This window comes from Platalea leucorodia (assembly GCF_965183815.1).
Source record: "Platalea leucorodia genome assembly, chromosome: 6".
NCBI lineage: Eukaryota > Metazoa > Chordata > Aves > Pelecaniformes > Threskiornithidae > Platalea > Platalea leucorodia.
The window spans coordinates 50,299,361-50,443,539 of record NC_138828.1 but is presented as its reverse complement, the minus strand read 5'-3'; the positions used below and the strand labels follow the sequence as shown (position 1 = coordinate 50,443,539).

Genomic DNA, 144,179 nt, shown 5'->3' with positions numbered 1-144,179 from the left:
GAATAACAGTAAAATCCTTCACCACAGTCCCCCACCATACAGGGAAACGACCAGACAGCAGAGATGAAGCAGAAAACGCAGTATCCAGTTACTTAGGGCTATCTGGTTTTGCCATCTAGCAAACTTGACTAGGTGATTTCGACAGAGAAATGCATTGCGTAAGGTTTCCTCAATGAGGTAAAAACTCCTGCATTACAGGACACCAGCGTCCAGGCAAGCACAGTCTTGGGCTAATTAAGCAATAACATTGTAGGGACATGAGTTAGAAACGATGGGTTGATGTCCAAGGAAAACTCAAATCTTTTGGAAGCAGTGAAGTCTGGTTTCAGCCTAAGACAACGATACCCTCTCCCTGAGCCAGACGGTCCTATGCTCAGGCCAACACACCACCGGGTGAGGGAGGAGGTGGCCTGCCGCATGCAGTCATGAGATGCCATCACCTGGTGCAGGGGCCCACTGCGTAGTGAGTTTAAGCTCGCTGGTGATCAGCTTGTTTTTCTTAATTGCCTCCATGACCACTCGGAAGTAATTCATAAACCTCCATGGCTCTGCGGTGTTCAGGTTAAAATTGTTATTGCGACCCACGCTAGCTATATGAAACATGCTTTTCCTTAGGGGCATCTTTTGGGGGTTTATTCCACATGATATTTGCAGCCTCCTTCCCACTTCAGCCCTGCAGATGTGCAGCCTCTCCTGCTAGGCAGCAGCAGCTGGTGGATTTAGGGCATCGCTGACCGTGTTCAGTCCCATTGGAGACATGTCACTCCCTGCTGCCGTCCCCCCGACCCTTTACTTCTCTCCTTCACTATGAATGTCTGCTGCAGCAGTTCAGACAATTTGTGTGTTTTTGAAGCAGGGAGAATGAGCTGCAATTACTGCCCAAGAAAAACCATTAAGAGAAGATGTTCTTGGAGGCTTGGGTGCTGGTCATGTAACAGCTGGGTTAAGAGAGGTACTAAGCAAAACACTTTAAAGGTTCTCCGGCTGAATAAATACTCCTGTTCTTCACCCTCTGTAAGGACATAAAGTGCTGGGATGGCTGGAGCCAGCGCTCTTTGAGTTTCCCAGCCCCAGGTGCACTTTTTTGCTGTGAATTTGTCCCGCATATGCTTTTAACAGTCATGGGTTTCAGAGACAAGGTGTTGCACATCTGAATGGTGCTTTGGTGTGAAGAGCCACCTCCTTTGTTCGTTCTGAACCTGATTTAGTTTCGTTTAATGGAAGCACAGCCTGCTCTCCAAGGGGAACATTGTCGGGGAGCATTCACAGGGAAGGGCAGTGCTGGCGATGATGCACCAAGCCCATGTGGCTCCTTGCAAGCAAACTGGGAGCCACTGAGGGGACTCCACTGGTTCATTAAGTTTCTTCATCTCCACTAGATTTTTCTCAAATAGAAAAGTTATTAATACGACTCATGACTATTGCAGTGAAGGATAGAGTAAGAGATCTGGAGAGCTGCTCTCCAAACATCACAATTGCCTGGACTGAGACACTTCAAAGAACATTTAACCAGCCCCTGGCTGTCCATCAGGGCCACCACTGTCCCACTTTGATGTACTCATTATCCAGCACGTGGATGCTTCCAGTAAGGCAAGTCTCATACCAGCCAGGTAGGTTGGAGGAAAGCTGTGCCTCAAGAAGCTGTGCCTCAAGACCACTGCTTTTCTCCAGGAAAGCTAGAGTTTCTAGCTTTGAAATGCTCTGTAGCTAACAAGTGTGTGACTTCAGCAAGAGCAGCCCGTTTCCTATGTCTTGAATTCCTCATGACTGAACTGTTGCACAATAAAAGATCGCAGAAATAACTGACTTTACATTAAATATCATCTAGGAAGATCTGATGGAGCAGCAGATGCCTTGCCTAATGCACGCCTCCATGCAGAAACATTGGTGGGAATGCACAGTGCAGGACCAAAGAAGCCAATATTAAACTTCTGCAGCCAATGACGTCTACCAAGGTAAGACCTTCTGTCAGCTCAGAAGGCAGATACATGCATTGCCAGAGGTTTTCTGTGGAAGTCAGCAGAGGGGCTGGTACCACCTGTGTCGTTTTCAGCTTGGGTTTGGTGGGGAGAAGAGGAAGAAGGACCTTAGTCCAGCAGAGTTCTGACCTTAAAACTTCAGACTGGCACAAATTCTTTTCCTCTTCTTCAAAGAAATGCAACTTATCATTCCCCTCAAGGCTTTTATGTCTGGAGGTGGCCATGCCTTCTTCTCTAATGAGAGAAAAGAAACAACCAAACAAGTAAGTCAGGTTGTGTTGGCCAGTGTTCAACTACTATTGTGTGTGAAGAAGAACAGGAACTAGAGAGGAATTACAAGTCGACAATGAGTCACGTTATTCCTTCTTGTTTTTCTTCCAGAAGAGAAAGAAGGACAAGTTTTCCTTTTACATTCTCTAATTCACTGGGGAAAATGGAAACCATGTTTTATTTTTAGCAGCTTTTGTTCTTGCGTGTGCTCCTGGACCTAAGGACGCAAGTAGATCTGCACTGCTGGGGAGGCTGGTACAGCTGACAACTGACTGAACCGTCGGTGTGAGCCTGGAGAATTTTCTTTCACGTCTATCATTGTGCTTGTGATTTCTGCAGGACCAAAAAAAAAAAATAAAAAAGAGATCCAAGGACACTGGAGGCCGTTTTCGGAAAATGGAAGCCTGCTTTTTACCAAGAGGATTTCCTGAGCAATCTAAGTGGCTGAGGATCTTGTCTCAAACAAAGTTTGGATCAGTGGGGTATCTCCCTGTGCACAAATTGGGCTGAGGGATTTTCTTTCCTTTATGCGTGCTTCCTCCTAAACCTGGTCTTACAGCTAACTAGTGAGGACTGTTGTCCCTGGACACCAGCTCAGGCTCTGATAGCTTTTGTAAGAGCATTTGTATCAAAATATTGTTGTGCTGGAGTCTCAAGGCCATCTGGGGCTTTGTGCAGACAGGGTGCTTACAAATGAATGTGAACCAAAGCAAATCAACATTGCTTGGCAGGGATGAAATGTATTGCTAGGGTCTGTCTCTGCCAAGCTAGACTGTTTGGCTCAAGTCCCACTCTTCGGGGTGATTGTCTGTCAAAACACAATTTGGTATTGTACGGCATCATGGTTAGATGGCTGACTACTCCTTTAACCCCTCTCAGGCCTTACGCTCTTGTTATTTGTTGAGTGGAAACGTGTGAATCTGCAACTCTTAAAGCATACCTCGGGCCCTGGTACCTTGCACCAATCGTTCTTCATGCCGCTGTGTTGGTTCAGGTAGAGCTTTCCCTTAGGAGCTGTCAACCAGTAGGTTGCAACCCTCTTGAAAGGAAGGCATTATTTCTTAATGCCATGAAATTACAAGAAAACATCTTTGTACTATCTCATGATGGAAGCCTGGCTTCTTGGACTAACCACCTCAAAAACCTGGTCATCCTTTCAAGGTGGGAGTCCAGCTTGGACACTTGATTAACGCTCCTTGATTATCCCATCACTTCATGAGCGGTAGCTGCTCCTTCTGCTGAGCCCTGCTGGAAAGCCCAGAGGCCACCCATTAGAGGACAAGCCAAGACATCACCGTGAATGCCCTCACAGCTTTGCCAAGAGGTGTGCAATCATATCACCTTCACCACTTCTGGACGTGTTTCTGAGTTCATTCAACCTAAATATGGACATAGTAAATTACCACAGGGGCTTGGCCAAGACACGACACTACAGGTGGCTCCAAGCCCATTACATACAGTTTCTGCTATGGTGAAAATCCTCAGTAAGCACTGGCAGAAGTGCTCTCTCTGAGCACAGGTTCTGCTGGGCCATCTCCCATCCTGGAGGCCTGGCGAGGTGCAGCAGCAGGAGGACGTGCATATTCCCTTTGGGAGGTGGCTGAAGAGGCAGATCCTCAGCTGAGACCCTGCTGAGCCTGGAGATGGCCGAGAAGAGCGGTGGCTCTCCATAGGTATGACACGCGGCACGTGCCGTCCTGCAGGCAGGCAGCTGCCTGCGCTGCTGCCTGGGCCATCACGTCGCCCGCCAGCCCGGCACGCAGCTGCAGCCTCGTCCCCGACGGGCAGGGCAGCAGCAGCCTTGCACAGGCTGGGACGCCAGCAAAATGCAGCCCGGCTGCCCAGGTCACGCAGCCTTGCAGCTCTCCTCTCATGCTGTGGGATTTGAGTGTTTTCCTTCCAAGTTCAGGCTAGAGCATGCTGGTACTGCCCAGCTCTCCCGGGCAATGTCTGCTCCAGGGGCTTGGCCTGGGGTCTGGGACCTGTCATCGTCCCAGCAGACTGGGGACAGCTGACTGCTTGCTACAAGTCCATCTGTCCTTCTCCTGGGCACGGGGCTGTATGGATGGCCCCAGGGCTCAGCTGTCTCTGACCCGAGGCACAGCACAGCTGTGTGACCCTGGGTTGGTTTTGCTGAGAAAACTGCTGCTGCACTGTGAGAAAATACATGAACTAAAGCCAGGCAAGATAAGAAAAGTCAAAACACAGACAGAATTGAAGTCGTCAAGATGATAATAGCTAGGAATCCAAGGCTCCAAAAGTAAATGCTATGTGAAAAGGGATAAAACCCTGAAGGGACTAGTTCAGTCACTGTCTTGCTGTAAAGATCCCGAGGCTGGAGGTTAGAAATGCCCTGAGTCCTTGGCTCAGGTGTAACTCTGATGTGAGGGTATGTCCCAAGTGCGGGGCTCCGAGATGGGGAATGGAGAAAGGGGCACAAGAGAAGAAAAGGAAGAAAATGAGTGGCTGGGCAAGTTGTACAGAGGAAGATGTCCACGAGGAGTGCATTTAGTCCACTGGCAGGCAGAAAGCATGAGGAATTTGACTGGGAAGGGGAACACGAGCGTTGCCAGCTGATGAGCTTGAGCAGCCCTGCTCGACCGCAGGCTCCCCCTCCGTCCTCTTCCACCTGCCTTGAACGACTCCCTCCCACAGAAAACCTCAGCCCCCCTTCCCCTGGCAGGGCATCTTCTTAAGCTGGAAGCCCCATGGGAGAAGGGCAGGGACAGCACCTCTCCATCCATGTCCTGGGAGCAGTGACCTGCAGACAGCTGCTCTGGCTCGCGGGTGCTGGCAGCCAGCACAAAGCCGTGCAAAAGACAGGCCAGGACATGAGGGGGTTTTACACAGGTGTAAATAAGTGTTTGGGGCAAGGGAGGCTGAAGGCCATCTTGCTGAGCTTGCATCAGCCCAGTGTTTGGTAAGAGGCGACTAGACACATTGGATGTGCAATTGGGAGCTTTGTAAGGACCAAACAGAGGTTCAGACGCCCACATTGGGGTGGCGGCCAGCTATTGCAATCTTCCCCAGGTGTAAACATCTTTGAGGGGCCATTCCCACGATGAGTGAGACACAGGGCTGGAAACACCCCTCCCTGGGGCTGCATTTTCCTCCTTGCACTGAGACATTCAAAAGTTACCCTTTCCCCATCCCAGCTCTGTCCAGTAGGTAGCTCCTCCTCACCTGCAGCGTTTCAGAGTGTATGCAGCACTATGAATTTCTTTTAGTTGGGAAAAACAAACACAATTCAGGTAAAAAGTGAGTTAATTGTAATTATAGTGTACAACAGGTGCTGTCACTGCATTAGAGATATAGCTAGGCTCCTGTGTCTGGCAGAAGGACCTGGTGGTGACTCATGACTAAAATGGGAACAATTTTTCATTTTTAATATGAACTTTGGCACCACCCAGCTCTTAACCTCTTAATATCTTAATAATATCAACAGCCAGAAAATAAATGTATAATTTGTTCTGCTTAATGCTGAAAACCAGATTTTTCTACTAGTGCGTCAGGAGCTGGATTAGCCCCATGGCAGCACAGAGTGAGTGGAGAGGACAGGGTCCCTCGTGGGGACCTGGGTCCAGGCGGAGGCGAGCTCGCTCAGCCGGAGCTCTTAGGTACAGCTGCGCCATCGGAGCACTCGCGTACCCCACCTCCCAAACTGTGGAGATGCCTTGGCTTAATCTTAGCCTGAGTTTCTATCACAAGCCACTGCCAGAAAGATAAGAAGAAAGCGCATGTTCGCGTGGCTGGAGACATAACGCTCTCTTTTAAAGAAAGCAGCCCCCTCTCCGTGAGACCCCTGCGAGCCTCAGCCCTGACACGGAGCTGGGCGGGCTGGTGAGACCCCGCTGCGAGCAGCGGTGGGAGCGTGGCTGGGCGCTGCGCCCCCTCCTCGCCCGGGGCCATCAGGCAGCGTCCCCTGGCTCACCCTCCCTCGAGTGGGTCCGCGGAGCCTCCTGACAGGCTCCAGTTACTTTTGCGCCGTGTTTTCCCCACCGCTGCAAAGCATTTTTTCTGTAGCTGGGAAGTACTGAGCCCTCCCCTCCGCTCGCTGGCTGGATGGAAGTTAATCATCTGCTTGCAATTAACCTGTGACCTCCCACACCCGCGGCGTGCATGGGGCAGTGCTGTAGCTTTAACGCGGGCAGTGGCAGCGGGCGGTAGGAGAGCAGTGCCAGGACAGCAGTGCCAGGACAGCAGTGCCAGGGCCAGCCCCGACGCTGCTGCAGATCCCTCGCTCCGGCCCGGCCCTGGCAGCGTTGCCCGCCATGGCCAGGGGCAGCCGCAGCCTCCTCGCCACCCTCCTCGCCGCCGCTCTCGTCTCCCTCCTGCCGCTCCCTGCCACCCCCTCGACCCACCGCAAGCTCCTGGTGTTCCTGCTCGATGGCTTTCGCTTCGACTACATCGATGACAGTGAGCTGGAGGGTCTGCCGGGCTTTCGGGACATTGTGAACATGGGGGTGAAGGTGGATTACATGACCCCAGACTTCCCCAGTCTCTCCTACCCAAATTACTACACGCTGATGACAGGTGAGTACTTGCGTTTCTGTGATGTGATGCTTCTCGGAGCTGCCAGCTCCCCGTGCCGAAGTGGAGGGCAGCTCCCCATGACTTTTTCCTTCAAAGATGATGTAAAAATAACACAAGCGGTGCTTTTAGCTGCGAGTTTAAAAGGACCGAGGCATTACAGCTCAGTATTGCTTGTCTGAAACCTGCTCTGAACTTGGAAACGCCACTTGGAGCTGAGTTTTGAAGCTCCCCTTTGCTCTCCCGCGGTGCTGCTGGGTCCCTACCTGCTGCCACCGCTGCAGCACGGCTGCCCGGGGATCCCCGGTGGGAGCACTGGTGGGGGCTGCTGTATATAGAACATAAAAATGAGTGAGAAATGCATGGAAAATGAATACACAGCCTGCTCACAGACTTTGCAGTTAATAAAAAGATGTGTAAACTGGGGGTGGCTAAGAGAAGAACTTATTTTCCACCCGCAGGTCTGTTTTGGTAAGTTCAGCATTAAATTTCTTTTTAAACTTAACAGACTTTCTGCTTTCACAGGTCCCTGTCTTAACATTGCCCTAAGTCCTTATATCTGTAAGATAACCTGAATTAGACAAATAGAAAGACATTAAGGATTTTTGCTTTTGCTCCCCTATGCTTTCCCTTTTTCTGACTGCCCAGGAGAGGCTTTCAGAAAATTGGGAGGATAGTCATAATTTTCATGATGCTGATTTCCTTTTAATCTAAACGGAGCAACACATGATTACAGTGTCACTAGGAAGGTGCACAGAGTACAGCTGAGCCCTTCGCATCAGAGAAAGACACCCTGGAAACAACATTTAAGTAAAAAAAAAAAAAAACAAAAAAAACCAAACCAAAGAAACAGAAAAGTTTTTCTGGAGTTTCTGATTGGATTTTTCTCCAGAGTTATTTAACAAACAAGACCTTCCAGCTAATGGGGAGTGAGAAAATCCGTCCATTCTGAAGATACATGGTATCTTCTGCTGTCCTCGGAAAAATACAATGCCCAGCAGTCCATATACTGCTTGCTGGGAAAGCGAATAGATGCCATTGTAAGACAAAAATCTGACATCAGTTGTGCCCAGCTTGTTTTGAAACAGCTTAACCCCTTCCTCCCTCTCTTGGGAGAGAAACGCCTTTCTCCTGCTCGTCTCTGAACAGAAAAGAGTACAAACTGTCACAGGTTTTTTTCATGAGTTGGTGCAAATGCATGGATGCGGAGCAAATGTCACGACTGAAAATAGAGGTGTCACTCCACTGTGGACCTTGCACTTTAGGTGTACGTAGGCAAACCGGCTTAGCACTTCACGTGTAAAAAGCCTTCAGATTAAGTTGTTAAAGAAAACAGGAAAGCGAGTGCTTTCTCTCCTTACCGCATTAATCATCACTCCTATTAAGTGCGTATGCGTAGAGTGAAGTCTATAAGCAGCATTTCAAGGAGTTTTGAAAACATCCTATTTTGTACTCACAAAGAAGGAGTTTTGTTTTAGATGATGAAATGCCACTGCTAGACTTTTCACATTTTTAGGGCACCAGAGTTTCTACACCACAGCTTGAAGCAATGAGACAATCTATGAGACCAAACTCAACTCTTCTTGCAAGTCTCCTGGCCTTCATGATGAGGATCTCAATGCAAATACAACTTATTGGCAAATAACAATTCACCTTCATAACACATGAGTCACAGCAGTGTTAAATAGGTCAGGAGACAACCAGGGATCAAGTTCAGGTGATGAACATGCCCAAAGGAAGATCCAAGACTGCACTTTAACCCTTGGGGTGTTAGTGGACGCCGTGGCTGTGTCCTGGCATGACAGCAGGATAAATCCCATGGCTGCACTCTTCTTACCCCCAATGCCACGGTGCAGTCTCCACAGAAAGGAGATGTCACATTTTAGGTGATGGTGGGGTTAGGAGCGTGGGGCACGCAGCAAACATAGCGTTAGCTGTGCTCAGTCTGTGCATGTTTGATTCGCAAAGCTGGGACAGCTTTTGCAAAAAATGCAGCATGGCAAGGTGACAGCATCGTGCTGTAGCGACCTGCTTAGGGACTGGCAAGTTACCGTCTCCCCATCGTTGCTGTACGGGCGTGGGAAAGCTTACATCGCATCTCACCAGTCATGAATCTCCTCTGCGGGGTGGGGGGGGAGGGATATGACTGTAACTGGTTTTGCTTCCGTTTGCAACTGGAATGTGTGGGACTTAAAGGTTGACACAGTTTCTTCTGGGAAATCAGGGACCACAAGGACAAGGTATTCTTCATGTCTTACCCTACACTGCTGCTTCATGAGCTGTTAAGAAACTCACGTTTTAACTTCCAAATTGCCATATTTTAGCATTTATGAATGAGGTTTCATAGTATATTGTCTTTTTTCAGCTCAATCAGCTTAAGAAATTTCTGCCCCCACCTGCACATTCCCACCCCTGGCTTGTTCATTATATCCCACCACTTTTTTGGATAAACACTCCCATCCCTGCTTTCTCTACTCATTCACAAGGCCTTGTGGCCCCACATCCATTCAGGAGTGTACATGGCTGCCAGGTCTAGGACAGCGTGTGCATGAAAACGCTGCTGTTGGGATGTATTTCTCTCTTGTCTCTATCCATTAATGTCAGCAAGGCCCCTCCTTTCTGCTTACTGCCCTTCACTCCACATCCATGCAACCTTCATGACTCCAGAGAGGTTCAGTTGTTACAGAGGGAAGTTCTCCCTCATTTTGGTGGCCTTGGAGGAGGACAGTGGACTCTGCTCCTCAGACACTATCACTATTGGGACAGGTCAGTCCCCTCAAACGTGAACTCACCTCCTCCTCCTGCCCAGACCTGCAGGTGGAGGTTATGGAGGTCAGCAGCATCTGCCCCACCGTATCCTGGTGCAGATGCCAAACTGCACCCGTCAGCCCTGCCAGAAGGTTGCCCCCTTCCCTCTGCAATGGGCAACTAGCAAGCAATAGCATGCAGTGCAGCTGCCTGATTACCTGCAGGATCTTCTAGTGATTATATGTTACTTTACTGATGATTTCAAGAGGACAGCCTAACTGAATTTAATATTCATGAGAAATAGCAAGTTTACTGAGATTTTGAAAGCTGTAACCAAACAGATGCAACCATAACTGATGACCAAGAGCCATGTATCTAAAAACAGCTAACTAATATATGCTAATGTGAGGCATACCCCATTTTGCTGAGACTAGGTGCTAGGTGAAGCACAGACACAGTGGGAGGAATAGGGCCCAACCTAAGTAAACAAAATGGATAAATTTTGGAAGGGAAGTGGGGGGAGGGAGGTGACTTGCCTGTGGTCATGCAGTGCTGCAGGGCGATGGCAGAGCTCTCCATGCGTCCCCCTCCTACTTAAATCCGCTGCTGCTGTTAACCTATGAGAAGATATTTGCTGGAGCTTCCCCGAATGACACAGAAAGCCTCAGCCCAAAGCCTGGGGCCTGCCTAGAGGTCTTTTCCCTTCCTCCATATCTACATCAATTATGAGAAAGAAAACCAGAGCATAGCAACAAGATGAATGCTAATGGTTTGGCTTCCTCATGTAAAGTCACCCAGTGATTCAGAGCTCGGGGAGAAGCTCCAGTCTCCCTGCAAGCCAGGGCATGGCGTCATGACCTGCTGTTTGCTTGAAGAACGACCAAACAACAGCCAAGTCAGTACTGGAGCAAAGGGATCTTGCTCATGTGCAACTGGAGAAGTTGTTACAAAAATCTGGTGGTGTGCAAGGTAGCCCAAGAACATACACTGGCTTAAAATCCAACTCTCTGAAAAGCAATATTCTCTAACAACTTCATTCATGCCATGTTTCTCAGTTTTGGCTTCCACAGTGGTGTAAAGACTGGTTCTTGGGTGGCTGGGTTGTTTTCTGAGCTGCTAGACTGAATCCTACCTGGTGTCCTAGCTCTCCATGCTCCAGTTATGATATTGCAGTTGTTGACCTGAAAGGCGTAGCATAAAACAGTGAATTAGGTAAAAAGAGCTGTTGCTGCTGACACGTGTTTGAGAGAGCTTTGCGGGGCTTGGCAAGGGAGGGAAGGAGTCCAAATACACATAACCCAAAAGACTCACTTAATCACACCATGTGCTGTTTGTTTTGCAAAGACCACAAGCCACCTCAGGTTTTCATCCTGTGGGGAGCTTCTAATATTTCCCTTTCCCTGTCTCAGCCTGGCTCTGCAGGGAGCTCTCACGCCAAGCTAAATGGAAAGTCTGAGGTCTCCCCATAACTGCTGCAAGCACGAGTTACTGCTTTGGAGCCCTTCGTGCCATATCTCTCGAGAAAAGCTGCTCATGCTGAGGAGTTTGGGTCTCCTTCACCTGCCAGTCTGCAGGCGTTGGGGGGCTGCCGGGGCACCCCCTGCACCCCAGATCCCCTGGAGCCACCCCAGCTCAGGGCATGTGGGGGCCCCTCTTTTTCCAGCCCCAGCCAGCATAAACACAGGTAGACAGTATCACATCTGAGCTGGAAACTCGGAGAGGATTTATTTTCCAAGATCCTAACAGCAAATGAGGTCTTTTCTGGCAGGTCCCCCGTGAGGACGCGCCAGCCGCCCGGTCAGCTGTGCGGCCTCACGTCCAAGAGCCGTATTTCTCTTGGCCTCCACGGGAAGCGGAGGTGGGTGGGTGGGGAGCTGCTTGGAGAGGAGGCGGTGAGGGGCCTCCATGTCGCTCTTTGGATAGGACCTGATCTTAAATACTTGGCAGAGGCGCTGTGAGGTCCCATGAAGCTTGCGGGATGGAGGAGGAGGTTGAACAGAGGATGTTTCAGGTCTCCTGAACCCCAAGGTGAGGCCTGTGGTCTTTGCAGGGCTGTCCCACACTTGCCGTAACACAGCGACAGCATGTTTGGGGCTTCTCTAATAAACAGGGGTGGTGTGTGGTGTTTTCCCAGCCACTGCGGCTCAGCCCTGCGTGTGCCATTGCCTTGTCCTCTGCATGGCAGGAGGGAGAGGGGCAGCACGGCAGAGGTCCCAGTCGGTCAAGGTCTGCTCTGCCAGACTGAAGGTTTCACCCACGTCCTCTGCTTCTGCCATCCTTCCTCCACCCCTCATCCTCAGTGTTGGCATACTTCACTGCTGAGGGGCTTTGGTGGGTGATGTTATGGTCTGATAAATAGCCAGTCTGCTTCTGTTTTCCCCTGAGCACAGCAAATCTCGATGCACGCCACGCCCCATTTATTCCACACTTTCTGGGAGCAAATGTCCTTTGGGCTCCCACCCCTGGAGTCCTCTGGGGTCTGGCTGAGGTGCACACATACTAGTACATTTATCGTTTGCTGCGAGAGGTCTCCTGGTTTACAGCATAGCATCTCCACTCTTTGTCCACTCGGTACCGGGAGGAAGCCCCATCGGTGATGGCTCTAGCGGATGCCTCTTTTCTGCTGCCCGGTTAACGGCATCCAGACTGCAGTATGGTCCAGGAAGGGATGCTGACAATTTCTGTTTAGCAGTGAAGCAAGTTTTTAACTACATAAACAATACCTGCATATTGTCTGAGGCATAAAAAATGGAGGGATAGGAGTACAACAGAGAAGTTTATCATCAGTACACATGAACTGGAACTATCTGAACTTCACTGTCCAAGCTGAAAATAAAGCCAGAAGGACACAAAGAGCATGATGAGTGACAAGGGAATAGGTTTTTTTCTTTTTGCTCCTCTTTTAACCACCACAGATGCCAGCAGCAGCAAAGATTTAAAAGATTCTGTTCGTGACATACAATTTTTAAATCAATAGCTTCTTCTTTTTCTTGGATTCAGTAGCCTTCTATTTCTGAAATTGTGGGTTGGGAAGCAAAAGAGCACGAAGAAGTCTGTGGTAATACTATTACCTGGCAGGGAAGAGGTACTATCCTAGCAAGGACAGGCTGGAGAAGAGAGTGGGAACCGGGAGGGCTTTTCATTTTCACATTCTTCATCTTGCTTTGTTTACTCACCGCCTACAGGAAGGCTGCAATGCCAAGTGCCAAGATTTTTCTCTTTCACACATACACAAAATGTTGTAAAAATCTGTGTTTGCTTTCTACCAGTTAAAAAATGGAAACACTTTCAAAGTGGAGATCCGAAAGTTTTCTCTAACACAAGTTCATATGCTAGAAATCGAAGCACAGAGTTTTTTCCTTCTTACTAGCTACAACCTCACAGCTCACAACTGGTATACCTGCTACCATCTATTAGCAGCAGTAAGTGAACATTCACGTATCAAGGTATTTCTTTGCCTAGAGCTGAAGTCACAGCTGATGAACAGAAAACTGCCGGAGGCTCGTACTCTCTCTAACGGTGCAGGCAGCAGCTTTGCCCATCGTTTTGTTCAGGCCCTCTGTAGTGCTTGGAGCTGCGGTGCCCTCGAGCCGTACCCAGCTGCGGGTGGTCAGGGGTCCCAGCGTGGTCCCTCAGCCCACCGCTGCAACTCAGTTCAGAAGACCAACCAACAGCTCGGAGCACCTGCACTCCAGGGCCACAAGACCTGCCTTCCCGCACAGCCAAGCATCCAAAGCCTAAGCTGGGTGCTTTGGAAGCAATTTTTGTGCACCCCAGCCCTGGGCCTATTATGAAAGCATTGAATTAAGAGTTTCACGCTCTTATTAGATGAATCACCTTCAGGTAAAAAAGATAATGCTGTGTGTAGCAGGGATTTTTCTGTGCCTTTTGATGGGATCCTACTTGGATTGCGAAGTCTCGCCTGACGTAGGCTAAGGTGTTTCTGCTTTGGATCTGTCTGTTTCTGATCAGTCCTTGGGGACAGCAACACCACAATATCTGCTCTGGAGTGGGAATATGGTGCTTGCGACTTTAAAGTCCTGCTCTCTTCCTCCTCACGGCAGGCAGCATGAGCAGAGCATTTCCCAGGGCAAGTCATCCAGCAGGTCTCCAGGGGGGCTGGAAGTGGGGTGAGGAGCTGATAAAGGAGCAGGTCTGGGTCAGCATTTAGGTGACTCTTCAAGCAAGGGAATAAGGGATGAAAGACATTGTGGGGAGGGAAGGAAGGGGAGAAAGGGAACTGCATGTCTCACTTTGGCTGTTAAAACCTACTTACCTTATGCACGCACAGCTGTTTGCCTGGAGAAACTTAACCCTTCCCCAGCCTATATAGCCCCATGGCAGCCGGTGCTTGCATCTGCCCTCCTGGCTCTTGTCACTTCCCGAGGAGTGGGGACATCATGGTGGGACATGGGAGGAAAGGTCTCACTGTAGCAGCAAAGCATGCATATAATACTACATAGTACAGTACATTAGCTAAATGCAGGTACTTATGTTTGTCATCAGGCGGATATCACATGGGTACAGATTATGGTACCTTTGCTGCCTTGGCTAATATACACACCATAGGTTCTCTGATAAATCTTATTTGCTCAGTGCAGAGATGGTTTACCTCTGTTTTGTTGCCCGATGCACCAGGTATAGCATTGTGCATCTGCCACATGCTGCCTCTCTTATAAAAAAAAGATCATTGAGTGTTTCAGGAGAGCATTTTCTCTTGCAGATTTAGACACGGGTGGTCCCCGCATGATATATCGTGCCTACTGGTGATCCTACGCATTGTCCCTGCAGTCAGTGAAAGACCACCAAAGAAAGAAGAGGTCATTCCTGTAACAAATGCTACAGCAGCACTCGGTCTGGTTTCCAGATCTCACATACGGTCAATGTAGGGGGCACAGTGCTCGGTGTTACTGTGCTGTTGTTGTGGGTGGCCAAGTGGATGCGTGTTTTGTTGGATTTTTTTGATTTCATCTTTGTTTTGCATAGATTCATTTGAATGCTGACAAAAGTGCCTGGAGACATGGGAATGTGCTTTAGACAAAGCCAATGCTGTAAGAATTGTAGTGTCCAAGTAAGCTGTAGCACACAGACTTGCAAATGCTTTTGCTGGCTCTCTTCCAGAAGGATACAGCAGTTACCATATTCCTGGGAACTATACCCTCTTTGTTTTCCTCTGTTGCTTGAGGAAGGGGTGCTCTCTACTACAATTGCAGTGAGTTTAACTAATGGCATCTGTGTGCTGAAATTGCTTTTTGCCCCATTTCTACTTTTGTAACTCTTAAGATAATGTTTGATTACAGAGGAAAGCTGCAGTAATGGAAGCAATAATAAATTCAGCATGTTATGGTGACTGTCTAACACCATGTTGCTATTTTGATAACATCGTTGAAAAGGAGATCATCAAAGGTCATTTTCTCAGGATGGAGAAAATAACTTACAACAGGGGATGTAAGGAACTAGGGTTGTATAGGTGACTCGAAAGACATTTGAGAGGTGACCTTAATTCTGTGTATAAGTGTTTCTGAGGAGGAGAAATGCCAGCTATCACAGGGCTTTTTAATCTAGTGAGCTACGCACAGAATAGCCATGGTTGAAGATTAACAAAGGTCAAAAATAAAATTAGAGACCAGGCATACTTTTTGAACAGTGTTTAGTGATGATAAATATTGGGATGAGCAACCCAAGAAAGAGATTGATTAGTTGGGTATTGATGTTTTCCAAGGAGGTCAGGAGTCTTTCTGGGACACAGGCTTCAGGCAAGCAGATGTGAGTGGCTCCAGGCAGCATTAAATGGTCATGTCTTTTGGTCTGTCTGCTCATCTGATGTTCCCTTCTGGCCCTGTGAACCAGGGATGTCTGCAATGAAAATTGATGCCTTATAGTCTTCTAGGCCTCTTTTTCAATATAAAAAAAGAGAGCTGGAGTCCGTGGAAGAATGAACTTGGTCTGATGTGGTGATCAGAAGAATACTGTCCTCTGTGTTAGTGCACACAGTTAATTAAACTTCCCAACAACACTACAAAGAACAGTCTCTGTTCTGTTCCTTAAAGAGGTGGGCAAACTGACAGCAGACCTTAACTCCTGTAGGGAGCTCGCATCATCAGCAGCTGGAGCTCATTGTTGCTATATGAAGACTACACTATAAATCACACAAATATGTGACCTAACAGCTTCAGGACCAACCTGCAGGTTTCCCAGGCTGGCACCAGCTGCTTGCCTGAAGTTTAGCAGGTTGATACATGCTCAGGAGTACATGGACTTCAAGAAGCTGAAGAGATGGGATTGTCCTCTAAGTAGGAAGGCTGCGTTTTTGATGCACTATGGAGGCTTCCTTCTAGCTCTTTTTAGACTTACAGAGAAGAACAAACTTGGAAGCCTAAGGAGGACAGATTACTGCTCATCCAATCCACCAGTTTTCCTATAGTAAACCTGTTTGGTTTAATATGGTGAATAGTGACTGCCACAAATTGGGACTTCTCTGTGCTGGGAAGGAGGAAATGTTTTGCATAATTGAAATACTTTGTAGTAGGGAAGGAGAGTTCAAAATCCTTTTCAAGGTCACATGTACCCAAAGTGTACAGAGTCCTCTGCTCAAAATGGTGCCTTTTCAAAACAAGCATACTGAGGTTATTTCAGTTCTGATCACCACGCTCAGTCTCACAATAATCAAAGCCTGTTTTCTGGATCCTTGCAATATCATGACTCACCAGCTAATGATGACAGTGTCTCACACATGCATCAGTTGTTGCTTTTTAAGATATGGAAATCGTGAACTCCCAGTACAACTTAATCTTCAACATTTCTTTTCCCATTTTGTTAATTCACCTACAGATTAACTCTTAAAATACAGTATCTTCTCTTCTGACAATGACAAGAAGTGGAAGACATCTCTCAGCTATTATATACTAGTTTCTTCTGATATAAAGTTGCCCAAGGGCCCCCAAGATGCAGTAAGAGGGCTGAAAATGTCAGATGAAATGATTGCTGTCCCCACAACCAAGAACAAAGCATGTTCATTAAAAAAAAAAAAAGCACTAATAATAACAGAAAATAAAAGTAATATATAAAGGTTTTAGCCTGGTTTTTGCTTGTTTGCGGAAAAACCATGTGCACTACGGATAAAGGAGAGGGGAAATGTGAGTCTCCCAAATTTTATTCTATGTTTCCAGATTGTGTTCTTACCCCTTCCCATTCACAGACTGCTTCCCGCAGCCTTCTGGGTCTGTGCGCTGGCAGGTACCTTAAAATGGCTTCAGACTTAGCAGATGTTTCGTGTGTAGAAGAAACCAGGCGTCAGCCAAACACGTGGCACCCGCACGGGCTGCCGCTGCCATGGTTTGTGTGTGTGGATTGGGTACGGCATGTTGAGCAGGCCACAGGGTGTGGGATTTGTTTCTTCTGGCCTCAGCTGTCTAAAAGTTGGCTGTCTGAAGCTAAGCGAATGTTGTGATCTTTCTCTACAATTAATAGAGAGCAATATGCACCTCCAGAAGATAACTCCACCCAGATACCTTAGATGCCTATCTTAGGATGGCATGAATTGCTTTCCAGAGGTGCCTTTTCTTCTCCATTGAGTGTGAAGGGAACACAGGAGGCTGACAAGCTTCAGCAACTAACTTTTGGATGGCTGAACTGGGGGATATAGAAAGCTACCTGGAGGACCTCAATAAAAGGTGACAGAGTCAAGAAGATCGTATGAGCGGTTGCAAGGTAAGAGGTCCCTGAGTTCAAATCAGGGCTTTTCAGCTGATTTGCTGGATGATCCAGTGGTAGCAGTGGTGGTGCTGGTGGCATCCTTCTGCTGGAGAACACCAATCTGATTGTGCTGTTTTTTTTCTCCACCCTGAAGGTCGCCACTGTGAGGTCCATCAGATGATTGGAAACTACATGTGGGACCAAAAGACAAACGTATCTTTTGATATTGGAGTGAATAAAGAAAGCCTGCTGCCTCTCTGGTGGAACGGATCGGAGCCTTTGTGGGTCACAATGATGAAAGAGAAAAAGAACGTTTTCATGTACTACTGGCCAGGTTAGTATGTCAAAAATTGCTACCATCTTGATGGTGCATCTTTACATCTAAGCACTCCATACGCTGCAGGATGGCTTTTTAATACAGTTCTGAAATATAGACGAGAATTATGAGTGCTTTACTAACCACGGATAGAAATTAATTACCTTTTCGTAGGCCATGACAACTTGCATATGCTTAGAAAGGAAAAGACTGAAGTGTCACTGGAGGTAGCTTTCCACCAAACGTTACCTTCATGGGGGAGCTGGCTTGCAGAGCGTCCCCTCCTTCACCAACTGCTCATTCCTCTTCCCCACCTGTAGCTTCTGCTGTGCTGCATGGTTGCTCAATGAGTGGTTCATGGAGCAACACTGTAGACCATGTCACTGATCAAAGTTAAACAGTAACCATCCTGCCCCAGTGCTTGTTTGGTTTTAACCTGGAAATTAGGAGCTGAGAGCTGAAGATGATCTACTCTGTGGGGACAGCAAAACACAGCTGAAAGCAAAGCATCCTTTGGTGAGCTGGAGTGAGCACTCTTGTCCTCCTCCTTCATCATTAACTCAGTTGAGGTCCCAGTTGGTCTGAGTCTGAGCCATTCATTTGGAGGGACCTGGCCTTTCCATTCCTCATTTGTTGGATATTGGACCACTGAAATCACTAGGGGTGTGTAATATAACAAGTCTTTTTTAACAAATAGGAGCATACACTTAGGCTGTCCATTTAGGGACCCACATGGAAATAAATGTTCCAGCTGTGCAGCCAGACCAAATCCTTTGCAAGGCACCCAGCTTCTCAACTTTTTGACCTTTTAACTCTGCTACCTAAGCAGTATGCAAATATCCTCCTATGTGTAACTGCAGGCTAGCGGACCACATGTTAGAAGAGCTGTACTGAATGCAGCCAGTGCCAATGGGTAGGGCAGTGGCAGCTGACTCACGCTGTGGGCTCCCGGCCAGCTCGTCTTCTGCATCCCAAAGCACGTGTGCCTGGTCACGGCCTTTCCATGCAATGTGGCTAATAGCATCCCAGAAAAAAGGCCACAGTTCTCAGGAAAGGGAAGAAAGAGCGAACCAAGATGATAAACATTGAAAAGCCATCCAGAGTATTTCTACAGGACTGAAGAATGAAGAGATTGGAGGGTGACACTATTGCCTTATGGACTCAAAGGCAGTCCAAGGGACTGGAATTGCAGACTAGATATAATGGTTTGGATCAGCCCTGATAAAAAAGCTTCTTCTTATTGGAGATCACCCAAGTGACCTAACAGTAGGATATAGAAACTATACAAGAATGTAGAAATAATTCTAAAGATTTATGAAAAGACTCTATAGACTATCCATTTTTAACTACTAATGTAACTGCACTGAATAGGTATAATTATGTCTGAATAGATGTAACAGTCTACAGAGAGCTACTGAAATCCAAAAGAACAGTATCACTTTCCATTAAATGCCTTTGGACTTTACCTAGCTCCTTCATGTTGCCCTTTGAGCAGCATCTCCCAGGGAGAAGACACATGGGGTGTGTACCTATGTATCCCTGTATACATATGTATACCCCCACACTTATCTGTCTACTATTTCCAGCGGAAAATCGCAAGGAACAATAGAGCCTCCCTTTTCCCCGTGCTTATGCTGCCAAGTGTATGCATTGACTTTCTTAGGACACAGAGGGGAAATTTTTTGCGTGGGTCTGGTATTTTAGCTGTGGACTGTGACGTGCACACCTGCCTGTCATTAATTATTTGTCTGTGACAGATGACCTTTGGCAAAGGCATCAGTGCCTCAGGTCAGCAAACGCTTAAGCACATGCTTATTTTAAGGGTGTTCATGGTCTCAAGGGACACATTGGCCGTATGGGGTCAGGCACAGGGCGGGAAGCGGGGTGAAACGCGGAATTATTGAACTAAAATGCAGGGCAGCTGGGCTGCAGTAGGACTCCAGGTGTAACTGGAGTAAACAGAAATCACCCCAAACACAACAGTATTTATTACATTTTCCCTATATGATTTTTTGGAACTGTTTTCTAGTTCCATAGTAAGGATGTAATCCTTACTTCTAGATTTATTATTTTAAAGTTTTAATTCTTTAACAGGCATTTGACTGGGGAGCAATGCCAAACAAAATGAAAGAAAAAATAAGTGTTTAATAACCAAGGTGGGTGAAGGTCCCACAGATGTTTGCACTGAGTACGATCTGCTATTAGCGATTAACTTTACAGCCTGAGGATATACCGCTGCTTGCAAATCTGATAAAGATCGGAACAGGAAAAGTTTGGGAAACTGTTAATGGAAACAGCAATGTTCAGCCAAATTCATCACGCTTTGTTCTGGAAGATGCTATTTTCTCTCTAGCCAGCAGCGAAGACAAACGAGACTGATCAAACGTAGCAGAAACATGTTGCGAATGTCAGTGAGCTAATTCCCAGGGTTAACTTACACCACTGCCATTGCCTCCTCAGGGCCAGTTCCAAGCTTTGCAAATTCTGAACCCAAAATCTGCTGCTTCGTATTCTTCCCTATGTTCCTCTCTCACGCGTAGCCAATGCTTAAAGGAAGAAAATCCAGACCCCAGCAAACAGGGACACAGAGCAGGAGGGCTGTCAGATGCGAACACCCATCCATCACAGCTTTATCTGTGAGCCCAACATACATACAGCAAAGACAACTCATGGGCAGAATTCATCTGGGCTCTCCTGTCTCTAGAAGCAGAGGAGCCAAAATACCACCATGCTGGGGGTCTCAGCTGCTGCTTCTGCCAAAATACAAGCACTTGGCTTGCAGGGACATTTTTCTCCTTTCTTCAGGGTGTTTATTAGGCAGTTTCTGCTCTTCAAGGCATTCCTGGGGAAAAAGTCATGTATCTGACTGATTGCTAAGTAAAACACAACAGCTAACACCACAGAGGGGGTGAAACGTACAGCCTCACGCCCAGGTTGCCTGTCTGAAGCGCTGCTGCTCCAGCGGATGGAGAAGCCCCAGAGGAGTGTGAGAGCATCCCGGTGGTACCACCAAAGTCAAAGTTTTATAGTGCTCCTCACACTCAGCCCGGTGGGTGATCTCACCCCAGACCCTCAAACTCCTTCATTTTCCGGCAGCCTATGTAACTGCTTCCGCTGAAGTGCAGTGACATCCTTTCTAAACACTGAAATGAAAGAAAAGGGAAAAAAAAGACTCTAAACCCAACTTTTTGCCATTTAAACACAACATTTACCAGACCGTGGAGCTAGTCTGGAAAGTTTTCAAACCCTTCTGTTATGACATGAAGTGTCCAACTGTTAAATCAATGTTTAGAAATGCAATTTAAAGCTGGCAGAGGTTCAGGTCTCCATGTCAGATAGATAAAGAGGAGCCGATATATCACTGTGAAGGAAGTCCTTATTCCTGCTCCACTAGTTCAGGTTTTTAAATAAAGGTTTAGCATCATACAAAATTGTGCAGAAAGGTATCTAACATTACATCTTAGTAAATACAGCTCATCTATTTGTAGTTTAACCAAGAAAAACTTAACATTCCCTCTGTCTGGCTCCAAATCTTTTAAAATTTCCTTTCCTATAATATTTAAATGAGAAAATTTACCATCTGTCCTGGCCTCTACCAAGATGAAATTTAAATATTAAAGGGTCTTCATGGCCAGTATTTTGGAATTGTAACAAGCCTTAACATCAAAAATCCAATTTTAAGTTCTGTTCATCACAGAGGCTAAAAAAAAAAAAAAAATAAAAAGGAAGCTCTTGGTATCTAAGCAGCCTGAATTTTCAGTGTTACTGCCAATGAACCGCACACTTGAAGACCAATATTTAGTGGCTGAAATGATTTCTAATTGTTGCTGCCTCTGCGGTCTTGTATGTCATGCTCATCACTTGACAGTCTAGAAATAGCAAAGATAGATAGCTGAGCAACTAAAATATCCCAGATCCCCAAGAGGTTAATGCTTCCAGATAAAATTATCTCATGAGTAATTCTGAGGAACGTTAGCTGAGAAAATTATAATCTGATGTCAGTCTCTGAAGAGGAAAAAAGAGGCAAAATCGTCATATTAGTCATTGGCTATGAGCAATCATCCACCCGAACTAAAATACTAGGTGCTTCCAACACGGTTCTAAATGTGTCCTTAACTTCTTGCCTGGCTTTGGAGCCAATCTTTTCCCAGACTCAAACATCAGAGGAGAAATTGGCTCCAAAGTTCCAGTTCAGTCCTGAAATACTAGCAAAGCTCACAGAGTACTACTGCATCACCTCTAGCATCTGAGGTAGCTGAAAGCCCATGTTTTGCTGCTGGTAGCACCCAGGACCTCATGCAAAAAACTGAAGCTGCACACCCTCAGGGCAAGGGGCGAGGGCTCCTGCTTCCTGGAGATGACTTCAGGTCATTCAAGGAATATGTTTTTTTTGATTATTTGGTTAGGTAGCATCTGGGACCTGTCTCTGTTGCACAACGTAATTTCTTGAAGGTGCTATGTACAGATGTATAGAAGTTTTACTGCGGGATGGTATGGAGAGTCAGTTCTTGTCAAGTAATCTGCAGGCTGTTCATCCAGGTTGGAGATTACTTTCATGGTGGAGAGATAAACACTAAAGTATCTCCATGTAGAAAGGGGAGGATTAAGTCATATAAGTTTGGGGCAACAGGGGAAGAATGAAAATTGAGCACCATCACACACTCCCACAATTTTTATGAAAACAAATATTAGATCGAGGTTCAAAATGATGTAAATATGTTTTTTACAGAAAAGTAAATTAGTTGACTACATTTTCTGTTTATTACTGTAAATAATTAATTCTTAGAAACAATTAATCATAATAGATGGGGTCCCTTGAAACACACACAGAACGTGGAGACCTGGGAGCTGCTACCATGGACCACTGGGTGAAGACACTGAATCTATCGTGTGTGCTAGGGCTCTTTCACTTTTGGAAAGGGTAACCTCCATCTGACTGGCTTTCTGCAAATCAGTGAAGATTTTTTAAAATTTCCTAAACTTAAATATTTAAGTTTTTCTAACCTTTCATGGTACTCCTGAGAAGTCACAATCAGAAGTCTCTTAGCCAGCTTAGCCTGCAAGCGGTGTGCTTTTCCTTGTGTCCCAGTACTGCACCTCAGCGATGCGGGCTGAGGTGCAAGACACCAACAAATTCTCTTTACTGAGTGTCCCAGTAAGCAAACCACTGTAAATCATCTCTGAAAGTGGCTCTGCTTGCTCTAGTGCCCTCTCTGTACTTACACCTCCTGTGCAACCTTCTTCTCCTCCAAAGCAACAAGTCAACATATGACAGTCCTTAATGCCTATTCCTTTCATCCGGAAGGAGAAGCAAAGAGACCCAAATGTAGGCAGATTCAGGCTATGGCTTAGAGTTGCATTTTTGACCTGACTGTATTGCTGTATACAGAGGCCATTTTGCAAAAGATCTCTCTTTTTTTTTTTTTTTCCTCGTGCCCCAGAAACACACCAGAAAATGCCTAACTAACTGTGATGGGAGGACTCTGGGGCTCTCGAAAGATAATTTGCATGAATCCAGTGTTTCTGAAAGCACACTTCTTTTAAATATTAATGTTATTCAGCAGCATAGCAACCAGAGAGCAAAAGGGCAGAAAAACCCACAAAAACATGTTTTTGTGTGTTCAGGGCCATGTTCTCCTGTAGGATTTGTTGCCATAAATTTCTGGGCCACAAAACAGACTGTATTTTGCAAGGAAGGCTGCAAGTTACCAAGAGAGTTAATTGGTTTACACTGTTTTAATAAGACCTCCTGGGAAACAGATTTAATAGTGGAGTGCCAGTATCACATAATAAAATACGGTTTATAGAGGATATTACGACGTAAGATACAGGGTGTCTAACTGGAAAGTATTTGCTGAACTTTCAGGGAACAATATCTAAATCTATTATGTTGGAAGCCTGGAAATGAGGCTATGTGGCCGCAGTAGTTAAAATGAAAACAAGCTAGAGATTTAGGTGGAAACTGTCTGCCACGAGAGAATCAAGAGTTTTATTGCGGGAAGGTCACACAGAGACCTTCCTTTTAGACAGGGAATAAAAGGATCCAATGTATGGTTTGCTACAAGCACTCATCAAACCAGCCTCTCTCCCCTTTTCCCTTCCTAACCACAAGGTTTCCTGCAGGGAAGGTGTAAGGTAAGTAATGTCACAGGGAATTTACAAACCTGAACTTGGACCCCACGGTGTGGGGTCTGTGATCAAGGTGAAGCAGAGCTTACCACGTTTTTCACTTGTAGGTTGTGAGGTCGAAATCCTTGGAGTCAGACCAACTTATTGCCGTGAGTACTTCAGCGTCCCAACAGACAAAAACTTTGCAGATGCCATCAGCGACGCTCTCGAGTCTTTGCGGTACGTCACTAGACTTCTGTGGTCTGGGGTTTCCTCTCTCAAGGATCAGTATTTGGGTTTACTATCAGCCTTGCTCTAGGGAGATTTTCAGGATTGGCTCCCAGGTAGGAAGATGGGGGCCGAGACTGCTTTATAGTACTGTCATAGAAACATGACCGTAACAGAAAGAGGCCCTTACATTAAGATCGGAGGGAAAGATGTGCTCCTGTTTTCATGTGCAGGTTACAACACAGAGCAGAAATCCTGACTTACTATTTTTAATTTGCTGTTTCCAACAACTTCAAGATCAGTCTGTGAGTATCTGTTCACTGATCTGCAAGAGCAGATCATTTGAAATGCTTGGATTTAGAGAGAGCTCCTGGGAATTTGGAAATGCTGAAATTCAGCTCCAGTCACTTTTTTACCAGACCAATGCTTTGGCTCCTTCTGCATTTTAGAACATCTCAGGCACAATGATTTTGGAGCGGGCATTCATTTTGTGCAAATATGAGAACAGACCAGACCAGACCAGAATAGTTCAGTTGGAAGGCACTTACAATGATCATCTAGCCCAACTGATGGGAATGATGGGAATGTATCTCAGACAGCTCCTAGGAAAAACGCATACTCCACACCCAGCTTTCCAATTTCACTATCTCTCATCCAAACTTTAACAAGGGACAATTCCACATAGGTTGTAAAGTCGGGGAAGATTGCACCGCCACGTGCGGAGCCAATGCCTTACCTTAGCTATAACTAAGCTTCCTCTTTAAAAACCTTGTTGGTTCCATAATTTATCCAATCCTAGGATACACTTCTACTTTACTACTTGCAAACTGCCATAGCGATTTGAATCTGAGAAGTTTTGTATTCAGATGCTGAGTGTTGATTGTCCTTGAAATAAAGGCTCCAAAATGATGAGAGCGCTGCTGGAGACGTTGCTCCCAGTTGCACACTGGGTCCTGCTGCACAGATGCTCACAAATCACAGTGTCCTTTACAGGATGGGGCTTAGAGAGAAGCTGTCTCAGAACATGTGAGACATTTGATCCTGAAATGATTTAGCTTAGATTGTAAGAAAGTTATCTGCATGTGACATGAGGAGGTCATATGTGCCATAGGAAGCTTTCTGGAGCTCCTGCGATACTTTTAATTCAGTGAATAAAAAAGGGAATGGAAAACTGAATACAGACACCAGCTCTGACTTCTGGTGGAAACCCAGAATTACCATAGAAAGCTTTTTGGTCAGGTATCATTTGGGGATGGGTCAAGACATGCTTGAAGCTTCCTGCCTGGTTTCTATGAAGCAAGGTGCATAAGGCTGCTCAGGACGGTTTGCAGCTTTGTAATTGTGAACATGATTAAAAGCGAGGCACAAACTGTTAACAGCTCCAGCCCTTCAAGCTGCTCTTTTGGGTGGCTGGAGCCCATTGAAAACATTTCAATATCTAATTCACCCACAGTCGCAAGGCTGCTTGCTGCTGCCTTCGGTGGAAAAGAAGAAAAGGGCAGAGACATAACACTATCAGTGGGGCAGCTCGCAAGAGGTAAAAGCTGATGATTTCAAGGAAAGAGCAAATCCTTACCACCGTGATGTCTGCTGTAAACACCAGCTCCAGCCTGCTGAAGAGCTCAAATCCTACAGATAGTCCTGGAGCTGCGGGAGGCCCGGTCTCTGGTGTCCATTTACACACCATCCCTCTTGAATTTCTGCCTGGGTTCCTTTTCTTTAAACTAAGTGCCCTGTCTGCACCAAGGCAGGAAAGAGGAAAAAGGAACACTCGCCAATAAAATTAATAATCAGTTGTGGGTGTAAATACTGCAGGGACTTACAGTAAAAAAGGAAGGTAGAGAATGAACAGATTAAAAATCAGGTAGGTTTTCCTTATCCTTTTCCTCATTCATCCTCTTTGTTTAGTCCTTTAAAATTTAGCAAACAATTTTCAGTGCTGCTGGGCCAGCCCATAAGAAGTAAAGCCTCTGAAATACCTTTATTGTAGGCATATTCATTTAGCAGGAGTTAGTGTCTTTGGGTAGAAGAGTCTTGAGCTGCATCTTTTCATCATCTACAACTTTTGCAAGAGCTTCTGACTCTTGAAGCTGTTCAAAGGCTGGCAAATCCAGCGTGTTTTCTTTCCACACCCCAACTAATTGAAAAAGCCCGTCAGGCTGAAGCTGGCGCTAGCTATATGTGGGAAAACAGCCCGTGGCAAGGGCAGTCTGTTGCCTGGAGCAGTGCCTTGCTCAGTTGCCCTAATGGCAGGTATTAATGGTTAATGAACTGCACTTACGCTCCTGCTGTTAGCAAACCTTACAGGGACTTCAGGATAGAGAGAGTAAGCCCTTTATTGTGGCATGGTGGCCTAGGGGTTAACTTGAGTTTGGGCATGGGGAACGTCCTGACCCATCTTAACTTTACCAGGGTCAAAGGGAGTTTTATCAATGCTCTCTGCAAGGGCAGGAGTACCTAACTCAGCAGGGAGCCACTGAGCTCCTCTTGCACCCAAAGGAAACCATCCTTCAGGAACATTCTCCAGTCTCTTCAAGCAGGTGCTTTGAGACCATTATTTAGACCAAAAATATTCAAAACTAAGTCAAGCACCCATTTTTGGCAAGTAAAACTAAAACCTCCCTTATGTCTTTTCCACAGCTATAATTTAAGGGCTGTTGTAATCTACCTACCTTCCTGGACAGGCATCATGAAGTTTGCGTGGTACTTGCAAAGTGTGTTGATATATAACCCTTTTTGGTATTGCCATTGATGCCATCCAGCTTTCTTCAGCAAGTTTCCTTAGCCATTTCTTTTGAAAGTTACTTTTGAAAGTTTGAAAGACAGATTACTTCTCCCATGCAAGTCATGATCAGAGATGCCTAGTTTTCTTAGGAAAACAGACAAAAAATGGAAACAAAGTCAAACTCAATCTTACAAGCTCTGGATGTGCTGTAAGCACAACTCCTAAGCGTGCTGCATAACTGGAGCTTGTCCCACTGAAGTCACGTGCAAAGTTCAACATTCATCCTTACAGCACTGAGCCCTCACTGAGAAATCTCACCACAGCCTAAATAAGACCGCTTGTTTTATGCAGTAAAACTCTTTCTGAGCTTCTATCTTGATAAAAATGATCATTTAGTTACAGGTGAGAAGACACAAAGCCGTCTTAGTAGCTAATTAATACTGGCATTGCAGCAGAAGAAAACTGTTTCAATAGGTTCAATGAGTGTGTATGCAATATATAGAAATTAGAGGGTTAAATTTTAGGAATTAATTTATGCTTAATACAGATGGCAAGTAATGCTTAAAATGAAATTGGAGGGAGGGAAGGGCTGCTTCATTTGAATGATTTTAAAATCACGAAGAGTGAGAAAGAACACTGTTCTGCAGGACCAGCGGTGGAGAAATTCCCACCACAGCAGAGACCTTCAGCTTCCTACAGGACTGCTCCTCTGAGGCCTTCAGCAAACTTACAAATGCAAATGACAGACCCTAATTCATTCATCCAGTCCCTCACCTCTGATTTTTTCTCTTCTGTCTCACTCATCACACCAGACTACTCAGGTGTCTTTAATCAGAGAAGCTGGACCTGTCAGGACATCACACAAAGTCTTTCTGTAGGGATCTTGATGTGGATGAGGGCATGTATTATGGATGGCACACCCCGTCATATATTAAGTACAGTACAAAAAGACCGGTTTTGAACTTCATGAGCATAGATTTGCAATTTTATCCACACGACTGCTCTCAGGGAGCTTTACAGTGAACTGTAAAGTGGTCATGAAAATGTAATTAAGCACTGATGTGTGTGCAATCCTCACTAATTAGGCTGAAGGCATTCAGTGCAGAAACCTGTGATCAGCTAAACTTGTGCAACTCTGAGATTACCTTAGTTCCCCTTTGGTCGTATTCCTGAATAAAAACCCCATCTAAAATATCACCCCAATTTATACCACTCGGGATTTTGTAAGGTCATGGAAGAGCCTGTCCTGAGTTGACCTCGGTGGTTTGGAAGACCTCACACAGGAGAAAGCCAGAAGTGCCAAACTTTAATTAAAGCACATTTGACTGGCAATACTCACAATCCTTTTAATAAGGGCACAGAAATTAGTATTTCTTCTGGGTCTTTCTTTGTCATTAAAGGAAAAGCCACCTTCCTAATTTGAAGAGGCAGTAGAGGGCTGCCAGGCCAGCCTGAGCTTGCACATGGCAGTCTCTACCTGGCAGCTCTGATGGGAGTCTCAAGCAAACTCAGGAGATTCTGGGTGTGAATAACGAGCCCAGCTGTGCGACAGCAGATAGGAAAGCACAGGCTGGAAGCAGAAAATGGGGGTTTGTGACTTTACGTGCTGGTGAGGACAGTAATGCCAGCAGCCAGCAGGTCTCCATGTGCGTCAGCCCCTCACTCCTTCCCCTCCCTCCCACCTCCAGCAACGGCAGTGCCGAGATGGCTGCGGTGTACTACGAGCGCATCGACGTGGAAGGCCACCACTATGGCCCTTCGTCCCAGCAGCGGAAGAACGCTTTGAAGGAGGTGGACAAAGCCTTGAGCAACATGATCACGCTCATCAAGGTGAGTGGTGTCCGAAAACCCAGCTCCTGGGTGCATTTGGAAAAGGCTTTTAAAACTGCTCTTTGTGGCACTGCTGAGAGCCAATTTAATGCCTGTTAATTGGATGTGTTGGCTGTAAGCTTTATTTCCTGAGAAACAGAGGCTACCGAGATCATGTGGAAGTCAAGGCACCAGTGCCCTGATTTTTATTTTCGTCAATGGCGTTATAATCCTCCTAGTGGATTATTATATCAATAGCCCCAGGAAGCCATAAACCAATACACACGTTGCTCTGTTTATAACTTGTGTTGCTGGCTGGGCTTTATAGTAGGCAAACGAATCAAAACCACTTGCTTCCTAAGGTTTCTGGAATCAGACAATTAACTTTTACAGCGTTTTTTATGGCACCATTCAGAACTCTGTACTTTAAACTTTGTTTTAAAAAACATTATCTAAATGATTTTGCAGTGAGAAAAGGAGGATACCAAGCTTTTGAGTAAATGTCAATTCTATGAATATTTCTGACAATAATAAATGCACATTGGAGTTTTGTATGTGTTTCAGTGAGGAGAGGACTATGTATTTCCAATTTCACTACATTATAAAAGTTCTAATGCTAAGTGCTTGTGTTTGGGAGGGGAAGAGAGAAACACCCCTGCCACAGGTGGTACCATGACAAAGTTTCTCTTCTCCAGCTGTTTTGGCCTACAGATGAAGAACAGTTGGATAAAATCCTGTCTAAGACCAACTGGGACAACTGGTTTGTGGGACTGGGATGTAGCATCTGGTTATTCAGAAGAGGGGTGGATTTATTTTGGAAAATCTCCTTGGCACTAACCTCTCAGACTCTTCCAGGGCAGCAAATGAGAGTGGATGTCCACCATTACGAGTGGTGGCAAAGCACATTGCAGGGCATTTGCAGCCGTGGTCCTTCTGGCCAACTTCCACTAAATCAGCGGAGGTCAAATGGGGATTAAAATTTTCCAGTGGGCGCAGACAGTGCAAAGCTCTTGCCTGGCCATAACGGCTGTCGTGCACTTGCTTCACAGAGCAAGGGTCTTCAGCATGATGTCAACGTCCTCCTCTTCTCCGATCATGGGATGACAGACATCTCTTGGACGGACAAAGTGATTGAGCTGAAAAACTATATCAATATGAGTGATACCATACAAATGAAGGACCGAGGTCCTGTTGTGAGCCTCTGGCCAGCGCCAGAGAAGCATGCTCAGGTAAGTACAGCTTATTTGTATTTATTTAGTTTTGTGTTTCCTTGGTTTTTATCACAATTGTGTCTTTTGTTTGCTCATAACATCCAAATCCCACTCTCAGAGATGTGTGTAAAAATCAGCCTGAGGCTCTTATTGGGAGTCAGACTTGGATCCTGTGACACTCTTGTGACGCTCATTTCTGAAGGAAAGTCACACCAGGCAAATTAAAAACCATGACCTTTCACCATTATTTGGCACAGATACATGCTTTCAAATCCCACCACTGTGTGCTTCTGAAAAACAGCTAAAAGATTTTAGCTCAAAATAAATTTTTAGGGTTTTATATATATATTAGTCAATTTATTGACACTCTAGCTGGGATTCTCAAATGATCTGGAGTAGGTCAGGCATTCATATTCCAGTAAACTCCCATAGAGTTTCAGGAATTATCTCCAATAGACCAGAATTACAAAAAAATAATTTTTTTTACAATATTCTCCTTTGAAGAATTTTGATGAATAAGCATGTTGGATTGAATCAACCATAAAAGCCCAAGGCTAGAACTGCAGGATTTTGAGGGACAAATTAAAACAATACAGAAAAAAAAAATTGGAAACCACTTGAAAAGAATGAAAATGCAGCATCTGTAACTAATAGACTAGTACATTATAGTTTAACCAGAAACCAATGCTTGAGAAGTCATTATTTCTATCCTCAGAATATAGATGAACGGATGTACAAAATGTGCAGTCCATGCTCCAGGCAAATAATTTTGTTTTCTATATTATATTTTAGCCAGTTCCAGTATATTGTAGCTTGTGCAATTTTTTTGAAGAGGATATTTGCTAATCTTTGCACCCAAACAGGCTCTCCAGGAATTGTATAGCTGTGATATTGTGAACATTTCAAATTAGTGCCAGAATTTAAAGTCATCTTAGAGGCATGCGTAAGCAATTCACTCAAAGCTCCTGCAGGGGATCACAGTGTTTATATATTCTCTCCTCTGCCTTAACTCAGCGATCCCTATTTTTGTAGGCCAGACCTTCAAACAAGGGCAAGTATAAGTTGTGACTTCACTCAGACGTGGGGTTTCATCCGACAAAGCTCTTAAGCACATGCTTCTTTCTCATTAAACAGCCTGATATCCCTAAGGAGAATAAAGTACAATGCCTTGCACCATGGTTTTGTTTTCTCCCTTAACTTCTTCTTAGGACTTCTTACTGGAGTGCTGCTTTTTTAAGTGAAACAAAGTTGACTTTCTGTTTCCCAATAGCCAAATTCCTCTATTCTTAATTCACTTTAAAGAGCCATGTTTAGGAATTAGATCATATCATAACATAGCGGTTATTACCTTTAAGAGTTACGCCCTTCTGAAGCACCAGAAGTACTGGGGAAACACCAGGACCACTCTCTAGTCCAGGTGATGGTGGGAGGGTCTGGCTGAGTTGCACCATCACACCCTGGTGCCGTCCTTATGGCAACTGCGTATCAATGCAAATCTCTTGCACGCATATGCACACAAGGGGGCTTAGCTAAAAGGCTAGTGAAGGACCTTTCATTCTTTGCAGAATCAAGCTATTTATTCCTGAAGGTTATTTATATTTAAGCAAAAGAGTGACATACATCCTGGGAACTCCAGTAACTGCCTTCTTTATGGCATATGAACACCTTCTTTAGGCATTTAAAATATTTTTCTGAATAATTCGGGGTTTAACCGCATCCATGTGATTATATTCCAGACAGTATGATTAATATTAATAAACCACTTGTATGGCATTGTGCCATTGGCATTGGCTGATTAATCTCACGGCATCCTTATGAAGCAGATAACTAAGCACTATCAGTCCCTTTGATAGGGATTGACTGGTTACATGTAAGAAACAGAGGTGAGGTGATATTAACTGTTCACTCAAGAGCACAAAGAGGGAATGAGTGGCAGAGGCCAAAGGCAATATCCCTTTTCCGCAGCTGTACCCAGTCCACATGGTGCCTTCGAGCATCTTTCCCCACTTAGCTTACCGTCCCCTATGATGGTTTGGGTTCTGCTGGTCTGTCTCTGTAGGCTGATATACTCACATGCATACATTTGTGAGTGCATGTATTATATATAATACATGAATTCATGCGTTCCTATGTGTTTATGATCCAACTTTTCAGAACCTCCTAAACCACATACGCAGATTTTGCACAGCCACCATCTTTGGACCAGCAAAGTCCCAGTTTGCATGTGCTGATAAAAAGCCATTAAAGTGGATTAGCCATTTTACAGATTCAGGTGTTTCCGTGTACCTATAGGTACCTATATGCTCTTTACAGCAATATGGTGTCCTAACATTTGCTTTCTTTGCAGATATATCAAAAATTGAAAGCTGTGGAACACATGCACGTTTATAACAAACAGGATATTCCAGAAAGGTTTTTCTACAAAAAAGGAAAATTTGTGTCTCCTCTAACTCTCGTGGCCGAGGAAGGATGGTTCATAGTAGAGGTAAAGTATAGAAGCAAAATACTTAGACATGACTGTGAAAAGGTGCAATATATGAAAACAATAAGAAAAATGTACAATTCTATGCTGGGCATTGAGTTAAAGTGTTACATCATTTACTTGGGCTGACTACAAAACTAATGTCAAATATTGCTTTGTGCTTAAAAGAGCCTAAAGGCATGGCAGCTATGCTGAAGGTAGACAAAGCTAAATAGTCAAGATGGTTCTTTTTTCTGCATTGTCATAAAGCAGGAGGAGTTTTTTTATTTCCCATTCCAGTTCTGTTGCTTTCCTCCTCTTCCTCCTGCCCACCTACCTTCATCTCAGACACAAAAAGAGTGTTTCCATTTCAAAACCTTGCTATCCCTCCATTCAGCAGTACTTTGTGGCAACTTTTCCTTCTGCCTGGCTTCCCACCCACCAGACCCTGTCCTAAAAATGCCCTGTTTCTCCCAAGCCCTCCAGTCTCAAAAAGGTCAGAGGGGGTTTACTCCTCAGAGATACCCAGTGCACACACTGAAATCTGAGAGCTTGTCAAGCAGAGAATCGATTAGACTTGCACATGAAGAGATTTTTTTCATACTAACTTATTTTGTTATTATAAATTATTGTTGTTGTTATTAATATTTTGCACTTGTATCGCTACTGAGCGATACACATTACAGATACTAACTGCACCTCACCACAGCTCAGAGGGTGAGGCAACTTATATATCTTCTAAGTGGGTAAACTGAGGAACAGTACTAACTGATTTGCCCAAGGCCATACATTAAGTCCATAAGTTGGCGACAGAACCAAGGAATCCTGTTTTTTTTCAGTGTCCCAGCATAGTCATTGCCCATCATTGCCTTGCAGATTATTGTAACTCAGTTGCGCATCTTCTTTCATGACCCTCAGAGCTACTGTTCACCAGGCTTTGCTCGAGATGGTCCACATCACCCCATTTCTCACTAGCTAACATGACTTTAGGATAATGATTTCTACAGCTGAATAAAAATGCACCTCTCAAAAAACTCGATTGCTTTTGAGTATGGATGGGTAAGCACCACATTTCTGGTTAAAAAAAAAATTATAAAAAAGCCAGACTTAAGATTCAGACACGTAAAGTAGGAATCTGAAACATTTTTGCCAAAATGATTTTTAAAAAAATTACAACTAAACTCTTTTGTACAGAAGTTCAACACAGAACATTTTTACATATTCTGTAAAAAAAAAAAATGCACTTTAAAAAAAATCATTGAAACTCTGACAAACCTTAATAACAGTGCAGCAAACACTGCTGCTGTGGTAATTATTTCTGTCTCTCTGCCCATTCCTTTCCATTGTTTCTGATTTTTAAGAATGTCCTCTCATTAATGCTGTCAGATTTTTCTTCTCCTCAGTACATTTTCATTATCTGTGAATGGGATGTGAAAATGAAAGTTTCCTGTCATATTTTTTTAAGCAATAATTGAGCCTTCTATTATACTTCCTGCCCAAAGCACCGAAGAGAGTATGTTCAGCTCTTCCCTATCATGCTCACGGGGTGTTTTAACTCTCTGTTGGCTAGTGGATAGCTATAAGCTGTTTGAAAAAGGAGAATTTTCTTTTTTTTTTTGAGAGACAACGGGGATGTATCTGGAAAGTTGGTTGCTTTTTTTTTTTTTTCCCAGCGAGGAGCATAGGAACAAAAGCCCGTTCACATTTTGGTTAAAGAAGGATGAGGAGGTATTTCATGCACCTCCGGCTATATTGAAACTGGTCTGCTAATATTATCTTGTTCCCTCCACATGAGCGAGTGGTCCCCATCCTTTGAGCAGAATTTTCCCCAGCTGCTCTCCTGCGTGCAACAAAGCTGTTAGCCCTCAGGGCTGCGTGCTCGCCCTATACCCATCCCAGTGTACTTTCCCAAGTTTTAGGGCACAGTTGCTGTACAGCTTCTAAACATGCAGATGCAGGGAAAAGTCCATCGTCAGCAGTCCCAGACACACCTGCTTCATCTTTGAGGAGCAGCGCTAGCCCAGGCTTAGGCTGAGCATGAAAAATGAATGTCTCGGTTGAGTCCTCTGTCCCATTTGGGCTTGCCAAGGCAGGCACGTCAGGGTGCTGCCAGCGCCCTGGCCCCAAAGAAGCCCCAGGGCTTTGTGGGGTTTGCTGTAAGGCAGAGCCTGATGCTCTAGAAGGGCAGCGCTGAGATGCTTGCACAGCCCTTTCCCTCAAGCTACTGCTGTTAATGGCTCCGTTTCGTGAGCTCTCACTTCAGCTGCAGTTGTCAAAGAAAGTAGTATGTTTTCTGACCAACTAGCAGCAAAAACAATGGAAAAGACTGCACATCAAGCTGCGAGTAGGTATCTCCTGGTGTCTGGGGTGACGGAAAGGCACACTACCTCCTGCGTTTGACATTCCTGGGGAAGCAGCTGAGTCCACGACATCTGACAGGACTGTGGAGGGCTGTAGCTTCGGCAATGTCATGATACTGCCAAAGAAACACCGCAAATCAGATGTGACTTGGCTTGTCTGGAGCTGGTGCTAACAAATGCTGTACAGGTTGCCTAATGGTGAGCAGCCCAGTGACAATTAGTCCCCGGGAACCGCAGTAAGCAGAGCCTCAGTGTAAGGAGGTGCTATGGTAGGAAGAGGGGAAGGGGTCTATTTTCTCCTTGACTTGCTCTGACCACTGTCAGTGAAATAGATAGGGACAAGGAAAGAGATTTAATTTGTCAGCTAAAATAGTTTAATTATCTATCTGGTACATCTGCTGACTATTACATATGAAGAAACACAAGGGATACTCTGGGGGTTCCCCTGGAAAGCAGTCAGAAGAGCTACACCTCATAGCCATAATCACTGCCATCCTCAGTGCTCTGGCGCGTGGTCAATTTTCTTCTTGGGCAGAGGAGGAAAACAAAAATCAGACAAAATAAATGTTTGTAAAAGGAAAGGGATCCTCAGTCAATCTGCTTCACCATCTGCAGGGGCTGCCGCACCACTCGCCCAGGGTGGGAATGTGGGAGACTCTGTTGGGACATCTTCTGTGCTCCTCTGACAAGTGTGAAGCCCAGATCTGGCCGCTTTAGCTCCTCCTCTGTAACCATCAGATAAATTAATGCCAGGGGTCTAACAAACTGTCAGCTGATGCTCTTCATCTAAGTGAAATTCCTGCCATAGTTTTGGGGATATCTGGAGCGTCCCATCTGCTGCCATCCCTAGGGAACATGGGACAAGAGAAACTCACGGAGAGGGTTGGTCCAGCGTTTTGAGCAGCCCCTAGGGACCACTGCTCCCGAGTGGGCCAGGATATGGCCCTATTGTAGGCAGTCTGGCAAGAGCTGTTAATACGGAGCAGGAGAAAGTAAAGAAGGAATTTAAAAGTATGACTTAAGTGCAATAGGGGCAAGGAAAAACAAGAATTATGATGACAAATTATTAAAGCATGGACACTGAGCAGGGAGAGAAAACTGAGAGTGGTCTATGCCAGGGAGAAGGGGACCGACTTAGGTCTGAGCCTGCATTCCCTGGAAGGAACCTCATTGCTTTAATACTAAAAGAAGCAGGGAGAAGAAATAATAATAATTAGAAAGTATATAGTAGGGGTGATATTTGTATTGTTTAGGCTGACTAGTCAAACAGAGCAAAAATGGCTTCTTTTTCTACGGTGCCAATGGCATGTCAGGCAGAACACCGCACCATCAAATCCACAGGAGTGCGTGGGGCCAGGTGGGAGAGCGGAGCTGCTAGCATGCAGTGGGAGAGGGACGCCAGCTTGCATACACGTGTCATGTACGAGTGCGATACTTTGTGCTCACACCAGAAATTTAGATGAGTGAGAGGCAGAAAGTTGTCCTCCCTGCTCAGCTGGGAGATGGCTACTTGCCGAGACGGCAAAGCCGGGGGTCACCCCTCCTGGTGCTGAGCCCCTGTGCAGCTGACGGCACGGTGTGGGGGCCAGATGGGGTGGTACATCACACGGAGACACGGCGTGGCACACCACGGTGCCTCATGGCACACCACGCACAGCCGGGCACTAACCGCACTCTGCTGTCGTCGCCCAGAGCAGGGACAAGCTGCCGTTCTGGGAGAATGGGACAGGGAAGAAGGAGGCCTGGCAGAATGGCTGGCACGGCTACGACAACGAGCTCATGGACATGAGAGGCTTCTTCCTCGCGTATGGGCCAGGTACAATGCCACCGTCCCTGGTGTCCCGCTCCCCTTGCAGTCCCATGGCCCCTGCCCCAGCGTCCCCGCAGCCCCGGCATGTCAGGACCCTGATGCGGCACTCCGCGACACCCAAAAACTACAAATAGGTGGCAGGATTTCCTCACTACAGCTGGATGCTGGGAAGGTTTCTAGCTCTCTCTCTGTTTTATAGCTGGAGAAACAGGGCAGAGAGACATGAAGGGATTTGGTCAGCCCCTCTCCAACATCCCAGCGCAGTAACCCTATCCCTTTGCCCTATTTTCCAAGACTGGCATAAATTTTTAATTCTATTTGAACCACATGAATTCTCCTTTTGTTGGTGGATTCAGACTCACTATCGCAGAGCACTTTCTTTGGGAAGGTTGCAGCGTACCTCACCCACCTGTCCGATGGGCAGACACAAACCCCCTGACTTCCATTTCATCAGTGGAAAACACTGCCGAGCACCAGGCTGCAACTGCAGACGGGAGCGAAAGCACAGCCGAATGTGCAATACAATTATTTCAAGCTATTAAATCTACCAAGCATACACAGTAAAGTAGCTCCTGTACTTCATAATTTAATTTATTTTTCTTTTTTAGTTTTTAGAATAAAATTGGACTAGAAGTAAAAATAATTAACTAAAACATTTAAAACATTTTTGCTGAGCTATGTTTCCCCTCAGTGTCCCCGTGTTTCAGGAGCTGAGCCCCGAGCCATACGATGCCAACTCCTCTCTTTGCCTGTTCTCCCTGCAGATTTCCGATCCAACTTCCGAGCGCCTCCCATCAGATCCGTGGATGTTTACAACATCATGTGCAGCCTGGCAGGAATACAGCCGCTGCCCAACAATGGCTCCTGGTCCAGGGTGGAGTGCATGCTCCGAAACACGGCCCCCTTGGCACCGCTCCCCCCGCGCAGCAGCTGCACCCTGGCGCTGGCTCTGCTGGCCCTCTTTGCCAAGCAGATCTCCTTACTGTGATCCCCAAACAATGTCGGTCAGTGTCACCAGCAACTCCATCCTTCTTCCCCCCCCCCCCCCCCCAAGTTCTTCATTTGAATAATAACTTCATTAATAGAGTGCTGCCCCCCGCTCCTCCGTCGTGCTCCACCAGGCGTCAATCTGACCCATCCTGCTTTTACAGCGGTTATAACATGAAGCCAGGTTTTGTGCTGCTCTAAACACAGCCAGCAAAGTCGGGGTCACTACTCTGGATTTACAGCACTGGCAATGAGAGCAGAATCCCAGCCGGCTACCTGCAAAATTTTCCAATGGGTGCACGTGGAGATCTCTGAGCATCAAACGCATCTTACCCCAGCATCTTTAACTGAGAGGCTCACCCTGGCTTCCAGCAGTGAGAAGCTCAGGGGTGGAGACAGACCTCTGTGCGTTTAACTGGGTTCTTTCTGATTCACTCCTTCATCTCCAGCTCCACCACCAGCAGAGCCCCACCTTCTCTTTACAGCACCTGCCAGGCCCAGGTCTAGACTGACCCGTTCTTCAAAGAGCCGAGCACTTTGCTGAGCGATCGTAATGCCGAGAGAGGTGGATCTGCAGGAAAGCAGTGAGAGTAGCCTACTTCTCCGAGCCTTTCCTTCTTCATTTTCCCCAAAGCGAACCCTGGCCCTGCACGCCTCCAAGGCCGGGCTTTGCTCACAGACCGCAGCTGGGGGGAAAGGGGAGAGCGATAGAAATCCTCCACTTCAAAACCAGGAGGAAAGCGAAACGGCATCTGGACACACAGGGGTCAGGAGAAAGTAGGATGAGGAAGCCTGGCATTTAACAGCCTCTCCGCTTTTCCTGGTGGAGATAATATCATCTGCTCAGGTTTTGGGTTTTTCTACCCAATTGTGTTTCGGAAGGTTTTTCAACATTTACTGCCAGCTCTCGCTCTCTACAACTCTGCCCAGCGAGCAGCACATTCCCCTTTATTCTGCAGCAGGGAGAGAGGTCTACACTGACAGATCTCCCACCCTCTCAGTTAATCCTAGCTAATATTTCCACCACGGGCTATCAAGCCCAAACAAAGTTGTAACAGTCAAGTTAAACAGCAGGAGAGGATGGAGCTGTTGTCAGAGGTAATACCTCTGAAGGTTAAGTCAAATGGATGATGTAATCCTGAAAACATCAACATGGCAGATATATTAAATCCCTGAAAAACCTGATTTTGCCCCTACTCATTCACTCCAGCACAGCCACGGATCCACCTTGGGGTGATGTTCAACACAGGGCTGGCAGCCAAGCCACCCCCACAGTCTGTTAGCTCAGAAGATTAATTTCACTTAATTGTTATATCGTCTAGTTGTCACAGCCCTTGGTGTTACACACAGGGATGGATGGATGCATGCCGTGGCGGGTCATTAGAAAGGTGTTCCTTTTTACATCATTAAATTTCTGCTGTGAAATAAGCTTGTCTAAAACAGGGCTGTAAGGGTCTGATCCTGCAAAGTGTCCTTCTCTCTTCGGGAGGCTGGGGCCTTCGGCAATGCCTTCAGGAGTGCTCAGCGCTTTCTCTGATATACCTCTGAACCAGGAGCTTTCCATGACAAACTGCCTTTGGAAGGATTTAGGTCCCTCCCCATGCAAAATAAACATTTAGGACTTCTTATTCCTGTGGATCCAGAGTCAAGCACGATCCGGGTATGTGTGGTAGAGTGAGTTTAAGGGTGAATGATTACACTGTGGGGAAAAAAAACCCCACCAAATTAAACTTGACAAAAGACTTCTGTAATAGCTGTAAAGATTTATGTAATGTGTTTTTAAAGCTCAAGTGAACCATCAAATCAATTGGGAAAAAAAAGGGAGAAAATCAGTCTTTGTTATTAGACTGTTGAGTATAAAAGGCAATTTAGTGCTTTCGAAGCATTTGCAAGTAGCTGTAAAACAAGCACCTATTGTTCAGAGTTCCCTGTTGCTCTTTAATGGACCAGGCTCAATGAATTCACTGGAGCACATTTTTAAAGCAAAAAAATTATCAGTATACAAGATAACCAAATGACTAAATTACCAAGTTTTGTTTGAAAATCAACAGGATAGATAACAGTCAATACCTGCTAATCCCTCCATAGCCTGCCATTTTAAATCTTGGAGTGAACAAAACCCAAGATCCTCTTACAGAAGAAAAGATCCTAAAGGCTATATTCAGATTCTCAATTATACAAACAGAAATTGGAAATAACAAATCGGGTTCATTGAGTTGTTCCAGGGATGGGCTGTGACACACGAAATCAATGTTGGTCCCTCGGAGTACTTTGTGTAACTCATTTTTGTCAGTGTCCACATGCAAATGCTGCAGAGTAAATCTTCTAATTGCAGTAGGATTTGTTTGACCTTAATGCAAGCATTGTGTGTATGGCAATACACCACAAAAGGTACTTGATCTATAAAAGGGAAAATTGACAGTAGACCTACAAGAAGCTTATCAGCTTCAGGAGAACTACAGCTGATTATTTTTTGAGAAGTGCATCTTCTTCAGAAATGTTGTACTTCTGAATCAGTTCACATTCTCATTCAAAAAAATCAAGTGTCTTGACTCTCGCCTAATTTTCTGTATACTATGCAATGGAGGTGGGTGTATTTTAAAACCTATTTCTGAATGACGTTTTTATACAATGACTGTTTGTGAATGACTGAATAATTCTAAGAATGGTGTAAGAAAAAATATGCATCTTTTTGTAAATACTATAAGATTTTTGGAAAAAAGAAAAAAAAAAAAAACAAACCACCCCTGTAACACCTTGCCTTTCTTGTTTGATTGCTGCATCAAAGTGTGATAAACAGTGTTTGAAGCTTGTGCTGATTAATCATCAGAAAGATGAATGATAACATTGTTTAGAAATGGCAAAGTTGTCAGCATGTAAATTAGGGACATTAAATACATCACACAAGATACTGTAGCTTGTATACGCAGTCCTTTTTTCCAGCTGTATTTCAATATTTAACCTTTTGAACATCTGCCCAGGGACATGTAATTCACACTAGCAAATGGTGATGACAAACCATTTTGCTCTCCTGAGAGGCGAGCCTTGCATGCTCTCTGCAGACCCACTTCTCCAAGCCCACCTTGTTACCATCGCATCAGCTGCTTGCGCAGGAGTCGGGTGCATCGCCAGCGGTACGGGGGTTCAGTTGGTTCGGGCTTTCCGGAGCCCTCACGGTACACCCCGCTTCCCCGCACGGAGCGGTGCAAACGGCAACAAGACCTCAAAAACCAACACCAAGGGCCTCAAGGACAAGGGGCCCTGCTCCTGCTTTGTGCTCCACAAACCAACAGTGATGTTCGTGGAACAGACTGGTTTAATAGGAGTAAGTCTCCAAACCTACTCAGCGGAATTTATCTTGTTTTCTTTACATTAACTGACCACAGGGGCAGGGAGGGGACGATGGAGGAGAAGCCAAGCCTGGGAAAGCAGCACAGGTACACCAATGAGTCCTTTAATTCGCAGCGGGACTACTCTTGAACTGGCAGCGCTGCCCAGGTCTGCCTGGAGATGCTCCCCCTGTGTCCCGTGAACATGGGTCCCACAAAAAGGAGGGTGCTGAGGGACTGCCTGCGTGGGGATGGCGTGGGAGTTGGTCTCAGTCAGCTCCCTGTAGCCGTGCCAAAAATGGCAATTTCTCACCTAAATAAGCTGAGCCTTTTTTATCAATGATCTTGGCGGCCATGTGAATGGCACTGCTGGCCAGGGCTCGATGGATGAGCCCTCCAGCACCCCTTGGGACGCAGCCTGCATTGCCCACAGACTGCAGCCTCACGGAGACACTTTCCCATCAGCCTGGACACTGGCCAGAGCCCTCCACAGGTACCGAGACTTCACAACTAAGGGGTGAATTAAGAGATTTTGTGGTGCTAGCCACCTTCTTTGTCTCCTCACTGCTCAGTAGAAGTCAAAACATCCGCCAGACGTTAAACTCCACGCCTCAGGGGGAGATGCAGGCCGAACGAGCGCTGGGGGAGATGCAGGCCAAGTGAGCTCTGGGCACGGAGAATTGAAAGGCATTAGAAAAGCTCCATGTAACCTTCCCCCCCCCCCCCCCCCTTCCCCTGTAAGGCTGCGGCAAGAGGGCAGGCGGCTGCAAATGGAATGGGAATTTTTAAAGAAAACATGGCCTAATGAAGGGAAAAGTTTGAAACCCTCCGTTTTAGCATAATGAGTCTTTAATAGCTATTTTGAAAGACAACTCTCGCCTACGTGGAAAAAAGTTTTTTGTGTAGGTACTAAAACACATTTATGTTAAAGGAAGGTTATTGTGGCCTGCTTAAAAATAAGAACATTTCAGAATTAGTTGACTGGACACCACAACTCTCAAGCTCTGTACAGATGTTTATAGCTGTATAGATGACTCCGATAAAGTTTGAGTTATATGGAAGTCACCGTGGACTTGCGAACTGGTATAACGTTATCCCAAATCCGGCAACTGTATCAATGGCACGGTTTCCGCTCCACCAGCCCCATTTCAGCAGAAAATCACGGCGGGCGGGCGGGCGGCCCGCAGACCTGCCCCGCTCGCTCCCTGCCCCCGCCTGCCTGCTGGCCGCCACCCCCGGTGCGGGGCGGGCGCCCCCAGGCCACACCAGTGCAGCCGCTCCGTCCCGCGGCCTCTGCCGGCCCCCGGCTGGCTGGGAAGCGTCACCCACCGGGGGCGCAGGCAAGCTCCCGCCTCGGGGTGGAAGACACCAGTCAGCAGCACGGAAATAACAGTATTTCCCCCGTCGGCTCGGCGGGCTGAGGGGAGGCGGCGGCACCTGGAAGGGGAGGTCGCCCCCCGCGCTGCTTTTATGGCCTCATTTGCCCCTTTTTTCGGTGTCGGCGGCCAGCAAGGCGGTGGCTGCAAAGGGTGCAGCCTCCTGCGCGGCGGCTGCCGTTGCCGGGGCAGGAGGGGACCCTCGTTCGCCAGGGGGGGAGGCCGCCGAGGACCCCGCGGGCGACCCCGGCCCCGGCGCCGCGTGCCCGGCGCAGCGGCGCCCCCTGCCGGCCGCCCGGCGCGGCACAGGCGGCCGCAGGGTCGGGGGCGGCCCGCCGCCACCCTCTGCCTCCCCGCAGAGGAGGGGAGAAAAACGCGGCCTTCCTGCAAAAAAAGTGGGGTGATTTAGGTAGGGGGAGCTGGGGTGGAAGAAATCAGTAAATTTTAGACAGGAGGGGTGTAGCCAGCAAAGCAGGAATTGGGACTTTTCTTTCATTCTGTGTTTCTCATTGCAGTTCTTTTTCTCCCCTTTAATTCCCTTTCTGTTACCCTTCACCACCGATTCCCCCTCCCACAACACCAAGACCCTCCACAAACCTGCTGCCTCCGTGTAGATTCCTGAGTGAGCCTCCTGCCCTGATTTCAACAGGAGGATAAGTGGCCTCAGAGAGACCTGGGTGTTTATGTGGCCCTTAATGATCCTTGATAGGAATCAGCTGGGTATACTTCCAAATACAGAGGACTTGGGCTGCATCTAGAGCTGCTTTTGTTGTTATTAAAGCCTGATCCCACTAGTAGGAAAGAAAATACCTATGCAAAAGAGGGAAGCAGAGAGCGGCAGGGATGGGCGATGCAGCTCCTTGCTCCGTCACTTGTTCTCACTCGCAGCTTTGCTCCAGGTTAAACGCGGCACCTCCGGTTAGGCAGTGCCAGCAGTGCTGCTCAGGAGGACTCTGAGCCTTCATCAGCTCAGGGGGGCTCTGATTAAAGCAATAAAAGACAGCAAGGAAACAGTGGGCTGAGGTGGGAGAGATGTAGTGCCCGCCTCCTGCACCAGCACCCATCAGGGCTTAGCTGAGCTCTGGGGAGCTCGTTTCGTTTCTCCCTTGGCTGCACCAAACGAGGTATTTTCATATCAGGGTTGCAGCAGCCTTCGGGAGCGAGGGGCACCGGCGTGTGCACAGGAGCTGCCCCCGTGTCCAGCACCGAGGGGTCGCAGGCAGCCGGCCCCCAGCCCCCAAACGTCAGTGTCCTCCGCTGGGACCGTGTGGGCACCTCCCGCATGACCAATTTTCTGTGATTGCGGGAGTGGGCACTGATGGCTCTTGAGCAGCCTTCTGTTGTTCTCAAGAAATTAATAATACGTTAAAACATTACTCAGCACTTACATATATCACTTGGTGAATATTAATTAAGCCTCAAAATCGGCTGGAGACACTGGCATTGCTTTCTTGCTGGATAGAAAAAGGCGGCCGAGGCGGCACTGGCCGTTGTAAAGGCTGCGGCGCGCAGGCAGGGTTTGCGGGGGATCAGCCGCGATCCCCTCCAAACGCCTGGCCAACCTGCCGCTCGCAGCGGGCTGCCTCCATGCCAGGGCTCCTGGCCACTGCATTGCGTGTAAATGTATCTAAGCGAGCCACGTGTCCGTAACAGGCAGTTCTAGCCTTTCTTCAGTGGTCCGATGTGCTGCTCATCCTACGGTGCTAATACAACCAATGCACTGGCAATCACTGTTTTGTGCTCCCCTATTCAGGTCAGTTGTGCCCCTGCAGGCCAAGGCTATACAAAGTGACTCAGGAGGGGCCTACTTCTGATTTCTGAGAGGAGCCTCCCACCTTCTACATGACTCCTGGGCAGAAGGATGCTCTGGCAAATTCAAAATTAATTTTTTAAAAGTGCTTATTTTTCTGCCCATCCATCCACCTGTAAATCTCTCTCTCCCTTGCTACTTCTTCCATGTCTTCCCCATATTGGCGGGGCTTTGGGGGGAAAGACTTTGTTTCTGTGTTTGCCAGAGTAGGCAGCACTGTGGTCTTCCACTTGCAGCTCACTGATCGTCCTCGAGGATCCCGGGGGTGGGAGAGGGGTAACGCCGGCCAGCCATGTCCTGCACCCTGCACATGTCTTGGCTGAGAGGATGCTGTAAGAGAGAGGGAAAGCACCCCTTGTCCAGCCATGGAGGGCTGCTCCAAGCATGGATTTAACATGGAAATCACTTTGGGCTTAAAAATAAGGTTTTAAAGCAGCCTTCCCATAGCAGCTGTGAAGGAGGACAAAAAAAAGCTTAATGTCTCTTAAGGTGGAGTTCAAGCACTTTATGAGCTGGATCACACAACCTGCTTGCCTACACCGCTGTGGGGGCTGGACGGGATGACCTCGAAGGTCCCCTGCTGCCCTAATCTCAAATGTTTCCCTATAAGAACAGCTTTGACAAAGACAAATAACTTTTAAAAAATTTCTCTAAACAGAATAACATGGAGAGAGCCCTGAGCTTTCTCTTTGCATTTCATACAGCCTCTTCCTGCAAGAACAAATGAGATGAACAAACACAAGGCCCACTGACAAGAAGATATTTAATATCCATGATGTGGGGAGCTTTCCAGCAAAAGAAAGACTGTTTTATGCAGAAATAGGTGAATGCAGCCTGTAAAGGCCCAGTAATTAATCATGCATTTGAAGAAATACAACACAGTCATAGAGGCTGAATTTTAGATGCTCGCTGCTCTGGTTTGGACAGTGACAAATTAAGGCCCATATGAAAGCAGGTGTGGCTCTTGAAGAAGCCCTCTGAGGGCAATTAAAAATGGGAAACCAGCTGGTAAATGTGCAGATGTGACAGCCAGAGCAGGTTAAGAAGTGAATACAAAGGAGGAGGATGGAGGAATTAATGGTGTAGGAGCTGAAGCGAATGAAACGGGACCTGCTCTCTGGAGGGGGTTGCTCCGTAGCGGGTGAAGTGCCGCATCATGTGGGATGGGCAAAGCTGTGACAGCCACGTGTCCTTGCTGCCCTGGAGACCTGCCCTGCGCTGGCTGCAGACGGGCTCCAAACGAAGCCCCCACTGAAGGACCCCACAAACCACAGGAGCTGCTGCCCCATGTGTCCCACAGCTTTCCCCGGTGCCCGGAGGAGAGCTGCCTTCGGGGATGTCCACAGCCAACGGCATGGGCACCTCTGAAAATGCCTGTGATATCCCATGATGGGAAAGGCAAAGGGCTGAGATCGAGGGTGGATTTTCCCAAATCAGCTCCAATGAGAGCCAGGTCTGCTCCAATCCAACAGGCAATCTCTGGCCAGGTTTCACATACGGTGCTTCGTCGTTCCCAATCAGTTCACAGTCTCCAGCGTTCCCTGTTCTGAGTCAGTCAAGAAAATGGTTATTTTTCCCACTGAAAACACATAAAATAATTCAGATAAAAGTCAAATTATGAAGGATTTGTAATTTGCTGTTAGGGTTACCATTTAGGAAGCGTTAGCAGATTTAAAAATAGGGCCACAAAAACAAACTATGAATCAGTACAAGCCAGAGCTCGTCATCCCGTTTGGAAAAGGATGCCACCATGACTGTCACTGCAATTTCTCCATGCTGTTCCTCCCACATTTGCCCCTACCCTGCCTCTCTCCACACATCCAGCGGGTGTGAGGTATCACCGGGACAGCATTTTGCAGAAATTACCTTCTACCAAAGTGCAGGACTGGTCCCATTTCCCTCATCAAAGTCTATTCTTTCGAAGTCATTTGTTGATACAAATCTCTTTCCTGCCGTGAATTACATGGACTTTTCTCAGAAAAAGCTGTTGACACAGATTGCTATAGATGACTTGTTTGGTTTTTCTCTCCCCTTGTCCATAGGAAAGGATTGCTTCTGCTAATGTTAAGCTTTGGCATACAATAATCCTTCCGGGAAGCTGAGCACGACAGCGTTTCATTCGAGGCTGCTGATAGCATGGGAGAGTGGACAAGGTCTTTACCAGTTTCAACCTCTAAATAAAAAGAAAAAAGTCTCTAGTGACGAGCTGCTCAGCCCCTCGCCTGTCTCTGTGAAGCTGAGTATTTAAGCCACTTCTTTCTTGAAAAATAATCTTATTTTCGTTGGCCCTATTTCCAGAACGGTGTTGATGAAGCATGGGAAATTTTTATGTAAAAGGAGTTCTCTTTCTGCGTCCACCCCCCCCAGCAGCCTTGCTGTTTGTCACCAGCGTGGGTAGTGACAGCCCTAACAGTGCCGTCCTAGCCAGCATGCCAAATAATAAAGCAGGTGGGCAGCTTCACCGCGGGAAATAGCCTTTCACAGTGTCTTTATGCGTGAGCATAGGTAGTCACCGCAGCACAGAGACCCTGTTTGGCCTAACAGCTTTCGTATAAAAAAACGCATCCTAAGACTGAATAATTTCTCTTATAATGAGCTCAGCACCCAGGGCCTCAGCCAGGGAGGAGGGCCCCAGCCGGCCGGTAACAAACCTGGCCCCAAAAAGCAGTCCTTGCCAAAAATCCTGCAAGGGTGGGAAGAAGGAGGCAACCAGAGCCGTGAATGCAGCCCGAGGCTGTACTGAGCACACAAACAGCAGCTGCAGGGCAGAGACGGTCTCAGCCAGCACTCTTCTTCTGTTTGAAGGGATGGGAATGGGCTAATTTGGAGCTGGCAGTAGGTAACCAAAGAGAAGATCTAAGATGAATCTTACATAATGATCTGAAACTGTTCTGCATCCCCCCTCCAGTTCCCTGTGACAACCATGGCTAGAAACAGAGACGCCTCCAAGTGATGTTTAAAAGGTTTCGTATACCAGTGTGGTAAATAGAGCCAGTGCCAAAACTTCCCTGCCTCTGAGAAGGGGCACGGGGAGAAGCAATTGCTCGCTGCTTATCCATCTCCCTCCTGTTGTGTCTGGAGGCTGCTGCCACGTGCAAACATCTGGGATGCATCATGGACCTTCTCCTGCTGGAGAGAAGAGATGGTTTTTTGGATGCAAACTAAGCTTGGAGGTGCTCTGCTCCCTTTACAAGGGAACAAACAGCAAGTTATTGCACGTACGATAGGAACGGATGGAAAGACAGGAGAAGGTTTTATTCCAAGATGAACGTGAGAGCCTTGAGGGTGTGCAAAACCTTCAGGAGCAGAAACCTCCCACGCACGTGGGGAGGGGGAAGGCTGATGGGTTGAGACAAGCAATTATGACTTGTGTTTTAGGGGGCTGCCTGAGCAGCGGGGAATACCGCCAGGAGTGCTGAGCACCTCGCCGGTTTTGCAAGCTGTGGCTAGTTCCTACCTCAAGGGTGAAGGACGGCAAGTTGTTTTTCAGGCCAGAAGTTAACCAGGAGTAAGCAGGGCCAGCAGAGAGGAGGAGCACCCGTGGCAACGCTGCCAGGCAGGCCCTGCCGGGATCCCTCTCCATCCCTTCCTGCAGGGTTTTTTCCAGGATCCCACTCTGCCTGTGAATGATCCTGGCTCCTGGCTGGGCATCCCCCAGAGACACCACATCCTTAGGGCACAACCACAGACACATGTCAGAATATTCCAGTATTCTGCTCTTTATTTTAGGTCTGTACAAACGACGAAGGCAGGCACATGTAGTTCCCCACCTCAGGTGGATTTTGGGAGCCCAGGATCCTTCGACCTCCATGTAGCGTGAAGATTTCTTTTCTTCTGTCTTCAGTTGGCATCTTTCCTCTCTGACTCCTGGTCCCAACAGGGACTCCCCTGCTACTGAAGTATACCCTCACGTACCCCTGCCCTCTTTGAGTTTTCCCCTTTGTCTTAGTGAAATCTCTGAAGATTTTAAGCCCCGATACTCCAGATCCCTTGTTCTCCTTCTGGGAAAATGCATCCACCCTCCTTCTCTTCCCCTCAAATTGCAGAGGCCCCAATCTGGAAGAAGCTGACGGCCTGCTGACCCGTCTGTTCACGGAGACCCACGCTAGGGTTGCACCGCTGTCTGCAAAATCCATGGCACAAGGCAGCAGCCATGAGACACAGAATTCACACACTACATGTCAGTATAGTCCAGAGATTATTTTCTTAAGTTTTACCAAAAAATAAATGCCAACAGTCTTCCTGTTTAGCCTGACACGTGGGACTAATTCAGTCACCTTGCTCTCTCTTGAGCCTGAAGCTGGTGGTCTCAACTGGCTGGACCTGATGATTAGTTAGCCCTGCTACTAATCCGGTGTCAAAAAGGCAGCTTCCTCCTCAGCAACATCCCAAGCAGTTCATTTTTAGAAAGACAAACGGTTCTGAAATCTGCAATGGTTTAAATATTTTAAGGCAATAGTCTTTTATTAGTTTCTGGTTCAGGGAAAATCCACTCGTCTCCAGGCGAATGTTTTAAATGGAGAGAAAAAGCTTTTCAAAACTGTTTGTCCTTCTGTAAGGCTTTAGTTTTCTGTTTTTTTGTTTTGTTTTGTTTTGTTTTTTACTTCTATCATTAGAAATAAGAGGGTGTCTCGTTTTGTTTTTGTCTGTACAAGCTGTGATTTGGTGAAACTGTTATCTGCTGTATAACAGCGAAGCATGAGAAATACTATCGCTCCATACTGGGTTATAGGTAATAATAAAACTGTAACAGGCGAAGGATCTGCCTTTAAGGAGGAACAATAAATACATTGGCTGCCTTAGGTCTCAGGACTCTTTGAGTTTCTTCATCGCGAATGAATAACAAATCTCCAGGGTCCGCTGGTGACTACTTACAAATAAAACACTATGGTTGGAAGATAGAATGACTTTCTTCAGAAGTAAGTGGGGAGGGGAAGACGGGACACTAGTACTGCCCGTGCTGCTGGGGGGCTGCCAGCCTGCTGGGTGCAGGAGCCAAGGGACGGCAGAGCAACAACAGAGCTGAAGAGCTTTTTGGGCTTCCTCTCCTACCCTGTGGGCTGGCTGTGTTCTTCCCCTCCATGAGACAAGGCAGGCGGCCTGGGCTCTGATCAGGGTCCCTCTGTGGGCTTTGCACCTCTGTTCCTCGGGCTGGGCACCGAGGGGGCCTCCTGCGCTTGCACCACGATGGACAGAGCGGCCCCTGTCCCTCTCCTCCTCGTGGTGCCTCCCCTGACTGATGCTTCTGCAGACCTCAGCTGACAGCGAGACCTCTGCCTCAACCCAGTTTCCTGGGAAGTTTCAGGCAAGGTGCCTCAGCACTCCTTTAAAAGAAAAAAAAAAATGGTGCATTGTCTAGGTTAAAAAAAAGGGAAAAAAAAGTGGTTACTGTTTTACTGAGAAGCTCTGCCAGGGCCATGCCTTGGATCAGGGTTACAGCTGGCCCAGCTGCAAGCATCTGAAAATCATCTCCAGCTTTTGTCCAGCAGAAGCATGTTAAACTGCGGCAGCTGGATGCTGAACAGGACTTCTCTGGCAGGTTCACTTCGGGCCCGAGCCAGGGGCAAGCGCTAAACTGGACAGAGGGGAGCCTCTCCCCCCACGGCCTCCCCGTGCTGGGGGCGAGCAGCAGCAAGGGGCTGGGGCCCCACGGCTCGCCAGAGCCAAGACGGGGGTTTGGTTCAAGGTGACTGGGGAGGGCTGGGCAAGCGGCTGCAAGGAGCAGCAATGTGGAGGGAGGAGGGGGGCCTCGCCATGGAGGCAGGGGCAGCATTCACCCGCCGTAGCTATTAAGGCAAATGCCCTTCCCTGCCATCCCCGTCCCCGTCACTGCCCACAACGCTGAGGCACACCCAGCTCCGAGTCCCCAAGTTCGCAACCCTGATGGGTGCTCCTGGCAGTCACAGCCCAGTGGCAGCTGCGTAGTGGGGCACATGTGGTGGAGAGCAGAGCTATGCAGCAATGGTACACGTGACATGGAATATGGTTTGCATTCAAATCCCTTCAATGCGCAAGCTGCCCTGCAAGATTAACTGCCTATGTTCTTATTTCCCAAAACCCCAGCTAACAGGACCCAGAAGGATGCTCAGGGGTCTGGGAGGAGGGAGGCGCTGGCTGTGCACCTTTTGGTGGGTGCAGTGACACAGCAGGCAGGCAGGAGGGGGGACATCCCCAAAGCTAAGCTTAGTCTAGGGAGACCAATGGCCCCAGTTTCCATCTACAGGCTGCTCTGAATTGTCCCCTCTGGAGGATTTGCTTTCTTTCGTAACCAGAGAGGTACCCAAGGGGCTTCGTAGGCTAAAGTGAGACTTTGTGAATACCCCTGATAGGTAGTAGCCTACAAATGAAGTGTAATTCGTTTAAAAGATGTCACTCGCCAGGCCTTGTTATCTATACAGCTTCCAGACCAGAGCTGGCTCACAAGCTACCCACCAGAGCGCAAGGAGAGCACACTCATGGCTGTTTGCACCCATGGGTGCGGGCAGACCCAGCGAAGCAGGGGTCCCCATGCTACTTTCGCAGCTTCCTGCCAGACTGACCCTCTTTGGCACTCACTAGACAACCAGTCCAGTTTTACCGGCGGCAAGCAGAGGGACAAAAGGGGAGAGACGCAAAGAACTCAAAACAAAAGGCTCCAGGTTTCCCTAAGAAAGAAAGGAAACGGGGTACATAATTATTTTAGCATACGCACAGACATGTACATCCTGGTAGATGTATTTACTGTGTTTGCTTACTTTCAAATAGCTGGCAGCATAGGGTTAGGTTTTCTGTGCTTATTAGGATGAGCTAAGAAAAAAAGATTTTAAAAGAACATACTTGGGATTTCCCAGTCCCAGGCCCCATTCATCACTACTGTGACAGTTAGGCTAAAAATACTTTGTTAAACCTGAGGACCTAAAGGCGTAGAAGGAAGTTGCTTATAAACGCAAGCTCAGCCATTTCAACACAAAACCACTGGCGGCTATCAAAGTCCCAGCATCTTTGGCTCTGCTACAAACCCCTTCTCCCTTCACGTACCAGCTGTGGAGGAGTGTCGGAGCAGTGGGCTCCCTCCTTGCAGTTTAGGAAAGGCTAGTAAGACAGGGCCATTTTCCTTGTAGCCATTCTGAGAAGCACAGCGGGATATTTTTAGAATTGCTTTTCTAAGCATTTACCTGTGGCTTTGCTTGGTGCCCTGAGGAAGTCAAATGTGACCTGCTGTTCTAGCACTGTTTGAGGTTTTGGGTCTCCTCTTTGAGCCCTCAAAGCACAAAGATGCTGGGCAGAAAAGTACATAGTCAAAAAGAGGAGCAGCAGTCAAAAGGAGGGAGAGGAGAGGACGCGACTAAAAGTGGGGGCATATTTACACCCCTGAACTTTTTTAAAATCACAAACCTGCAACAGCATGGCTTGAAGCGAAGTGCTGACAGGAGTGCCTGTCCTGAAGCAGCTGATCACCTTTTCTTCTCTGAGGTCTTTCTGATGAGCGGGGAGAGCAAAAAAGAGAAAGTGATGGAAAAGTGGGGAAAAGACACTATAGGATTAGGATGACGTTTTGAGAGGGGAGGGTGAGAAAAGGGGCAGAGGACATCTCATGTCAAGTAATGCATGGAAAAGAAAACCAACTTGAAGGAGAACAAATGTCAAAAAGGAGCAGAAGAGGAGGGAATACTGAGCAATGGGAAAAAAGATAAAATGGAAGAAGGGCATTATAGAAAATAAGTTGGGAGAAAAAAACAGACCCTAAAGAAACAGCTGAGAGGCTGATGGAAAAAGGGAAAGTCTTGGGAAAAGGATGACTTTCAAAAATGTTATCTTATAGATGTAAGATATCTGTAGATACACAGGGATGGATATCTGCTGTTTTGACTCGGGGCCCTCAGCAGAAAGGCACAATCCAACAGGAAAAGAATAGTTCTTCAGCCAAGCAGTGGCCCTAGACATTTTAAGTACGTTATAGGCCACGTTTCACCAAAAAGATGTCAGTTGCTTAAGATGTTCAGCGCATCTGTCAGCAGAGTAAGTGTAAAGAGAATTCAAGCCAAGTTTCTAAGCAAGTTTTAAAGTGCAAGGTGTGATGGGTTTGGACAAGAGCAATTTCCTTCTAGATAACGACCAGCATCATCTATCGCATAAAATACAAGCCCACCATCAAGACAGAAACAGAAACAAAGTTCTCTGTGAGGGGGAAATAGTGCTTGCAAACTTCTCCAGCAATACTGAAAAGGCCTTGAAAGTCTGGTTCTGACCACCACCCAAAATTGGCTCTGCCTGTGCAAGGCGCTAGGTCAGTGCTAGCACAAAGCCCTAACCAAACTTTGGCTTTTTTCCTCCCCCCCCTATAATTCAAAATTCACAATTTCAAGGAGAAGGATTACGAAGGAAGGAGATGGATGAAGAGGAACCAGCACAGACTACAAACAGCACAGCAGTAGTATTGCCACTAGCAGGTGACAAGCCAAGGTGCTTATGACAGCACCTGCTTCCAATAGATGCTGCTTTGTTTTTTTATCTTGTAAATCTTGTAAATACTCATGGCCGACCCAAACAGCAGTTCTCAAGGCAAAACTCTGGCAAAGCTCCTGGAGCCTAAACCCCCTCAAAACCTTCTTCCAGGTGGTGGTAGAGGGTAGGAAAATGGCACCTGCATGTTACATCATCCGCCTGGGCCTTTGCCATCAGCTGCTGTCACAGTGTGAAAAAAAGACTGAATAATTTTTTGAAGAATGTGAAAAAAACTCCTTGCTAGAGCCCTTTCTCTTGGGTGTGTGCACCCGGTCCTCCTTTGGCTCATGAGGATGGACAGGAGAGGAGAAGAGGGACCTGACACTTGTTGCTCTTGGCATCAGGATGCCCTGAGGGAATTCTCATTTCCTGGAGCTCATGTGCGTCTCAGCTGGGCACTCGCGCACTTGGTGACGATCACACTCCCTTTGCACCCATCGCCTCTACGTCCAATCCAAACTGGGATGTTTCAAAATTGGTGAATTTTCTCCCTTGCGCTCTCTCACTAGAATGGCTCACAGACTTTTTATGAAGCATACATGAGCTCAGCAAGCTGTAATGACCCTCATTTTTCTGAGATTTCTGGTTTGTTGTGCAAGGTTTCCTAAGTGAGGGAGGGAAACAGCATGTTAAAGGGAAATGTAAGTATTTTCTCTAAAAACCACCGATGGGTGCAAAGAAACCACTTAGAACATATAACCAAATGTTATTTAATATCTTAAAAAGTAACACAATCCAAAATGGATATTTCACACAACACTACATAAACAACATGAACACAATATTACCATATGGAGGGACTTTCAAATATAGACTTACAAAAATCCCTGTCCTTTTTTTTTCCTTTAAATTATTATACTAAGCATGACAAGTAATCATCATTTACAATATGGTACACTGACACAATAAAAACCATGTTACAAATGTGCTGTTATAAATCAGTAACGTTAGGGAAGACATTTCATGAACTGTAATTATTTCATATGAAATACTATACAATATAAACAGAACATCCATCTTGGATGACCTTTACAGCAACCAGAGACCAAGTAATTTTTTAATTTTTTTTTTCAGTGCAAACACATTTATACAAGGCAGTCTTGGCTGCAAAACTCCCTTCTAACATACAGTAAGTCCCACTTGCATTTATTAACTCATTTAAACCTAATGCAACAGCCACATTCAGTCACTCACAGAAAATTACCTGCAGAATTATGATCCCTTTAAACTTAAGTCTCCTCCACATATAAAAGTAACATCTGTGCCAATTACTCCAAGGGCCCTTTCATACTTCTGGGTGGGTATCCTTTGGGTGGCTCTAACCGCTATACAACACGAGGGCAGCGTACCACGCTGAAAATCGCCCTGCTGGGGCGCGAGACGCGTGGCGGCTGTGGCAGCGTGCCGGCTGGGTGGCTGTGCATGTCACCAGGGATTCAGCCCAGGCTGCCCCTCCAGAGCCAGGTCTGTGCGTGTGGCCTTCTGCTCCTTCTCTGCATTTAGTGTCTTGGGGGGGGGGAGGAACACGGAAACCCTCAGCTCAGAACTGAGCTTCAATGGAGTTAACGACCCATTCCCATCTCCGTCAGATCCGTGGGAGATCAGGGGAGTTACGCCAGATTTACACCCGCAGAACTGAAACCAACATTTAGAGCGCCGCTATGAAAGAAGCGTGATAGTCCCGTTTTCTTCTAGCACCAGCTTGGCTTTTAGTGGGTCCACTGCATGCTTCTCATGCAGCAACGATGCACTTTACTTATGCTGGGGGGAACATTTTAGATATATACCTTTTTATTTTTAAAGAATTTCGTAAAAAATAGAACATTTCTCTCTAATACTGTACAGTTTTCTTCAGAAGAGCAAAGAGAATTGTAAACTGTGGGTGTGACACCGGATTAGGAGTGCTATTTGCTTTCTCAGCACAACAATTTGAACAATCGTGTTGGGAATAGCTCTGCGAAATGTATTCGAAAAACAAATTTTTAATTAAAATAACTGTTTCTAAAACCACCGCTGGCAGTACTCATACTGAAAACTGATCGGTTTTGGCACTGCTAATCCAAGAATCTCTGCAGGACTGCAAAGTAGTTTCTCTCTTACTTAAACAAACCGAATGCATCAAAAGAATAACTTCTGAATATAAATATGAAACACTTTGGTTAACTATTGAACTTATTCCATCAATTTTAAGAAAGAAACTGGTTAATAAATTAGCCCGCAGACTCTTAGCCTTTGTTTTTTCCAGTGTGCCTGGACATAAAGGAGGGTCAGTGAACTCTGCCTGCCTCACAGGCTCCCGAGGCTTAGCTGGTACCAAGTGCTTCAAGGCCCTCAGGAGAAAAGGCGTGATTTAAGCGCAAAGTGTTATCTGTGTTTATGACGGCCTCTGAATACTGGTTTGCTTGTTCTCTTTGCTGGCAAGCACTTAGGCCACGGTTTTCATTAAAATATTTGTTTTCCAATACATTTTACTTTTTAAAGTTGAGTGAACATTGTTTTATGTATTACGGACATTTTACAGTGGTGCAAAGAGTCAAATGGCTAATGATTTCTTATGATTTTTAACTGAAATACTTAAAACCTTCAAAATTAGCTCAACGGATGATTGTGTATTAATTTGCATCAGGATAATGGTACTAGGTTTACTGAAAGAGGTGTTCATAAATTGGGATTTGTATATAAATGTGATCTGCTTAGGTTCAACTGCCACTTTCTTACTTTGGTTTTTGGAAAAAATCTTTCTTTCTTCCCTCTTGAAAGGTGGCTTGTTGCAGCTGGCTACTTTTCAAAAGTCAGCTTCATTTTTCTTGGAAACTCGCCCACGTTCTTTGAACAATAGGCACATACCTCAAGTAGGGACCCTAATACTGCTCCCAGCAAAGTCAATTAAAGGCTGTTGGTAATTTCTGCAGGAGCAAGTGTTTCAGATGCACGCAATCTAGAGAACAGAGTGCATATAGTTAAAGGAAGAGCTGTTTTAATACCCTTGCCAGTTCAGAGAAACCATGACCTGATATGTTGACAAAGATGGAGGCAGAATAGGGCCCAAAATATTTGAAGGCTGCCAAGAAAATACCCAGAGTGTCTTCTGTTAAACCCCAAACTGTCAATCATATTTCACAGACTGCAGATGTTCCTAATTTGCTAAATTACAAATACATTTTCAAGTTCTATCAGGCAGAAATTTTAGCAGTAACTGGGGAGAGGATGGAAGGTTTCAGCCTCCCTTTCACTCTTATCCCAATTATGCAGCCTTGTCAAAGTCTTTAAGTGACTCATCTGAAAGCCAGATTTTTAATATTGTAGAAGGAAATTGTGGCAATGGAAACACGATGACTTCATACGCAAGCATTGACACACAAGAGAACGCCATGACCTAATGCTTCAAAGTTTTTAACCTTGCTTTGTACAATACGCTTTTCATGTTGCTGCATTTCATCAAATTCATGGAGGTAGTTATATGTGTAAAAAAAATTACCATAAAAGTAGCATGTTGTATTATAATAATACATATTAAGTGTGCAAAATGCCGACAGATTTGTGTTGACCCTTTACAGTTGAACACAACACAGATTCAACCTAATCTAACTCTGTAAACCTTTAAATTGATACATTAGAAGAAGAATGACAGATAAGCAACCATGTAATACAAGGCTATGATTTCATCAAAGGATTAGGGTGACATAAAGCACTCAAGCTCCACTCTCGTGGTTTTGTTACCAGAACCTCAAGATGGAATTTCCTTATATTCCATTGTTGATTTTAAAAGGAAAAATAAAAAGAATTCAAGATTAGAACGTTTCTATTTGAAACTTCTGTTTACATTCCATATTCCAAGAGTCACATTAATATTGGTACAATGCCATGTCAACATTAATATGACATTTATGTTGTCTGCTGGTCTCTGGGAACTTTAGGAGATAACATACTATACAGTTTACAGGTATGTACTATTGTATTTTGTTGAAGTTGTCTTCTGTACAACCAGCTGCCTGCATAAATTCTGATTAGCTTATGACAAACAAATACTTTCCCCAAAGGTGAATTTTTTTTTTATGTTCACATTTCAATACTGCCGTTAGTACTTCAGATCATCACTGTAAATTTTATCATTTTGACATTTTTATTTAGTGAACTGATACATACTACTGATGTCAGAGCTCATCTCAGAAACAAAATCACAGTCAGCCACTGCATAGTATATGACAATTCCCCACAAAAACTCTGACTCTACAGTTTGCATGGAATAAGTACGGCTGGAGTTACACATTGAATAATAAGATGCGTCATGCAAAGCATTATATGGTAATTAGAGCACATCTTGGAAGGTATGATAAGGCAGAAGGCTGAAGGCCAAGTGACTTTGATAACCAACCAAAAGCACAATAATTTCCTTTGTGTGCACTGAAAGGTCTTATTGCTCCTATGAAATGGAAATTATACACTGAAACCAAGGAAAACAGACCTGTGCATTGACTGGGTGTTCTTGACAGAACTGGAAACTGATTGTGTCCAGAGTTAGAAAGCCGTTATAAGTAAATGAGCTATATCCAACTGTGTAACATAAGGCTGAATCTTCAGTAAAGACTTCTGATGACAACAGAGAACATGAGTGAACCTCAAATGACTTTGTGTACTGAGCAATACATGTCACCAGAACCTGGTGAAAATACTGTTTTTTAATATGTACAGTTGGGTTTCATACCTGTGTACTACAAGAGTAAATGTCCCTTTCCTAGGCAACAATTTGGGCTGTTGAACATTTTACTATCTTTGTTTTTCTTCCACCAATTCGTCTGTTCTGATAAAAAAAAAAAAAAAAAAAAAGAAAAAGAGTTAAATTTGAAGTCAGTTTGTTGCACTACCAGGTTGCATCAGTAACAGAGCAGAATGTGACCCTATATCTAAAAATTACTCTTGGAGTTTAACTATCCTTAGAAGTTACTCTGCAGTAACTAGCATAGTACTAATTACTTTGGAGTAACAGTTTAGGGGAGAGCAATTAGGATATACCATACCTACAGAATTCAGATTTCTACTGCCAACCATGTGGACACATTTAGTTTCCAGAAACTAGACATGTCCACAAAATGCTAAATTGCAAATAACATCCACTGAATAAAAAGGCCAGAAGTTTATAATTCTCTAAATTTTGTTCTCTGATAATCTCACTACAATGTATGCTATTTTTAATAGCCTAATTTAGGCACTCTATTTAATAAGCTACATAAAATAGATTTATGTCCTTCCACTAGAAAGAAATCAATTCTTCAGGCCATACTTGTCATTTATATCATAAAGAATATTTTTGTTCAAAGAAATTAGTTATTCTGATTCCTATATTAATGGCAAGTTGCAATACCAGAAGTGACACAAGAATTAGATTATCTTTTTTAAATACTTGATTTATACTGAAGACGCTTGTTATATTTTGTGTCACTCCACACTGTGGCTCCATGACAGTTATAACTTTCCCTTCCTTCCCCACTCCCCGCTCTACACAAAGGCCCACCTCCTCATTTGTGGCTATGGAAGGTCAAGTATCAAGTCTCAGTAAGTAAACATCTCTCGTACTTTTGAAACACAAAAGGAGAAGCTGTCTCCCTTCCCACCCTCCATACTTCAAAACAAAACAAAACCCAAACCTCTTTTTACTCGCTTAAACGGGTATTTGCAAAATTGTGTCACAAAAATGCACAGTGAAAATGACTGATTAGTATTAATAATTCACAGATAGAGCTGAGGTCATCACTTGTCATGTTTGGCATTGTTTTTCCTCATGGTGATCCTGGCTGGTGAGTTCCAGCAGTGGCTCAGTTTTTGAAGTAAAAAACGATCAACTCTGCAGCAGAGTTTAGCCTCTGACCGGGGGCATCACACATCTGTGGCATTTTTTTTAAATGAAGTTGGCGACTGCATGGACATTGAAAATGCAGATTACACTTACAGTGTCTAGACTTTCATATATGTGCTCAGTTACAATTAAGTGAAGCAAAAAGTGTACATATTATCCCTACTGCTATTCTGTTGCTACAGAGCCGCAAATGTGAAAAGCAATACCTTGAAATAAAGATTTCTTTGTTGCCCCTAGTCTACATAGCAGCACAGTTTAAGTAAACACTAAAACTGTGGTTGAGATGCTTTTTTTATTTTTCCCCAAAGATGTAAACATCAGTCCCAGTGTCGTAAACTTTGCTGTACAAGATGAGACAGAAGATCTGAGGCAGGATGACTGTCAGACACTAGTGACAGAAGCTTGCAGGCAGTTAGCAGGTTTCTGCAGTTTCTCAGCTTCACTTGTTGGCGGGTCTGCAGTGGCTCGGAAGTTGAACGTTGGGCCCGCGCCACCATGTGCAGGGCTCAGAGCGGGGTTCTGACGTCTGTTGCTTTCAACAATACTTGAAGTGTTGGATGCCAGGCTCTCACGAGTACTAGAATGGAAAAGAAATATATATACACACTATATATGACATGCCTATATATCTATCGACCAGACAGGAAAGGAGAATAGAGTGTTTTATAATAGGCATCCTGTATTTGTATGTAATGTCACATCAATGAACCATCTCATTTTGACAGTACACATATGTTCCTCCAAAACGGGTTCCAGAGGTACTCAGCAGTCATCATACTGTAACACAGCTATACCACTAAGCAGAGCTGAAGCTGTCACACAAACTGTAAGCTGAACCGGTACCAAGCATCTGGATTTTTCAACCAAGGAAATAGCTTCCATCTTGCATGTGGAACTTACTAATTTTCTTTCCTGACTGGTAGCTTCATTTTTGCACAAAGTAGCTTCATCACATCAGCTCTGTGACTAGGCAGAGCTAGGAGAGTAATCATGTAACACAGCTTCCTCTGTTGTCTCCTCTTCTACCTATGTCTTTGTACACAAAATATTAACTAAAAATGCTACTTTACATTGAACCCATAATGCTTCTAAACACAACACTTCAATTTTGCTTTGCAGCTGAGACAATTGCAACTTACAAGACCCTGAGAAATCTTAACTGCCTGGTCTGTGATCATGCCCTAAAAAACAACTAGTGCTGCTATTTCATTCATAAAATGCACAACGTTCCTTTAGTTCTAACATATTGTTTATCCATGGGAGTGACAGAACACTTAGGACCTTTAAAGACTAAGCCTTTTAATGATACATCTAATTATGAATGCAGAGGAACCTGTATTTTAGTCTACAGCTTTTAAAAAACTTGACCAAGATATGCTAAGGCTAGTTTTACCACTACTCCTCTTTTTGTTCTCTTTCCACTCTTAATGATTTATCTCCAAATAACGCTTTTCTGTGCAGAGCTCAGAGGTTTGGTTTTCAAATAGCCATGTGGTCCCTGGTTATGTATCCTTCGCCTATATCCCTACTTCTTTGCAAAATGACATCACCACTTGCTACGGAGATGTTTACAGAGTACATTTAGAGGACTGAATGGGTTTGTTAAATAAGCACTAGAAACAGAGATACTACCAACAGAGCAGTCAGTTTAAAGTCAGCCTAAATTTACCTGCTACTGAAAGGGGCAGCTCTTGCCTGCCTTGTGTGGACCTGACCCTGCCACATGTTCCTGCTGCTTCCCTGATGCTGAACCTTGCAGTCAGCCAGATCAGAGACCGCTCTCAGTTAAAATACTAGCCCTAAGAAGGAGGGGGGGGGGGGGGGGGGGGGGAAAAAACCAAACAAAAAAACCCAAACACATTAGTGCTAGCATCAGGGGAAGAGTAGGAATGAACAGCTTTGGATGTGGCAGGGAAGAAATGTGTCAGTGCGTGGCACAGGGGAACGAAGAAACACCTTGTTTAGTTGTAGGGCAGATTTAAATCATCTTAAACTGACTGCATCTGGAAAATCAATGATGCTTTTAGGAAAACTCCTGCAGATCTTTTAAATTGATCACAATGTTACTGATCATCTTCTGCCTATTATTGCCTTATTGTCAGTAGTTCAAAACAGCTATGATGGGTGATGCACATAGTAAGAGATCTCTCTGGGCTGCAATGATGTATGGTGCACTTCTGTTGCTCATGTTTCGATTCCTCTTGCTCTGCTTTTTAATGAAAATAGATGCAAGCTTTGTTTTTCAGAGACCATTCAGTATTGTATCATTCTTTATGGGACCACCAATTCCAGATCTTCAAACATTTTCAATTCTGATATTACAAACTGACCATTACAACATGTATACACAAAGACTGCAGTGAGAATTTTGCATGCAGAGTAATGCCAAAATTAGCTCTTTCTTTAGGTGACAAAAGAGCAGTAGTATTATATAAGCTCTAAAAATAAAGGGATAAAATTAATATTGACAGCTAACATTTACTATATACAACTTGCATAAAAGCAATGAACAAAATACTGTGAGGCTGTTTTCCCAATGGCGATGTGTTCACGAATTTTGCACACAAAATACTTTTGAAGTCAAATGACCATTGCAAATCTCTTTAACTACACCCTGTTTTGTTTTTTTTAAATGCCCCTTTTTTCAATTTGTCACACTTTAAAAATATACTTGTTCTTTCACAGTGCAGAATTGGTAATTTCGATTCGCCAAGCAACACTGCACACTTCAGTTTAAATGAAAAGATACCACCACACCTCAGGAAGTCAAGAGTTACATCAGTGGAGGCTAGAAGAGTATATCTGAGGAATATCACTACATGCACATCACGTTCTTACACTCCTCCCTAGTATTTCCTGGAAAAGGGCTGCGGAGTACATTTTTTGTTATAAGGTAGGAAAGTAATAACAGCATGGTAATTATAGCCAAAGGGCTGAATTCACCCTCAGCTCAATTTAGTTTTATAGACTTAAACCGAGTAGTGACCAAAACTGGAGCAAAATCATCCAATTGAATCATCTTGATGCAAAGCTCATAAAAAAGCCTTTGAAATATCCAGACTATATGCTGGTCTTACAAAACCCCACAGAATGTTGCTTTTTTATTTTTTTTAAAGCTTACTTTACATGGTCTCGGGGAAAAAAAAAAAAAGACAGACATTCATTAATAAGTAAAACAGTAAAATAAAAAAAAGGGATGCATGGAACACAATCATTATTAAAAGCTGCTTATCTGTTTTCCTTTTGATCTAAACAAAGTGGTATAGCAGCACTAAATCCAGTATGCTCGCCATGTTCTGATCTCTTGCTAGCTAAGTTTAAGATTAACATCAACAGAAATTTTAGCTTTTGGGTAAATAATTAGGGAAGGAAGTGTCTGCCTCTGCATTAACCAGAAATGCAAGCTTGATATTCAGCTAGCATACAGCTAGCAAAATAGTAGTCTAAGAACTGATTTTTATCCAGTCGACATCCTATCCTGGAGGTGAAATGCACTCTGCAGAGTGAGACAGGCTCAAGCAAACAAGAAGCAAACACCATCATATACTCCCCCACAAAAACCAACTGCAAGTATAGCACTTCAACCAAAAGGAGAGATTACATTTAAAAAAGAACAGTGCAAATAGCCTCATACAACAGTTATATGTGAGAAAGATGCCAAGCATCTGCAGAACAATCAATAACAGGAACAATTTCCAAGTCTTCTTAAGTTTCTTTTTGAAGCTGGACTCAGTGTAAGTGGTACAATTTACTCAAATTATTTTTCAAATTTTTTACTCAGAAAAACTATACATATGTTAAAAGCCTGGTCTAGTTTAATGATCACTGCATGCTGCAGCAGGCCTATTAATTGCTGCCTTGTCATTAACATGAAGTGGGAGTAGCCACCAAATCCAAAGGAATTTATTCCAGAGTGACATGACTTTAACTGAAAATGAAATTTACTCCTGTGTAGAAGCAGCAAATCCTTTATATGCCTTTCTGAGAGCCTTTTCTATAGATTTAAAAAAAATATCTAATTCTGAGGAATAAGAACACTTTTTACAGGGGGGAAAAAAACAACAAAACAAAACAAAAGCCATTTTCTTTCACCTAAAACAAATCCAGTCTTGGAGGTTTTATTTTTAAACACAGGCAATAAATAATTTATGCTTAAGTAAGACGCTATAAGAGGACTACCATTGTAAATTATCTCTGTGTTCTTAGAGTCATTGTTCTGAACTCTGATGGGTTGCTATCCAGGGCAAACAAAACCAAGCAAGCTCCATTCCAGCAGGGACCTAGGACACTCAGAGGCCAGAGAGAGAAGAAAGGCGGCTCTTAACCTGGAAATGAGCTTGTGAAATCTTCAGGGCAGGGAACACATCACCAACTCTCTCCTCCCTATGCCTGTAAGGCTCCTAGCACACCGAGACTTCTATGATGTCTGAGATCCCTGGAATGGAAATGACTAACCAGCACCGCCATATACAAACGTCTGTACTCTTTTCCCAAGTATCTTAGGCAAGGCACCTCTCTCTCTGCTGATGCAGCGCTGAGTCACTTCTGAAGTTCAGATAGCCTGAGCACTTTCAGCTGTGTGTGGGAGCAGCTGTTCCAGTCTCACCAGTTTGGAATGGTGACAGACACACTTCCAAAATTTTTGAAGAAAAAACCCCAAAAAAGCCCAAACCCAAAACAATCATCATGTTTGGTTTTTTTTTTTCATCTGAGCCAAAGATTATGCCACCTAGTCATATCTAGTCTTCCAGTTAGTCTTGTTGATCTTAGAGAGAAAGGGAAGAGGGGGGAGTATGCAGGATCTCATCCCTTCTATTCTAAATGCAAACACAAGTTTAATACAGAAAAAAAAAAAAAAGGATACAGGGAGGTTTTCAGCAAACAGAAAACAAACTAATACAGAGTCAATGCCGCAAATGGTCATTGGTTGCTTACGATATGGTGGGAAACCCACACATCTGAATAGCAGATTCCAGAGCTGTAGAAAACACTGTCTGAAAACGTGTGAAATTGTTTAATATGGCCCTACGTTCTGTCACCAATATCATACACACATATAACTAAAACCAGAACGTTCTAGTCTGTAAAGCTGCAATGAATGTGACAGTCCTACCGTGGAGAGTTGAACCCGCTGTCCACAGTAATGCTGCTGCTGTCCATGCTGTCCAGGCGGGCTGAGTGGGTGGCTCTCTGGTTGTTGCTATTTTCTGTTTCCTTCGGGGTGAGAAGAGTAAGATTCTTCTCAAACTTTCGCTGCAGATCCCTCTCCTTTTCTCTCTCTAGGAGCCACTGCATCGTTCCAACATCATCCCTGTTCTTTTCTTCCTCAGCATTTTTGTTGGTTCCTTCCTCTGAGTCGTCATCATCAGATACGTTGTAGTAGTCGAAGGAGGCCTCCTGGTTCCCGGTTGTCTCTTGTGGTCTCTGTGAAACAGGCATGACTTGTGTGACTGAGGTTACTATCGCTTGTTCAAGTTTCTCACATCTGACTGGCAATGTGTCAGAGGGGGTCTTTTGATGGGGCTTTAGCAGGGGTGTGCTAGACTTATGATAACTATTCACAGAAAGAGTGTTGTGCAGAGGTTTAAAGAGTGTATCCTTGCTAAATATTTCTTTCCTTTTATCAAGGCTGCTTGATTCAGCGCTATGGTGTTGAACCAGCCGTCCGTTTGCAATCACCTCTGGAGTTTGGCCAGCAACCGCTGAACCACTGCTTGGGCCCTTTGGGGACTCCTCTTTGTGTACCCCAGGCTCCCTAGCAATATGTTGAGACTGTCTTTCTGTGGGAGTAATTTTTTTAAGCCCATCTGTCCCTGTCAGCATGTCATGATCCTCTTTATTCTTTCCCAGTGGTGACGGAGCAGTAAGCACAGTCTCACTGGATGTGTTGCACTGAAAATAGTCATCGACTGCAGATTTTGTTGTGCAGGAGTTGAGCTCGCTGTAAGATGGCAAATTCTCTGTAGGTTTGCTTTGTTCTAATAGGCTACAAGAACTGGGGATTTCTACACTGCCACTAGCTATTTCAGGGATACAAGTCTCTTTGTAGCTTGCAGATGAAATCAGAGCCCTTTGATGACTGAGCGACTGAGATGGCCTTAAGGTACTATCATCAATGTAAGTTTGGCTAGTCGTTTGGTCATCTGGGCTACAGCCTTCACCTATATCTTCAGGTGTGACTAAAGTAGCTGAGCCCAGAGGTCCCTTGGAGTTATCCATGGATCTAGACCTTTCTTTAGCCTTACTGGACCGCTCATTCCTCGATCTTCTATCCTGTGTATGGCTGTGGCTCCGATGGACCTTGGAGTGAGAGCTTCCCCTGGAAGGTTCAGGGAAGGGCATTTCAGTTCTTCTTTTGGCCAGCTCACCAGACACGTCCCACTCTGGTGTCATGGGAAAGTGAGATTCAATCATGTTAGGATTGCTGTGCATTATAAAATTGTCTCCCTTGTGTTCTATTATAAAACAGCCTTCCCGTGGGGATCGAGTCAAGGGATCATAGAACTCATACTCCCTTTCAGCAGGTATATCCAAATGAGAGCCATCTGATGGGTCTCCTTTGGACACCCGAGTCTTGCTGTGTGACCTCGATTTCCCATGAGACTTTCTGTGATTCCTGCTCTTTTTACTTCGTCCACTGTGGTGAGCTGAAGATCCTGCTTTGCTTCGTTGAGCTTTTTCTTCTTCAAGTTTCTTCATTAGTGCAGTGTGCCTCATGACATTTTCCACAGTCAAGTCTGGGTTAATGCGCCTGATAATCTCCATTTCTACCTCTCTAGGTATAGTGGTAGGGGTGTCCTCGTCCCTTAGCGGCCACTCTTCTGGAGGAAACTGGGCAGAGAAATTTGCCAACTGTTTTGTCTTGTCCTTCTTAAAACTTAATCGGAATAATTTGAGTCCGAATTTCTTAGACTGCTTTTCTACATCCTTAGGCTTTGTGAGTGTCTCTGCTTTATAAGAAAAATTGACAGTACTTTTACTTTTCTCAGTAGGTGGGACCTGACATAATGAAGGAGGACAGTATGAGTCTTTACAGTCTTTTGCTGATTTCCTCTGTAGGGTAGATGCATGCATGCTGTGCATGTCTTCTCTGCAACAATGGCAGGAGTCGCAGTGGTTTTTGGGTAGTGTTCGGTCCCTGACACATCCCGAGGTGGAGGGAGTTATAGTTCCTTGTTGCGGAGAGGTACATTGAGACCTGTCAGGTATCCTCTCATCCAAATGGTACCATTTACTGTTAGTTCTTATGAGAGATGGTGTTATAAAGTAAGTCTGCGGGGTTACAATGAAATAACCATCTGGAGTTGGGTATATTTTCCTCTCCCGTACAAGCATATTCAAGGTATGTCGAAGGATTTCTGGACTGGGTGTTGGAACTCCTAGAAATGACAGTAAACACATATCAGGGAGTGCATAAAACCGTGCAGGACTCTCTGGCTCCCCCCTTCCCAACAAAAAACTGGCTTTTTTCCAGTGTGCAAGCTGGAATATGCTGAACAAACAATTCCAGTAAAGCACTTTGTTAGGCATTCTCTTGTCTGTTTTTCCACTAATCTCCTACACTTCAGACATTATCAATTATTAATTAATAGAAAGGAGGCCATTAATGGAGCGTAAAAAAAGAAAAAAAAAAAACAAAAACAAAGAGAACTTCTAGTCACTTCCATTGCGCAGGTGACCTTAAGCCTCAAGATGGAATCACTGGAGATCAAAGGGTGTCAGGGGAAACATTTCACTTTTATTCTTCTTCCAACTAAATATTTATATCCCAGTTCAGCAGAACTATTTATTATAATGCCCAGTCACACATAAAACAGTGGTTATTTGTTGCTTTGGATGTCTAAGTTGTTTCTGCACAGAAGAATACTACACAGAAAAAAAAAAACATTCCCTCAAACTGCCCCTTTATCATAAACTTGATTGAACCACCTTGCTCTCCCATTAAAACATGTTTCAACTACATCAGCTGGTCCACAAAAGACACGCCTTGAACGATACAGTTCATTTACCCAAACAGACTTTTCTACTATTCTGGAAGTTACAGATTTAGCTCCTAAAAATCTGCTTCTCGGAGTTCCCTGCCTTTCATGTGAGATGTGAGGGACATTACCTAAGTGCATGTATCACATATTGAGAGAGGGACAAATATGACAACCTGCATCAATGCCACATTAGCCACATGGTAGACTTGGCATTGTGAGCCTGGTCCTTCCCACTACCAGTACTCCTGCTGGGTTCAGCGGTGCAGGACCAAGTCTTCAATACTTTATTAGATAAAATACCAAGTTAGCATGCTGTGCATAGGAATAAGCTCCATCTAGAGCTAAGGAAACAAGAGATTTAGTTTTAAAAAAAAAAAAAAAAATCAGTTTATGCTGAATAAGAAATAAAAATCCTTCAAAATTTTGAGTGGAAAAAGCTATCAATACAGTTTGTTGAACTAAAATGCATTTTAATTTTGCTAGGTACTGACCTGGTTTACATTTTGAGAACTAGAGAAATTTTTTCCAAAAGTTTGGATGGTCTATTTTAAACTAAGAAAGTTAATATTATTTACTCTGGGCCTTAGTTTTCTTTTCAACAAAACTAATTCAGAAAGAAAAATAGAATCAGAGAGTAACTTAGGTTGAAAGGGGTCTCATGAAGTCATCTGGTCAACACCCCTTCTCACCGCCAGGCCAACTTAAATCAGGTTGGTCAGGCTGTTGTCAAGTCAAGCTGTGACTATCTTCAAGAACAGAAATTCCATGGAATTATGTATGCAAAAACATTTCAACAAAGCATATGCTTTTTACAAAAATACTTCATGGAAAAATCTCAACCAGGTGTACCTGCCACAAACACAGTATCTTCAGTGGCACATAGTGTCTGGTCACCAACTCTTCTCCCACATGTCAAAGGCTGGAGCCTGTAAGCTCACTGATTTCCTTGTGTTAATAAACATGAGGATGACAGCAAGGGCTCTGGCACTATGACCAACACCCCTTCAAAAGATATGTGACGAGAAATAGAGAAGTTGTACTAATTCCCTAATTCACCCTCTTCCTTGCTACTGGGTTGCAGGCAACATAGTAAGTATTCTTATGTCTGGCTTTGAATGTTGTTTGAATTTAGAGACGTGACCATACTGCTCACATCCAGTAATACCTGTAACTAAAAATCTTACAATGGAAACAGCAAAGCGTTAGGAATAACATGGACACATGAGTGAAAAGTTACAACAGAGAAGGTGCTAGGGAGAAGTACATGGAGGCAGTAAATATATTTCATGCACAGTCCACAGAGCTGAAAGATTGGGGACGATCCAGACACAGGAAGTAAAAGAGGTAAAGAAAGGATATAATTTGATAAAATACATGAAACTGAAAATTGGAAAGAACACGCAAATGAAATGGAGAATCAGGAACGTGCATTTTCTCCCCTTCTCACGTGGGTGTCCACCACTTCTGTGATAATCCTAGAGAGAGTAACAAAGACCCCCAGAATTGCTGGATGAGCAAACATGCCAGAAATAGCAACAGATGGGAAAAGCTGAAATCCAGAGAGCCGGGGATAAAAAGGACTACCCCTCCCTAGCCCAGAGTCCTGAATCTCTGTGGACTGAAGTAAACAATATGCTGAGCTTCCTCTGGATTGTGAGGCAGTGGCAACTGGAGAGCAGTTTGCCCTCCGCATGAGCTTTCAGTAAAGCACAGGAACATGAAGAGTGATTTCAATTCCTGTAACAACCAGCGGTCATCATCCAACCTCTTCTTTCCTGCGGCGGAGCTGCTACGTCTGCTTGGGTAACACCACCCCTTTTACGTTATGCCTTGCATCACCACAAGAAGTGGATGACCCTGAACTCAAGCTCATGTACTTCTCCATCCTGTGCTGAAAATGCACTCCAGGGTCTAACCCTGCTCCAACTGAGATGCACTTGCTGTGCAGCAGCCGATCTCTCTTCCTGCCTCTACGTAAACAACCTGACCAATCCACTGCATTTTCCAGGAGCTTACACGTAAATACCTCAACACATACCTACCTTTGTCTGCGAGAACTTGGTTCTTCATCCTTACTTTACTTAAAGACTTCATTAACATACTGTTTCAAAAACATTGGGATGAAAATAAAAGAGGAAAACATTCTCCTGGGAGTTTACAGAAAAGTTAGGGAAAGAGATTGAAACAGATCTTCTGACATTTTACACTAACCGAGGCAAAAATGCACTGCAAATACATGGTAAAAATAACATGTATTTTTCACCCAGTAAACCATAATGACTACAATGTGTTGGGTAAATGAGTCTCTCAACACTGGATGCACAATAGTTACATTAATTGACTAAGTCCTGTGAATAGAGAATGTGTAGATAAACACCAAGAAAAAAAAAACTTTGCATGCCTGGGCAGTCAGTGATGCTGTGAAGTTAATCATGTCAGCCTTCTCTCTGGAGTTGGAGACTATCACTTTTATCGCTCCCAGCATACAGTACATCCCTGTGGTTCACTAAGCCAGTGGTGACAATGGCAGAGGCAGATCTTTGGGTGTTGTTTAGATCTCTTTCAGGAACTTACAAAAGCAGAAACAGACCCAAACTTGAATTAGGCTTTCCTGCATGGTGGACAGGAGCAGACAGTACTCTGGCTCCCATTGTTGCTATTTTAAATAAAGATTTCCTGGCTTTCTCAAGAGTTTTCTCTCTACAGCAACCTGACCGCATCATGTCTATGTGCATCGTGCACACAGCAACCTGACCCACTGCATTCAGAACTCTCCTTATGGTCTCCCTTCCTCCATTAAATAGGAACAAGAGGAAAAAACGCAGTAGTTTAGAGACTCTAGCATATAAAACACTGCATGACAGCACTGGTGTTATTTAAGATTATGTAGTGGTTTAATAATTCAAAAGCAGAAACTGTCTGGATACTGAATCATCAGACATGTACATTTTCTGCATCTCAAGAGAGTCTACTATGCCATCCACTGAGCTTCCAGACAGAAGATTATGTCTTGTTTGCTGCTCACAAAGAACACTGACCTAGAGTGAACTCAGTTAATGTAAGACACCTATTTTAAGTGCTACATATACAATTCACATATTTAAAGAGGTGAACGCCAGAGGAATTTGCCAGCTTTCAGAAAACCGTTCGCTTCCAAAGCAACCTAGTCCAATACACACGTATTTTCTATACTGAACTTTTGAACACCTTAAAATGATTTTAATAACTACATGTACAATACTGGGGGAAAAAAAAAAAAGAAAAAAAATCCTTACTAAAGACAGCATAGACTAAGGCTTGATGTTTTCTTCAGCCAGGTTCATACAGATAAGAGGGTTTGACTGCCAAACACAGGAACAGAGGTTACATATTTAGCTCCTTATACTGGATTTCAAAGATTTACATTTAATGTACGGGATTTAAACCATGGTCAATAAATTATGAAGTAGGGCTGTACAAACATCGTTTAATTCTAAGTTAGAATAATGGGAGCATGTGCAGCAGGAGCCCTCTTGCTTTTTTAAAAACCTGACAAATAACAAAAGCCACAAATAAGATGTGCATTATCGTTACAAACTTTTTCAATAAAATAAATTCATGAAAAATAAATCTGAAGTAGTATTTAAATGGTGTTAAATCTGCTAAAATGATTTTCTCCTGAGCTGATGCTAAGGCTTAACAAGGGATAAAAGAAATACTCTGATTGGCTCATGAAATACTAGTTAAGGATGTGGAGTGGTTGCTATGTGATGTTATAAATAATTAGCATACCTTATTTCAGATCGAGCCATGGCCCAGATTTATGCCTGCACAATGGCTCAGCAAACTAGAGGGCTAGACTGCAAGTGTAAGATCCTGCACTGAGGAAAGAGGTTTATTATTCTTAGGCAGTTTGAGAATAGCATCTGGAGTCTTAGGAAATTTATACACACCATGAAATGCAGTGAAGCATCTGTTCATTAAAACACAAACAACACAGGCAGACAAGTGCTGCTACAGGGTGAGATACAGAGAGGTTATGTGACAATGACAGATACATCTACACTGATAATGCTCTCCTCTGTCTCAGAGCATCAGCACCTAATTAGGAAAAATAAACTATCAGAATATAGGAGGACATCACATTTTTTAAAATAGCCACAGTGAATACAAGGGCTCAAAAAGTCATGGCTGATTTATGAGAGAGTTTGGGCAGACAAGTGAAAAATATCACTCAGTGCAAGAAGAGGTTCTGTTTATTGGAAAGGACATTTTTGGATAATCCTTATACACTGTGAGAACATGTATGTTTGCTATGTTAAACGTGTCAGGGCTGGGAGAGAAAGGCCTTTCTCTAGAGAGGGGGGAAAATTGGACAAAGGGTGGATTCCCCCCTCCCCCAATAATTTTCTCTACATTTTGGGAAGTCCGGTAGGAAAAACAAGGCTCTCCTTTTTTCAGTCTCAGACTTGAGAAATGCACATGTTCATCGCTAGTGGAAAAAACATGGGCAGCAAGAGACTGTGTGCTAATTTGCCTCAGGCTTCTTCTGAGCAGAGCCTACAAAATAAACCAGCCTGTTGAATTACTTTTGATGTATGGTTCTGTCTAGCAAGGATAGCACAACACACCAAGTCAACTGATAATCATGCTCCCAGGAAACTCAAGGGATGCCACCAATAAATTATCAATTCCACCATGCAAATAATGTTTATATAAAAATATTGATAGAATCATTGGAAAAATACTTGCAATCTATGGAACTCTTCCAGTACATAGCTATATAGAAAACATGAATTGGGGGGGGGGAATCATGAAAATGAATTAAAAACTGGAAATACAATTGTGAACTTTGCCTTCTTTGCATTCTATCCCTTACAACCTTTACCACTATTTTCAAAATCAACCAAGCATACTGAAAAGAAACCCTGATAAAACCAGAAATTGGGACAGAAAGCCAGTATTTACAAAATATACTTGCAGTAATTTTTTCCAAAGTGCAATTATTAAATGTCAGAGAGAATTGTTTATTCCAAACACAGCTCTCAATCCACAATTATATTTTAAAATCTCAGAACTTGGTACCAGTTATAGCAAAAGCCATGTAACCTTCAAGGCTTTAAGTAACTCTTGCTCTGAAATGTAAGCTTAAAAATTCAAGACATCAAAACATGGCTATGGTTAGGCTGCCTAGATGAGAAAGATGCATCAGTAGTTTTCCTACTGAGGCATTTTTAATTAGCTGCTTTTTACAGCTGTAAAAAAGGTACAATAGAGAAGTTTCTCAACTAGTTTAGAGAATTGTAAACTCAGGCACAGAATAGTTAAACATCTTACGCAGGATCATACAAAGCACAAGTGAATGAGCAGTAAACCTCTGCCCAATGCTTTTACACAACACTTGTAGATGTCTCTACAAGACGCATTTTGCATGATTGACCAACTCGAGATACAGACTGCCACTAGGGAAGCAGCATATTCAAGAGTACATTCTTAATATAGGTTTCCTTTTTTTGATGTTACAGTATCTTTAATCCAAGACATTTTCATTTTAGCATTTAATAAATATTATCAAATGCTGACAAGAATATCTTCCGAACAGTACACCAGCATTTATGAGCACAGTAAGTGTATCTATGGCTCTCCAAACCTTTTAGTCATGAAGACAGTTGCCAAGTTTAAAAAAAAAAAAAAAAAAAAAAAAAAAAAAGATTGAAAGATTTTTCAAGCAAGGACAGTACAGAAGCAAAAGCCAGAACTGTGTCCAAGAAGGCTCTGAAAACCCCTGGAAACCAGGCTGACAACCTCCTTTCAGTTTAAATATAACCTCTCCCTGAAGCACACACATCATCATCATTGGACTCTATTACTTGCACCAGGCCACACCAGTTTTGAAAGCCTGTCCTAGGCAGAGGAAGACATGCAGTACATGGGAAATCTGCTCTTTAAGGGAATGCTCTACACAGAGACCTCTATGAGGTTATCTCTGTAGAGACTGGACAATGACACTTGAACTGGTTGAATGATGTCAACAGAGCTCTTACGAGTTAGTTTACAACTGGCTTGAAAGCCACAAGGTGGAATAAGTCTCTCTGGCTACAACACATGCTTTTTTCTTTGTAACTACTAAAGAAGTCCTAAATTCTTTTGACTATGACGATAAAGAAGGTTATTTTGCGAGAAAAATCACAAACAAGCTTATTCTTACGCCAGTCTGAAAAAAAAGAAACAAGCCAATACAGTTTGCTGTTTAGTACCTCAAGTAATTTTTAATATTTACATAAAGTCAGGAATTAACCCTGCAAAATGCATCTCACATAAATGGCCCTGTCAAAGAGAACTCAATTCTCTGTATGTTTAAGAATAAAGAAAAGGTTATAAGATTAGAACCCTAAAGCCTCCTTTTACTTTTGGGTAGCACCTCAGGATTAATCAATATTCCCATCCAGAAGAGTGAAGAAAAGCAGACTACCAAACACTGAAACTCCCTCTTTTAAGGAAGCCAAAAAGACAAGCAACCTTTTGGGTAGGGATTGAGGATTCTTTAACTGACATTTTACAGACATGCGCCCATCTGACTAATGATTTATTAATGTCCAGTTACCTGGGAAGCAGGTTGTTAGGTGCTCCATTAGTGCTTCTTGTGTGACTTGTTTTCGGGCAGAGTTCATTGCTGAGATGGCCAGGCAAAGGATTTCCCCAAGTGGAATAAACTGTGACTGACTGATGGGAGACATGCTGATGGGTGATACATCACCTGTAAAAAGACAACAGATGTGCAATGAAGTGTTTTGTTTAAAAATCTGCTCATAGAGCAAAGATGTAGAGATACGACTGGAGAAGATGCACACAGCTCTATAGTCTTTGCTCTGAGCTGGGGATAAAACTCTTACAATGGAGAACCATCCAACAGCTTATTTCAAAACTCACTCATGGCGAACTTTGGAAAATGGGTGATATACACTATGCAGACATAGTTTCTCCAAGGATGCAGTAGACAGATTCAGAAAAATGCCAACAAATTAACACTTATGGTTGCAAAACCTCGTGCTTGAATATTCTACTACGTACTGCACAAACAAAATAGTTGCATTTATTTCTCTGAACATAAAAGGGGAGATTTCACTCCCCTTTCAAAGGCTAGTGGCATGGATCACCCATCATTTCCACTTGATAGAATATTTTTTCTTAATAGTAACAAAGATCAGAAAAAAAAGTTGCTAAGTTAATGAATAACATTTTTACTCAGCTGATAAAGTGCAGAACACTCTTCAGAGGACGAAAGCATCAAACACCTTAAGACTGATACCCTGAATAAATCTCTCCTGGATCTACATGTCAGATGTCTTTGTATGAACTACGTATTTTTTAGAAGAGAAGTTTTAATGGTTTCCAGGATGGCCTGAAAATTAAATTTGTTGCAACTTTTCTCATGTTGTCTTTAAAAATAATTAATTAACCCATACTTAAAAAATCAAAAAGATCTTCAAAATGGAAGTTACAGGAGAAATTGCAATTTGGTAATACTAGCATGACTACTCGAGTACACATATACACGTGCATTTTAACATACTTTATATAGATACAGAAATGCTTTTAGATTCTGCTCTCTACCTCCTCTTGAAGTGGTAACAGTTCCCCAATGATCTCAAACCGAGGGAAGCAGCAGGCTAAAAGATTTCATTTGCCAGAGGAAAAGGAATAATAAAGAGTAACAGACAGAACAAAGGGTGCTTGACTACAAATCCTTTCCTGGCCACAAGTCAGTCAACAGCCAGGGATTAAGTTTTACCCAAATGGCTTTGAAATCTCAGAAAAATCACCCTATTTCTGCTGTCACGGAGCAATACCTTGTGATCAAATCAGGAATCAAATTACTGGAAATTAATTCAAACTCAAACTTTCCTCCACAATTTAGAGGATCTAATATTTGCCCTATTAATTCTATATTCCTATTACATCTACTAAACAGGAACAGCAGTTGCTAAAACTGATTATCAAAATGCATTTAATCTTGCATTATACTCAGCACTTTGGAAAAAAAAAAAAATTGGTGGGAGTAGCAAATTGCGTAACTGCTTCAGTGAGACTTATGAGCAATATTTTTCAATACACCAGCTGTACAATCTGTTGTACAACAGTGATACACATTACCCAAGACACAACGATTTAAAATACACATTTGTGCTACGATGTCTCCTGATTGCTTCTGCTTAATCACGCCTGACCAGATCAATGCTGCAATCCCAACACAGCAGCATTCCTCCAGCTTCAACACAGTGCACCCCAAGATCCTCCTCATTCTTATCTGACCACAGAATGATGATCTTAAAATATAACCTTTTCTGGACATTTTTTATTCATATACACCTGAAAAGTTCTTGCCACATGCTTTACAGACAATGGCAATCAAGATCGTAGACAGCATATAGGGAAACATGAGAGATTTGCTTCCAAGTCATGTGAAAGCAAACACGCTTGGACCCGGAACGATCCACTCAGAGCTAACCAGAATGACACTTAGGATGTAAGGAATGGGCCTTAATACCACCATCAGCTTCCTGAAGTGGGAAAGGGACTCGAGGAGGGTTATACATGAAGCCTAGCAAGTGCTGCTAATTTATGTAGGTGTGCTCTGCAGCCTCCCAGCTGCCCCCAGAGGGATGCTTGGACAAGAACTCAAACCAGTTACTCTGCTCACCCCCGGGGAGCAGCCCATCCCTCTCCCCGACTGCCAAGAGCCTGCGGAGATCCACCTCTGGCATCACTCCCAGTCGGGACTTGTTAACTTAAAACTGGCTAAGCACAAGTGAAGAAATAATAAAGTTTACCTGGATTTTAGTAACCTTGCACTTTGCACAACCTTTCCTTTCAAAGCAGGCCTCCAGCATGGAATTGCTTTTCTAGGTTAGCGTGCAGAAAACATTTCATCTCTACATTTGACCCCTGCCAGTTGGGCTCTTGTCAACAGGAACAAGCCAAGAGTTTCCACCGAAATACTAGCTATATTTCACATCATAACTCATCAATATAAAACATTCAGTATCAGTTCCTTAATGTTAACACAATCTCTAGCAAAGCATGCTATAGTTAGTATGCCAGGGTAACATACATCCTGCTTGCAAATATTTGGGAGCTTAACAACCATTTAATTAACTATAAAGATGACTATAATCGTCCATAAAATCATAATTTAAATGGCTTTAAATGCAACAGAAATGGCAAACAAATACTGGTTTACGTGAGAGCCTTTCTGTTTTGTAAGGGACTATCGCCAGTTAAGCCTTATTCTTTTCCACTGAGTGCTTTTCAACCTTCTTCATTATCACAAGGGAACTCTTGTTTCACCTCTGTTGTGCCAGAATTACCTCCATAGCTTGTTGTCCATAACTGTCTGCTGGAGATAATTACTGGCTCTTGATTTAAAAAGGCTAGCACATATCCATAAAACTTTCAGCAAACCTAGTGATAGAAAGCCAAAACACCCTCACTCAGGGAGGCTCTAATTTGCCAAGTTTTATCTTAACTATCCTGTGGCTCTGGCAAATTACAAGCGCTCTGTGGTTATAGTTAAGTGAACGAACTTCTTTGATGCACAACAACAGAAAATATCTTGCGTCTACAATTTAAGATAATACATTAACATAAATTACGTGCATAAATACTGTTTAGCCTGTTGAACAGAAGGTTTACTACAACTTCTTTAGGAAAGATCTGCTTAAAGAAAAAAAAAAATAAATGCTTTTCCTAATTTTTTTTTTAAGACCACATCACTTATATAAAACATCTCCCATATGGCTGCTGTTAGCTCTGACTGATGCTTGTCTCAAGCAGCTTTCTTTGGAAATCAAATTACTGTCCTTAACTTTCACATGTTTATGTTCCCAATTAAATGAAAACTGGAGCTCAGAAAGCAGTTTTCACCAGCTGACTGCATGTTTTGTTTAAATACAAGAGCAAGATATCTATATATATATATAGATATAGATATATATATATATATATATATAGTTTTAGCTCTGTTTCTGCAGTGTCTTTCCAAACTTTTCTCTAAAGAATTTAAAAACAAAAAGGTTTCTAGACTTCTTGTTTTAAGTGGCACTTAATTTTCAAAAACATCTAAGCACATAACAAACAACGAATGGGATTTGTCCTCATTTATGCCTTGGGGATCTGTAGCGCTACCCTGTGGGAAAAAAATAATTATTGTTACTTAGAACAAAAGATTATGTAGCACATAAAATAAACGCTTAGCTGTCACATGGCACATTTCTTCAGTGGATTTCAAAACATTCCGAAAAACTGGGTAACCATAGCTATCCTTCACATACAGATGAGAAAGTGATTGTCTGTAACTGGGAATGAAAATTCTCACATCCTGAACCCATATCAGCCAGAACCTTTCCTGTGCCAGTTTATCTAGTGTCTCTGTTCTCTCAAAGTCTGGGTACCACCATCTTGGGAGATAACAAGGTAGACTATATTCTGCACCATGTATCAGCAATTAAAGTATCAACTACATACTGATGACAGAATTTTTATTCAGTACCAGTGATTCTGCTGCTGGAAAGAAGTGACCTGGAAGTCAAACTCCCTGTCCCATGAAGTTTGCATGAAGATTGTTTGATAAATCATCCCTTGACTTATAAATGGAACCAATTCAGTACAACCATTGTGAAGGAAAATTAAGGAAATCACAGTGAAAAGCCACACTGTATTAGAATTTATACACACTATTTCCCTGAAATGGGGAAGAGACTGATTACACGCTGCATCCTGTAAAATATAGGAAGCCAAAGCCCAGTTTCTCTTCTCCATCCAACCTTTTTAACCTTTTGTTTCCTATGGATGAAGACAAACTTTAAACATGATTTTTAGCCTGGTTTCCACAGGAAATGAGGCTTGCACAATCACAGTCTGTGTGTGTGCATGTGCCAGAGAGGTCGAGCCTCACTAGACAACAGAGATTCTAAAACAAGTGTTTGCTATGCCTGCTCCATCTGCACAGAGCTTCAGGCATAGCCACCTCCCACTAGAGAGGAGAGAATCCAGTCAAAAAACACTTGTCAAGGGAAATCTTACTTCGCTACTTTTGCTGCTTACAGAACTATGTTATTAATCAGAAAACATAAAACTAGAGCACAGTAACTTCATGGCACCTCATGATTATAGTGGTGGTTGCAATAGAAATCCCCTACAAAAAAACTTCCTGCCAACAGCCTGTTCTGGTCAACACTTGCCTATGATTTCACTACAGAAGAACTACAAAAAGGCCCTTTTCAAACAAAGGGTAGCTAACAAACAAAACCAAAACTACTGGTAATGGGCAAAAAGAGGGCTCTTCAGCCTAGAATATTATCACTTTTTTTTCTAGAATACCATAAGTGAAAAGCCCCTTCTAGAAAAAGCACATTTTCACATTTACTTAAATAAGGGACAGATGCTGAAGAAGTTACATGTCTGGCCTGGGTTGCACATTACCCCTTTTCCCCGCCAAACCCCAACATGACTGAATCACCAAAACCTTTCTTATGTAAACTCACAACAATGATATATAATTGCCATTTTAAGCCAGACAACGTTTCCATCTAATTAAACAACAGGAGGGAACGGGAAGAATATGCAGATTTCTGTGGTATTACCCAGATTACTCTGAAATACCTTGGGTCTGCACTAGCACACTAACACAGAAAAGAACACATTTTACTGGCAAAAACTGAAATAAAGAAAATTAGAAGGTGTGTTGCTTGTGCTGTTCTCAGCCATAGCTAAATCCTCCTTTTAAACCACATTTCCTGGAGTATTTTATGAACAAAGCTGTAGGTTGTGTTTATTAGACAGTTACACATACCAGAGGACTGATAACAATAAGAAAAAAAATACATTAAAGACTTGTCCATTTATTCCTGTTTAAGAGCAGCTTAAACAAAGGCTTGACAAATGCAGTAACACATTGGCTAACCAGCAAGCTCCTTCTGCACCTCTGAAATGCATGCACACCAAAACATACCTTCCCTTGCAGATACAGATCATGAACGCTTCAAGAATGTGACCTGGCAATGTGACCACTCCAATTCTAACCAGCCTGAAGAAAACACGGCAACCTTAGTAATGACCAATCATATGACAAACACTGACCTCTGAACAAAGTTCTAGTCCCTTGCCAGTTACTAACTTCAACCATGTAAACTGATCTTTTTAATCATTCGGACGTAGCTTAAAGCATGATCTCCAGGTTCACCAAGTGGCACTAACTTTCAGAAACAGGTGCTAAATTGCCCACAGTCAGCAGACTTGTCTTACATGCATTCATCCTGCGTGTTTCCTGTGATTTAAATTTCCTTTTCTTTGTTCAAGTCCTGTGGCCAGCTGCCTCCTGATCCAAAGTGATATCCCAGCACGTGTTACAACTATGATCATAAAGCTTCTGCTGGAGCACGGAACTTTCCCAGAGGATTCAGTCGAGGAGATTTTGGTGGCGTTGCTTATCCTGGGAAGAAGGAGGGTGGGATTGTGTTTTTTTAACATATTGTGTGCTTTAGAACGTGTTTCCTCAGACAATATTTTTCAAATGCATCTTTTAATAAATGTCCGTGTCTATATTCCTGGCACACAATATGTTAAAAAGGGGGGACTTACCTGAACCCCTATGGTCTGGTTCCATGCTCCAGTACAGCATCCAAAGTAGCTGTGATATAACAACAACGTGCATATTGGGGCTTTATATCACTGTGGAAGCTGGCTGGCTGCAGCATAGGTCAGTGCCACAGGACCTGAAAGAAGAAAAACAAAGCATGCTTTTACGCAGTAATATGCTAAACACCCACCTCTTAAAGCAGGAAATAGGGGCTTCCAGAAAATAAAAAAGAATACAGTACCTATGCAGGTCCACTGAAAGGAATGCTATTTCATACAATTCTCACATAAGTACGAGAAATAAATGGTTAAGAAAAGACAGGGGAGGTGGAGGTAGAGAATCTAAAGGGGACTACAAATATAACTCCCACACAGTGTTTTGAAAACATCTCTCTTCTTTTGCCCTATTTCCACAGAACGGCTGGAATCACATTCTGACACCACCCCCTGTTCCACAGGCACTCACAGTCTTTGCAAAGCACCTCTCCACTGCAGTGCCTCAGGATTCTGCAGTGTCACTCCTCTTCTCCCTGGCTCTCTGCAAAGTGAAGTCATAGGAATGGATCAGCCAACCTGACTTCTCACTACCCTGCCCAGAATCCTTTGTGAACTGAAATGAGTCATCGCTCTGAAAAAAATCCACGGCGCAACGTTCCAGGTTTCTCCCTATGTCTGCGCTGGCTTCTTTGTCTTTGAAACGAAGTGCCTCTGCTTCTGGAACGATGCCCAGCTGCATTGTACAGGATAACAAGCCAGCCTCCTCATTAAGTGGACAAGAAAGCTATTTACATGCATTAGCAAAGACAAGTTAAAGCTTTAACCCTCTAGTCAAGACAAAAAATTTACCCCTAACATACCTGCCTGATGTAATACACAACCCCCCAATACACAAAACCACAAATGCACAGGCATACGTGCACACACACACTTACACGGACCAATATCCTCTTAAATTATTCACTATTTAGCATGACACTTACCAGTTTTTACTCTATTGATTAAAAAGAAAGATTTACTCTCCTTTGTCAGTCCTGAAGAATGCTGCAGACCTGCATGTAACAAACAGCTCTGCTGTACACTGGATCAAAGTTGTGCTGCTGCAAACTGTTTATCAAAAAATTAGAAGCAGTGGACAAGTTCTTGCAAGCTCATTTTTCATCATCCTGTTCAACCATTTGGCCTCAAAACAAAGTGAGCCCTGAAACCATGCCAGACAGAAAATGTCAAACTGCTCCAAGTGCCGAGAGCCAGCGGAGCTGCTTCAGCTTCTGCTGCTACTGACAAAGAAGGTAATGCTCAGAACGAGGTCACTGTGTCAGGATCTCACTCCCAGTGCTAGGTTTTCCTTTACTTGGTGAGGATATGCTAAGCTAAAGCATCAGGAAAACACAGAAGAGGAGGTAGGAATAGTGTGTGATGAGATATGGATGCTGCTGTTTTGGAGAAACATTTTTGGTTGTTTGGGGATTTTCCTTTAAGAAGGAAACATTCAAAATTGCCTTTACTGCAAAAGAACTATTTCTAGTTGTGATCTAGTCACCAAAATGAGGAGACTGATATGCAGAAATGGAGGGGCAAACAAAAACAGGAATGTCACCATGGGACACTTCTTTAAAGGTTCCTGCATCCTAAGCACTCTGACATAGTTTGAAGCACAGCAGGCACAAAATCCATAAAATCCTGAAGCACAGCACTTCAGGGCTCACCTGTGCCGTGCTGGAACAGGCAATTCTCTTAGGTTCTCCCCTATATGAACACACCAGGTGTTTAGGACTGAATTAATACAAAGGTGACCACCTCCCTATGCTGCAAGCCCTAGCCTTACAACTACCCTGGCAGTGAAAGAGTCAAACCCAGCCTCAAATAGGTCTATGTGTTTCAAAAGGGTAAGTAAATAGCTGGGTACACAACTAACAAACATCACTTGTTTACAGGTCTATGGCGATTGTTATGCAGCAAAGCCATATTATAAACAGGCTAATTTACAAGTGTAAGGTAGGCTGGGTGCTTTGCTACACCTGTAGTTACACAGTAGCCAAGATCTGAACATTAAAACCTGGGCTTTTGCTATTACACACAGTCATCAATTTCTATGTTCCCTGAAAGGCCTCATTCCAGGAAATCTTCCTTCAACTTTATAGGAGTTTTGCCTTCCCTGGGGCTGCAGGATCAGCCGCAAAGCCTCTAATGAATCCAACTTGGCATTTGCAATGTTTGGGTCCCTCAGGATCATCCTGCGGAAACTCTGGTTGTTTGTCTGCTAAGCCCACGCCCACTTTACAGCAATGAAACTCACTGCAATAAGAAAAACGTCCGTGGGCTTAAAAGTGAATTACAACAGGCACCTACTGAAAGAAAAAATGAGCGCTCCAATCTGCTTTTCCTTTGCTCCAGATGACATTCACGCAAAGCTGAGTAGCTGGGCCTGTGCGTGCAGTCCTGTTTTCACACGCATGCACAAGTCTTGCAGCAGTAGTTATGCTACTACCACCACCGTTAAAATACTGGCGGAAGAAAGATAAGGGTAATGCCGCAACGCAAATATCCTTTCTCTCTAACAAATTTCTCTAGCACTTGAACCCGAGTTCCACACTCAGGACCAGCTGCTCTGCACAGTCAAATACAACTGCAAGCTCTTGGAGTGAGACAGTTCCTCTTGCATGTGTGATACCCTGGAGACACCTAGAATGCACTGAGCGTGCACATGTACCCAGGTGCACATACACCTCGTGTGCACATGCACCTAGGCATGCCTTTACTCACATTCATCAGCTCACAGCACTGTTACGCAGCCCTTTAATCGGTATTAAGAACAGCCAGAAGTGCCTGATACCTCAAGCGTGGCAGAGAGCAAAAGTGAAAGGACAGATCAGCAGCGGGGAAAAGGTAAATGAGAATGTTTAGAGGAGCTGAAGTTGACGGATAAACCAGCGCTGCCATCATCAGTGATGCTACTGCAGCATGACCTCAGAAGAGGAAGGCCTAGCCAAAATACCACATGCACTTCCCAATCAAGGCAGCTACTCTGTTCCTCCATCCCACATCTCCCCCCCCAGCACACGACATAAGTTGGTACTGAAACAAAAGCTGCCTTACTGACAGCGTACGGCACGAATACACCATACACTCCTCTCTCTATAACTCCATGCATGCACATGCATCCGAATAGACCAGTACAGAATACTGTATAGCCTGAGAGCGATCTCCATCATACACTGAGAAAGCAGATGATGTAAAGATCCCATTTTCTTCCTTTGCACACGCATTGTGTTGGAGTTGAACACAGGCTCCTTTGTCAAACTCCACATTAGCTTGCATACATCCTTGAGCCCTCCCAAGCCAGGGCCTGGGATTCCCTTCCTTTGCCACAGCCCTTTCACCATCACCAGAGGGAAACTCAAGAGAAGAAAAGGAATGTGCTCAAATAGGGGGCAGAGAACAAAAAAGGTGAAAAAAGAACACCACCAAAAGATGCCAAGAAGGTTATCAAGAGCATGAGAAAATTTAGACTAGCCTGTTCCAGTTTCAGTGGATCCCGAATGTCAGAGGCTAAAATCAGCCTCAGCATTCGGAGTCTGTAGCTGCAGAGACTACAGTCATCTACCATTACAATTACTTCTACAGGAACCAACTTCACAAAGCAGGGAGCACCCAAACACCAGACTGGGAACACAACCTGTGGCCCCAGAAGAAGCCAGACTAAGGAACATCAGAAAGATACAAATTTACACTTATATTTCTTTAGGAAACCTCTTCATACTACAAATTTTGACATACTAGTGCTCCACTAATAACAACTTGCTTGCAGTATGCTAATAAGTTCCACTTGGCTTACCTGAACAAATCTTCTCGTTCCTTAAGAAATCACTTAAGAAAACACAAGAGGGAACATGATCAGGATATTAAATTCAGCAATATCCCAACAAGTAATGCCCATCTGGTTTTGTGCTAATGTTCTCTAGGAGCTTAAATACTCTTTCTTTTTTTACCTCCTGCTGCTTACACCCCAATGTATTTGCAGAGAACATACCTCCCCTCCTTCAGATCTCATTCCACTGGCTTTAAAAAAAGCATGCTCTTTTAGTGTTCTTTCCTATGTCTGCCCCTCCTGTCCCTTTAATCTTTCTAGAAGACTCTTCTACATTTACTCTAACTTACATAACTTTTCTTTAAAAAGCAACAACCAGAATTCTGCACCATATTCTAGTGCTCCAGCTAACCTCCCACCTGCGTCAGGTACAAGGAAATTGAAATGTCAATACTTTTAGTGGAAATGCCCTGCCCTATATATAAGAACAAAACTTGCTTTTTTCAGAACTGTACTACATTAGTGGTTCACTGTCACCCCACAACTGAACAACCGGTTCCAGGCATCTTTTTTATGCTGACTGCAACTAAGGAGTTTGAAGCAAATATTCCTGGGTTTGACTCCCAAGACCATGATCTTACCCATTACACTTAACAGCTCACTCTGTGGATATGATTAAGGATCTTTGACCATCCAATTCTTCTTATTTGTTACCCATTTTTTAAGCATCTCCACTTTATCACATACTAAAATGAGCCACAAAAACTATAATGAAAAAACAACAATACTTCAAATGTTACCTAATGCAGGACAGAACCATAACCCTGTGCCACACTTGCTAATACAACAACCCAGTAAACAGCATTTGAATGAATCCATCAAGCCTTAACAGGAAAAACAAAGCAGCCCACAAAACTCCCTCCCCCAAAAGCCCAGTAGGTAAAACAATTGTCTTTTTAGAATTCGACTACTAAATGAGGCTTCTTTAAATTATAGCTCACTGGAAAGTATGTGGTATTTTAAACCACACAGAATTCTCTTAACAGATTTTGTAGCTAGGACCATGGGACAGGAGGGGAGGATGGCTTGGTTTTTTTTTTTTTGCATAGGAACCTGTTACTATTAAATTAATTCGATTAATGTTAAAGCTATATTGTCATCGACCACAACACCACCCCACCCCCTCAAAAACAAAGCCTGCCTGTTTTCTGGCAGCAAACAGTAAATGCAAGGAAAGACAGAAGCATTAAAAAAATCTGACACTAGAGGAGATTTGGCAAGAGAGAGTGAGCACATGAGAAACAAAAGAAAAAAAACAACAAACAATGATAAGCCTAGATGTTTTCTTTTAGGGTGGAAATTTTATAAAGGCAGAGAAAAATATTCCTTTATAAATGCTCCTGAAAGCGCAGAACATGACTGCTGAAACACAACAATCAGCCTGTCTTAGCCACATGTTCTTCACTATCCTCTTCAGTTTAGCCAGAACACATTTTCAGTGTGGCTGGGGATGCTGCACCAAGTATTCAGCAAGAGTCTAGTCAGCAGCTAAAATTCTTGAAAGGTGAAGGGATGAGCAATACAACCTAATGACATAGTTCACCCTCTCTCATTTATATTGACTGCTGTAACCGTGGAAGGATTTTCATCCCAAAGATGATAACTGCAGTGGTTACAGCTTTTCGAACAAACAGTGATGACTGGCAGATAACTTCAGGTTAAAATAAGAACCTGCAACGCTGAACACAAGTCCCATGGTACTGCAGCAGCCTTTAACAGCCCAGTTTTTCCTGGCTAGGAGAGAACTGATGAAAAGGCCAGGCATGGAATCAATTAAAATAGTGCCAAAGTGGTTTTAAAAAGAAAAGGTCAGACACTCCAAAGACTTAGCAGTTGAGAGTTTACTGGGTCATTTTTTTTCCTGTGGTGGAAAGCAGAGTTTTCACTATGGCTAGAGTGCATTTGAGAAAATGTACTTTAATGCTTGTGAAATCAAAATACCTTACACCCTAATACACGCAGTAACTATACTAGGATATTCTGCCCCTATGCTCTACCTGCATGGGGTAGATACAGTAGCCCCTATTTCCCACAATGGCTCAAAATACTTTCAAATTCTGCCCTTTGGTCTCTCCTGTGTGGGGATCAGCTGTGAGAATGGGAACATGGGAAATGCCATGGCACAACAGTTCAGCAGCTCACCAGATCTGCTGCCTCTCTCATGCTGGTCGAGCATCTTAGAGGAAGCATTAGAAAACCAACTGCACACACTGCCACTAGCGTATGCTGTGTCTTAAAGGGAAATGCCCTTGTTCCAGCCAGAAAAACAGTTCTTTTGAGATCCTCAAGGACTGGGAGATTTTAATTTCTTCTCCCAATAAGCATGACTACCAGCAAATGCAGCAATCAAAAACTACCTCCCCAAATAAATGACCATACCTGGAGCCAGTGGTTCCCACAATTAAACAACTCACTAGACTAAATGTTTCCTCCCGTCCATTTCACATGGTTTTTGCTTCTTAATTTTACTGAGCACTTGTTTTATTACAGGAAGCAGTAAACCAAAACCTACAACAGGCATTTTACTACTATTACAACAGTAACACCTCCCTACCTCCTGCTCTTTTAAGTGAAATTTCAGGAATCTGAAAATCTCCCTGTACGTGAGCCATAAAACCAAACACAGTATCCAAAACAAGGATTAAAGTATCAATTTCACGGACAGAGCTCTCTTGCGTGACTTATTACATATCTCCTAATTTACACAGTCTTATGTTTAGACTTTTAATTACCACCCCTCCACTCATCTAACATGTTTGCCACTGACTCCAGCAATGTGCAGACCATGCTCCTAAAAAAGTAAGAAACCTAAACTATTTGAGCACGGTTTTTCCAGTGTTCACTTCATGGCCTACACTACGTTGCTGATGTCACTGTCTTGCAGAATTGCTCAGCTGTTTTACTCAGCTGTCGTTAGTGCCTTCTGAAGTCCTCCTCGGCAGTCTTAATGAACCTGAACAACTGCGATCTGACAGATGGGGTTACCACTTCATTATCCATTCCATCCTTCAGATTTCTAATACAGGTATTAAAATCCAAACATTTGGTATTGATCCCTGCTGCACAGAACACTGTTAACCCCTTCCAGGGACCAGAACTGGCCATTCTTTTTTCTCCTCTGTATTCTAAACAGAGCTCGACAAGACTTTTCTCTTGGACTTTCACCAAGCATTTATAAAGCACTAGAGCGTGGAAGAGTCCTTGCGCTCCCCAAGTGTCTCTATGACCCGGTTTTCTGAAAGATGAGAGCACATAAAAATAGTTGTGTCTTTGCCCTCTTATTCAGTATAGAGACCTAAAGTAGGATATCAAGACTACATTCCTGAAATGATCTCAGGAGCTGCTGGTGATCTCAACTTATACTGAACTAAACCAAAAAGCTATCAAAAGGAGAGATTTGGGATAATTTCTTGAACAAATTTGGCAAGTAACCACTGGACACAGAAAGAAAATCACATATAACAAAATTTTGAGATCAAAGAACAGAAGTGGTATAAATCCAAGCTCTGAATAACTACATTTTATGCCATAGCAAGATAACATTTTCTTAACACACATTAAAACAACCACAACAAAAGTCATTACTTATTTTGTCATTATGTTGTCATTCCTTATTCTGGACCGTAAGAAAAAAGGGCTTACAGTTACTGCCATATCTTTTCAACGAGCTACCCCCACAGGCAGTACTTTAACTCACCCAGACCTTATGGGCCCAAGGGCACGTGACTCCTGTTCAGAAGGGCAAAAAGTGTCTCTGTCAGAGCAGGAGCTTGCCAAGGCACTCTGCTTCAAAAGCATTTCTGGTCATCAGTAAACACTGCATTGCACATGGTGAAGGGGATGGTGCATGTCCCTCTCCTCACCTGGCCACCCCCTTTGGGAGGGTGGAACTGCCCTGCAGACCAGCCCTCGGAAATGCCTACAGGGGATGTTGGCAGCCCTAAAAGCATTTTTTGAAACCTCCGCTGTTCCTCCTGCCTGTTTGGCAGCTACAAGTTTTAGTCTTAAAGAGCTGATGTAGAGGCTACGTAAAGAAAAACCTAAGATTGAATTAGCAGCAGCAGAAGATTGAAGAGAAAACCAAGAAACAATGTAAGTAAGAAAAAACACAGGAAAGGTTAAAAGGAAATGTGAGGAAAGACATGATTTTTGTTTGATTCCTAAAGCAGGCGATGCAGCATATGTGATGTTAATGATGAAAGAAGACTTGTTAAAAGAATCCGAATGCTTAGTGGGGCTAAACGGAAGCAGGAATAATAACCAAATGGTAAGAAACAAAATTAGTACCTCCAGCTGTAGGAAGGCTGGGAAAATATAAGGGTCTACAGGATTGCTGGAATAAGCAAAGTGGGAACAGGCTTCATGTATCAGTGAAGAAGTGAACAAAAGGACAGTTGTTTTGTGAAGGCCGATCTGCATGTGCTCTGCATCCACTTGATGCTTGCCTTTGTTTTGTTTTCTAGGCTGACCTTCACCCCGTGCCACACAGAAGATTCAATGAAAGCCTCCGTTCAAAGTCTCAATTAAAAGCCTGACAGAGCAAACCTATCTTGCGCTGCAGCCCGAAGCCCAAGTGCCAGCGACCCGGCAGAGGGAGCACCCCCAGCAGCTCAGGCTGAGCTGGAGTGCCTCGCTCTGGCCGAGGGAACCTGCATCTTCCCGCAGCTTTGAATGAGCCCTCACAGTGTTTGGAACAGGAAAAATAGCTAAAAAGAAACATTTAGCTTGTTCTCCAAAGGGTTGCTCCTAAGCTTTTATGATGAAAGACCAAAGCTAGGGGAAGGATGGGAGCCTACAGGACAGTAAGGAAAGCTGAGAGTAAACGAGTAGTGTGCATGCTCATAAGGCACACATGCAACATCGCTCCACTGAGGGAGCATGCTAATGGTTTGGGCAGTTTGAACCAAAACATGTGAAAGCAGTTAAGCATGTCATCACCAATGCTGTCTTTAGAAGTGTTCTGCTGCTTTATGAGCAGCTCTTCAAAACACACATGCACATGTAGTTTCATAGAAAGAAGGTGTAATCGACAAGAACTTGAAAACGCGGGGCTGCCCAAAGTGCATCCTGCATGCCACGTGTGGTCTGCAAACCCTCTGCGTGAGGTTTGTCGTTTGTTTCTTTAAATTGTGGTATTTTATTTTAATTCTGGTACTACATTTAATTGAGGTATGGCAACGTGGATTTGTTACGCAGCATCCCGTTTGGTACACTCTCTGAAGACAATCTGGAGAACATCTGTGTAACAGGGAGAAGATGGAAACTGACCTCAGGGCTTTGGTCTAAAAGACTAATTTACTGCCCGAATTATCTTCGTGTAATTATACCTATGTAAATCCCCATTTATTCTGGAATAAGAGCATTTTTTTAACCTGATTTAGCTTATACAACTTCCAAAAGTTACATCAATGGGTGCAGTTGTACATGCACAATCCTGCTAAATTCATCTGCATGATCTTTCGTATCGCGCATAAAAAAGTGAAAATTAAAAATAATCAATAGTAAAAATAAAATACTAATTTTATTAGAGGCAAGAATGTCTTCCTGTTGTTCAATCATATGCTCCCTGATGTATTAAAAAAGTAAATGTTAAAACAAAGGTATTACCCTTTTCTTTCACTAATATTTTTTCCTAGGTTCCAATAGCTTCACTCTTGAAGAGTAGACAACCATTGACATTTAGAGTTTCAAGTACTATTTCTCTAAAATCTTCCTGTTATGGTCAAAGGCAGACATATTAAAGGAGCCAAATTTGGTTCCTATTGCCATATGTTGTTTCTAATAGTCACAGCTTGAGTTTCAAAACTGACGTAGATCTGCACTTCCCTTCATCTCCATTGAGTGCTGCTGTACTCTCAGTACTTCTGAAAATCAGGAGTTACTCAGGAGTTACTTAGGAGCCTTATTTTAGGCACTCATTTCTGGAACCTGGCATAAAAACTCAAACTTGAACGTCAAAAGAATCCATGCACATAAGATATTTGGGAATATCTGAAAGTCTCAGACACAATGCCTGAAGTTATGCATCTCTTTCGTACTTCCATGGATAAGTAAGAGCCTAAAAGTCTACTTTAGGGCATAAAGGTTTGAATGAGATTTACACGTCTTTTGTCCTGCTCCTGACATTTTGGATGGAAGTTTTGATGTAATTAGTGTTTCCAAGAAAAGTTTTGGGTTTGCAAAATGATATTCTTAAGATGAAGAAAAAGAAAAGAGGGTCAGAGAGCAAGAAGTTCTTGGCTTTAGAGAAAATCATTCTGGTATTCAGAGTCATTTCCTCATGATATCTTTCGAGACTGAGGACATGAAAGCTTTGTGTAACTTCCCAGTGACATTTTACTCCTGATAACGTAACTTCTTTCAAGGGCAGGAGTAACCTTGCCAAACATAATCACCACAAATTTTCCCCTCATATGCAGCCTCTGACTGTGTCATTCATCACCTACGCAGACAGACATTATGCAAGCCTGTTTGCCAGATACTGCTCCTTAGGAAGTGCTTGCAGAACACCAGAATTACATAAATTCTCCCCCAGGCCTCCAGAGAGTGGGCCATCTCCTTCAACCATGGCTTCCACCAACAGTGAAGTCACAGTGCTGGCTTTGTGATATCACAGCATTCTCCACAGCAACAGCCTGTGAGGTCACAAATAAAGGATTATCACTTTGCTGCAGGATTAAGGGAACTAAGAAGCTGGTCTGTCAGGAAGATGGGTTTTACTTCAAATAATGGGAATTAGGAAAATGCTGAAAATAAATGGGTGGTAAATTGTCTTTGTCTGGCATGCACCCTTTTTTCAATAATACTGTAAAATAAGATACTGCTTTCTTTGACAGCTCCCAAGCATCTGAGTGAACTGCAGGCTGCCTCTTGAGCTATTACATGTGAGATGAATCCTGAAACAACTTCCATATCTTTTGACACCTCAGTCATTTGATTTTGCAAATGCAGACAGCAGTCAGACCCTCTCCTCAAATTGTCTGCTAGTTAGTTTATTCACAGGTGTTCAAAGCCAGCAATAAGTTCCAGAAAATGACCAAAAAAAACCTAGGAAAGGAAGTCTGGAAGCACCTTGCCTTAGCCCACCTTACTGTTTAGGTAAGGATTTGTGAAGATGATTCCGAACTGGGAGTCTATGTTCCTAAGAAAGTTCAAAAAAATATGCATTGTAAGTTACAGTGCTTTAAATACTTGTTTAAGATGCAAGAAACAGTGATTATTTAGAAGAACCTTCTCTGCAAAATATACTTGTAGTCATGGGAATCTTCACCACAAACATTACTGTTAGAATAAAACATTTGTATGAATAATTTCATTACACTCTTAGTGGTTCATTTGTTTCAACAATATCTGGTTTACACCCCAGCGAATACCCCGTTTAAAAGGTTCATAAAATACAAAATTACAGAACCTCTTTAAAACTATTCAAAAACCTTTATCTCCCCACTTCCTCACCATGGAGCAAATCAAGAATAGCACAAATACCATCACCCGATGAATGCTTCCTGGCCCCTCAAGGAACCACTGAGGCTCCCATGCAACTATCCAGAGCATAAATTTAAAGTTAATTTGGTTTCAGCTTTTAAAGGGAGTTATAGTCCATCAGCAGAGGGAGGAATGAAAGGAAGGATGATACCAGGTGAGAACAGACTTACTACATTATTCACAGAAATCCTATGCTCCATGCACGCTTGCACATGAAAACACTTTTCCTGTATGTCTGAAGTAATTGCCCACTTTTCCAGATGCCTGGCAACTGAGGCTGCCTGATGTCTGGGAACTAGCTACTGCATGCATATAGACTCATCTCACATGTGCAGCAGGTTCAACACATCAGGTGTACTATGCATGCATAATTTATCTGTCGGGGACTGTCCCAGATTTTAAGATTAAGATCTAAAAATCCTAAAACAGCCTGGTTTGTAATTTGCAACCTGCGCTCTGATGCAACCATAAAGCAGCTGTACAGTGCAAGAGCATCTTGCAACTGCAGGAAAATTTTGAGTAAGGGCCTACTTGCAGGTTACTGGAGCTGGCAGGAGAGACTTCTAGCATTATGAGCGTAGGCACTAATACCAATTTCCATTCTAGGACTGGAAGAAAACATTGGACCATGCTGCAGTAGCTGATCAAGCCTTCACTGGGAGTCTCACCCACCGCTCTGGAAAATTTAGATCTCTATTTTGCAGCTGGACGACTGTTAAAAACGTTGAGAAGAAATAACGTAGACAGACTGATGAGATGTTTCACAGTGCTTTACATACGCTTTGAAATTTCGTAACCGATTTCCAAATGTATTTGTTTCTTTGCCCTCCAGCACCGGCAATAAAGAATCGCAAAGGAAGCGCCTAGATGCACCAGACCTGCTCGCTTTGCCACCAGCCCCTACAGCTTTCCAGGCCCGCACACAACGGCCGCCCTCGGCCCTGCTGTAGGGCCCCACCGCCTCCGAAGGAGCCGTGCGCCTAGGCCAGGGCCCTCCCTTTCAGCCTGCGCTGAGGGGAAACGCAGGGCCGCTACCGGAACGGTCCTCTTCCGGCGGCCCGCCGCAGCACGGCGCACGTTCAACCGCCAGCCCCGCCCCCCCCCCCCCCCCCCCCCGCCGCTAATCCCGAACACAAAGGCAAGGCCCCGTCCATGCTTCCCAGCGGGAAGAGCAGCCCCGCCGGTACCACCGGCCCGCCCGCCACACCAACCCACACTCGCGCTGCCGCTGCTGACGGAGCTTTTATTCTGCAGCAAAGCGGGGAATCGACTCAAACGGGAAAGAAACGCTGCTCCCCCGGCCCGGCGCGGCCCGGGGACGCGGTACCTCACCAGCGGCACCTCCCGGCGGCGCTGAGGCGCGGCCGCCCCGCACCGCCGCCGTCCCGGCATGCCCCGCGCGGGGGCACGGCAGCCCGTCGCCATGGCAACGCGTGGCGGCAACGTCTGCGGCCCGTCCCCAACATCTGCCTTCCCACATCTTAAAGGAAAGATAGCAAGGTTTCAGGGCCCCCAAAACAAGGAAGAAAAGCAATATTCACCTAGTTCAAAGATGCGACATTACCCCCACCTTTGCACTGCACGTTTTCACATTTTCAACCAAAACCGGGGACAGCATTTTCCGTCAGCGAAGGCCACCTGTGCCCGCGCCATGTTGGATGCGGGAGCAGTTCCCACAGGACACGCACCTCTCTGCGCTGCTGCCGCCTCAGGAGCCACCCGGGTCCCAGCTGGGTGGAGCTCAGAAACAAAAAAAGATTTTTGTTGATTGGTTTCTTTGGACTTGAGGTTGTGGGGTTTCTTTGTGCTTTTGTTTGAGGTTGGGGATTTTACGCGGTGGTAAAGCAGATTTCCATCCAGTTCCTGCATCAGCATTCTGTCCTCACGAGAAACCTTCCCACCTGAAGCGAGGGCATGGCAGGGGCTTGGTACTCCAAAAAGCGGTAAAGGCACAAAACCCCTTTTGCCTCCCCGAGGGCAGCGGCGTGACGAGACGTGTGCTGCTGACACCAGAAGTAAATCAAACAGTCACAGCAGCCAAATCCACCCCCGTCTTCAAAAGGCTAAACCCTTCAAGTATTTTATGCGACCTTTTAACTCAGCACGGCTTCAAAATTGATCCAAAGTTTTTGTTGTTTTGTTTTTAAAGTTTAAGAAGGTAAAACAAAGGACCAGAGCAAAATACTCCCCTCTGGCTGCTACTAAGGTAGAATCTACACTTGTACAGAAACTTAGGCCCATTTCCCATCTTTTTAAAAAGAAGTTACTGTTTAAAAAGACAACCATAAAGGAAATGTTTTTGCACAAGAAGGGTAAAAAGATCCACTACCTCTATCTTGAATAGACACAGGAGTTTCTATGACCCAAACATGTTTTGTAAAAACAGTGACCTGCACACATGCTGAAAACGAAAGCTGCAGTGCAAATCAGAAAGCTAAAACAAACCCCATTCTCCATCTCTTAGTTCTGCTTATAAAATACTGTCTGACTATATAGTCTTAAAAAAAAAAAAAAAAAAAAAAAAAGGCATCAAAAGCAAGCAGGTGAATTAGCTTATAAAGGCAAACCACAGGGTAACAAAGGTGCCTTGCTGTGGATCCTGAGGATGAATTTGAACTTTTCTCTGAACTGGGGCCGAAGGCTTTCTTCACAAGTGTAAATGGGCAACTTTGTTTCTAGGGCTGGTGTCTCTCATGGTCCACGGGCATCAGCAACATGTACAGTCTAACCACACCAAGCTGGAGAAAGCTAAAGCAGTATTTGTGTCACAGTAATTCTGTGTTTGGGATGCAGCTGATGCAAGCCCTGGAAAGACAGGGGAGGTCTGCAGCGTGCTGTGGTCAAGAATCAGCACCATGACCTCATCCTCCTCCAGCACTCGGGCATGAGGGAAGCTGAGAATGGACTAGCAGCCAATTAACTGCTGATTCAGCCTGAATTTCAATGTTCTTCCCTTTATGAGCTCACTCATCGTTTGAATTACTTAAGGAAGCTGCACAAATGCTTTTATTCCAGACTTTGACATGCAACCCATTACTGGAGCTGGATAACTTTAAAGAAGTGGAAACTTTCTGCTTGAGCAATGGAAAAAAAGATCAAGGTAACACGGCAGAGTGATGCCAATTTTGAAAGGCAACTGCCACCACTCTAAGCAAGACTGTAAACGGCTGCATGGCAACACAAGTGCTAGGATCTCCTCTGCCCTGCAACGACACACAAGAAATGCACCTACAATCCACCAGACCACTGGCACAGCTGTTTCATATTAAACAAAGAGCTGCAAGAGTGAAAAAAACCCCCAGACCTCTCTAAATCCATTTTCCCCACGCCAGGCAGTATAAAAAAGCAACAGCAGGTGATTCCTATGATCATGCAGCCTCTGGCACACAGGAAATCCCAGGCCGAGGCTCAGCATAGAAGCTAAAAGACAGTGCAAAGATTTTTAAAAAAATCATACCACCATATTGTGTCCAAAGCATTTTCTTGCCTATACATCGATTTCCCACAGTATTGCTTGGGCTTCTGTTTGCCATTAATCTTTGAGACCTTTAAATGCTGGCAATCATCTTTCCTTTACTAATGCCACTGGAACCCATCACTTCCTCTGCAAGTCAGGTATGAGGAAATGATTCTTTACCAGGTGACACCAGCAGTGTCTGGCATTTTACAAGATCTGGAAGAAGACCGGCCCTGCCCCAAGGAGTTCACAGCCTAGTTCAGACAGAGCCAACATGTTTCAGATACAATCTATGAGGCCATGGAAGCATGAGATCACTTCCTCCTTATGATCTTCAGCTTTACATATTTATCAATTACTTCTTTTTAAAAGGTTCCGGGGGGGGGGAGGGAGAAAAAAGAAAAAAAGGCTCATAATGATTTTATCAGTTTTGGTATTTGGCTTTGGGACCAACCACGTACCTTTAGTTATTAAACATTCACAATTCCCTTTTTCCTCAAGTACAGGAGGAGAAACCTGGCAAACAACCAGGGAGGACAAGATGACTGACAATAGCTTACAGCTAAACTAGCAACTGCTCAACCAAATTGCACAATCCATAGAAGATGTGCCACGACTATTAGCTTAAGGATGATAAGCCTACAGTCAAAAGCCGTCATTTCTATTGGCATCTCTTGTTTGTATTTAAAGAAAAGAAGGAAAAATCTGGTGCTCACATATTTCTGCAGTATCTGAAAGCAAAAGATTCCTTAGCCTTCTCCACATAGTTTCTGTTAACTGGAAGCCTGGAATGATGTAACTACTACCTCCACATACAGGATTTGCCCAGCTACTAAAATTCTGGATTTTTGTTGGAAGCTTACAGGATGTTTTTGCTCTTTTCTCCTTCAGTGCTAAAAAGGAAAGATTATGGCAAAGATTAAACTAGGCTAGGCACTCAATTTGTTCCAACTTCCCACCTAAGATGCAGGTTCAAAAATGTCAACCTGAACTGAACTAACAGATGATCATCAAGCAAATCAGTTACAGCAAGAACCAAATTTGAGGCTTTGCACTGACCAGTTATAACTCCAGGAAGATATCCTCAAACAGCACACCTGGATTCTTCCAGCCACCAGGAAAAGCTCCAGAACAGGTCCAGAACACCTAATTCCTGCAGGCTAATCGTCAGGACTCCCTAAATGGCACCAGGAAAACAGCTTTCATTCAAAAGCAAGGGGTGGTCGAGATGACATAAAACTACCCAATACATCTGTGGTGCATTCAGTGCTGCGACTGTAACTGATGGAAATGTGCCTGGGCCAGCTTGATGCTACCCATGTAGGGTAACTCCCTGACCATTCAAATAGTTTTTGCAGTCTGTGTTGAACACTGTGGTGCAACAGTTACACTGCTTATGTTAACAGATCTGACTAGGTTAGAGTCAGCTCTGGCCTGCCTGTACAAAATGAAGTCATGCTTACAGCCCCTAGTACTCAGCATATCCTAGACATATGTGTGGCCCTTTCAGACTTTTTTTAAGTTTTGAAATCTAAGCATCTGGAAAACCTTACTGAATAGTTTATGCAAAATGGTTTCTCCCATGCCAGAAATCCTCCATTTATAACAGAGATAGGGTTAAACAGGCAATAAAAAAACCATACATACTCAAATTGCCCTTGAAACACTCATGTCAGACACATATATTAGAAATTATATACTCTTGTTTGTGCTTAAAACCTTACCAGGAAATCAGGTGCTTTTAACAGACAAAACATCTAAGCTGGCACTGGAACCAGAACCAAATTCCCTTCAACAGCTCTGGAGAAACCAAAGCAGAGCTGCATGCTTAAAATCAGCTCACAGCACTCAGCCCCTGTTCAGCTGCACTGCCAACGGCTGCATTTGGGTAAGCCTCAAAAAGATCAAACCATCCCAGCCTGACTTACGGCGGAAAACAAAGCTATTGCTAACAACTATTTTCAGCTAGATCCTCTGGACTAATACTGAAAATGCTGTTGACCGGACATCATCACTGCTACTTCAGATGGCATAAGAAATCCATCACCACACCAGTGATGTTTCGTGGTATTTCCCCTTTGTTCACAGGAAACTGGAAGCCCTTACACAGACAAGTCATCATTTGCCAAAGCATTCGGAGATGCCTAACTGCACAACAGAGCTAACCAATCTAAAGGCTAACCATTGCTCTCCTGACCCATCCCAGGACAGCCAACATCCACGGCTGATCACCTCTCCATGAGTTAGTTTAGGGAGCTAACCCAGCAAAAGGCTAGTCCTGCCAAAAGAACCTAAATATTTTATGCCAAACCCTGACGGAGTGCCCTGTTAAGACAGAGGCAGCCCCATCTCAGAGCAAAGTAGGAGGCAGCAGCCCACAGGCAAGGCAGGTATGGAGAAGCTGGACCTCCTGCTCTGGGGGCCGCTAGTTATACGTAAGAACTGCTCAGTTACAGAACCATAGAATTGTATAGGTTGAAAAAGACCCTTAAGATCATCAAGTCCAACTGTTAACCTAGCACTGCCAAGTCCGCCACTAAACCATGTCCCTAAGCACCACATCTACACGTCTTTTAAATACCTCCAGGGATGAGGACTCAACCACTTCCCTGGGCAGCCTGTTCCAGTGCCTGACTGCCCTTTCAGTGAGGAAATTTTTCCTAATATCCAAACTAAACCTCTCCTGGCACAACTTGAGGCCATTTCCTCTAGTCCTATTGCTTGTTACCTGGAAGAAGAGACCGACCACCACCTCACTACAGCCTCCTTTCAAGTAGTTGTAGAGAGCAATAAGGGCTCCCCTCAGACTCCTTTTCTCCAGGCTAAACAACTGCAGCTCCCTCAGCTGCTCCTCCTAAGACTTGTGCTCTAGACCCTTCACCAGCTTCATTGCCCTTCTCTGGACATGCTCCAGCCCCTCAATGTCCTTTTATCATGAAACTCCATTGTATTATGGCCACTCACCACAAAAATGACTGACACAGTCACCACCCTGACAGCAAGTCCATGTGACAGCTGGAATTTTCAAAGGGCTTTAAAAAGGCTTACTAAATTCCATCTGTTTTAATGGCATCTGGGTTCAGGTCTATCAGCACAGGTTTTATTAACAAAGGCCAAATTTTGCAAAAGCAAGCACAGTTTGTCATATCCGACAGACCATCAAGACTTCAACAAAGTAAGGACACGTAGTTGGAATAAACAAGAATATAAGTAGCAAGTGCACGTTCCAAGAACATGTATAAAAATAGTGCTGTTCTGACAGAGACAGCATGTACCCATTTTCATCAGTAGTACCAAGGATCTGTTAAAAACCATCACCAGCAATAACTGAGCTTCTCAAGGAATATGGTCTATTAGACATCAGATACCAACCATTCTAGTGGAAAATAACATGCAGAAGACGACAGGCAGAATCATGCATTTCTCCACCCGCTGCTGGAGCATCTTCCCAAAACACAGATGACACACAGTCAGAAAGAATGGCTTCACATGAATGACATCCTACTGTGTAGAATACAATTCCACTGATAGTAAAACCTATCAGAAAACCATACTGATATTGTGAAATATTAATTTTGGAGAAAGGGAGAAATATTTTGACAAATGTCAGGACTTCCTGTTACTGCATTCCTACATGAAGTGTTTCTTTCTCTCCCTTCAAATTAGTTTGTTCTAAAAGGCTGCATTAGGTAGAGCAATATTTAAAACATTTAAACAGTCAAATTTGAAACAAAACAGCCTGATCCTGCTGGAATTAAGTATTTCATCTGATCTAAAAATACTGGGTTTGGGATTTTCTTCCACGTGAAATTTGACTACTTTGGAGCTCTGTTTCAAATCAGAAAACAATTTCCTGAGAATCCAAAAACCTCCACAAAATAGAGCTTCTGTCTACTAGTCAAACATATGTAAGCCTCAAGTTTTACAATACGAGTTTCAACATATGTCCTTACAAGAATATCCAGTATCATGTATTTCCTCATGTGAAACTTGAGAATCTTAACACATTAATTTCAAATGAAAACTTGCATTCAGTCTGAGCAGGATTTGAACTTGAAGCGTTTTTGCCTTGTTCTGCATCTCAGTCCCTGTTTTGTTAATGTACTTTGTGAATGATTGATACTTGATTGATTTGCATGTGTTTATAAATATGTATGTACAACTCGAAGTAGGAAAGCAGCAACACCATTACATCAGCCTCAACACCTGCACCATGTTGACTGAAGCAGAGAAGCCCGTCTATTGTTTCTCTTTCTTATTTACGTCCCAGACTTACAAACTCTTTACTTCTCTGCCAGTAACAGAAATCATGCTGACTCTATTTGACTTCTAATTTCCACTGTGACTGGAGAGGCAGGTCTTAAAGAAAAAAAAAAAAACAAAAAAAACCAAAAACCAAAGCAGTGAAAGTATCTAACAAGTATTCTTATAATTTTTATAATGACATTTGCCCCAAGTGCCTATTTGTGTAGAAAATGTTCAAATTGTTCCATTTTAAAAAGTCTACAGTCCTAAGGGAGCCTTTAGAGTTATATACAAAACATTTTCATGCAGATTGAGGGCATTAAGCACTTCATGCATGCAACAGGAAAAAAAAAAAAAAAAAAAAAGAGCTTGAAGAAATGTTTCAAAAAGAAAGCAGGAATATTTTAAGTCTGAGGCAGAGATCTTGTCCATCACACTCCCGGAGAAAACAAACTGAAAAGAAACCAAAAGGAAACAGCTGATAAACTACAGAACAGATCATTTCCAAAGACTTAGTCAGCATCTAACGTAAATGACTGTCACAATAATTCTTCTTCTAATCTAAAATGCAAACCTTAAAAAACACCTCGTTTTGCACCACAGAAGTTTACCACTCTTTATGCTAAGCTATGCATTTAGGCAGAACAGACAGTAAGGATCCAAGACAGCTGGAGCTGGGACAGACGCTCACCATGCATCACCCAGAAAACAGCGTTGCTTCAGCAAAGAGAAAATTCAGGCAGGAACCGAGACCAAGATTGCTAGCCATGACAGCAGCAGGGTAACGGCACAGCCTTCTAACAGTAGCGACAAAACCTGGTTTTAAAATGGATCTAGAGCCATTTGTGAAAAGGTTTAACAGTCACCTGCAGCAGCAGCAAGAGATGGGACTCGAAGACCCCAAATGCATGTGTCTTCAGATTCAGGCCCCTACCAAAAGGCAGCTGTGGGAACGGTGTTAGCTGGAGAAGCATCTGAATACCTGGAAGACAGGCTACAAAGGAGCAGGCATTAAGACAAACCCCTGCGGGGCAGCAGGACTGCTTTGGAAATGTTTATTTTTAATTTCAAATATTGATTCTGAAGCGATAAAGAGAAGCCTCAAGCAAAGGAACCAGAACAGCGATGTTGTCTAGAGCATGATTTCATCCTCCCCACCTCGCGAGCTGCCTATCAGCTCAGAAGGACACTGTCAAGCTTAGCAGCCCAGGCTTGCTGCTGGAAGAGCAGGATCCCACTGGAAGAATGTGGAGCTAGCAGGGTTTTTCAGGTCAGGCTGGGACCTGGTACAAGGCTGCAGATTAAGCAACTTGAGTAAGTGAGGCGGGAGTCTCAGAAGCAGACAATTTGCTCCTGGGAATAAGATTTGGAGTGCCTAACCAAGCATTTCTGTAAGAAGGGACTGCCAGTCCTCAGTTTGTTCCTACTTTGATGTTCAAGGGATCAGAAAGGGTAACCTTTCTGTAAGTGAACAAATCATACTAAGAAAACATTCTGTGTCACCAATTTCTAATGCATACAAAAATACTCTGGAAAAACAAGTTTTGGTTGCTGCATGGCAAAAACTCCAAAACTACTTTAAAGATCTGCTGTGGTTTTGCCCTAAAGCTCATCAACACTCAAAGCCCATGAAAAGCTGTCATTTTCTCACTGCTACTGAACTTATAAAATAGCAATAATAAACAAGCATTGTGAAAAGAGGATCTAACTGGTGGACAGGTTCTTGAAACCTGGACACCACATTCAGGCATTTGTCTGTCACCTCTGTGATCTTATGCCTGAGCTCTGTGGTCAAGAATACAGATGATTTGCAAGTCTTTCTACTGTCTCTTTTTGGAGCCCAGATCCTTAATAACATCATTTAATATTAATTATCTATTACCAAGATCTAAACGAGAAAGTCCTACGACATTCTTATTGCCTCTCACAAAGATGAGCACCTAACACCAGCTGTTTTAAATGGAAATTTAATGATGGATAGTGTCTCACAAAACAAGGTAGACATACCACTGGGAATGTCCCCGTGCCTCTTTTGTATTGGATGCATCATTCTTGTAACAGTCAGGGCTATTCATTAACCAGCTATTAGCTGAAAAAAATAAAATGTCCGTTAAAAAGCAGCACCAACTTTTTGAAAGTGCAGTAAACTAGGACACAGCTAAACTTTAAGAGGCAGAAAAGGATTTTAGCTAGAAACTTCATCCTGTACTTCTACTTTATCTAACTGGATCTCATACCTTGAAGAGATCTGCCATAAAAATCCAGGTAGATTGGGGGGGGGGATTATGATCTTTCAGGAATATCATGGATAAAGCCATGCAGCCTCTTCAGAAGAGAATCCCTCATCCTGGGAGTTAATTTTGTGCTGCCTTCTATTACAAACCCAAAGGATGCACACAAAACTGTATGGGTGAAAGTGATTTAAAATGTGTTTCTAATTATGCTTGAATTAGGAGCTGCTTGTGGAGTTATTCACACAAACTATTTCCGTTTGTTAAAGCCATTATCCTGATTCTCTGACTACTCCCCCTGCACCCCCTTAAAAAGCACAAAAAACCAATCAAAAACAACGCCAGAAGACAGAGAACAATTTAAATGTTTTGATGTGACAAACGCCAGACTCCAAAGCACATAAATGTGCTCAAACAATGCACTTAAAACTCTCATCCCAGTACCTTACCTCTTCAACTAAACCTCCTGAGCTCATTCAAAATGCAAGCACTTTAAACATACAAACATGGAAAGAACTTTCTAGCTCTTGTATGAAGATAATGAATCACAAAGTTAACTTCTTGCTTTCAAGATGACTCTCAATCATTGCTTCAGTGATTTTGCTTTCAGCCTCACCCTGTCCCGATCCTGGCGTGTTCTGCTCCAGAACACACACAGACATCAGAAAGGCTTTGCTTAAGATTCAGAAAGAAGATAAAAAGTACCGGTGATTAGAAGTGTACTCTATCCCGCCTGAAAGAATGGGGGGGAAGGGCTGATGGTGACGGGGGGAGCAAAAAAGCACACACGATATAATGAGAAAGAGGAAATACTCTTCCAGAATGAGGGAAGACAAAGAAAAGGTGGGGGGGCGGGAGACCTAAAGAGTTATGAAGAAGGGGAAAAAAAAAAAAAAAAAAAAAAAGAGAAACTGGCAGTTTTTAAATATGTCTACAGCATTAGGGAAATGGATGTAATTTTTTAAAATTTAAGCTAGAAGACAAAAAAAAGACTTAAAGGAGAAAGTGAGAGAGAGATGCCTATACTGAAGGGGTTCCCAGTAGATGCTGACACCATCTGTTATGAAGCCCTGGCATTTGAAGGGGAAGGTGTCTGGAAAATGCTTTTCCTCCAAAGAAAAACTGGACAACTCTATGATCTGGGGAGACCTATAAGCAAGCAAACAACATCAGCACAATGGTCCCACTTGCTACCCAGACCAAAGAGACAAAACTAACAGGCTCTTTACTTGACCACAAGAAATGAAGGGATGGCCCTTTGGGGATGAAGTCTGAAAACCACAGCAGAAACCCTAGGCTGGCCTGCACTGCTAAACAGGCTGAGCATCCCGAACAGATTTTCCAAGCATCTGTTTGAATACAGGACTGGGCTGCTGGCCTGGGGGATGGCAGAACTGGAAGTGGGGTGGAATCCACAGCCTCCAGATGTCGCTCAGCACTTCCAACCGCGGGGCAGCCTGGTGCAGAGAGGAAGGACTTCTGCCCAGGTTACTGCAGAAGTCAGAATACCTCCTAGGCAGCAGCTTCCTCACTTCATCCCCATGACCTGCTATCCAAAAGTTGATTCCTAAGAACTCTTCTCTGGGTTGGGTTTTTTGTTTGTTTGTTTTGAGGTGTTGGGGTTTTTTTTCTTTCTTGGTTCACTCTCCATTCTCGGAACGTAATTAAGGTTCAAAGTGAAGAAAGAAGGGGAACCAGCTCTGTGTCAGCTATTAGCTCAACATTCTGTTAATATCCACCTATAATCTCTCCCAGTCTAGGCATGTATCACCTGAGAACTCTTCATTAAGAAGAAGCTCAAGACAGTTTATGAGACCCCGGGTAGATTAATTTTCCAGTGGTTGCCTCCATGGGTTACCAATCTCCATTTCTTGTTACACATTCAGTTACACAGGCAACAAATAACGTCTCCTGTGAATACATAACCAGGTATTATACTTTACCTCCACGAACTCTATCCTCCTCACACCAGGGCCTGTATCCCCCACATGAGGAATATACGCTTAGTTAGAAATGAGAAGCCCCGTTCTCCCATGCAATAGGACATCCTTTATTTTACATATTTAAAGCACAATACAACTGAGTACAAGCAGCTAGAATGACCTCAAAAGTTTTATTAAGGTTCCCCCCCCCTTCCAGTTCTTTTGCTTGTTAAATCAGGTTAGTTTCACAGTCTATGGGTGTCAGTGCTCAGAAAAGAAAAGATCAGCAAGTTATAGTCACAGCTTTTAACGAGTTCTCAAAGTTCCTTAAAACCCCATAAAACAAGTATCACTTACGTCCCCATCACCTAGCACAGCGATCCACATTGAACGCGTGCCACAACAACATATGTACACCATTTCCCTTACAGCACTGCTCAGTCGTCAAGCTGACATGCAAGAATATGGTACCCCACATTTCCATTTTTTCCCTTTTCCCAGCCTCAGTGATGACAGGTAGCAGGTCTGTAACCTAGCCGTGTCTTGAACGTCCCCAAGGCAAACATTTCTGAGTCTAGCCTTGCAGGCGTCGCAGAGGACTTCACTAGCCACTGTGGTAAGACAGTTCTGGTTATTCTGGCAGCCACAGCGATCTGGAGGCAGGCAGGCAATTCCCAATTTTGCCTTTTGCTTTCCCAATGTGTTGGGAAAAGAGAGATTAGCATCAACCCACTAGAGAGTGGTCACCTAAATGGTAGAAAAATATACTACATCCTTACTGCCGACAGGACTATTCATTTCAGAATGGAGGGGCTCTCTTTATGTTCCCAATCTTCTCCATTTATATACATACTCTCTAACACACACATACAGGTTCTCATCGCCAGACAATGGCTGAATGACAGAACATTAGGAATCACTCCTATCTTTTTTTTCTTGTTGATATTTTTTAAAACAAAAAATCATTTCAGTTTATGCATCATTTATGGAGGTTGTTTTTAACTCAGCTGTTTTGCATGTAACTACAAGGATGGCTCTGCTGCAAAAAAGGGAATAAGAGCTCCCAAAGGATGATTTATTTCCCACTCCCCAAATTCCAAAGTGAAGTCTCTCTTGCAAACTATACTTAATAATCTGGATTCTTCTTTGCTGCATTATTATTTCATGGACAGAATTTACTGGCAGTATAAAATGTAGGAGAATATTTTACTCTGCATATATTTTGCATCTCCATCTCTTTTTGCATCTTACTTCTCTGAGCACATTATTTAGATCCTAAGGCTTCAAGGCATTTACAATCCTTTATTTTCTGTGCCCAGCACAATGGGCACCCCTTAAGCACAACTGCAATACAAATAAATAATTATGATAAGAACAAATCAGCATCTTCTTCAGCTGCACACCAGGCATGTGAACTTCGGTGAAGTCTCTGTGCTTGCAGAGCCAAGACCTGAATTCCTCCTGGTCATGGGCAGCTCTTTGTCAATAGAAAGGGAAAGCTGGGTTGGGTTGGGAGAGGAAGGGTCAAGTCCAAGACTTACCCAGCAGAGGTCAGGCTAAACCAAAATTTCACCATCATTACAGGTTCTAAGAAATTGTCTCCTTAGGTCCTCCACACTGTTTCTCCTCAGAATCAACCAAGAAGTATTTTTACAATGTGACAGATACCTACGAGTTACTGTGAGAAGCTATTTAAAACAGCAAAGGCTCAAGTTTGTTGGCCAAAATACTCGTGAGAAAGACTGAGATGAACATATCTGGCACCAAATATTTGAAGACCTCAATATTATCATTGGGCAAAAATGTATTAATTCAATGAAATAAGAATGAAAATCCATTGTGGCAATGTCAACAAAACATTGTACTTGATCTCCAAGAAAATTTCAACTGAAGAGACAAGAAGCATAGGAAATACTTGGAAAAATACGTATTCATATGAGTATTCATAATGACAAGTGTTCACAGGGAAATCACGAAGGGTCTCGGAGTTTGGGAGTCATCTGTCCACAGAACCAAAACAAAGGGATCACGTATGTGATTCAACCCATAGCACAAAAAGCAAAAGAAAGACAGAAAACACTTAAAGCAAGACTCATGGAGACAGAATAAAGTAAGCCTGCATAATGTGCTCATATGCATGACAAAGAATCTATACAGGCCCCCACAGCTTTCACTTAAAAATGTAAAAACACTACAAAAATCTAACAAAGCAAATGCAGACAGTGTTCAGTGCCACAGTACGCTGCATTGAAATGAACTAAATGCTACAGGACAAAACAAGCACAGGAAAGTTAAAGAAAGTGCAAAATCAAATATGTCTGTGGATTTGTGATAAATATATATATACATGCAAACATGCATTACTTGTTGAATGAACTTTTCTTCTACAGACAATACAAGCGTCAGGAGGAATGTTCGGAGCAGGTGAGAAAGACTTCAGCACAGGCAAGATGTTCAGTACCATTTCTTCTGACAGCTAATACTAGAATATTGCAGACAAAGCTAATTACGCCCTGAACATTGTTTAAATCAAGGGGTTTGACACATCATCCAATGCTACGTATGGCAAGCAGCAATACTGCATTTCACAGGGGAAGCCATCAGAGTTGTTACACAGCCACTACCTTAGGTATGTAAGGAAGCGAAGCACCTTAAGGCTGACTTAGGCAGAGTTGGAGGGCGCAGGGTTGTTTTGATTTATGTTTAAAATATATACATTTAAAATCCAGTGCACTTTTCTTGTTGCAGCACAGACATCTAGCACAGTAGATTATGCTCTGGTCTCCTCTCTTGCTGCCCACCCAGAGTACGCCAAGCCTAGCAAAGGCAACTTTGAATCCTCTTTGGGCTTCCCCGCCTTCCCCTGCTCTGTGGTTTCAGTAGGGTTTGATCACAACTGTCTCCCTGAAGCTCCACAGCATGAAGAAGTCTTATCCAGGAACACACCTTCTTTTTTCCCCAACAGTCTCCCTGCTTAGGGTTTGTGCACTGTTCTCTAAAGGCAGCCCTAAGATTGCCTTCCAGTCCCTGCACTGAGGGCAGTTTTCCCCCAGGCAGATCAGGGGCTTAAAGAGCTGCCCCTCTATTCCTCTTGCTCCACATTAAGGAGCCACATCCAGTTTAAATGTTCTCAATTACTATATTTAAAGCACAACTAAAACTGGCTTGCAACCTGCCTGTACTGATATTTACACTTTGATGGAGGGTTGCTTTCAAGTCTTGGCTGTGCAGACAGTTGAAAAGAAAAATACCCACTTCAAGGGAAATGTAACACAATAAAAAGTTCCAAAATCACTGCTGCATTATTATAGGGCACACAAATAGTCTTGTTCATATAACACATGCATGAATCTTTCAGCTCTGAGTAAGAAAGAAAAATGTGGCCATGTAAAAGATACTGCAGGGATGCCAGAAATGGTTCTTTTCTAAATGGGATCTACACCATACGCAGCTTCTTTAGCATGCAACTCCTGCAAGGACAGAAATGACTACATGCGAAATCCTAGAGACGTTAACTACAAACTGTTGTATTTATCAGTACAGCAACAGTTTCAACTGAAGATGAAACAATATACAAAATGCACTGTGGAACAACTAGTAAATACTACTGTTACCCTTTAAATACCTCTTCTGCAAAGCAAGAATCAATTACAGTGATGGCAAAAGCTGGGGCAGCCTCCCTCGTGACCTGGAAACCATCTACTAGAACTTGGGATGAAGTCAAAAGGCAGACGCAATTCATGACATGAAAACAAGGCAGACACCACCACTGCTCCTCCACACACAGCCCATTCATCTGGGCATCCAGCAGACAATTTTGCTTCTGTCTGGTATGCCAGCCACCCTAGTTCCATCTCCCGGATAGTGATTAATCACTCTTCAGTGCAGCAATTCATCCAAGGCAAACTTTGGAAACAGAAAGACACTGTGGGAATCTTACGCTTTACTTTTTAAGTGTTTTCCTCTACTGGTGAAACTGAAAGTAGTGAAGCCACATGGTATCACAAGATATTATTTCTTGCTGCTGAAAGATATCCAAGACCTTGTAGCAGAGAGAGGGAAAAAAAAATGAAACCAGCAAACCATTATGCATCTTCACATTAACTACTTATTTGCCACTGAATACTTATCGCATATATAGTTCAATGAAACTTTCTTCGATGGAAGTGAAACACTTTTCAAAACCAAAAATACACAACAAACACGTTGTACAAGCAACGCTGTGTTCTGCGACAATGTGTGCCAGTATCGCACACTTTGCCAACCATGGAGCCGCCTCCTTATATTCCGCTTTTCCAGTCCAGAATTCGTTGCACTGCTGCTTTCACCACTTTGTCTTCTTCCTCCAAGCTCTTCTTGACAGCCCTTGTTAAAAACTAGCCAAAATGTAAGCTTGGTTTAGATGGCCAAATTACCTCACTTGTATGAAGGCAATCACCAAGCCTGCCTCAGTAAATTGAATTTACAATAACAATAAAATAATGAGAACCATTCTCATGGGCACATCTGAAGTCTGGCGCTAGATATGAGATACAGCCCTGGCTCACTCTAGCACAGGTCCGCCTCAGGAGGCAAAATGCACCGGATTTGAGAACAGGTTTTTTCCCTTCTGCTTTGTTTATTCTTGATAATGTCACTACATACTTTCTTGGGTTATTCTATCAACTGGACACAAAATTGCACAAAAAAATGCGAACAATGATACAGAAGTATTATGTAATCAACAAAACCAGTATTTTTGCAATTAAAGCAAGAAATGGCATAAAATGGGCCCAGATTAACTAAACACACTTCTACGTAAGATCATTAATGACAAAAATGGGTGGTCCTTGAATTAGGGGTGCAATTTATTTTAGCATGGGCTTCACAAGCTTTTGCTTAAGGTCAGTGTGATTTGCATATACTATTCCCCAACTAAACTGACAATTTAATTTAAAAAGCATTGTTTGTGCACAAATATTCAACTCCACTTGAGAGAAATGGCTTGTATTTGCGGGGAAGAGGTTGGAATATAATCACCCGATCCCTTCCAATCTGAATTTTCCTATGATCTTGACCCTCCAGTACGTAGATATTCAATCAGATGCCAATTTGTACAGGCTACTGGGATGTCTGGAGGCAGGGTCTGGAATCGAAGACCTGCACACTCCTGTTGAAAATATGTATCAGTTCTCGTGCTAAACTTCTGATGCATGTCATGCAACAGTCAACAGCGATCAACGTGAAGTCTCAAATTTGCAAACTCTGACATACCTGTATCCTGTGACTCGTATGGTCACTTTGGATGCGTTAGCAACAGCACTTCAATTAACCAGAAGTGCAGAATCTGGGCCTTAATGCTATCAACTTGTGTATAGTTTGAACAGAATATAATGAAAACTCAACAGTCAAATCTAAGTAGAGTTCTTCCTATCTTTCCTAACACATCTTTAGATTTTGCTAATGATGCTATGGGTTTTGTGCGTGTTTGGGATTTTCTCCTTTGTTTTGCTGGCAGGACCAGGGAAGTCCCAGGGCTGAGACTGGTGGAGAGGCCGCGTTCCCAAGGACTGTACAATAGAGCAGTGTTTCCTAAAGTAGGTTATGTGAAGGATGAGCAGAAAGGCACAAGAGGGAGGGGTGACTGTGGAAAATATGGGTGATGTCATCCTTAGGATGAGCAGATCTTTGAAAATATATGGCAGCGATTTATTTTCCTAGTGGGAGCTACACTTCCAAAAGTTGGGAAAAATGCAGACCTATCCCAGTGTTTCCTTGTTTAACTGAATCCTTTTAACCAACTAGTTCTGGCAATGTGGACAACCTGGTTATAGATGGCCACGTGCTTAGCCTTTGTCTTAAGCCTATGCCCAGATGACCCATTTTGCACATTTCAACCAAGAATAAAGTGACCTCATTTTCAAAAGTGCTGAGCACCAGCTGTTCCTATTGTGTTCACAAGCTGCACTATAGGTTCCTATTTTCAAATTCTTGACCTCAAAAGAATTTTGAGGCAGCAGAGCGATTATATGTTCTTCCACTTGCCATATGCCTATTTATTTTAGTTCAAATATAAAAGTCTGACTAAACTACTTTAAAATCCTGAATGCTCTGAATTATAACAAGTACTCTTGCCACTGGAACGTAAGTGCAACATAAGTGAGACACGTGATATTTTAAAAAACAAATTGCACAGAAGAATGACTAGATTAAAAGTTAGAGTATTTCAACCTTAACTCTTAGTTTCTTTTTTCTTTTACTTCTTTTAATGAATGGCTTAAGAACAGGGGAAAGGTAGCATCCCATTTAACACTTGAATTTATATTTCTGGGATGAAGTTTCTTTGTTACCTGCTATATAAAGTTAGGTAAACAAATTCAAGATCATTTTACTACGGTTGTCAGCTAGTGACTTTTACACACAAACAGGCATTTGCCTCTAAATAGTTATAAACTGTTACTTCAACATAACACTGTCACCTTGGAAGCCAAAATATGACAATGGTCCTGCAAAAACATAAACACATTACCTTATCTCCCCCCCAACACTAAGGCTTCAGAGCAGCAGAAACAACCAACCAACTTACCCACAAATAACAAAAGAAGTCATGCTAACGATCAATGCACAATATTTGGGTTTCATTTTTAAATTAAGCTGGGTTTTTTAGCAAAAGGTAGCAAGAGAAACTCAAAATACATCCAATTTACTATGGCTTCTTGTTGCATCTTTACTGATAAAAAGTTCTGACTTGCATTAAACTTGGCCTGAATGCACCATACAGATCCCAATAAAACATCCTGACTAGGAGTGAGGGGAGTACCACTACTTTTGGGTGCCTGTAAATGTATCCAGATCGAGACAACATATATATACACACCATCTAATAATAAAAAAATTGAAAATATTCTCTCTCCACTTACAGTTTTTTAATATTCACAGTAAGTAACTTGAAGAGCAATCGCTTGTACCCCAAAATTCAATACGTCTTGATATCTTGCTTACGTTGATTAATCAGAGCTCTGTTTCAATTCCCTTGTAAAAACAAACCTGGTCTTGCTTTCCTGAAACCTTCAAAGCCTCGTACTTCAAGCTCTGCCAGAAGCCAGAGGAGGCGAGGGTGAAACAAAAGGCAGGAAGGTCTCAGGGTAAAAGTGAGGAGCAAAAATGTCTTGCTGCTGCACAGATGAGCTCTCACCTGAGATAACCAGAAGTAAAGCAGATGTGCTGGTAGCTCAGAGTCAGTGGCTTAATCTGGTTTTCTGAAATTCAGCTCATACTTGCTGACATTTTATAGGTCAAACTTCCTATACACGTCACTAGAAACTATCTGAAAGTTGCTGGCGAAGTGCACAGGAAGAAGTAAAAGCTTTATTTTGGAAATAACTCAGAATAGAGCCACTCACTGTCAGGACACTGACAGTCCTGAGATGTTTGAAGGTGTTTTAAAGGACACCTTAAGATATCAATAAAGGAAATAAATAAAAATGCACTCTCTCTCTCTCTCGGTGACACAATCTTTGAAATACAACTTGTTTCCTCGGTGTGAGGAAGGTTTGTCAGTGACATTTTGAGAAAAAACAGCTATAAATCCTGCAATAACACAGCTTATAAATCCCTTGTCATGTCAGTACTTTCGGCTTCAGGGTTCCTGAGCCACTTCTCCACTCTCACTTGTCTGGCTGCTCCTCTAAGCACCACAGCTCAGCTCCTTCCAGGCAGACTCAACTCCCCTTTGTAAAGGGGAGTTCTAAGTCCCAAGTTGTTTCTCTCAATATCCAGGGGCATGATCAAAATTTCTAAAAGGTCATATTGGACCTGAGGTCCACTTGACCAATGCCTGGAGAGGCAAGGCTAGAAAGGTAACAGAAATCACAACATGGAAGCTGGCAAAATACTGCGAGACATGGAAGATGTTAAGAGGCTATGGACCAGCACAGGCACCTAAATACCACTGAGTTGCTGGGTTCCCTGTTTCTTTGGCTACAAAGAAGTACCTGCTTCTTTGGCTTCACTGGTCCCAACAGAGAGTAATATTCAGGAATTCCGACACTGAACCTTCTACCTATTCCCAACTGCGATGTAGGCAGTGAAAGGGAAGAGCGACGAGAGTGAGAGGTAATGGAAGGGAAAAAAAAAAAGTTAACCTTTGATTAGTCAAGATGAGAAGCACAGGAATTTCAGGACTGTTAGATTTGAAATCAAAAAGAAACCACGTAAAAGCATGTGTGCTTACCATTAAGACCATAAAAAAACCCCACACCTCCACTTGTTCTGTACTGCTGATACTTTGAGAACCACCAGAGAGCACATCCCACCTTTGACCTCCAAAGCCAGGCCACATTATGGTCCGCTCTCCTGGTGAGCCACAGAGCGTTTGCTAACGTCACATAAAGAGCTGGCTGGTCTTGTCTGATGAACTATTCTAAGAAAAAGCTATAAATCCAATATTAATTTGTTCCCTAATGTCATTCCTCCACATAAACTATAGCTGCAAACACAGCGGAGATGTCATTGCAAACAAGAGATGATATTGTCTTCTATTATCACAGAAGTGAGGACAAGCAACATAAGATTCCAACTTTTGTGGTTCACACACTAAAAGAAGAAAATCTCTGCCATTTTAAACCATACAGCAGACATGAACTTCTTACTTGAACACAAGCTACAAAAGCAGGTTGTGCCTTTTGCTCTTCACTGAAGAAAAACCACGCAACGAACCCACAAGGACCAAGAAAGACCTAGGCATAACTGTGATTTCTAGATCTCTAAAAACAAGCCATGCCTCATTATATCCTTACTGCTGCTCTGAACTGGTTTCAGGCAGCTTTTACAAGTACACAACAGAGCAGGAGCCATGAGATATCCAACAAATTAGCTTACACTATTCTCATCCATTCGCAAATGCCTGGTCAGACAGGCTTGGTGGCAGGCCATCGGCTCCTTGTGCAAGGGGTCTTAGACGCCCACTACCCTGCCCCTGCCCATGGGAACAGCAACCCTGCTGTCATCAGAGCCCTTTGTGGCTGTGGAAGAGGTGACAAGAGGGAGGGCTTAGGATTTGCCCTCATATAATATAAATATTTCTATACAAAGGACTTCCAAAAAGTTGAGACACAAATGCTAAGAAGGTGGTATAAATGCAACTATGAACATCAGCTCTTTGCAATTAAACTCATTAGACTTTGGCCTTTTCCTTCTGACTACATTATTTTTGTGTCTTCAAAGATAAAAGTAGTCAGGCCAAAAAAAATACCCAAAACGCTCACACACAAAACCCAGCTGCTTAGCATATTTCATTACCACACTGACTTCAAAAATACTGAGCAATTTAAACCTGCCAGCCACTTGGCTTTAGCTAGAGATAAGTGCCTGAGATAAGAGAGGTATAATTGTTCAATGTAATACCATAGCATGTTTTATATAAACATTTGCTAACACTGCACTTCATATATTTTGTTTCAGAGTTGTGAAATGCTGCTGAATGTTCCAGCTTTATTTGTGGCCCATTCCTTTCATATTTACACATCCAGGTTCCCCTTGATGCTGAATTAAATAAATTATCTTACCCCAAAGTACCAATGGGGTAGTTATGCTTTGCCACAGAAAGCATAGCCTGCAGCTTTCCAGCAGGGGGGAATTGTTAAAAGAATTTTTTCGTGAAGAGCTCCAAAATTGGGATTAACAAGACAAACCTTTTGCATTTAATAAAATGCTTTGGGTTTACTTAACAGTAGTTTTTTCCATAATCTAACTATTAAGTAAATTAAATACTCTGAAGTTAGGGCCCCCATATATTTCTTGAAGACCTGTTTATAGACTTTTTTTTGGTCTGGTTTCATGATGGAACGCGTGGTGTGACACTACTATCTCTCTTAGCCCTGCATTATCAGTTCTTCCACATCGTAACTCTTGGACAGTATCAAACAAATCTGACAGGGGGGAAGAAGTCTCAAAGGTCTTATGTCCCCACAAGTTTTGGTGACCCATCACAAGGTCTACAGAGGAAAGACTGAAGCCAACACTCGGCCATACAAGGAGACATCAGAGTACCCCCAAGGGAGAGAAGCTCTATGAAAGAAAGCAATGAGAAAACACAGCTCACAAAAACTTCCTTAAATATCAGCCTCTGGTCCCACTCCCTGCCCCCAAACTACCGGTAAAATCAAATCAAGGGGAGGGACTGTCATATTGCAATAACAGCAAGGTGAAGCTCAGGATCAGCAGAGGGAAAGGTAAACTCTGTGGTGTCACACCATAGCATGTTTCAGCAAGGCATGACATCTTACCACAAAATCTGGCACCTTGCCCTGATTTTAGGATTACCTGCAAGTAATACTCGGCAATAACCGCTTTAGGCTCCAGTTCTGCTTCTCTCACCTACGTGCTTTTGACATAAGTGCCCCAGGGTCTTCTCCTTTGCCTCCACCTGAGCAGCAAGAGCCCTAGGTCCCCTTCTGCCCCTTGTGCAAGCAGGGGATCACCAGCCTGCATGCACACGCAAGACCAGACTGAGCTCACTGCTATCGCAGCAGTAATGCTGTTCATTTCAATGACACTACTGCAAAGGCACGGTATTACTCCATGTGAGTGTGAATATCTCCCTTTAAATCAAACAATTAGGAATAAACCAACACCACTAACGAACAGAGGACTAAAGAGTGCTGAATTTCATACTGCAAATGATGCTTGGTCTTCCCTGACCGTCATCAAGTGAAGTCCAATTTTGTTGCCTGGCTCTCCGTCTAGAGAAATTATTCCACTTTTGCCAAGAGTGGTCTTGCTTTTGCTCTCACACTACAATAAACTAGTAACAACTCAGTTAAAAATCAATAGAATTGCGCTGGCATACAAAGAAGAATCTGACCCCATGGTCTATCAGGTCATTTTCAATAATCCTACAATTAGAGAAGCCAAATTAAACATTTAACATTTGACCTTTGCTGTTGCTTCTAGATTAGCCACTACAGATTATAAGTACACCCTTTTTTCAAGAGTTCACAAAATAAAGGCTTTAGATCCTGTAAGGAACATCTGATATGTTCTTACTGTGCACTAGAACTTAAAATGCTGAATTTTTAAATATGTAATAGTAACTTTAGACTGTAAAATCATCTACTTTGGAGTTACTCTGATTAAGCACCCACTAGATGGTTAGATTAGATCACGGACTGGGGAGGACAAAAAACAAAAACAAACAAACAAACAAAAATCTCCTGTGAGAATCTTGGTGCTACAACAGTGGTTAACAACACTTCTGCAGATGAAACAAGAAGTGAATTCAAAGATTGCCCAGAGTGAATTCTTAATTTTTTTTAAACTGATGTCTATTATTAAAGTTTCATCACTTTTCTATCATTTTTACTGGTTTGCATCCTATCTTTTCTACCATTTGCATTGTTTTTCCAATGTTTATATTTTAGTCTTGCTAGGAAACACATCTGCAACATCAATTACAATTACTAACAGCATGCACATCTAAATTAAACACCTGCGGATGTACACAAAGCATAAACAAAATACACTCACGTTGGTATACAATATAGTCTCCTCAAATAGAATATATGAAATGAATGTGCTCTGATGCTGTATTAACAAGTAGAACATAAAAAAATTCAGCAGAAGGGGGGAGATTAAAGAGAGCAGTCTTAAAAAGAACATAAGTATAAGGTAAAATTATATTTAACCTGTATAAATATATTACACCACTCAACACGCACAGCAAAGTTATTTTGCAGATACACAGCAAAAGGATGATTCCCATGAGCATCACTGAAGGCGCGCACAGCATCCCTTGGGAGGGCTGGACCACAGGCGGTGCACACACAGAACATCAGGAAGAACCACCACACGCAGTCGTCTCCATCCACATTTACACAACACACCTGAAATCTGTTTCAGAAAACACATTTCTATGATGCTGGTCTACAAATTGACCGGGCTTGGGGACATAAGTTTGATGGATGCTTCAAGCAGCTCTGCGGAGATGATGGCGACCAAACAGGTATTCAGCTCTACACTGTGTCACCATTTTCAAAGGCAGCCTATTTGCCGAGCACATGGATGGGGTCAGTTCAGGCCCAGATGCAAAGCCAGATACGTGGATTTTGAAACCCGCGCAGCCCAATTTACCAGCCTTCACAGATGCTGAACATTCGGCTCCTGCAAAAACCAGCACTTTCACCCAACATGTCACAAGCTCAGGAAGCCATGCTGCAAAGTTATGGCCTTTAGCTATTAGCCGAACAATTACCTCCCAACCAAGATTAATCTTGTGAGCCAGCCAACGCTTCCAAAATAAGGAAAGGGATACCTTGAAGACGTGAAACATTGGGATCCACTTCTGCAGTATTTTCTCAGGACAACTCTGTCTTGAAACAGCAGTTCTGCCTGATTAATAAGTGGAAGACTTGGAAACGACTAACATCTTGGCACCAGATCCTGCTTGCAACCTGAATCAGGAGTTGACATTTTTGTAATGTCAAGAGTTGACATAACAAGAAACTCCTGCTTAATGCAAGCCTTTCATCTAGGCATGTGTCACCTTCGAGATGAGATGGCTCATGATGCCCAGGATTCAGGGGGGGGAGGAAAGGGAGGAACTAAGGGAATAAAACTAAGTGAAAGAAAGAATAAGTGGAATTACAGAAATAAGTAACAAATGCTTCATTCATGACTTCACAACCTATCTTATGTAAATAGAGAATGTGTGATGACGTGAATACTATTAATATCCCAGTTACAGGAATCTGGAATTTGTGTGTGTTGTATTTGGAAAGAGGGGATTGATGTTGCCTCTTGACCTAACAGCTGATCTGCTGCCCTTCCACCACCAAAAATACCAAGAGCCTCAAAACCTTCTTCACACGTGCGTATATTCCTCAATAGCAAGACATACTGCGAAACAGGACAGGATGAGACCTAACGCACGCAACTCGGGGCTGCCACAGGGCAGCTCCTTGTATACAAGGTGAGCAGTTGTCACTCCCCTAATATTCCCACAGGTACCACAGAGTATACCTGCAAGAGAAACCTGTCGAGGATTACTAAACAAACTGTATTGCCCGAAACAGCTGGAGGCAGGGAAGCATGCCAGGGAAGCACGCCAGGGAAGCACCACACGCACTTGCTCTCTTCTTCCTCTTCCCTGGGCACCGTTTGCGGTCATAGTTGGACACAGCAGAGTGGGCAAGACAGACCGGGGTCTTAACTGGCATGGCCACTCTTAGGTTCTCACTTGTGGTAAAAAAAGGAAAATTTTCCACGCTCCTTCCAGCTCTTGCTGGAAAACCGCCATCAAAACCTGTCATTGCATGGCAATGTACACCAGAGCAGTTTTTAGGATTTTTTTTCTCTTTGCTGGTCCCCCATAACAAAATAGCCCTCCCAGTGTTAGGCACAGCAGTCACATACACACATCCATTTAGGAGTACAAAACACAGGTCAAATGCTCTGATCTGAAAAGGTGAGTTTGAAGCTAATTTGCTACCAGAGACAAAATGACAGTTCCCAAGGGCAGCTGTGCCGCCAGACAATTTTGCCACACCTAGCATCGACAGAGCTTGGTGTGACACCAACTCATGAGTAAAACCCACCGACATCATTTTGCATGCTTTCTCATTTCTTGAAATACACCGTCCTATTCAACTGCCCCATTAACTAGTGAATGAATACGATGACACAGGCAGGTAAAACTTTTTTCCTCAACTTTTTTAACTTACCTTTTCATGATTTAACTCTAAATGCAAGCTACAGTGAAACACTTCATTTTATTTCAGCATGTTTCTTGAAGATGTGAAAAAGGGAACACTTAGGATAAAAAGGGATAACCATGAAAAGCTGAGCACGCTGGACTGCTGCGTGCCTATGGCTCTACTTGGAACAATCAGCACTGGGATGAAAACTGAATGAGATTATCATCAGGTAGGCAGAAAAAAAGTTGTATCAATTCTTAGCCTTTGAAATGAGCTCAGAGACACCCAAGTGAAGGAGCGATGGTCCTGATTTAAATCCAGCGAGCTTAAATTAAAATCTAAAGGTGAGCTGGGGAAGCGTACTTCTCGTGGCCAGGACGCAAGAACACAAGCCTGCTCTTGGCAGAACAGCAACTCTACCCACGACTCCTCTTTTTGTTTGCTGCCATCACACCCGCCCTTGTTTCTGGTATGCCTGCCCCAGTTTCTCTCGCTGTCCAATCTATGGCCCTTATTCAAAGGCAGGCTTCAATTAAAAGGGAGCATTACTCAGCAGTTACAGCTATGCCCTCCTCAGCCTTTCCAACGCCCTGATGTAGGCAAAGAACATGTGCAAGAGAGATGGGTACATGCACCATCCAGGGAAGCAGCACTGCTGGGAGTTAAGGTTTCCTACCTGAAGAGTCAAGCAAAAATTTGTGTGCTTTTCCCACTGAAGGACAGAATCGGACCCCTGGGGACTTAGCGTGCATTCTCATGTATAATCATTAGCACACACGCACAGAGCACATGTTTGCAACATATAAAATTTAATAGACTTACATAAACTATGCTTTACTGTGCTGCACAGGGCAATATGGCAGACCACATAGCTGATGAGAAGTTATTGCACGTGGCTCTAAAATAAACAATACCTTACATAGCTACTTCAGTCTTTTGTGAGAAGAGGTAGTTAAGAACGTGGTTTTTAAAATGAGGTTTCCAAAAGATGCCTTAATTTTACACTCATAGTTACTGGAGAATATTTCTGCAATTAAAATAATGATACGGACTGAACCCAAGACTGACTCAAAGGAAAACGCCTCGTGATTTTAGGGGGGAAAAAAAAAAAAAAAATTCTGCAAAATGTTTCATTTAGAGATGGCTATATCTCTTTCCAGAGAGATTCTAAAGAGTTGTTCAGAAACTGAGAGTTCATTAGAGCTGGCTGGAAAACCAGATCCATTCTTACGCAGACATCCCACACAAATATGATTTCAAAGTTTCACTCCTGAAATTCAATACCTATGAAAGGATGCTTGTCCCATACAGAAGCCCAAACGATTTGCACTGAGCCCTGTTCTCACAGTACTTCCATGCAATGATCCTGTTGACTAAGTGTATACATATATACCACTCCCCATAACTTCCCTAAGATTTTTCATAATTTCCATCACAAACCAATATAACATGTACAACTGTAAAACACTTGTATCTAAAGAGCAAGAAAGTAACTACATCCATCCGCAATGGAAGTAGAGACTAAAGACCTAGTAACATATTACATTCCCCAAAGATGGATTTCCTTTGTTCATAATTTTGGACTGGACTAGTGCAAAGGGAGGGAGTCAGCGTGTGGACAACCAGCAGCAAGCCGTGCTGCTCCCACCTGTGATCCCGCCTCTGCATCAGTAAACCTGCCCTGAAGTTCACACCAGAGGCTGAGGGTGAACTTTCCACAGCCAGGGGTATTTGCCCTCCGTCTCTCAACAGAGATGTGCTGCAGACATGCCCAATTTACACGTGGGGGTTGCAGCTGATTCAAACTTAATGTTAAAGCCAATAAACCTTTTCCTCTGAAGTTTTTGTTGCGTCTACTCACCCAGCCAGCCATGCAGCATTTACACCTAAAAGCACACAAATCTTAAGAAAACCTTGTAAAAAATAATCCTGTTTCACCCTGTTTAAAAAAATATTTAGTTTAAGGCTTACGTGTAGTAAAACAAGGTCACTGTATGATCCAAGAATGTAAATTCTCAGGAGAGCAGAATTTAGAACGAAGAATGGTACTTTGCTCTAAAACATTGTGAAAATTTAAGAGGCAAAGTTAAGTACCAGAATGAAATTTAGTACATCATCTTTACTGGCTTATAAGATAAATGGTCCAATTTACGGCATTTAAAACGTTATCACATATGGTCGGAAGTTCATCTTCTGAAACTAGGTCACAGGTCATCAACAGGAAATTCATAGGAAATTATGGAGGAAATTAAAAGAACACAAATGGGCAAGAAAACTAGTTTATATAATCTAGGTTCTCCCAGCACAGCTTCCTGTGTTATGATGAACTCAGCTTTCATACTGAACTTTGCCTTTTCCAGGCCACATTAAGTAAGTATTTCTGAATTGTCTATTATACTCTTCGGGCCTCAAAATGTTGAGGTCAAATTCACTACAAAGGGCTATTCATTTTTCTTCTTTAAACAATACAGCTGGGAAAGAAAATAGCAGCTGGAAAAGGTGTTTTGAGATCACTAAATGCAGACTTCTACTCACTAGCAGCACCTCAAAAACAGGTGTGCGAGATGCTTCATGGAGACACCTACCACACTGAGGACAGTACCCAAACTCAAGAAGAGATTCTCATATTGCTTCAGTTCCAGCATCCCAGCCAAACCGCAGCTGCGTTCTCCATCACGTTTGGGAAGATGACGGTTAGTGTCCAGGAGTTTGTTCTCCTCCAATATTAGACATACTTTTCAAAATAAAACCCCTGGTCAATAAGGCATAAGGAAGAGAGAGGGCTACAGCTCGTCTAGGCTATCTGGACAACTTTTGTAAAGAAAAACTGCTAAACAGAAGCAGTTACTGCTTAATCGGTTCAGCTGAAAGCTAAAACATGCAATGGACTGCCTAGCCACCAACACCTCTAATTGATCACAGAGAAACAAAAGTTAGGAGTAACTTTACAAGACAGATACAAAATGAAACACTTGCAAGATGCCTCTGCTGTCTCTCATCTTGCTACTTTCATTAAATAAAAAGACCTAGTATAAATACGATCAACTTCTCTTTCATTCTTTTTCACAATACCCGAAATCCATATGCAACGCACAGGCCATCCCTACCCTCAAGAATCACAGGCCCACATAAAAGTCCACAAATTAAAAGCAGTTCCTCAAACAAATTGTTCATTCTTCCTCTTCTGTCTTCTGCTTTCACACCCTATCAGACCCAATAAAACCATCGAGATTCGTTTTTTCAACACCACAACTTGAAATTTCTAATAAATTGTGCATTTGTAGTTATCTCCTGCAGATAGCATTTCCCACCGAAGTAACAAGAACCAGTCCTATACTTCAAAAATTATAGGAATCACATCATCTACGATTTGATGAAAAACAGAACTATCTTTGGATTGCGAGGAGCTGGCTGACAAGGTAGAAGTGATAACAGTACTGAATAACAATGATTCCGCATCATTTACTGCTGATATTATAAACAGGCTTTCTTTTTCAACTTGCAGGAAGGCAAGATGGAAAATTCTTATGAACACCAAGGCGTCCAAAGGTTGATCTGAACGCAGGATTTCACCTGCAGAACGAGGACTGCTCTGTTCACGCTGAATACACCTGGTTTTGGATGTTCACTCCTACCCACCATTACCAATTCAAGGCCTGGGTTGAGATAGGACCTTTTTTGTGATTGGCAATATTGCAGTACAAAATAAAGGAGACGGTTCTCCTACTGAACAGATTACGATCTAAGTGTAGGGAACTGCAGAAACAGTGAAAGTGCCCAGGAAAACAAAGGTGACCACTGACACAACCGGGAACACTCCCTCACCTCCTGACTTTCAAACCCAGGGATTTTAATCTCTCTTTGGAGGAAGGAAAAGAGAAACTTGCTATCCTTTTTATAACAAATTCGAGCCTGCTGAAAATCAAGTTTTCTTGTTTCGGTTACCTTTTGCAGACTGCTTAAAAGCTTCCAATAGAGCTCAGGGCTCTGTCTAAACTAGACTGCTCTACCCACTCCATCATGCTGCACACCCAAATATGCTTCCAGTAAAGCCAGGTCTTCCTTTTTTCTTTTTTTTCCCCTTCTCCTCCACAGTCTATTTGAGCAAGATAATTCCATCACCTATATGTCATCCAAGAGTGAGATACAAAACAGCATCAGCAGAGCAGCCAAGCCAATAAATGTGCTGAAAAAAGCAAGCCAGTAGCTATAAACAACTTTCATACCCCCCTCATAGCTATAGACAGTCACTTGGGAGCAATAAATGCTGGTTTGGGAGAGTTTTGCAGCTTCAATAGTCAAGCATTTTCCCTAGGAGTACTCTGGTTGCCATTGGCCTTGACACCAAAAATTACTGCAAGGACAAGTACAGAAGCGCACAGTTTCCTGAGACTCTTAGAGAAGCTTTTAACCCTCGTTTCTGCTTCCTGTCCTCGTATTTAATCTACCTAGAAAAAAAGACATATAACTGAAAGTGTTCTGGTTAAGTTCAGGCATTCAGGTCTCAATTTCAATGGTTAGTACTCCTTTTCCTTTTTCTGGTGAAAATTAAACCCAAAGTTTAGGCAGAATTGCATGAAGTACTCATTAGATACTTACAAAGGGCAACCCGTATTTCTAGGCACAGATTTACATCCACTCCACCAAAACCGCCAAATATCCAGTTTTGATAATGTAATGGTAGCTTTATCATTTAAAATAATGTAATGTATCATGCTTCTCAAGGAAGAAAACCCATGATTAATATTGTATTATTTAGCAGTTCTCACACGAGTTCTAAATTAGCTGACAATTTCTGATCATGGCTTTAGTATTGTCTGGCCTCTTCCAACCAGGTAAAAGCATGCTCAGGAGGAGCCAAGAGTAATTGTAGCTAAAAATTTTTTTTAGCACTGCTTTACTTGAATCATGGCCCAGATTTTAGGTGATGGGATGTTGATTCGGTTTTAATGCTGTTCACAGAGACATTCTACAAACTGCTACAGGTTATGAAGCAGAGTCATGCTAAAGCAGCTCCCCAGAACACTGAAAAGAAACGCTCAATTTTTGGAGGACTTCCACAAATTGCTTAGCAAAATATCATCTTTTGTCTTCATACCTGATTGTACTTACACCTCTTTAAACTGTGCAAAGAATGTTACAAAGACAGTAGTTTACTCCGGGATGAACTCTCCTGCATACAAATGAAGGCCTATTGTTGCTCACAACTGAGCAGGTCACTGGGCTAAACCAAGGTGATCTGCAAAATCCTCACATTTCAGCCTCCTCCAGCAAGTAATGCATTTTCCAAACATGTGGCTGCTATTCAATTCCAAAATGGCAAGATATTCAACACCCTTCAGATTTATCAAATGTTGCCAACAAAGACAGAGTACAACTTCTACACCTGTGAAAGACTGGGAGCTATTTGTGATGAATCAGTACTGTGTTTGTTCTGAACCCTTATCTAGTCTTGAAAGAGGAGCTTCCTGTATCTTCAGTAGGCTATCATGATGTCTAGTGTCCATATAACAAATTACTTCAATCACAGGACTACTGGAAAACACACCTAGAAATATACTCAGATTCAGACTGGCACCTCTGCGCAAACGCCAATGAGAGGACACCCTTTGGTGACCTGATCCTGGAGCACCTCTGTGCACTTCAACCTAGCTGAAGGTCCAAGCAAACCAGTAGAGAGAAGATGGGGACTTGGAATGCAAGCACCGACAGGGGCTGGGGAGGAAAAAATAACCTGAAACTTAGCCCTGCAAGGATGAGTGTTTTGAATTGAGATAGAAGCACAAACACGTCTAGGTAAGATAGGCACACACACAGGCTTCTGTTTCTGTCTTATATTCATTCCTCTTAGATTTTACTTCTAATGCCATGAACAAAAAAGCCACTCTGGATCCCCTTGCTCAGAGGTCACAGCAGCCAGGAAGAACAGGCACTCAAATGCAGTTTGGTCAGCTGAACGCACAAGTAGTACACAGGACGCCATCCACAGCTTGGCCTAAAAGTGAAGTCACGGATATGCAGAAAATATCTTGGTATTTGGTGAGAAAGGACCAGGTGTGGAGACAGTGGCGTAACACACAGGCATGGGCACAGCGCGGTATGTGAGTTAATACTGCACAGGCAACTGCAGGAGTGAAAACTAGGGTTCTACAGAAGACTGCCTTTTGTATTCTTTTAGGCAAGAAACCGGGGGGGGGAAACGAAATGAGCTAGAAACTGTGCAAAAATGACTGGTCCATGAACTTGGACCAAGTTTGTGTCTGAAGACAGAGCACACTTCGACTCTCTTCCCAGATCATGATGCAGTGAAATTTCCCATTTCTCTGTCAAGGTAAGCGGATGCTCCAGAGGCCTAAAGGGACAGGAAGGCACAGAGGGCCCGGAGCAGCTTCCCAAGCCATAAAGCAAGCATAGCCCCTGAAGCAACTGAACAGAGTGACCCACTTGGGGTTCACCAGGTCAGCACAGGCTGAAGCGAAGGAGATGGAGCAGAGGCCAAGAGGCAACACTAGCCCTGATAGCCACTGACACCTACACGCTCTCAGTTTTTACTATCCCATTAACGGGTCTAGTCTAAGACAGCCTAAAACTACTCAGAATTCAGGGAGGCAAAGAGATCACATCACCGTTAAGCAGATGAATTAGAAGGTGTTTCTTAATACCGCACTGAGAGAAAAAGAAGGTGATGCAATACTGATTATTCCATTAAATATTAATTACAATACGGCTACTTTCAAGCTAGAACATATTCCTTTAGATAACTGAATTAAGGGACAGAAGAATTGAATGAGGTTCAAGGCTTTGTGTGTATCTGTCATTTCTCAATTACATTAAACTGAGTTCCTTGGATCATGCATGGTTATCTCCAAATATTAATTTTTATCAGAGTTAGAAGTTCAAGCTTAAAAAAAAAAAAAAAAAGAAAAATATACAGGACTCTCAAATTTGTTCAAATGACTCCCAAGATGCTTCTTACTGCTAAAAGAGGCTGAAGAGGCAGTCCTAGACCTTCCATCAAACATCCCACAAACAGACAATGAGGGTACCTTTTCCTCCTACAAATTTTAATTTGCTCACAGATACCATCAGTTGGATAGCAGTGTTACGTACTTCTCTCCTTTCTCTTCTGCTTCAACTCGGTAATCAAACTCCAGTAACAGTAGGGCAACAACCGAGACTGAATTTTACCCTTCAACTTTGGAGCACTGAAACCTCTGCAAGGAAATTTTATAGCAAAGAGCAATAAAGTAAATGCAAACTTTTCGGAAGGTAACCTTCAAATAAACATGGTCTGGAATTAGTTTTTACCATTGTAGAAAGCTCTTCAGACATTCCTTCATGCTGTGTGTGCTAGACTGTTACCCTACACCACCCCCCATCTCAAACTGACACATTACCTCCAACACCCAAGATCTTCAATTAAAATAGCTCAAGAAAGGCTGCAGAAAAAAGTATTTCTTTCCAGAGTGCTACTCAGTTCTGGTAACATTTAACGGCTGGGTCAACCACAGGGTGCAGTTCCTCTCTCCGCTAAAACAAAATCCAGGATTTAGCTTTGTTATTTAGGAAGGAAAAAAAAAAAAAAAAAAAGGCAAGAAACTTCCAACATTTCAAAAGCTATACATATTATTTTGTGTGACTTTTCGGAGCCCTCCTAAGCTTCAGTAAGTTTTATCCTGCTTGGCAGTTTCAAACGATTTCTTTATTTTCCCTTCAATTAAGCAGCAATCTATCAAAAACTTCAAGTATATTTCCCCTTTTTCAGTAACATGTATGAATTTTATTGGATTCAAACTTTTCAACATCTCTTTTCACACAAGGTCAAAGCTCTACATTGTTGTAGTTTTCTTTTTCAGTGTTTTTTCTCCAAGTCAGTCCTCCACTGGGAAATTAATATTCTGCATGAACAATGAACTCCTTGCACGGCCTTTGAACCTAGTGGTTGCTAGGAGGTCTAAAGAAACCCTGGAGTACAGCCGATTTAATAGCACGTATCGAGAGATTATTCAGCAGTAAAAATGTGTGATTTTCTAAATTCCTTGCTTTTTTCCTTCCTTACTTCCATCTCCCTTCATCTGTCAAACAGTTTTTAAATTTTGGATTAATTGCATCTGCATCAATTTTCTACAATTACAGGCAGTTTGTTCCCAAAGTATTGAAAATGTGACTGCCAGCCACCAATGCTGTTTCTAATCAAGCAAATATTAAACTAGTCCTTACTCAGTTTTACTGAAAAGACTGCTTAAAATTGGGTATGCTCCACCACTCTAGCATGAGGTTTGCACTTCCATTATAAACAGGCTTCTGCTTAGAGACTGTCTTTTCCCCAAATAAAACACCACGGCGTTGACTGCAACACCATTACTCAGTATTCCTCTGTGCTGAAAGAAATGTACGTATACACGATTCTCCATGCATCATTCAGGCATACTCAAATATTAATGTTTCAAGCTTTTTAGCATCTTACTGAAGGCCGTTTGCCTGTCTGCTTTTTCATATTTCCCTAAGCAGAGTGATTCAGGCAAAACCCCAAGCTTTCTTTCCCACCCTCCACCCCCATCCCAAACAATGAGGCATTTAATTAAAAGAGAACCACAACAATGCTAATGGTGATGAGGTTAAATGGTTGGATAAACAGAATGCAGCCCTCTGAGAAGGCCATGTGTTTCAGGACACTTTCTCCCCTACAACATTCTGGGTGACAAAGAATGTATTTGTATTCCTGATCCCCACAACTTTTACGCCAGAGGACTTCCTATAGATTTCCTGTGAGGAAGAGAGTTTCCTTCAAAGAGCGAGAAGTGTTTAATACAGTAGCCATTCCTCCCAAAACTAATATTTGGAGAGGCAGTGGACAAGGATCCTTTAAAAATAAATGAATGTGGAAATTATCCATCAAGAGAGAACAATTGCATTTCCAGCTAAAAGCCTACTAAGTTATTGTTGATTGTTTAAAAAAAACAAACATACATTTGCTGATTTTAATTTTCAATGTATTATCCCTCCAACAACTTTAGCAAATTACTCAAACTAAACATGACATTCGTCCTTCTTCAATTATTGGAGTTGAAATCAATGCACTGTATATTCATAAACACGGTATTCTGGTGGTCTGGAGATTACTTTAAAACATTTATAGCAGATTATGCCCCCCCTGCAATGACACAAGTATCTGCCAAAAAATGCAGGGTGACACATCTAATTCTGCAGACCGCTGGTGTTTGAGCGCCTGGTTGGATTGTACCACTCTTGCCAAGATAAAGCTTTTACAGAGCCAGACTGCTTCCCTGAAGAATTAAAAACAAGCAAAAAACCACACTGCTTGGCACAAAATGTTCACGTGAGCTCCTTCTCTTTTAAATACGGGCTTCCACACTGAAAGAAAGGCCTTAAAGTACCGATTTCAACAGAACTGACACAGCCTATCTTACAGTGGGAATATCAGGACATTCACGCAGAACAACGACAATCTTCGCAGTACAGGCAGATTTGGCTTTCCAGCTGCTTTCAGGTCCTGCAGCACCAACAAAACAAAACAACCCCTCCACCACCACCACCATTCTCCTCTTCAGCTGTTGAAGCATAAATTATCCTTGTCATTTCCTCTCAATATGTGGCTTCCCAGGAAAGGGAAAAATCAGAGCAGCTATTGCCAAAATAGCACAATATTCTTACACAGGCAGATTTTTCAATAAAATGCATATCATTTCCCTTGTGCTCGGGCGTTAGAGAAGGAACAGTCACGAGAGATTTTTAAAACATGAGAAACCAATCCTGACTGAAGAAATATGTTTATTAGGGCCAGAGATAGGAAAGTGAGCATATAACTGACAACTACAATCTTTGGCTCAACCTTTGCAGCAGAAATGGGGGGGACGGGGGACGGGGCTGGAAACGTTTTCAGTAATGCATAATAAATACCTTCATTTTCTCCCTCTCCCTCTGTTCCTCCTTTAAAGGAATCTGCCTACTTAACCTAAATTGAGTCTCAGAGGGAAAACGTGCCTTCATGATAAATGGGAATTTGCCATCATAGTAATGAAATGTTATGTCCAATCATCACAATAAGCAAGCAGCAGAACAACAAAGGAGGTTTCCAGGATTTTCTGCCCCCGGCCCCCTCCCCATCAGCGTTTTCCCAAGTCTTCTTCGGGTGTTTATGAAATGTCTGAATTCCCAGGCCATTAAGATGCATTTCAGGATGGGAGCAGCTTCCATTAACAGCACTGAGGCTTTCTGGAATCGCACCAGCACTCCGTTGGAGCCCAAGCCTCTCCCCGCTACCTGCCTTTCCCTGCGCTGTTTTTTGTTTTGCTTGCGCTCTGTCTTTCCCCGTGCACAAACATGTTGGTGCAGTGTCCATCATCTCCCCACGGCCTCCCTTGAAAGCGATCGAGAGACGGATATGCATGCACACGTGTATTCCCCCACATACACAGGTCTGGTCTCCTTCTACACCTCAAATAACGAATGCAAATGTGTTTACAGTCATTTTCACCAAAGCGTGCTTTGCCATTGCAGAAACATGCAGCTGAAACCCGGAGAGCCTGCAACAAGGCGAGAGCCTTTGCCATCACAGGTGATCCTTTTCCTTTCGAAAATGGGAAAAGACGAAAGCCCGATGAGTTAACTGGAGTTAACCGCATTAAAAAGGGAACGTGCGGGGCAGCAGCAAATATCCACCACATGCTTTTACGCACAAAAGGAGCAAAGGGCTCCACGCTCTGCGCACCCGGTCCTTTTTATCTGCCCTTCCACGACAGAGAGACGTGACCGCTTCTTTCGCGCATTTATTGCGCTCGACTAATAAACACCATATTGCGAGGGCCCCGCTGTGAATCTCGCAGAGGTACAAAATGGTGGATGTATCCTTTTTTTTTTTTTTTTGCATTATTCATAGCAAGTTGCGCTCCCGGCCGCAGGCTCCCCTCCGTTCCCGCCGACACCGCCTCCCCGCAGCCACGCGCGCATCCCGCACCCGCCTCGCGGGACGGCTCCCTCGCGCCCGCGAACTACGGGACAAACCTGATGTCATGTAGCCCCGTGATGCCTGCGAAATAAAAGCCGGTGGGAAGTGTTTGTGCAGCCGGTAGTCCTTCTCGCTGCGGGACCTCATGCGGTCCGAGGCCCGGTCGGAGAAGTCGGAGCTCGGCCAGGCCCGCCGCAAGGTCGTACTCCGCGTCTTCTTCATCCTGGGGACGCCCGCGCCTACTCCTCCCGCCGCAGCCGGGGCCAGGCCTCGCCCGGCATCAGCCTAGCGCCGGCCCCGCCGGGCCGCAGCCCGCCCGCAGCCCGCCCGCATCGCGCCGCCGCCTCCTCTAGGGCGCCCGCCGCGCGTCCCTTCCTTTTTTTTTCCTCTTCCCCGCCTCGAACGATCCGGTTCTACACTCGCCCCACAATGCATTACACTTCATTTGCAATCGGCCCGGCTTGCGGCTCCCAGATTCGCGTGGAGGAAAGGCACGCGGTGTGGCTTCTCGGGCAAAAAAACGGGGGGGGGGAGGGGGGGGCGGGGGACCGGAGAGGGGGGCTGGGGACGAGGGACGCGGGAGCTCGGGGGCCCGAACAATGGCCCGATTCAGCCCGGCCGCGCTTCGCCAACTGCGAGCCGCCGCACAAAAGGCCCAAACAAACGAGGAAAAACCCGCGGCCGCCGCTTGCGACCCCGACCGCGGCGCGCCCGGCGCTGGGGAGGCAGGCGGCAGCTGCCGGCACGGCGGGAGGAGCGGCGGGAGGAGGAGGAGGAGGGAGAGGAGGGGGGGAGGAGGAGGAGGAGGAGGAGGAGGAGGAGGGGGGGGGGAGGGCCCGCAGGCGCCTCTCCCGCCCGCGGGACCGGCGGAAGCAGCCGCGACCCCCCCGCCGCCGCCGCCCCCCTCAGGCCCGCGGCGCCCGGGCGGCCGGCAGCGGCCCGCGGCCCCCGGCAGCGTCGCGCCTCGCCATGGCCGCCCCCGACCCTCGCCCGCCTCTCCCCGGGGCTCGCCCGCTGCCGGCTCCGCGCTAGGGGCGGGGGGCGAGGCCACCGGGGAGCCCGCTGGCCGCACCCCCCGCCTGCCCGGCCCGCCCGCCGCCCGCTCTCCGCCCCGCCGCGCTGCAAGCCGCTGCTGCTGGAGCGCCGGGCGCCGCGCCGCCGCCCGGGCTCATGCTAGTCCTGGCGCGGCCTGCGCGTCCCGCCGGGCTCCGCGCTCCCCCGTGCGGCGCCGGCCGGCGCTCGGGCCGGCTCGCAGGCACCCGCGTACAAAGCGCCCTGCGCCGCGGGGGGCCCGGCCCCCTCCCGCTCCGCCTCCTTTCCCTCCCTCCTTCCTTCCTTCCCGCGGCGGCTCCGGCGGGGGAGCGCCGGGCCGGGCCGGGCCGGGGGGAGGCGGGCGCCGAGCGCGGTGCGCAGCGCCGGGCACCCCGCAGCGCCGGGCCCCGGGCGCCGCCCGCGGCAGCCAGCGGGAAAGGGGCAGGGGCGCGCGCCGCCCGGAGCGGCGGGAAGGAGCGGAGCGGAGGGGCAGGGCAGGGCGGCCATGGCGGCGAGGCCGCCCGGGCCTCCTCTCCCGGCCGCTTCGGGCCCCGCTCCCGCCTCGGGGCGAACGGGTGCAGCGGAGGGAACGGGGCCGGGAGAGATCTGTGTCCCCGGGGCACCCCTGCGTGGAGCCGGCGGGGTTCACCCGCGCGTCTTCCCTCAGCAGCGCCTTGTTTCCCCCTCGAAGGGCCGCCGCTTCCCGGCCCTCCCCAAGAGGGCCTGGTCCGTCGCGCCACCACGTTGACGAAACATTGCGCCCCACAAGGATATCCAGGGCAGCCGGGCTACCCACCTCGCCGGCGGGAAGGAGGTCGCCCACCCTCTCACCCCAGCGGCGTGCGCATCTGCGCCCACGGCGCCATCTTGAACTGGGCCAGGGCCCCCGGGAAGCAGGATTTTAGGAACTCCTGTTAACCAAAACTGGGCGAAGGGACTCGGTTTCTCCTCCGTGAGACAGCTTTCAGCACGCCTGGCGTCAGGTGGTGCCAGCGTTGCCAGAGGAGGCAACTGCAATGCAGGGATTTGAAAATGTTGCCAATAAATTACTTATATTTACATTTTTATAATTATTTAACATTTCTTACAGTGGGTTGCGTCACATTTCTAAGAACATGGAAAATCAGAGGACTGTAATTTTGTGAAGTAATTGAAAATTTTCAGTAGTGATGAACCAGTAAAAGGATGACCGCCAGTGAATGACTTGAACATCAAAGCCAATAGACCTTGAGATGTCATCCCTTTGCTGCCTCGCTGTACAGCTTTGGGTTAATCGTTTCAGTACCCACCTCAGCTCGCCCAGCTCTGCCACTGTAGGCACAACACGCACCGAAGAATCTTTAAGGGTTTCATTTGCAGCCATCTCTTTCACACAAGTAGAAATTACGTGAATGAAACCCAGCAAGGATGTTGAAAATTAAATACTATGGGGTCTTCTCATTCAGCCTCATCTCCTTCCAACTGTGTGAAAACATCAGGAACGACTTGTTTCCATTGGTACTTTGCATACCGGTAGCAACAGCAAAAAGATGAGCAAAAAAAAATGGCCTAGAGCTCCACTAATAAAAATGTAAGATATTTTCCATCATGCAACTTACTCATCTAGCAATTTACTCATCAGCCTACGCAAAGCTTATAATAGAGCATGTTTTCACCCTCAGACCAGAAAAACCGTAAGGAGAACTTCTAGAATCGTTCAGCTTTTCTCATCGAAGGCTGAGGTTGGGATAGATTGGTTAGCACGACCTAGCCAAGTCAAACCTAAAAAACCTACCCATTTTACCCGGTGTAAAAGCAAATTAAAGTCTATCCAGGAGCATAAACTCATTCCACTGTCTGAAAGTTGAACAAACGATGGCTGCATTTCCAGCTGTCAAGAAGTGGTTGAATATAACTGGCCAGCTAACTTTAACCTACATCTGAATTAAACTCAACCTTTCTTGTAGTCTAGACACAGCCCTAGATATCAATCTGTTCCATTAAAAAAGACATGAGAACAAGAGGCATAATCTGAGACAAGAGACAAATAGGAATAAGCAATGAGGAGGAAAAATGAGGTCATGAAGTAGAAAGACAGAACAAAGCAGGGTGGGGGGGAACAAACAAGACCACAGCGATCCTTACGCTGGCTTTCTGCATAATTACTCCCAACTAAAAATATTCGAGTCTAGTTTCAGAGTTAGTCTAACAGGTATCAGATCAAAAACCAGGGGATAGCTCTGCAACTGTCAGATAAAGCACACGTATCCCAATTCTTTCTGAGCAATTTGCTGTGCACTAATGAACTGGTGACAGCACACAGAAGTCTTTCAAGTAGTTTTAATCGATTTAATTGTGCACTTGCAGGAATTGTCATGAGAGCAATACAGTACATAGGATTAACATGTGGTATCTTCTACTTATTGATTGTAGGAATCAGACGGGTTTATAGTTTTGAGCACAGGTAACAAGATGTGTTTTCACTGTGTGATAATTTTGAGTGAATACGAATTTGCTGCTACAACTATGAAAAATTTTTTCATATTAAAATGGGGGGGTGGGGGTGGAAGAGAAATAAGCAACCCATCTAGAAAAGTCAGCTTTCCCTTCCCAAATGTGGGGAGATTTGCTTAAAAGCAATTTTGGAGGCCTCCTCTCAATAATCAGACATTATTCCTTGGTCAGCTAAAACTCCTTATATTCGGTCTTCTCACAGTTATCTTTTTTGGTTTCAGCTGAAAGTTTTCTGACATGGTATCTGAAAGAGTTCTCCTCTTTGAAGAGAGGAATTCAGAGCAAGTTTCCTCCTGCTCTTGCATTGTTTGAAGTGTTGTTACTGGGATGAATGAAAAATATAATTACAGACCAAGTTTAAGTTTTGGCTGTTTTATTTGGAAAAAGAGCTAGAACTGTAAGTGTAATTGATTTTTTGCTTTGGTGGCCAAACTGAAATAAAATAATTTTCTTCCTATGAACTGAAAGCTAAAATTTGAGGGCTTTAAAAAAAAAAAAAAAAAAAAAAAAAAACACGCTTTATTCTTAGACATTTTAAATTACTTTTTTCTTTAAATAAAGAAAGATAAATGTCTGGATTCATATGGCAATGTTAGAGCAGGGTAGGGAAAGAAGACTTCCCAGCTACAAACGGCTGTCTTGCTTGGTGAACAATAGCAGACTACCATTACAAGCACGGTTTGAAATAAATAAAAATACGCTGTTTAATCCAACAGTTCCAACAGGGGTGAGGAGGACCTATTTTCTTTGGCTGAAACCACTGGGCAATTCTGCTTTAATGTACAAATATTTTTGCCTACCTGTGACACACTGGAAAAGTTTTGCCTAATTCGAAAAAGAAGTGTGGAAATAGTCTCATAGAGCTTGCTAAGAATAAGGGAAAATATTTTTTCCAAGCAGGAACTGAACTGAAGGGAATCTGATCACTTGCTATCAGTGATGAAGAGGAAAAGGAGATGGTTTCAAAACTTTTTGCCTTTTTCTTTTAATTGACCTCCGGCTGTTTTTTTAAACAAGGGAAAGCATTGACTCAAGCTTTTCATTCAGGATCAGATAAGCATTTGTTTTTATCATTTGGTATTTGAAGTCCAACAGGTACCGTCCCTTTCTTGAATTACTAGAGGGAGAGGTGAGGCTTGGAGGAAGAGACTGTACAGAACTTGGGAAAAAAGTCTGACCTAAACCGAAAATGGCCTTCCTGCCTCCCTCCTGGCCTAACAGTACCTTATCAGGAACTGGCAGCCTAAGTGTAGACATTTCAAAGGCACTGATTTAACATTATGAATTTTAAAAAAAACAAGGCCTAAGTACATTTAAGACATCGCAAAGGATTCTTACGTGTTCAAGCTTTTCATCACAACCCTACTTCAGTCCAAGTTCATAGGGAGCCTGAAGGCTTTTGGAGAAGCAATTCAAAATGTTAGCTTCTGAAAACCTTCTGTGTTATCTTCTAAAAAGTGAAAAAACAAATATTACTAAGGATATCTATTGCATTTGATCTTCATAAATGCTCACTTATTAGTTGCTAAGCAGGTCCGTTCCCATTTTATTGATGGCAAAAAGAAAAGGACATAACTGGCCCAGAAGAGCATCGGAAATCAGTGACAAATACACTGTTAAAACTCAAGGGTCCCAGCTTCCATTTCACAGGCTTATTTTTCTTCAGTTGAAAAACAGTAATTACATAGCAAGGTACCACCTGGTGATCTGTGTGTGTATATATATATATTTCTCTGCATGTGTGTGTGCATGCGTGCTTGTGCACATGTGCATACATGGTAATTGCTCTCATGTACTGTGGTATTTCAAGTTTCAGTCAGGGCTACTTCTTTTTTCCTCCCCGTGACAAACAAGTTTCCATAGGGGAGAGCAGCAGGCTTCAGTAGCAGGGGGGGCTGGTGCACCGCCTCAGCTTGACTGGCTTGTGGACTGACTGCATGAGGTTTGCAAATGAAATAAGCATGCAAGGCAAACACTAAAATAAAAACGGCAAAATAATAGGACACGCGAGGAGGAAAGCAATCCCCCTCTTCACTAAGACAAGCTACGCCTCTAAAATCATCGTCTCTCACACTATGCATTGAAAGCCTGGGCTCTCCCTTACCCTGTCACTACCTCGCCTGTTGCACACAGTCACCTGGCCGCCTTGCAGGGAGGACATCAAAAGGGCTTTGCTTATTACTGTCAGCTGAGCTGGTGTCTGACGAGCACCCAACACCACCAGAAGAACCAACACTGTCGAGGTGCCGAGTGCTCGGCACAAAACCATGTGGCTTCACTCTCTGCAGGGGTACGATAAGGGCCCTTTCCCGGTCCCTAGCGTCGGAAGCAAAGACTACGAATAGCATTGGTATTACTGGGACACACTTTGCCCTAATGAAGGCCACAGTCACCGACAGCCAGGTAAAACAGGGAGCAGAGGGTCATTTTGTGGCCTATGAGAAGAAAACCATCAAATTCTGTAACTTTTTAAAAGGTGGAGATGGGATGCTGCAAGATGCTGGGAAGGAAATGCAGGGCCTATGAAAGTGGGAGAGGGAGAGCAGAGAGGAATAAATAGAAAATAAAGAGGGGAAAAAAGCCTGTAATAGAAGCAGTTGAACAGCAGTAAAGCAGAGGAGGGGGAAGGAAAGTTGAGTGTGAGAAGAGCTGGAAAAAATGTAATTAAGAACTGGGGAAAAACACCAAACTCGGGTATAACATCACAGGCCTTGGCGATACGTAGTTTTATTAGATCTACAGCTCTGCATAATAGCCTTCCTGAGAAAATACATTACCTGCATTTCTAATATTAAATCCATGAAGGGGGAAAATTGTCCACTGCATAAACTCACCATTTTCATGCATGGATTCTTGTGTCTCTGTATGAACAAATGTGCAGAACTCAGAGTCTAAAAAAGATGGTTTTGTGCAATCCCTTACTGGTTAAGGAGGTCTGGCAACAGGCTGCAACTGTCCTTGGCTGTAGGAAGTACTAGTTTTCCCTTCCAGGTCTTTGTAATCAGATACACTGGCAAGAGCAAACCAGAAAACTCATGATGCAGCACATCCTCTTTCACAGCAGCCCGTAGATTTCTGACACTAACACTATTAATTGGTCACCTCTCACTAGTACTTGTTGTTACTCAAATATGCAAGAGAAGCCAAGTACTTGTAATCTATGCTTGTGGTCCAGGTCACAAAATAAGGCAGTCGCTCTTAATGGATTTCTTGGCGAGGAAGAAGTTGGGCTTGCTCAGACAACCCTCTTTCCTTGGGAGAATTTGAGAAATTCCACCAAAAAGAAAGAAAAAAATCCCAAGGTCAGAGGTGCAAGTGAAAAAACTTCCAAATATAAAAAAAGGAAAATGTTTCAGAGCTTATCACAAGCAAGACTTCGGCCTAACTCCAGAATGCTATCAGGTTGTGTTATACTACGGTAGTAATCCTGGCTTAATTACAGCACCTCTTAAACCAGTTTCGGATCATATTTCTCTCACTGTTATGCCTTGGGAATGTGTGATGACAGGAATGCAGTACTGCTGCTGCACACATGCTGTAGCTCACCGATTCATTTTTCTGTGTGCTGGCTTATGCGCTGTGGTATTTATTTTAACTTGCATGACTTTTAAGAAAAACCTGCCTCCGTTATGAGAAGAAAGGCTCCCCTGTTTTTTTCATGCCAGGCCTTGTGATTGAATTTGTGCTTCCTCTGCACAGAAGACAATTGATGCAGAAGGGTTTTAAATCTGGGTACCCCAGACTACCTAAAAACGTGCAGCATACCAAAAGGAACACAGGCCGTAGGATACAGCCTTCACTTTGACGCATGCTTTTCCTCTCCTATTATCACTGACTCAAAGCGGGTTAGTTAAAACGGATGGAAGCTGGGCTTGTAACTCCTCAGCATACAAAACTAACCGGAGTGGGAGGCAAGCCGTGAATCCTGCACAGATTTTCACACAGTCAAGCATTTATTAAACCTCTCACATATACTAGAATTCAAAAACTTGGGAGAAGTGGAGTTACAGCAACTCAATTCATTCACTGGCTGCTCTTCCAAAGGATATAGTAGTAAAAGATGTGCCAAAAATGTTGGCCTCAACTTTCTTGTTTTCCACTGGTGTCACATATCATTAGTACTCTGGTATTTAAGTAACATACTGATATATGGGGGCCAGCTGTACTGTAAGTTGGAAAGGCAGCCTATCCTTCTGCTTTGGGAGTTGCAAAAATAGAGAGCAACAAATAAGTATCCAATATAAAGCCTACCAGCAGTAAAAGCCATTACAGATTATGTTTTTAAAGACTAATTCACACATCTCTGCGCCTCTTCCCATTCCTCCACAGAGCCTGCGTTTCTGCTTTATGTTCCCGTAACACCTCATGGGACTGCAAACACAGCACCTGGCATGAGCAGGCCTCGGGCTCTGGTGAAGCTCCCGGGTGCTAAAGCAACACAAACAACGAGCAGGTTCTGCATGTCAGGGAGAAGTACCTTTACAGGAAAAATCCATCGAGAAAGAAAAGCGAGCCATTGGCTATAGCAAGTAGGCACTGTTTTGCATGTTGCATGGCTATTATTTATCAGCATATTAGTTTTAAACTCTAAATTCTTGTCTAGAAGAATTACTTGCCATACATAAAACTGAACAAAGCACCACAGGCATGTTTGCAAACGGGACAATAAACATGTTTGATGGGCAGTCCTAAAAACCGAAGCAGCATACCAAGGGAACTAAATCCCAGCAGCTGCTATAACTCCACAGAGAATTTGCTGAACAACCCAGGACTAAGCTCCCTCTCAAAATTCTTGCTTATACAGCTGTGCAATATAGTGAGTATATTTTACAGATGTATATATATAGTATGTATAACAGGCAGAGATCTTAAAAACCTTAGAAAAGTTGGGAAGCCTGAAAATAGGTTGCTCCACCCTTTGTAAACAACCTCTTGTCATGAATTTACTTCCAAATGTGCATGAAGCTCTGCCTATATTAAACAGGCTGTCAAAACAGTGGTTTAGCGCTGAAAATTTATGGTTCCCACCCATCAGTTTGAAAAGAATGCAAGCAAGAGACAAACCCAAGAGTGAAAAAGCACTGATTCATCACCTCACAGAAAATTAATTCAATTACTTCTTGGATATTTTATTATAATCTTAGATTCAGAGGCTGTCTCATTGGCGTATGCTAGTATTTGGGCAGGAAAGAACTCCAGAGAGGCATCATAACCAAAGCAGAATTTGGGTGACTCAACACATGGCTGACCCAAAGGGTTCTGGAAAATCAATGCAAAACTATCAGCCTGCATGTTCTCTGGACAAGGTGTTGCAGGGTCAGTTTGTTCCCATGTACTCTTTAGTCACTGGTTTTCAGTGGGACCCTGGAGCTTCTCTGTTCTCTTCTGACGCCGCGGCAGCACCCGTCAGAAGGAAGACTCCACTCCTGGGACAGCTGCCCTGCCTATTCCTGGTTACCACAGCTTGTTGCCACCCTCCGCTGGGCTTTTGAAGCTCTGACATTACCCACCTGTGTGCACCCAGAGACAATTTCCCATTGCCCTGTTCAGATGAAGGTTTATTTATGCAGGCACCACTTGCACTTGCCTCTCTGTAGAAGCTGTTCTGAGCATTTCTCCTGAGTGCAGAGATTTTTGTATTCTAGTAGAAGAACAAGAAAAAACATTTTATAGCACCGGGTCTCAAACTTCTCCCATCACCTTGTATGAAAGTTAAATTCTTCAGCTGGGGACTAGTCCAAAAAAATAATTTTTGCCTTACTAAGCGATGCCCTACGTAACAGTGCAATCTGTTAAAGCAAATGTACCAACCACAGGGAGCTCTGCTACTTTTTTCTATAGATCTTTCTATATTACTGGGTGGCTGTCAGTTGCTTTGTTATTAATTCGTTTGTTTTTAAATATGAAAAGGCACTTAAATCCAGCAGGGCACTGTTACCTCCCAGATTTTCTGAAGATCAGTGCAAGATCTTTAACTCCTCTGTGCGGCTAAGAAGAAGGAGCAGCACCCAAAGCCTGACCTTAGCGAAATGCTTCTAACACAGCACTTCAGTGTCACACTGGATGTAAGAGCAGTCTCTGGTGTGAATTTTTCAGCCCACAACTTTCCTACCACAGTCAAGGCTGAGAACAACTGAAACATGTAGATGTTATGAAGGAAAACGTCCCTTATTACAAAGGAATATCATTGCAATAGTGAAATGGAAATAGTGAAATTAAGAAAAGCAAACCAAAATCAAATTAGAAAAATAAAGAAAACATCTCCTTTCTAGTTCTGTAAAGCATACTCCTCACTCCCACCACAAAAGCGTACTTACATCCTTTAAAGCATGTGAATGGCACTGGCATAGGATAAGGTTTCTTTCAAAATGCTTTTCATATTATAATGAATTTTTGTGAGGCATACAGAACCACTTATATTTAATGCTTCTGGAAATCTAAAAAGATCTTTTTCAAAAGAAGCAAACATCTTAACTGAGACAATTTATATGAAAGTGAAATTTCCTAGCATTAGAATTCTATTTGAAAAAATCATGTACAAAATGAAGAGCTAGGAAGTCTTTAGTCTTCATTAAAACTGATCACTATTGAGCCTGAACTCAATACCTTCACAAGCCAACTGTGGTAAAACTTACTAGTTATGATGCACATCTCAGAAACTCTTGCAAGGAGTCACCATGTTTCCATACCTAAAAATTTCAAGTGCTCTTTACCCCCAGCTATTCCAGGAATCAAGACAAATTTTTCTTAGGTTCTAACAGAAAGTAAAGGAAACTCCATATGCAAGTGCTCAGTGACTTGCCTTTAATCTTTTTCTTGATGGGGAAGATGTTTGGTAACCTTTCCATCTCCCAGACAGTGTAAGGTAGATCAGGCAATCTGCCTTCACAACTGGCAGATTTCAGATTTTTCAGAGCATGATGCCAATGTCAAATGTTTTTTTTTTCTTCCTTCCTCTCCAAAGATGGATCTTACTATTATCCCAGATGATGGAACCAAGACAAAATAAACACAGACATCTAGGACTGAAACAATGATAGACTATCCGAGAAAGCATTTCAGTGCCCTCAGTTGTCCAAGGAGTAAAAAGTTATAAAAACAAGTACTTCTTTTTATTGCCCACATCCTCGTGTCATTGCTGCAGTACTTAAAAAAACACAAACCCTATGGATTTCATAGAATCATAGAATGGTTTGGGTTGGAAGGGACCTTAAAGATCATCTGGTTCCGGCCTCCTGCCATGGGCAGGGACACCTTCCACTAGATCAGGTTGCTCAAAGCCTCATCCAAACTGGCCTTGAACGCTTCCAGGGATGGGGCATCCACACCTTCTCTGGGCAACCTGTTCCAGTGCTTCACCACCCTCATAGTAAAGAATTTCTTCCTTACACCTAATCTAAATCTACCTTCTTTCAGTTTAAGGCCATTACCCCTTGTCCTATTGCTACATGACCTTGTAAAAAGTCCCTCTCCAGCTTTCTTGTAGGCCCCCTTCAGGTACTGGAAGGCTGCTATAAGGTCTCCCAGGAGCCTTCTCTTCTCCAGGCTGAACAACCCCAACTCTCTCAGCCTGTCTTCATCGGAGAGGTGCTCCAGCCCTCTGATCATCTTCGTGGCCCTCCTCTGGACTCGCTCCACCAGGTCCATGTCCTTCTTATGCTGGGGGCCCCAGAGCTGAACGCAGTCCTCCAGGTGGAGTCTCATGAGAGTGGAGTAGAGGGGCAGAATCACCTCCCTCAACCTGCTGGTCACGCTTCTTTTGATGCAGCCCAGGATACGGTTGGCTTTCTGGGCTGCAAGCACACATTGCCGGGTCATGTTGAGCTTCTCATCAACCAAAACGCCCAAGTCCTTCTCCTCAGGACTGCTCTCAATCCATTCTCCACCCAGCCTGTATTTGTGCTTGGGATTGCCCCGACCCATGTGCAGGACCTTGCACTTGGCCTTGTTGAACTTTATGAGGTTCGCACGGGCCCACCTCTCAAGCCTGTCAAGGTCCCTCTGGATGGCATCCCTTCCCTCCAGCGTGTTGACCGCACCACACAGCTTGGTGTCATCGGCACACCTGCTGAGGGTGCACTCAATCCCGCTGTCCATGTCACCGACAAAGATGTTAAACAGTGCCGGTCCCAATACCGACCCCTGAGGAATGCCACTTGTCACTGGTCTCCACTTGGACGTCGAGCCATTGACTGCAACTCTTTTGAGTGTGACCATCCAGCCAATTCCTTATCCACCAAGTGGTCCATCCATCAAATCCGTGTCTCTCCAATTTAGAGACAAGGATGTTGTGCAGGACAGCATAAAATGCTTTGCATAAGTCCAGGTAGATGACATGAGTTACTCTTCCCTTATCCACCAATGCTGTAACCCCATCGTAGAAGGCCACCAAGTTTGTCAGGCATGATTTGCCCTTAGTGAAGCCATGCTGGCTGTGTCACCAATCACCTCCTTATTTTCCATGTGCCTCAGCATAGTTTCCAGCAGGATCTCCTGCATGATCTTGCTGGGCACAGAGGTGAGACTGACTGGCCTGTAGTTCCCCAGATCTTCCTTTTTTCCCGTGTTAAAAATGGGGGCTGTGTTTCCCCTTTTCCAGTCAGTGGGAACTTCACCGGACTGCCATGACTTCTCAAATATGATGGATAGTGGCCAGGCAACTTCATCTGCCAGTTCCCTCAGGACCCGCAGATGCCTCTCATCAGGTCCCATGGACTTGTGCACCTTCAGGTTCCTTAGACGGTCTCAAACCTGACCTTCTCCTACAGTGGGCGGTTCTTCATTCTCCCAGTCCCTGCCTTTGCCTTCTGCGGCTTGCACGGTGTGGCTTGAGCACTTGCTGGTGAAGACTGAGGCAACAAAGTCGTTGAGTACCTCAGCCTTCTCTGTATCCTGGGTAACCAGGTCTCCCAGAGAGGGCCCACATTTTCCCCAGTCTTCTTTTTTTCACAGACGTACCTATAGAAGCTTTTCTTGTTGCCCTTGACGTCCCTGGCCAGATTTAATCCTGTCAGGGCTTTAGCTTTCCTAACCTGACCCCTGGCTGCTCGGACAATTTCTCTGTATTCCTCCCGGGCTACCTGTCCTTGCTTCCACCCTCTGTAGGCGCCACATAGCTATGGCACTGTGTGTGTACCCACCACATAGTAATTACTGAAATAACATAGTAATTACTGAAATAACAAAGAATTGGAAAAAAGTATTTCCAAAGCCTGATGCTATTACTGAGCTGCCAATGAAAAAATTCTCACTAACACCCCTTAAGTCTATCCTCCTGCACTCCTAATCTGAACACAAAAGGTAGGGCTTAAATACCCTCCCACCCCCCACCCCGGGATTAAAGCCGCCTGCAGTTTTCAGCTTCAGGCCAGCAATGACAATACTTTAAATCCTTGGCTACTGGTTTCATGAAGACACAGCCTACAGACAGTTCCCCAAAGTTCTTTGAAATGTTAAATACAAAACAGGAGGAGGTCATAAAGGAAATATTCCTTATAAAAGGAATGGATAGCACATGCAGGCTTTTCAAATACATTTCTCAGTTGCTTTGCTTTCAGCCACCATATTCTCAATCCTGCATTGTCTGAAGCTTTTGAAATAAAATTCAGGAATGAAATGAAGCACACAAATTAGTGCTGTAAACAGCTGCCAATATATGCATGTGTTACCTTTTAGCTTTCATAAATCTCTCCAATGTATATTGTATCCTACTTCTTACTTGGAAAGACTAATTATTTACCTAATAAATGGTCCTACAGCAATTTTCAAAAACCCAGCCACTTAAAAGTAACATATAGGTTTTACTGCATCATCTTCCATAGCATCTGCCCAACTATTTCAATAGAAGCCAGTGTGGTTCCCTGCTGCACTGGAAATCCAGCTATCTTTCTGCCAAGAGCCTTCCAGTGCACACAAAAGGAACGAGGATTGTGAGACCTGTTTTATCCCCTCTTATCCCATAAACTAACAAGCCTTTTCTCCACTGCAATTTTTCTCAACAAATACACGTAATTATGAAGGAGGATGGGATTTTCAAGGTCGGTAAAAAAAAATATATCAGTTTAGCGTACCAGCTTTGCCAAGAAGTACTGTCAGCTTAAACTATGAGATGTAGTTGCTTGCAGGGTAGGGGAGCAGGCAAACACAACGGTGCCCTGCCACCGACATAGGCCCCAGCTGGAAATGATGAGCTTTGTGGTTCAAAACTGTTGGTAGCTGGTCAAGTTTTCCTGTCCACTTGCATTCCCCTGGCGGTAAACAGGGTGGTAGGAGTTTTATTTCTGGCCCTTGCCCCACCCTGAACACTCAATGCCTCCCTCATTTGGGTATCTTAAACTCAACGAAAAATGAGTTTTACATTGATTTTGAAGAACTTGTGTTTGGTTTGCTCGTCTCGTAAGGTCTCGCGAGCCCAGTCCATACTAGCTTCTGGCTAGAAGCTCCACCAGACATCCACAGAAACATCCCTGTCCAGATTTACAGATTGTGTAGTTGAGGAGGAACATAACCAGTTGCCACAGTGATGTCTGCAGTCTGAGGAGGCTTTGGACTTCAGTCTCATGAAAGGTACCAAGAGTTGAAAACCCCTTTAATTAGATGAAGTGGTTAATGGAAGCAAGTGCTCCAGCCAGCAGCAAATGCATGGTTAAATCACTGGTGATCCTGAAGAACCAGGCTACTGCAGTTTGAAGTTATTCAAGCTGTTTAATGTTGGGTTATTTGCAAACTAGTGTAGCCCAGCCCACGGAATCTGCCATTGCTGTGACTACATGCATGTTTGACAAGCTGCTGTCCTCTGCTTCTAGACATAAGTATATTATTTGGGTACCTTCACAGGAGGGAAAGCCTGTTCGCAGAAATGTTCCAGCTACAGAAAAGGACTGAAAGGTTATAGCAAGCTCAGGAACGTCACATGCTTTTGGCAAGGTGGGATGGAGGAGGATGAAATGCAAAGGAGGGTAAGCAGAATTATTGTTCCTCGATGATTAAACAAGCACAGAAACTATGATTACAGATCACAGACGTCTTTTATAACATGCCAAAGTAGCACACATAAGAACACGCCTCGATAATTCACTCACACAGGCAGTACTGGCTCTCCATAATTTGAGAGAAGACGGGGGTCTTCTGAAACAGAGGCCCTGCCTTGACCCCCTGCCTTAGGCCAGTGAAGCGGTACAAAGACTTTGAAGTATGCTGGAGAATAGGCACTGCAGGACATAGCCCTGACAGGCAAAAATGCTCCTTGTATTCAATCCTCACTCTTCATGGCAGGAATCAACGCAAGATACATAGTGATCTCTCCCTGTCTCTTGGACTCCTTACCCCTATAAAACAAGCAAGAACAAACTCCAGGTAGTTGTAACCTGCACCTAGGCTTCAGCAAAGTGTGCAGCTAAAAAAGCATCCCTAGAGGAACCCTAGAAGGCAGGTAGTTTATTGTTAGAAGAGATGAGGTCCACAGAATTTCCTAGGAGTCAGAAACAATGATTCACAGACACAGTTCAGGCTTGCCTTGACTCACACTGCTTGCAATATCAACTACAGCCAGTCAGCCTGGTTTGTCCAAGGAAAAAAAAAAAAAAAAATCAGTATGAAACAAAACTACTAGTACGCTCTGTCCTCAACTAAAGTAACCAACCACCCATTAGTTGCAAAAGAATGTTGATGATTCAATATTAATATATTTTTCAAAAATCACGTATTTCTGATGAGTAAGACTTCTTGTCAATTTTAATGAGACATGTACCACTAACATTATAAAAGTATGACTTTTTTTCATAACTGTATGCTATCAACTCATTTAAATATTTAGTTCTACTTCTTGTTTCGGTGTAACCAGTTAGAGAAGTTTCCAACACATTTTACTTTTTCCCTATTTACAGAAAAAAAAAACCAAACCAAACAAGAACACTGATCTCAGCAGACAACTACAATAACGCAGATTCCTCTTTTAGCAAGCTGAGATGTTGAGCAGGCCACTTCGAAAGTGGCAAGATCTTGATTCAGAGGGTGCCCAAACATATTCCTATTTATCTGTACCACTACAGAAAACTGCATTCTCCCTGATTGCTGTGCCTTGAAAATCAATGCAAAGCCTGGCAATTTCAGAACAAAGATCAAGAGAAGACATGGCTAGAAACACAAATTTCACCGTATCCATCATCTAATAGCAATATTCCACCACCCCCGGAACAATTAGGTAAGAAGTTCAAACCTTCTAACTCATAAAATAATGTTTAATAGAAGAGACCTGAGCTTACCAACTGTGAGAAAATCCAGTGGTCAAAGCCAAGAACAAATTCAGAAAACGTTCGGACTATCTTTGCCCTCTCAAAGGAAAAAAAGGTGACATTACACACCTTGAATGCAAAGAATTTCACAAGTCCTTTCCAAAACAGGATGCATAGCTTTAGAGTCGGTTAAGGAGATGTATCCAGCAATGTGAATACAAATTACTACAGGTACTACAAGCAGGAACATCTCCCAGGTGATGGAGGCAAGTTATCGAGTACTGAATGCTCCTAAAGAAACTTAATTATGTTTAACCATGTTTGAACCTATTCCTGCACAAGCTAGGGTTCCACATTTACCAAAAAGGGGAATTACTAGTTTTAGATTAAAAATAAGTAAGTCCAGTAACAAAACAGTTATTCTGACAAACTGGAGAAATCATGTTCATAATTCATGTATGAGTTCATGGTTTGCTTGACTTTTTTGGAAGTCAACTTTTTCTTGGATATCATGATTTTCATGGTCAGAAACAAAACGTAATCACCCATCATTCCCGAGGATGACTGCAACAACTGAATTGTCTGAAGATGGCAAGCTGAAGCTCTCTGTGATACATTTTTTGTATCCAAAAAGCAGGCAAGGAAAACAATGTCGCAGAGAGAAGCAGATGGCCAATGAGTTATCACTCTCGGTCTGATGACTTATGTGGGCTGAACTTGTTTATTTACTCACATATTTGCGCAAAAGAAACTTTCCTTATGTTAGCGGCAGCTATATTATGTATATATTATATACACAGTACATGCTGCTACCTACACACAACATCAAGGGATCAAGTACATACCCTCAAATTACCACGTCTCCTCCTGCAACGACAAAAGTCACAGTTGACCCTTCCCAGCGCCAGGGAGGTAAGTGACTGGTATGTCTAACACCGCGGCTCAAGAAGGGGTTAGAAGAGGATTACAGCTGCCCTGCTCACTAGCTTGGAGACAGGAGAGAAGTAGCTCAGGTCCTCCAGGGCAGGGAAGTGAGGCTGTAATTACCAGCTCTACCCTTCACACTCTCCAGGAACTGCTACCTCTGCCTGTTCACTACCTCTTGTTGATGCAACCCCCTGTGCTAACCCTGTGTGATGCATGATGACACCACTGTCATATGGTTGGGAAGGAAAAAGCACCGTTTGTGTGTCAGCGAGTGCTGTCATATGAACCATTCTTGAAAATACAGATTCTTCTTAGATCATCTCACCCCCTCTTTAGGATTGTTCTCATTATCTTCTCCTTAATTGCTCTCATTATCTTCTGGGCATAGAAAAATAATGCAGCCGTTCGAAGCACATAAAATCCAATTATGTATAAATACAGTGTTGGGAAAAGAATTAAAATATTTCAGCTGACAAATTAGCTGCTGAAAATCAGGAAAGAAAGGTCACTGTGTGACCATCTAACCCCCTGAAAATCACCAGAAAGTATTTTCTGTCTGCAGTTACAGTAATGCTACTGCCCTCAACTACAGTTAACGACCAGCCTTACAATTGTAAAGGCTATTGGCAACCACCTCCTAGCCCGTGTTTTCTGGACAAAGAGCTTTCACATTATTTTACCACTAGCAGAAGTTTCACTGTGTTCTTGTACTGCAACTAAAGCGAGTAAAGGATTAAAAGTAGTCAGTGTAATCTTACGTACTGGCACGAGTCCTGAAAGTAGAGCAAGACATTTTTCGGCAGATTCTTTGAATTACCAGGTGTAAATGCGATGCAGGACGTGCTTATCAGCACCCTCACAGACCGGTATGTGTTGAAAAGATCCCCGCAGGATGGCTGCATGGGTCAGCCCGTTACAGATCAGATCCTCTTCACGTTCATAGGTATATTACCACGGGGA

The 144,179-nt window shown here is 43.8% G+C and overlaps 2 protein-coding genes across 3 annotated transcripts; one reads left to right on the top strand and one right to left on the bottom strand.

Annotated features, from left to right (window-relative positions):
- Positions 1-6,520: 6,520 nt before the first annotated feature.
- ENPP6 (ectonucleotide pyrophosphatase/phosphodiesterase 6) lies at positions 6,521-37,238 on the top strand (the record flags this gene model as incomplete). The annotated part of the gene is made up of 8 exons (XM_082315898.1): positions 6,521-6,782; positions 17,377-17,556; positions 23,775-23,886; positions 28,288-28,429; positions 29,458-29,637; positions 31,967-32,104; positions 36,133-36,256; positions 37,015-37,238. The coding sequence occupies 8 exons, from the start codon at positions 6,521-6,523 to the stop codon at positions 37,236-37,238; spliced, it is 1,362 nt and encodes a 453-aa protein (XP_082172024.1).
- An 18,762-nt stretch (positions 37,239-56,000) lies between these two features.
- On the bottom strand, positions 56,001-126,776 carry STOX2 (storkhead box 2). Of its 2 annotated transcripts, XR_014228483.1 has the most exons (5): positions 126,591-126,776; positions 72,656-72,808; positions 63,204-65,469; positions 58,297-58,667; positions 56,001-57,037 (listed from the first exon to the last, which is right to left on the bottom strand). XR_014228483.1 is itself a non-coding variant. In XM_082314961.1 (4 exons), the coding sequence occupies exons 1-4, from the start codon at positions 126,754-126,756 to the stop codon at positions 58,472-58,474; spliced, it is 2,781 nt and encodes a 926-aa protein (XP_082171087.1). In that variant the 5' UTR covers positions 126,757-126,776; the 3' UTR covers positions 58,080-58,471. The 2 variants fall into 2 exon arrangements, 1 of the variants encoding a protein (XP_082171087.1); XM_082314961.1 differs by lacking the exon at positions 56,001-57,037 and having other exon boundaries at positions 58,080-58,667.
- Between the last annotated feature and the right edge of the window lie 17,403 nt (positions 126,777-144,179).

Coding starts and splice junctions, on each gene's coding strand:
- STOX2 (XM_082314961.1), bottom strand. CDS start 126,756: ATGAAGAAGACGCGGAGTACGACCTTGCGGCGGGCCTGGCCGAGCTCC. Junction 72,809..126,590: donor ACGGGGCTACATGACATCAG/GTTTGTCCCGTA, acceptor GTCTTTTTACAG/GTGATGTATCACCCATCAGC. Junction 65,470..72,655: donor CCTAACAACCTGCTTCCCAG/GTAACTGGACAT, acceptor TGTCATTTCTAG/GAGTTCCAACACCCAGTCCA.